At 44.6% G+C, this 118,964-nt stretch overlaps 3 protein-coding genes across 9 annotated transcripts in view; 1 reads left to right on the forward strand and 2 right to left on the reverse strand.

The window, feature by feature from the left end:
• Window positions 1-36,514: 36,514 nt before the first annotated feature.
• On the forward strand, window positions 36,515-46,191 carry GPX3 (glutathione peroxidase 3). The gene is made up of 5 exons (XM_081897073.1): window positions 36,515-36,726; window positions 41,142-41,295; window positions 42,238-42,355; window positions 42,788-42,887; window positions 44,028-46,191. Exons 1-5 carry the CDS (start codon window positions 36,640-36,642, stop codon window positions 44,241-44,243), a joined length of 675 nt encoding a protein of 224 aa, XP_081753199.1. The 5' UTR covers window positions 36,515-36,639; the 3' UTR covers window positions 44,244-46,191.
• On the reverse strand, window positions 38,826-100,913 carry TNIP1 (TNFAIP3 interacting protein 1). 7 transcript variants are annotated; one of them, XR_014164629.1, is made up of 20 exons: window positions 97,828-97,954; window positions 77,583-77,759; window positions 76,226-76,348; window positions 74,005-74,093; window positions 72,251-72,322; window positions 64,980-65,186; window positions 62,678-62,772; window positions 60,036-60,126; window positions 59,387-59,476; window positions 57,949-58,014; window positions 57,040-57,171; window positions 56,283-56,411; window positions 55,968-56,096; window positions 55,529-55,654; window positions 54,342-54,422; window positions 51,572-51,769; window positions 51,000-51,090; window positions 50,099-50,192; window positions 39,196-39,682; window positions 38,826-38,949 (listed from the first exon to the last, which is right to left on the reverse strand). XR_014164629.1 is itself a non-coding variant. In XM_081896929.1 (18 exons), the coding sequence occupies exons 2-18, from the start codon at window positions 77,719-77,721 to the stop codon at window positions 50,149-50,151; spliced, it is 1,902 nt and encodes a 633-aa protein (XP_081753055.1). In that variant the 5' UTR covers window positions 77,722-77,759; window positions 100,780-100,913; the 3' UTR covers window positions 49,523-50,148. The 7 variants fall into 7 exon arrangements, 6 of the variants coding, with proteins under 6 accessions (XP_081753055.1, XP_081753059.1, XP_081753056.1 ...); XM_081896929.1 differs by lacking the exons at window positions 38,826-38,949; window positions 39,196-39,682; window positions 97,828-97,954 and adding an exon at window positions 100,780-100,913 and having other exon boundaries at window positions 49,523-50,192; XM_081896933.1 differs by lacking the exons at window positions 38,826-38,949; window positions 39,196-39,682 and having other exon boundaries at window positions 49,523-50,192; window positions 64,995-65,186; window positions 77,589-77,759.
• A 10,973-nt stretch (window positions 100,914-111,886) lies between these two features.
• Window positions 111,887-118,964, reverse strand: part of LOC309361646 (annexin A6-like) — a 21,394-nt gene continuing 14,316 nt past the window's right edge. Inside the window, exons 5-10 of the mRNA XM_081896722.1 lie at window positions 118,452-118,469; window positions 116,561-116,654; window positions 116,043-116,138; window positions 113,767-113,825; window positions 113,022-113,144; window positions 111,887-112,273 (exon numbers count right to left, since the gene is read on the reverse strand). Of these exons, the coding sequence (XP_081752848.1) occupies window positions 112,214-112,273; window positions 113,022-113,144; window positions 113,767-113,825; window positions 116,043-116,138; window positions 116,561-116,654; window positions 118,452-118,469 (450 nt within the window). The 3' untranslated portion in view covers window positions 111,887-112,213. The remainder of the gene's footprint in view (window positions 112,274-113,021; window positions 113,145-113,766; window positions 113,826-116,042; window positions 116,139-116,560; window positions 116,655-118,451; window positions 118,470-118,964) is intronic.

A 118,964-nucleotide genomic window follows, 5' to 3' on the forward strand; every position in this document is an offset into this window, starting at 1 on the left:
CACCACTTTCAACAAAGCAAAACATGAACACCGAAATAGAAAGAGCAATGCGATTTGCATTCAAATATAGGAAAGAACATCAACAGGTGAAAATTCATCTCTAATTGTTAGATGACTAGGATTGGGAGCTTACAGTCAAGATCTGTCTTTACTACACACATTCTTTGTGTACAGAAATAGCAAAAAGAGTAGCTCGAGGTGCTAAGAACAAAGGCTTTTAAAAATCCCACTGGTTATGTGATGTTTGAGACACATAACCCATACCTTGTTGACATATTTTCTTTCTGTAGGACAGGATGTGAATTTAATCTCATCTCAACCATGGCTCACATCACTGTCATATGCACATTTTGCCGAATTTTCTCAGAAGGTTTGAGTTTGACCTTGACGAAAGCCAAACACACGAGGGCTTTCTTAGGTAATGAAATGAGTCAGATTGCAGCCTGGGAAGAAAATGATATAAATCAGAGTCAGAGAAATTGTTTTCTTTGCTTACATCCTGTTTCTTGTAGCTGGGTGGGAAGTGAATCAATTAAATATAGGAAGCTGTCTTAAAATGAACCAGACCATTGATTCACCTAGTTCAGTATTGTCTACACTGGCTCCAGGGTTGCAGATAGGGAATATTGTCAGTCCCAGCTGGAGATGCCTGGGATTGAATCTGGGACCTTCTGTATTCAAAGCAGATGCTCTACTATTGACCCACAGATCTTCTCATGCTCTGCACACATTCCCAAGCGGTTTTTGTTGGGAGTTCCACATGTCTGGTGGCTGTGAACCATTACGCTGCAAAGAGCTACCAATCAAAACAAGTAATAGTGGTTTTGACAGTAGCCCTTTGGGGGGATTTAAAGAAGGAAGACCGGGTGTCAGGCTGAACGTGGGCCTACCACGAACATGTCATGGCACTACAGAAGTGCAGAGATAGTGGATGGAACTAAATGTTCGAATGTGGTTCCTCTGAGTGCAGCACCATAGGAGCAGGTGGCTGCTGTCAATGCAAGTACCCCCCCCCCCGCATGCCTATATTGCTTGACATTTAGCACATCAACAAGCAGCATCTACATGGCTGGTATGAGTCATATCAGTCAACCACATTAAACAAGCACATTGAAATTAGCGCAGGAACCTCACCATTACCATGACATACCATGTACATTATGTTTTAATCCCAGCCTTAAGAGAGGAGACTTGTGATCACAAAGTGCCTAGATTGAGCTAAACTTCAATTTACCTGTTCTTGTCATTCTGTAAATGGGCATTGGTCTGAGGGTTTGAGTCTAAAGGAAGAAAAACTTCCCATCAGTCTAGTCTCATTAAGGGCATCTTCCATGATCATCCTCCTAGCTGTGTCTAATGTACACAGTGAAAGTAAAAAAGGTAAAGGGACCCCTGAACGTTAGGTCCAGTCGTGACTGACTCTGGGGTTGCGGCGCTCATCTTGCTTTATTGGCCGAGGGAGCCGGTGTACAGCTTCCGGGTCATGTGGGCAGCATGGCTAAGCCGCTTCTGGCGAACCAGAGCAGCGCACGGAAATGCCATTTACCTTCCCGCCAGAGCGGTACCTATTTATCTACTTGCAATTTGACATGCTTTCAAACTGCTAGGTTGGCAGGTGCTGGGACCGAGCAACGGGAGCTCACCCCGTCGCGGAGATTCGAACCGCCGACCTTCTGATCGGCAAGTCCTAGGCTCTGTGGTTTAATCCACAGTGCCACCCAAGTCCTACAACGAAAGTAGTCCAGCACAAATGTTCAGAGATATGGGAACAATTTTTGGGATCTTACAGTCAGGCTGCAGCAGATGTCTAAATGATTGTGCTAAGTAATCAATCATGATCATCATCTAAGATTTTTAGTATGACAGAAAATAATAATGGCAGCTAAGCTGCACGTTGAATACAAACCACATGCATCTTCTTTAGGGCCTATTGTTACTAAACACTAAGTGTGAGGTTGATAGATTTCTGGAAACCTTTTTAAAACCCACACATTCCCTCAGAGCTCCAATACATGTGTTTAACAGTAACCTTTAACCTCACAGATCTCCTGCAAGCAGAACTATCAGAGCTATCCATTCTAATATTATACCAAGAATTGTATAGCCTCGGCCCAGTATACCTGAAGAAGCCTCTCCATCCCCATCGTTCTGCCCGGACACTGAGGTCCAGCTCCAAGGGCCTTCTGTCGGTTCCCTCATTGCAAGGTGAGGTTACAGGGAACCAGGCAGACGGTTTTCTCAGTAGTGGCGCCAGCCCTGTGGAACGCCCTCCCATCCGATGTCAAAGAAATGAACAACTATCTGACTTTTAGAAGACATCTGAATGCATGTTTAGGGAAGTTTTTAATGTTTGATGTTTTATCGTGTTTTTAATATTCTATTGAGAGCCGCCCAGAGTGGCTGGGGTATAAATTATTACTATTATTATTGCCCCCTCCGAGTTTATTTTGAAGGAGAGATTTGAAGAGAATTCTTTCTGGTTTGAATCACAGTTTTGTCACTCTCTCAAACCCATGGAATCTAAATGCCGTTTAATCTTGTATATGGAGGAGCCAAGGATTGTTGTACAGAGACTTGAAAGTACCAGTGGAAACAATGTGAAGTACTTTAGATTCAATTAAGATTAATTGGATTCACTTGGGTCCATTAGTCCTAATTCTTAGGAAACAGCTTTTCTCCAAGGATTTAAGAGGAAGCACAATTAGGATAAAATCTGTTGCTTTGGAAGCAGCCTGAGTCAGTGAGCCTTTGGCCAAGGAGGCAGAGTACACAGGACAGAATGAGATTCTCAGGAAAAAATAATATTTACGCAGTTGCTTATAGCCAAGACATAGTGCAGAAATACTTGATGGTCTTGAGAGAACAGACCTAAAAAGGGAAGCACACAGATTATTTTACCTGAAAATGTTGTGCTCAGGAAGAATAACCCAGAGAACAAGTTGCTTACATGCGTTCATGTTCATTAGTAGCTCGCCTCTTTGTTGGACCCAAGCCAAACTTTGGATACAAAGTCTTGTTATGGAAAAATAAGATGGCATTGGAGGCAGGGTGAGGAGAGGGGTATTTATAGCATGCAATTAGAAAGGGTGCTGCCAGAAGTCAAAGGTTCTTTTAGGATTGGAAGACAATGAACACACGTATGGGTAAAGGCTACACATTCTTTATTAATGCATGCAAATAAAATATAAAGCATAATACTACAATAATGCTGACATTCCCTTCATTTAGTTCCTGGAAACCGCTTGGAGTAGCAATCGATGTGACTCATGCATTGGCCAATGTGCAGCACCTTCTGTAGTCCAGCTCTACTCCAAGTTCCAAGAAAGAGGGCTTCCCCACCTCTTTATAAGTCTATTATAAAGTTGCTCTCATAGAACTTAGTACATTTTTCTAAATTATGCTGACACAACAGGTTGATAGAGCAATCATAATTGTAGTGTAGCTTATACAACCACCTTGACCATGCTTATATTCTTAAGCAGAGAAGTGGGCCGTGGTAGTCAACCAATATAGATAACTGTACTATATTAGGCTGTCCCTAATATGCTTTGAAGGGATGTGGGTGGCGCTGTGGGTTAAACCACAGAGCCTAGGACTTGCTGATCAGAAGGTCGGCGGTTTGAATCCCTGCGACAGGGTGAGCTCCCATCGCTCGGTCCCTGCTCCTGCCAACCTAGCAGTTCGAAAGCATGTCAAAGTGCAAGTAGATAAATAGGTACGGCTCCGGCGGGAAGGTAAACGGCGTTTCCGTGCGCTGCTCTGGTTCGCCAGAAGCGGCTTAGTCATGCTGGCCACATGACCCAGAAGCTGTACGCCAGCTCCCTCAGCCAATAAAGTAAGATGAGCGCTGCAACCCCAGAGTCGGCCACAACCGGACCTAATGGTCAGGGGTCCCTTTACCTTTAATATGCTTTGAACCACGCCGTTTATGTTCTGAACCACCCTGTGCTCTTGGGATGAAAGGCAGTACAGTGGAACCTCAGTTCCCAAATGACTCCGTTCTCGTACGTTTCGGTTCCCAAACACCGAAAGCCCAGAAGTAAATGCTTCCATTTTCGAATGTTTTTCGGAACCCGAACATGAGATGCGGCTTCCATTGAGTACAAGAAGCTCTTGTAACCAATGGGGAGCCGCACCTTGGTTTTCGAACATTTCAGAAGCCGAACGGGCTTCCGGAATGGATTTTGTTTGGGAACAGAGGTTCCACTGTATACAAATTTAGTAGTAGTAGTAGTAGTAGTAGTGGTAGTAGTAGTAAGTAATAAAAGTAAATGACCCCTGGACAATTAAGTCCAGTCAAAGGCGAGTATGGAGTTGCGGCGCTCATCTCGCTTTCAGGCTGAGGGAGCTGGCATTTGTCCACAGACAGCTTTGGGTCGTGTGGCCAGCATGACTAAACTGCTTCTGGCACAACAGAAGAACATGACGGAAACCAGAATGCATGTAAACACCATTTACTTTCCTGCCGCAGTGGTACCTATTTATCTACTTGTACTGGTGTGCTTTCGAACTGCTAGGTTGGCAGAAACTGGGACAGTGCAACGGGAGCTCAACTTGTCATGTGGATTCGAACTGCCGACCTTCCAATCAGTAAGCCCAAGGGACTCGGTTGTTTAGACCACAGCGCCACCAGCGTCCCTTTTTACTACTACTAGTAGTACTAATACTCCCTAAACAGGTGGCTGTTAATGTTAAAGAACCTAACATGGTCAGGTTCTGGATTTCAGGGCAGTATGTAACATAAAACCAATACAATAAAAATTAAAACATAAAAATAAAAGCAGCATTTAATAATGTATCTCTGCCACAGTGACTAACCAATTTCTAATTCTTTTCCAAAACAATTGCTTTAGTCTACCAAATCACATAAGCATTTTCTTGAATGTCTTTTAAGGAACAAACCTTTGAAGATTTTCCAGAGAAGTAGCAAAAACAACAAAGCCTCTTGGAACATCTTAATGATTATGGCACAAGCTTTTGTGACACGAAATTCACTTTACCAGATGATGTGGGCTCTAATCCATGAAAGCTTATGTACAACAAAAGCTTATGCCATAACTAATTTGTTAGACTTTAAAGTGCTGCAAGCATTTTTCAGCGTAATCCTATGCCATTCTTCTCAGAAGTAAACCCCATACCTTCCAAAAAGCCACAGAAGAAAATTAGGACTAGCATCTTTTGGCGCTGAGTCATGTGACACATGTCTTTCCCTAAGAGAACCATAGACTCAAAAAACCGTAGAGTTGAAAGGGTTCCCTGAGGGTCAACTGGTCCAACCCAGTGCCATAAAACTCACCCTGCCAGGGCCGGTTTCCTGAGGCTCAGAGTGCACACTTTCTCCTTAAAGCCAGCTGCCTACGGGGAACGCAGCCAGTTAGAGTTGGAGACGGCATGTGGAGGGAGTCCAAAGGCCTGGGTATACTCCAGTTAGACTAAGAAATAAGGGGTTTATTGCTTGCTACTCATTAGATGCATGATAAGACAGACTGTGAGGATTTAACTCTCCTTTTCCTCCAAGGTCAGCTCAATATATTTTGCCACCTGAGGCAAAGGACAAGATGGCGTCCTTTCCCAAGGTACATACAGAAGCAAATTGCGCAGGCAATGGAATCTTATTCCAATACTGGTGAAAGGAAAAGGTCTTCTACTGCATTTGTGGGCTAGTGTAGTGGTTACAGGGCAGTGCACATGGCACTCACTGCTCCGACCACTCTCCCCACCTCAGTATCAGCCGCCTGAGGCAGCTTTCTCAGTCAGCTTTATAGCTGTACCTTGGTTCTCGAATGTAACCCATTCTGGAAGTCTGTTCAACTTCTGAAAATGTTCAAAAACCAAGGCACGGCTTCCGATTGGCTACAGGAGCTTCCTGCACTTAATTGGAAGCCTCGGAAGCCACACTGGGCGTCCAAAGAATGTTAAAAAACTGGAACACCTACTTCTTTGTTTTCAGCGTTCGGGAGCCAAAACGGGTGAGTACCAAGGCATTCAAGAACCAAGGTACAACAGTACTCCCTGGCCTCCTCCTCCTAGAGTCAAACTCTCTAAGGAATTGGAACTCTCTTTCATTATCTTTTTACCATTCTGTGGATGTTTTCAGACAGTCACTATTTTTTAATAAAAATAAAAATACAATCACATGGTTTTTCGGTTTGGAGACAGATGGGATGGACTTCCTTGCAATACTTTTGGAGTGAGTGGCGCAGAGAGCAGCTAGAGAGCAGCCAGTTGACAGAAATGCCTCTCCAAGTTCAAATGATGTTTAGAAGAGAAAAGAGTGTGGCTCTGAGATTCTGGGGAACACTTTTTTAAAAATGGCTTTACATTTCACTTGGTACAACTAAGCCCTGGTTCTCCTAATAGACCAGCCTCCACTGACTTTAATCAGGGAGTAGGAAGAATGGAAAGTAAAGCATCTAATTAAAATGCTAGAATTCAAACATGGCAAATCATTGTTTGTAGTTATGTTTCAAAGTTAGTATACATTCTCAGTTAACAATGTATACTAATAACTTGGGGAATTCTCAGTGACAAGGAGCCCTAATTTTGCACATATCTATAAATCCCCTATTGCAGCCCAGCATTAAAGGGGATTTGGAACGTTCTGCAGTTCCCTCACAGCTTTGTTTTGTCAGGGACTGAGCAAAATATGGTTTTCTAACCCAGATATGCATTTTTCAGAGGTTTCTGCTTAGCTGCGCATGTTATTAATTAGACAGTGCTGCCAAAGGTGGCCATTGTCAACATTTCATTAAAGCCTTTTTCGAAGGGAAGCTGAGTGCATCTGCTTTAGAAATAATGAGTTAGTTCGTTTTCCAACTCCCATGGCATTTTATAAGAAAAGTCTGCCCAAGTCAGAAGTCTGTTAAAGCGTTTTGTAAAAAAAATATATGGAACAACAGGACTTTGCAGAAAACAAAATCCCCATTAATTTTACTTTTAGCCCTTTGCCAACACTTTCCTTAATCCAACCACAGTGGAGTGATCATCTCATTTCCTGAAAAGGCCTTGTGTGCATTTGTTGAGGGGAGGTGGCCTTGATGTCAGAGTTTCCTTGTTTACTACTTTTGAATCCCACCCCCCAAAGCATAGATGTGCGGTTGGTCTACAAATGCAAAGTTGAATGAAGGGAGAGGGCTATAGCTCATAGCTTTACCAACCCCATTGTATTTCTATGCCTGTAGACCTCTTGTACGCCTCTTGTCAGCAATGATCAGATGAGATGCCTTTCTTTAAAAAAAAATAAAAAAATTGCAAGTGCATCAGAGATGCGCATGTATCAGATCATTCTTTACTCTGGTGAACAACGTGCATGCAAATACACACCTGTGGGCTCAAAATGCCCCTGATCCTTCCCCTAACTACCTATCCAGAGAACAAACACTGATCAACAATTCTGAGCAACCAATATGCTATAATGAGCATAATGAGATTTACTGTGAAATTTTGATGTTTAATAGAACACACTTTTATAATCCGTTTACTAAGAGGTCTTGCTTCAGAAGCTAGAACAGGACAAGCTATTGGAATTAATGAATTAATGACATATCACAGACAGAGAAAATCCCTCAGTAATGGGACTGAGAGAGAACCCTCCAGTTTGAGAATAACACGAAAAGCTGGAGGGCTATTGTCTTCCAACACCACACACTTTCCACATTAGTGTTGTGTAAGGAAGCTCTTAACTCACAGAACTCCTGGTTCCAAAGATAGATGCAACATATTTATGTAACTAAGCAGTCACTAGCCACAAGGGTCAAATACATGCCTTCACATTGGCTGGCTGACCTATCCGCTGAGAGCTGGCCTGAGGATGGGGATATTGTGAAAGCAGAGCACATTTCTTCATTTGCTCTGCTGCTCTCCAAGAACATCCCTGTGTGCGATTGCCGAGTGGAGAAACTATTGTTTTAAAACTAAATGCTGAAATAAGACTCTCAGGAATGAACTCTATCTACCACAAGCATGAACCACTGCTGTTATTCCTTTCCTTCAGGAAGGAAAAACAATAATACTTTACAAGACTCCAACATAAATATTTTCAGTACAAGCAAGGAACAGCTGCATCATGGGTCACCAGCCTTTGGGGGCCCAAGGGCACATTTGCAAAACAAAAGAGACCATAACCAAGCATATAAACTACAACCTATCCTTTTGGCTACAAAAGCTTAATTTCAGTGAGGGGAGAAGAGTCTGCTGAGCACAAGGGAAGGATTTTGCAGGTGCCCAGGGATGCCACATTAGCAATGCTTGTTCTACCTTCTAAAAGTTGTCTTGAAACTATAACCTAAGACTCCTCCATCGCCTTGTGATTGAGCAATTGAATGCCGAGGAGATTTTAAAGACATGGGCTACTGGATGGTGGCTAAGGCTAAAAAGCACAAATTAACGATGGTGAGGAAAGAAATCATGCTTTTTAATGCATGCCAGTGAAATGAAAGATTTTTAGGGTTCTGAGGCTGAACCAAAAGACTCATCCATACTGGCAAGAAATACAGGCAATTGCTGTGTGCAAAGCAATAAAAGATTTAGGAAGCAATGGAAAAGTCACTCGGGGTGATGAAAGACTTGCTCTTTCATGACTGCCAAGAAATCAATTCCCCTTTCAAAATCTGAAAAGGGGCGGAGGGTAAGGGCTGAGAGTGCAGCTGTTCATCCTGATTTTAGCTGGAGGATGAACAGAAAGCTGAATTTAATTCTCAAAAATATTGGCGGTGGCAGTGGGGGGTGGAGATCTATTCTAAAGGAATCACTAGTGTGTAATAAATACTGCTTTATGTGAAGTGCCTGGAGAACTGCCTAATCAACAAGGGAATGCTAAAGAACAACAACTGCAAAGATAAAGTTTCATGCTTGACTGAAACTATGACCATCTTTTCTGTGAGTCCTGGAAGTCCTGCTCCCTGCCTTGCAGGCCTTTTCCCACTTGGCTTGGGAGGGCAGGGCCCCTGACTGAGTGCAGCTACAAAATCTGAGGCTGCCAAACAGACTCTTGGGCTCAGTATTGTTTGGGGGGCTTTGTTCAGGGGTGTGTGGTGTTATTGATATAAAAAAAAATTAGTTGAAAATTTCTTACGATTTGCATTTAAATTAATTTTGTTGTGTCCTTTTTTATGTTTTATTTATTGTTTATGGCTACTTTTGGTTATGTTTGTAATGATAAATTTTTTTCACATTGCAAGGCGCCTTGAGCATGGTTTGAACAAGGGAAAGTTGGTATACAAATAAAATGATGCATGTATAGAATCACAGAATTGTAGAGCTGGAAGAAACCCCCAGGGTCATCTAGTCCAACCCCCTGCAATGCAGGAATCTCAGCTAAAGTATACCTGAAGGAGTGTCTCCACCCCCACCGTTCAGCTCCGAGGGCCTTCTGACGGTTCCCTCACTGCGAGATGTGAGGTTACAGGGAACCAGGCAGAGGGCCTTCTCGATAGTGGTGCCCGCCCTGTGGAACGCCCTCCCAGCAGATGTCAAGGCAATAAACAACTATTTTACTTTTAAAAGACAACTGAAGGCAGCCCTGTTTAGGGAAATTTTTAATGTTTGAAGTTCTATTCTGTTTTTGATCTTCTGTTGGAAGCCGCCCAGAGTGGCTGGGGAAACCCAGCCAGATGGACGGGATATAAATAATAAATTATTATTATTATTATTATTATTATTATTATTATTATTATTATCCTCATCATCAACAGCAACATCATCATCATTATCATTCTGATTATAGCATCCATGACAGATGGCCATCTAACCTCTATTTAGAAACCTCCAAGGAGAGCCCACAAGCTCCCGAGGGAGACTGTTATGACCGTATATATGAAACCTAAACTAATACAATCTATGCTATTGAAAATGAAAGCACCAATGCAAGGTGCTTACTCTGATGCTTAAAGCCATAAACAGCTTGGACCCAAATACCTGCAACCTCATGTCTCATCTCAACCTGCCTATGCTTTAACGTCATCAGATGAGCTCCTCCTAGTGGCCCTTGAGTGAGGGCCTGGGACAGAGCTATTTCAGTCAGAGGTGGGTGCTTGTGTGCAGAAATCTCTCCCTGTGGAGATGTGCCCGGCCTTAAGCAGAAGTAATAAATTGTCAAAGAACCAGGAGGGGAAGTTGAGGGACGCCAAGGGGTGGGGGGAGTTTTGTTTTAATTTCTATCTTCTTTGTTTATATGATAAATGTGTTGAATACTAAAATGTAAAATCTAACATTTTAAAAAAATATATAAGAGATGTGTCTGGCCTCATTTATTTAAAGCTTCAAGCAGCTGGACACGAAGATGCATCAGCATTCAGTGATTTGTTTCTGTGCATTCTTAATTGACTGTTATTTTATGGATTTTATGTTTTCCAATTAAACTTTTATTGCACTAGCCATAGGCCATGGCATCGTTCAGAAGGACAACATAAACAACAACAATAACCATAAAAATCATCGGGCACCACACATACAATAAAACCACGGCCAAGGCTTCTAAAATTATTTGTTGCATTAAATAGAATAGAATAGCAAAAGATTCTCAGGTAAGATGTGCCAAATTAAATATCCGAATCCCCTTTGCAGTTGACTGCTATTTTATCTAGTTCCTTCCTCCTGATCTTCTTAGCTGCCAGCACATAGAGTGCTACTTTATGGATTTTATGTATTCTTACCTCCTTGATTTTGTTGTTAAACAGCCTTCTGAAAAGAAGAAGAAGAAGAAGAAGAAGAAGAAGAAGAAGAAGAAGAAGAAGAAGAAGAGGAGGAGGAGGAAGAGGAGGAGGAGGAGGAGGAGGAGGAGGAGGAGTTTGGACTTGATATCCCGCCTTTCACTACCCTTTAAGGAGTCACAAAGTGGCTAACAATCTCCTTTTCCCTTCCTCTCCCACAACAAACACTCTGTGAGGTGAGTGAGGCTGAGAGACTTCAGAGAAGTGTGACTAGCCCAAGGTCACCCAGCAGCTGCATGTGGAAGAGCGGGGAATCGAACTTGGTTCACCAGATTATGAGTCCACCGCTCTGGAGTAGAGAGGAGTGGACACCACAGGAATATATTTAGGTGCCGTGGAATGAAATTCATGTTTTAACAAAGCAGAAAACGTTGGTGCCTTAGCTAATTGTGTTATCAGGGTCGAAAGAAGAAATAGGGTCTCTGTTTGTAGAGACTGCAAAAGACACATTAGGGACGTCAGCACAGGAGTTAAAAAAGCATGTGCGATGTGAAAGGGAGCAGGACTGGACGCTGTGTTGTTTAGCCAGTCCTGGTTGCAGAGTTCTAGTCTGATCACCGTAAGCACTTAGCATTCATATCCATCCTTCAGACATGAAGGAGTAAAATAGAGAGAGAGAGATCTGTATATACCATCATAAACTGCTCTTATCCAATCCAACCATCTAGTGGACATCCTAGGTAACTGCAGGAATTCTCCAAAGGAAACCAGAGCTTCCACACAACAACGAAAAATACAGTTCTCAACCAAATATTACCCCTTTATGTGTAACACTCCTTCAAGCCCCACTTCATTATAACTATTCCATCACACCATCGCTACATAATGGATATTGTCTAGCAGCAGAGGGTATTGTGGCCTCTTGTGGTAGTGAGTTCCATAGTTTAACTGTATGCTGCGTGAAGAAGTACTACTCGCTGTCCTGAATTTCAAAGCATTCAGCTTCATTAGATGGTCCTGGGTTCTAGAATTATGACAGAGGGAGAAAAAGACCTCTGTCGCGTCCCATCTTACATGCTATCTCCCTCCCCTCAAATTATAAAGCCAGAAATGTAACATTTTCTCATAGGAAAGTTTCTCCAGCGGTGACAAGAAATTTTCCGCACCGGGTACCACCTGACTTTCCTACGCCTCTGCTACAGCCTTTGCTAAATCTTTTCCACTTCTACAATATCCTTTTGGAAGTGAGGTGACCAGAACACAGTATTCCAAATGCAGTTGCGCCATAGGTAATATAGTAGTGCTATGATATTGGCAGTTCTGTTTCCAATACCTTTCTGGAAATTACGGTATATGAGAAAATATCCACAGGCTTGAAACTCACCCCCCCCCCCAATTCTACACAGTCTCTGGTCTGCTTCTCCCATTTCAAACAGGCATACAGCATGCCGAGGCGGAAACAAAGGGCTCAGTGCAAATAATAATAATAATAATAATAATAATAAACTTTATTTATATCCCGCCCTCCCCAGCCGAAGCCGGGCTCAGGGCGGCTAACAACACCAAAATAGTGTGACATTATAAAAACATTATAAAAATTAATTAAAATCAAGATTGATGGCAGCCATAAAGTTTTGTAAAGGTTGCCAGAGGAGGGAGTCAGGCTGCGCCCTAACCAAAGGCCTGGCGGAACAGCTCTGTCTTGCAGGCCCTACGGAAAGATGTCAAGTCCTGCAGGGCCCTTGTCTCTTGTGACAGAGCATTCCACCAGGTTGGAGCCGCAGCCGAAAAGGCCCTGGCTCTAGTTGAGGCCAGCCTAACCTCTCTGTGGCCTGGGACCTTCAAGGTGTTTTTGTTTGAAGACCGTAGGTTCCTCTGTGGGGCATACCAGGAGAGGCGGTCCCGTAGGTACGAGGGTCCTAGGCCGTATAGGGCTTTGAAGGTTAAAACCAGCACCTTAAACCTGATCCTGTACTCCACCGGGAGCCAGTGCAGCTGGTATAGCACCGGATGAATGTGATCTCGCAGCGAAGACCCCGTAAGGAGTCTCGCTGCGGCATTCTGCACCCGCTGGAGTTTTTGGGTCAGTCTCAAGGGCAGCCCCACGTAGAGCGAGTTACAATAATCCAGTCTGGAGGTGACCGTCGCGTGGATCACAGTAGCTAGGTCAGGGCGAGAGAGGTAAGGAGCCAACTGCTTAGCTTGGCGGAGATGAAAAAATGCCGCCTTTGTAATAGCTGCAATCTGCGCCTCCATGGAGAGGGAGGTATCGAAGATTACACCCAAACTCTTAACGGACGGTGCTGGCACTAATTGCACCCCCGCAAGAGATGGGAGCTGCCCCCTCAGTCCCATATCATCCCGTCCCAGCCAGAGGACCTCTGTCTTCGAAGGATTTAACTTCAACCGGCTCCCACGCAACCATCCAGCCACAGCTTCCAAGCATCTGATCAGTGTGTCTGGGGCCGAGTCAGGATGGCCATCCATCAACAGATAGAGTTGTGTGTCATCAGCATACTGATGGCAGCCCAGCCCAAAACTCCTGACAAGCTGGGCGAGGGGGCGCATAAAGATGTTAAAAAGCATCGGGGAGAGAATCGCACCCTGAGGCACTCCACACACCAAGGAGTGGCGCGATGACAATTCCCCCCCAAGCGCCACCCTCTGTCCCCGACCAGAGAGAAACGAGTGCAGCCATTGAAGGACTGTGCCCTGGATCCCCACGTCGGCAAGGCGGTGGTCCAGAAGTTCATGATCGACCATGTCAAAAGCTGCTGACAAATCTAGAAGAATCAGCAGCCCCGACCCGCCTCGATCCAGCTGTCTACGAAGATCATCTGTTAGGGCAACCAGAGCCGTCTCGGTCCCATGGCCAGCGCGGAAGCCGGACTGGAATGGATCCAGAGCCGATGTTTCATCCAGAAACCCACCAAGCTGTTCAGCAACCGCTCTCTCAATCACCTTACCCAGGAACGGAAGATTCGAAACCGGGCGGTAATTGGATAGATCTAAAGGATCTAATGATGTTTTCTTTAAGAGCGGGCGCACCACTGCCTCCTTCAGTTCCCCTGGGAATGTCCCCGTGCCAAGGGACAAATTGATGATATCCCCCAGGAGGGCCCGCACCTCGTCTGGACACGCTTTAATCAGCCAAGACGGGCACGGGTCAAGAGGACAGGTGGTGGGCTTTCCAGCTCGGAGGAGTCTGTCCACATCGGCTGGGGATATCCGGTCGAAGTGGTCCAATACTGGACCCGAGGACAGTCGAGGGGCCTCCAGTTCCTTTATTGTGTCCAAATTGGCAGGGAGGTCATGGCGGAGCGACAAGACCTTCTCCGCAAAAAAGCTCGCAAATGCCTCACAGCTGTGTGTCAATTTGTTATTTAAATTTGGCTGTCCTTCGAGGGACGTTAAAGACCGAATTATACTAAATAATTGCGCTGGGCGAGAGCTAGCGGATGCAATGGAGGCCGAGAAGTAGGACTTCTTAGTGGCCTTCACAGCCATCTCGTAGGTTTTCATAAAAACCCTATAAGATGTTCTTCAAGCTCCGTCACGGGCACGCCGCCATACTCGCTCTAGCCGTCTGAGGTCCCGCTTCATTTTCCGGAGCTCCTCGGTAAACCAGGGAGCCCGGTTTCTGCGGGGTCGCAGAGGGCGCTTAGGTGCGATCTCATTGATGGCTGCCAGGAGATGGGTATTCCAGCCCTCAACACGCTCAGTCAATGAGTCGCCAGGGGGAGAAAGGTCCCGCAAGGCTTGACGGAATCTATCAGGATCCATCAGCCTCTGCGGGCGAGCCCAAATCGGCTCGCCACCTAAGCAGGGTGGGGGTGGAACGTCAATCCTGGCTTTCAGAGCGTAGTGATCAGACCATGGCACCTTCATCGAAGGAAACATGATCACATCTATACCAGCGCCAAAGATCAAATCCAGCGTGTGGCCTGCTTGATGTGTGGGGCCCGAAACAAACTGGGAGAGCCCTAGTGTCGCCATGGAAGACACCAGGTCCAGAGCCTGTGAGGAGGGAGTGGCATCAGCATGGATGTTGAAGTCCCCCAATACCAATAGGTTAGGGAACTCCAAGGCCCAGCCGGCCACCGCCTCCAGCAGGCCTGGCAGGGTGGCTGCTGGTGCGCTAGGTGGCCGGTACACCAGCCAGACAGCCAAGCTCACCTCGGAGCCCCACACTAGGCCAACACATTCAATGCCGGGGATCGATGGCGATGGTAGAGCCCTGAAAGAACAATCTTCCCGGATTAATAATGCCACCCCTCCCCCCCGGCCCACAGTCCGCGACTGGTGGAGGACGGAGAAACCTGGGGGCGCCATCTCTCGTAAAGTAACAGTATCCCCTTCGCGCACCCAGGTCTCCGTCACACAAGCCAGGTCGACCCCCTGCGAGATGAAGAAATCTCGCAGGGTGGCGGTTTTGTTGCCTATAGACCTGGCATTGCACAACACCAGTGACGGAGGTGAGTAATCTTTGCTCACCCTACCCTCGTCTCTCGGGATGGGGCGCAGATTGGAAGGGGTACGAGCATATCCGTATCTCGATCCCCTTCGCCTATGACATCTGCCCCCACCGCCATACCTCCCTCGCCCCTCCACAGTAGGAATCCCAAGCCTCATATTCGCCTCCATTTACAGAATATAAAAGCAAACAAACAAACAAACAAAATTACACTGAAACAAACCAATCCCCACCCCACTCCACAATCACCCCACCCCAACCCAAAATAAACCAAAACAAAATAAAAATACATAGATAAAAACCACAGCTTATGGTGGTACAACAAATCAAAAAATAAAGACAGTTTAAAACATATAAAATAATAGGTTGTACCTACAGGCGTCAGCCATGAGACAGAAATGGTAACCAGTGGCTCTTAATCCATCATGCCTATTAGTCTAGTGTCTCCAGTCATGTAATTAGAACAGAAAGTCAGAGGTGAAATGAAGGTAAATGGCCAATTACCCGTTGTTCCAGGAAATGAAGTTTTCGCTTATCATTTTACAGGCAAAGTGCAGCTCTTCGAATTTCTAAACGCTATTGGATGATTAGCCAGGCTTGCCAAACTGCGACATGATCATTTCAGCATTTGGAAACAACATAATTAAGTCAGGTATGATCCCTTTGCAGTATCATGAACTGGCTTTGAGCCTTTTATGCTCTTATTTAATGTGATACATGTAGGCACCCCTGATTTGGGGAAATTGTTGATAGGGAATTTGATGGTAGCGGCAAAAATGGTGCAGGGCTATGAAGCTCCCTGCTGTCTGTGAATGGTTGATCCAATATCTCGAGCTAGCAGAAATAGACAAGATTGCAGAATGGGTGTACAGTGGTACCTCAGGTTACATACGCTTCAGGTTACATACGCTTCAGGTTACAGACTCCGCTAACCCAGAAATAGTGCTTCAGGTTAAGAACTTTGCTTCAGAATGAGGACAGAAATCATGCTCTGGCAGTGTAGCGGCAGCAGGAGGCCCCATTAGCTAAAGTGGTGCTTCAGGTTAAGAACAGTTTCAGGTTAAGAACAGTCCTCCGGAACGAATTAAGGACTTAACCCAAGGTACCACTGTACAAGGGATGGCAGTTTTGACAGAGAAAGGCTCAAATCTTATTTTATATTGGAATGGGTTTATATTCTGGTTACAGGGGTCTGGATAGGAATCTGTTTGTCTGAATTGTCCATGTACCCGAAGGACTGTAATACCTTTCAACCTGCCTCCACAGCCTGCCGTATCAGTTGCCTGCATTGTAAGTATAGTGGTGATTGTCTTTATATAAGAGAAATTCACGTGTCAGATTACTTTTATCACACCACTACTAAGGCTGTGGTGAGAAGCCAGCCAAAGTCAATATCTATAGCCCATGTTTCCTGGATGCTATTTAAAGATAGTAGATGGGGTCCCTGCTAACTGTGGGACTCTAAATCCTGTTGTAAATGTCCCAGTATATTTGGAGAAGGAAGGAACAGGACCTTCAGGATCAGAACTGGCTTCGTAAGGTCTTGCTAAGCCAAAGGAAAATGTTTGGGTGGTGGCAACATTTAAGCAGCTTACTTGAATACATGGGTGTTCAGATCATGAGACGAGCTTTGCCCATGTGGTCTAGCATCCTGTTTTCACAGTAGCTGACCAGGTGCCTATAGGAAGCCTGGACACAGGACACAAGCAGTCTCCCACCTTGCATTTCCCAGAAATGGGTATATGGATATTTGCTGCTTCCAATACATGGCCACAATGGCCAGTCATTTTATCCTCCAGGACTTTGTCTACACCCTCCCTTTAAAAGCTACTACAATCCCAAGATCCCTCTTTCTCACTCACTGCCAGGTCTCACACACCCTGTAGGCATATTTGTGAAGTTATTGTGGTTTTGACTTTCCCTCTCAACTTCCTTTCCCAACCCCCAAAACCCTTCATTTTTAAGGAGGATTGTTCTTGGGAGAGGATAATTTGAAATTTTGGCATTGAAGCATAGTCCTAAAGCTGTTTACTCAGAAGTAAGTCCAACGAGTTCAATGGCAGCTAGCCACATATAACCCATGAACTTCATTTCATTTCATTACAGTGGGAGGGCCATGAGCCAAAGTAAAAATACAGTATTCAGTGGTACCTCGGGTTAATAACTTAATTCATTCTGTAGGTCTGTTCTTAACCTGAAACTGTTCTTAACCTGAAGCACCACTTTAGCTAATGGGGCCACCCGCTGCCGCCGCGCCGCTGCCACGTGATTTCTGTTCTCATCCTGAAGCAAAGTTCTTAACCCGAGGTACTATTTCTGGGTTAGCGGAGTCTGTAACTTGAAGCGTCTGTAACCCGAGGTACCGCTGTATTTGCTAGAGCTGGGCTTTTTCTCTGTAGCATTCTCACACAGCATGTTTAAAGCACATCCCCTCCCCAAATAATCCAGTGAGGTTTCTTGCGAGGGTGCTTTAAATGTATGGTGTGTATACAGAAGGGGCTGGCCTCAAGAATTTGAGCTGCAGCAGAGAAAACTGCCACATTAAGGCAGATTTGGCTGCACAATTGGTGGTTTAGCTGGCAACACTAACTGCTTTGGATCACAGGTCCAGTCCCTTTCCTTCCTAGCTATTTAAAGACAAAATTGGTCCAGAATCTTTGAATCCCTGTCAAGGGTTTTAAGTAAGTTAAGCGCAAAGGCCGAACCATGTCCAAAGGGGAGCAACGGTATTGTTTCCTGGAGGCATTTTAGCCTCAATAATAGATTGTATTTATACACTGTTTAGAGCTGCGATTGCTCAAGCTGAGCCAAGTCAGCTTTGACCTTTCTTTGGCTCTGGGAAGGGGTCCCCCTAGTCTAATAGCATAAACATTTCAACATCGTGGACTGGAAGTGGTTTATGCAAAAAGACCTGGGATTTCTCGTAACACAAGAGGAACTGCACATTTCTTGGAAGCAGTTTAGGCAGCATGAAACATCTCTGTGCGACGGCCTGATATTCATATTATGTCTTTGATGGATTTAACGTATGCTCCACTTGGAGTGCTTCCATAGAAGGTGTTTCGTTTGGAGTTTCTATGCTTCATTAAGAACAGGTTAGATCAGGCCAAAGACCCATCTAGTCCCACCTTTTATTCTCACAGTGGCCAACCAGATGCCTATGGGAAGCAGGACCTGAAAGGAACAGCACTCTCCACACTTGTGATTCCCAGCAATGGGTATTTGGAGGCCTCTGACAGCACGAGGAGAGCACCCTGACCATCACAACCTTTTGTCTCACTTTCTAATTCTCTTCCTCTGCGGCCCTTTCCCCACACAGGAAGGAGACCTTCCTTCCCTCCTTCTCCCAGCATGCAAGCAGTTGCTGGGGCTCACGTTGATCCAACCGAAATGTTGTGGGTTAAGGGGAGAGACGACAATTGAAGAGGCAATGAGGTCCATCTGAAAGTGGACCACCAGTGGATCCCAGTCCACTGTTTGAGAAACACTGCTTCAGTGCTATACATGGTCAGTGATACATCAATATAGTGGTACCTCTGTATAAGTCCGCCCTGTCCAGCATCCATTTCGGCAGACGTCGGCGGCAAACCAGGAAGTACTGGAGCGGGTTACTTCTGGGTTAGCTGCTCGCGTGTGTGCACAGAGTGGTGGTTTGTTGAGCGTCCTTTTCATCAAACGTCCAGGACTCTGGAATGGATCCCTGACCCAAAACAAGGTACCACTGTAAAATGAACCTATCACAACCTATCACACTTTCAGGATAATATTAGCAATAGGTACCATTTTATGACCATGCTGAAAGACAGCTATTGTCCTAAACCCTTGGCCTACCTGGCAGCAAGTCAGTATGCCAAGTTCAAAGTCATGAGGGTCAGCCCACACAAACAAAGTCCCACATCCAAAGATCAGGAAATACAATTCAGGGTCAATCCAAGTAGCCAAGTCTGTGAAGTCCACCAGTCAGGATACAGTTCAGAGGCAAACCCAAAGCACAGGTCCAGGAGCATCCAAGTCAAGATCCATGAACATGGCCAGTTGAGCAGACACAGCACCTCAGCTCTGCTTCCCTTTTGGACTTTGCATGCTGACTACAGCACCTGTGCTTGATGAGGAATCACACCTTTTCCCAGAGCTGGTGAGCCTCACCTGGCCAGCTAGGGAGCTGGCCTGGGGGCCTTGCCTGCCTCAGCCTCCTAGAATGCCCCTCCTGCTGCTCCCTCAGAGCCCACTGTGTTTGTGGAGACAGGAGCCCCTCTGGCTCTGGTGATGGGTCCTGCTGCTCTGGTTGCTGTGCATTGACCCCCATCCCCTCACTATCCTCTGCCACCCTCTGAATACTTCTTTCCCCATCCCCTGCTTCCCCCGGTGTGTCCCCGTCCCAGCAATCCCTCACCGGGATCCTCTTCCTCCTCCCCGTTGTCCTGCCAATTTATGACAGCTACAACAGAGTACAGTATAGCATTACAGCATAATAGCAGTGTGATGTTATAGCACTATACTTCTATTTTGCTCCAAATAAAAGCTGGAACACTGCTTTAGTGATCATTTTAAAATTGCCTTAAAATGCAAAAATCAAGATGGCACCCACCACAAGGGTTATGGTGACTGTGTGTGCTGAGCTGCAAATGGCCTCACCCACAGCTGCTATGTCAGGCCAACTGGTCTGGACAGGACACAGTGGGAGAGACACATAGAAAAAGTGCAGTAGGCCTGTTGGTATGCAAAGGTACTTGCCATTCTGCTTGCAGCTTACAATGGAAGAGCAATAACTGGGTTGTGCTAGGAGCCCCCTGTGGGGAAGTGACCTTGTCAGAAGATATCCTCACACTGGCAGCACTGGGTGGATTTCCCTTTGGTCTTTTTGTCGTAATTGACTAGAAGAATACTAGACTGGACAGCTAGACTGGAGAATGCAGCAGCTAGACTGGTGACTAGGAGTGGCCGCCGAGACCGTATAACACCTATCCTGAAAGACCTATATTGGCTCCCAGTATGTTTCCGAGCACAATTCAAAGTGTTGGTGTTGACCAAGCCCTAAACGGCCTTGGCCCTCGATACCTGAAGGAGTGTCTCCACCTACATTGCTCAGCCCAGACACTGAGGTCCAGCTCCGAGGGCCTTCTGGCGGTTCCCTCACTGCGAGATGTGAGGTTCCTGCCCTGTGGAATGCCCTCCCATCAGATGTCAAGGAAATAAACAACTATCTGACTTTTAGAAGACATCTGAAGGCAGCCCTGTTTAGGGAAGTTTTTAATGACTGATGTTTTATCATGTTTTTAATATTCTGTTGGGAGCCGCCCAGAGTGGTTCAGGAAACCCAGCCAGATGGGGGGAGGGTATTAATAATATTTTGTTGTTGTTGTTGTTCTACAGCATATAATAAAATTGGGCTTCCCATTCATTTTTTATTTATTTTCTTTAAAATATTGTGACCACTCTCCAAGACCCAAGGCAGCATGCGACAAATATTAAACCCACAAATCACACTAAGATACAGATGGTTAAAAGAAGCAAACACTCAACCGTACATAAGAAGATGCAGAAAAAACTCATTCAAAGGTCAACTGCCAGAAGCTTTTCTGAAAAGTAAATTAGTTTCCATGCTCTCTGAAGGGCTAAGTGGTAAGGCCTCTAACTAGCTTCTGTCCAAATGTTAGAAAGAGATGAGGGTCCCTCGAACCCATCATCAAGAATGGTTTATGCCTATCTTTAGTCATCTTTTCAGCAGAAATGTTTCTTGATTAGCATGAGTTATGTACTTGTCTGAATGTTTGTGTCATATCACCAGCAGCTGCCTCCACTCTGGGTTTGGCTGATGATATGTTAATGCTCTGACTCACTCGTTTTCAGTATTGTTTGAAAGTTTGGAGCACCGTATACAGATATGCAGAAGCCATAACATATTACACAGCCATAACAAATCGAGCTCCTGTTCTGAAAATATCTCTCCAAAGATATTCCTCTGTGCAGATATTTCTGGAGTCTGCAGACGTTGGTGAGATTGCCAAAAACAACACGCAAAAACAAAATTGGGAGTGGTTAAAATAATGAATAAAGTCTACTGGTGTTGGATTTGAGTGCAAACAAGGGTGTGTATTTGTGTTACTGAAGTTCAATATTTGCACTACTGAAGTCCAAATCTTACAAGTCTTTTTATTCTCATGCAACCGACAAATTCTATGAACTGCAGTAGTTTTTTTGGCAGAAGTGGGATGTGCAGATAATTACATACAGTGTTTGCACACATACACAGTTTGCTTCTTGTGCAGTCTGGGGAGCACAAGACTGACAGACACAGCTGACAATCACTTGTCAGCACACATTTGCATATTTTCTACAACACAACACTCTGATTATAATACCTTGAACAAAAGAGGACAAAATGCAAAATCCTGACTATTTACTAAAGGGAATCATGTCATGCAAGAAGAAGAGGCTCCAAATCACATTTGGATGATCCAAGAAGCATCAAAAAATGGGTGTGCTTCTGCACTCCCTGCGCTTCTCATTGGAAGCCCTTCCCTCGCTTGCAGGACCAATTGGGATTGTAGGCCAAAAACAGCTAGAGACCAGTGTTTGGGAAACCCTGCTCTAGAGCAAGCAGGCAGTACAAACTAGATAGAATGTAGTTAGGGTTGGGGGAGAAATTTGATTCAGTCCACATTTAAAGGCAAACCTGTCTAATTCACACTTTCTGAAACACAGCCCGCTTTTGAAATCTGTCCTTATAGCCCAAGCTTGTGATGCAGTTCTCCAAACAATGTTTTAAAAACGCATAAATATTGGGTAAAATTGCTTGCAAAATGTTCACATTAGTCAAAACTGCGTACAGTACAGACATATTTGCATACAGACAAATCTTTTAAAATGTAGTATAACAATTGGAAAACACTTGCCTGCGAGTGCTCCAATTGGAGAACAGCCTTCACCAAAGGTGTCATGGGCTTTGAAGACACTTGAACTCAGGACGCAAGGGAGAAACATGCTAAGAGGAAGCAGTGGCGTAGCGTTGGTTGTCAGCACCCGGGGCAAGGAAAGTAATTTGCGTCCCCTAACCCGTGGATTTGCGCCCCCTAACCCCCAGATGTTGCGCCCGGTGCGGCCGGCCCCCCCTGCACCCCCCACGCTACGCCACTGAGAGGAAGGCACACTTGGCAAATCCACACCGTGATCAACTCCCCCCCAGAAACCAATGTCCCCACTGTGGAAGGACGTGTGGATCCAGAATTGGCCTCCACAGTTGCTTATGGACTCACTTTAAAAACCATGTTTATGGAAGACAATCTTACTTGGCCACGAGTGATTGTCAAAGAAGAAGAAGACAGACAGACAGACAGACAGACAGACATATTTATTAGGAGAATTTGGCACTAAAATGCTGATGAATTTTCATTGTTCTTTTTTTAAAAAAACAACCCTGCAGTTTTCTGCAGAAATGTGAGGAACTGAATATAAGATTGGAAAAATAAGAAACTGAGAGGACAGAAATTGGCATATCCATCCAGCCCTAGCTGCAGTAAACTCTAGGTTTTGCTGGCAGTTAGTTATAGACAGAAGTGTAGGATCTTACTCATTCTCTCCCATGTGAAATGGCTGGTGCGTCTGGGATTTTCCCTCCTGTCTTTGCTTGTGCTAAGAGGACGGCTTGCTTTCATATGTTCTGCTAAGTAATACACGGCCAATGCCTCAAGGTCTATTTGTTCGTCTCTTTTTTTCTGCCTTTGAGAGACCATACTTTATGCAATATGGGCTGAACTCTTTGAACTGGGTATTTCTGCCCTGGTGCCAAAAATCACACTAGATGTTCTTTCTGTCCCTAGTACCATCCTAAAAATTTATGGAGGACAAGCTGTCAGTGGCTTCTAGCACCAGCTGTGGGGAATAACAAGGGGGGAGAGTATGCTTTGCTTGTTGGCTTCCCATAGGCCTCTGGAGAACTGGATTTTGAACTAGATAGCTGCTTGGTCTGGTCCAGCGGGGCTTTTTTATGTTCATAAAATTCTTTGACTCCAGTTCTCCTCACTCGGAGAGTAGTTTTTGCTCTCAGTGAAAAATGGTATATATTGACCGTTGCTTTCAATAACAAAAGCATCAAAATAAAATTGAATATGATGAAATGTAGTGTTTGTGCAACTGCACAATCTATTTATTGGCACTATTAAACTTAATTTTTAAAGTCAAGAGGATAAAATCCAACTTCTGTCGTTGGTCACTGGCCCTGAGCTCCGCCTCAGAAGGGGTGTTGGTGGTCAGTCTATCCTTGAGGGCAGAAGAGGAGCAGTTTTGGGGACGTCTGAGAGGGCGGAGGATCTTGAATGCTGTTTTTCCCCTCTGTATTAACCCCCCTGACATATTTAAATAAATAAATGAAGGGGTTTTTACCTAAGTTTATTTGCTTGAAAATTCCCCACGCTACCTTGTAAAATGGGACAGTCCCTTTTATATTAGCAACCTTCCTTTCCCTCCTCCTCTGGATTGCATTCTGGTTTATCATTAAACAGTTCAGAATCTGCTTTGTCATCTCTTTCCCACATGACTCGAAAAACGTTTCCTGTAAACCGTCTTCATCTACTCTCTGTGTTATGGACACTTTGGCTGATCGTGTGTTTGTCGTCGAGGCTGGTCACTGATCTTTTCTCCGGCAGTGTCAGGAAATTCAGCAACTGAGACAACATAGATTTGTTAGGATTTGGGAATGACGAGTTGATGTCATCAAAACCTGGCCAACCTCTGCCTGAAAGAGAAAACTCCCTGAAATGTACAAAGTTTACACAGATAGTTGATGTGTACAATGTGCTGTGTTATAAAACCAGTCTGTACAATGCTGCTTGCTTCACCATTTTAGGAAAGTTTGGGTGTTTCCTGTTCCCTTAAAGTGCTCAGCCATTCTGCCTCCAGCACTTTAGCCAAAAATAAGTGCAATTTTGGAGTTCTACTACTTGAAGTAAAGGATATTCTGTTGGGTCCCCATGGACCTGACCCCATGGACCTGAGCACGCCAGGCACTCCTGTCTTCCACTGCCTCCCGCAGTTTGGTCAGACTCATGTTAGTCGCTTCGAGAACACTGTCCAACCATCTCGTCCTCTGTCGTCCCCTTCTCCTTGCGCCCTCCATCTTTCCCAACATCAGGGTCTTTTCCAGGGAGTCTTCTCTTCTCATGAGGTGGCCAAAGTACTGGAGCTTCAGCTTCAAATAGCTTTACTGTAAATAGTTAGTAATACCTTATTAAAATGAGACACCAGAGGGCGATGCAGAGCTCTCCCCATCAAATAAGTGGGTAGACATTGTAGAAAAGGAAATGTTAAAGAACAAGAAACCAAATGCCTTGACATTTTAGAACAATACCAAAAAATATCGTTCCAAGAACTCTTAAAGAGTGAGTATAAGAGTAAAGGTAAAGGGACCCCTGACCATTAGGTCCAGTTGTGGCCGACTCTGGGGTTACGGCGCTCATCTCGCTTTATTGGCCAAGGAAGCCAACACATGACAGCTTCCAGGTTATGTGGCCAGCATGACTAAGCCGCTTCTGGCGAACCAGAGCAGCACACCGAAATGCTGTTTACCTTCCTGCCAGAGTGGTACCTATTTATCTACTTGCACTGATGTGCTTTTGAACTGCTAGGTTGGCAGGAGTAGGGACCGAGCAACGGGAGCTCACCCCATCACGGGGATTCGAACCACCGACCTTCTGTTCGGCAAGTCCTAGGCTCTGTGGTTTAACCCACAGCACCACCCACGTCCCATAAGAGTGAGTATAGATCCGCGGAGACTACAGACCAGCCCCATCTCTTTCTAGCAAAAAGAAGAACTGTGGCTCAGTGGCAGAGCATCTGTCTTGCCCAGCATCTCCAGGTAGGGATGGGAGAGACCCTGCTCTGAAATGGTGGAGAGGGGCTGCCAGTTGGTGTAGACAGTTCTGAGCAAGATGAACTGGTGTCTTGGCTTGGTATAAGGCAGCGTTCTATGTTACTCTGTCTTCCAGACTTGGATATTCCACAGTACTGAAAGGAACTGAACTTTTTTCATAAATATATATATATTCCTGTACAGAAGCTGACTGGGCTGACCATTGATCAGCCCTCCATTGCCCCTGAAGGCAGCAGGCTAGTTGTGCCATACTCTCCAACATTTCTCTGATGAAAATAGGGACGTCCTATTCCATAATAGGCGGCTTCCAATTATGTTTTTATATAACATATTAGAACATTAAAAACCTTCCCAGGGCTGTCTCCAGATGTTGTATAAAGGTTGTATAGTTACTTATCCGCTTGGCTTAGGGGTTGAATAACTCCATATCCTCCAATGAAAATAGGGGTGTCTTACCACACCCTCCAGCATTTCTCCAATGAAAATAGGGATGTTCTAAGGAAAAGTGAGACATTCCAGGATAAAATCAGAAACTGGAACAGCTTCTGTAAATCCGGGACTGTCCCTGGAAAATAGGGACAGCTAAAGGTAAAGGTAAAGGGACCCCTGACCATTAGGTCCAGTCGTGACCGACTCTGGGATTGCAGTGCTCATCTCGCTTTATTGGCCAAGGGAGCCAGCGTACAGCTTCCAGGTCATGTGGCCAGCATGACTAAGCCACTTCTGGCGAACCAGAGCAGGGCACGGAAAAGCCATTTACCTTCCTGCTGGAGTGGTACCTATTTATCTACTTGCACTCTGACGTGCTTTTGAACTGCTAGGTGGGCAGGAGCTGGGACCGAGCAACGGGAGCACACCCCGTCGCGGGTATTCGAACTGCCGACCTTCTGATCAGCAAGTCCTAGGCTCTGTGGTTTAACCCACAGCGCTACATAAACATTTTAAATGTGTTGTAAAGTGCAAATGCGACACTAGATGGTGATAGTGAGTTATGCCAAATTCAATGTATTTTTCAAAAATAAAATAAAATTCAAAATGTTTTTTTAATATGGGTGCAAACTCCACCTTGGAGCGTCCGCATGACTGGCAGTGTGACCGACACAGCTCTGATCTCAGACAGAGGAGAATGGGTAGGACGCTTCAGAGCAATAGCCAGGGGATCTCCCACCACAGCCCTCAGTATCTGCCACCTGAGGCGATTGCCTCACTGTGTCTAATGGCAGGGCCGGCCCCCCTGCCCGCAAAACACACCTCCTATATCCTTATTTCTCAATAGGAGTTATTGGGGAAGAAAAGGTTATATGAGCAAGCCCACTTATGAAATAGAGCTTACTACTGCCAGCATATATGGTAACTGCCAAGAACACAGCTAGGATCTTATAACAGGCGCTGTTCAGAAGATTAAACTCTCCTTTGAGAGATTACATATTCTGGGATCCCAGCTTGCTTTTCTTATCACAACAGTTCACCTAGCAAAGCCACTTAGAGCCTGGTTCGTCACGCACATCACACAGCAGTACAGTATTATCACATTTCTATCTGAGTAACTTAAATCTTGCTGGAAGTTAATGCAAATGGAGTTTTCTGTTTCACACTGAATGATTGTGTGGACTAACTTGTCTTACTCGTCTATAATCCATATGGAGAGAACGTGATAGTGCTAATTGCACTGTGTGCTTTGGCACAAAACCCATAATTGAAAGGCAAATGCTGGAGAAAGGCCTTTTATGTTACCTTTGTAAAAGGGCACATCCATAGCTTTAGAATGGATGTATGACTCTTACAAACCTAACTGCAGGATCCAGTACGTTTTGCAGGTTACGTTCATCGTGTTGCTAACTTTTCCAGAAGTGAAGATATTTACCAACCCTGCAGATATCAATTCTCATTTCTGCTTACATGTTTGCATATCTGAAATCAGTAAAGTTCTCTGCACATTTCATTTGTCCTTGCTCTCAACATTGCTGGTAAAAACAGTGGGGTGGGGGTGGGGGGTTACTTTTTCGCTGCTTTTAATTGAAATGTTAACTGCAATAGGTTCTTCACCTATTGTCTACTCACTGCACCTCTCTGCCTTTGAATAGATTGTGCCTTCAGATAACTAAAGATTTGCTCCTAGAGTTTTACTCCAGAACCCCAGAAAATGGGATTTTTATTGGATTTAGTGGAATTTAGCCAGGCTCACTGGATGCTTAGAATGAAAATTCAGATTAATGTGCTTGTCTTTGCATGCAAAGTGGATCAGGGAGTGGGGCTTGCTCGCTGATACCAAGAGAGATAACTAGAATAAATCTCTTCGTTGTTTTTAATACTAATCTCCTGACGCACATAGAACAACAACCTAGATAGTAGTGTGTTTCATCAAAACAGGACATTAGTTTAATCTCCCTCACTGTGCAACCAGAGAAAGATTAGTCCAAATGGGAAAGGAGGAACAGCCTTTCTTCTTAATTCCCTACAAAGCCTTGACCAGGCTCCAGATTAACATCCCTCTCACAAAGCATCGTTGTGATCAAGGCCTACTTCTGTTCCTTCCTATTTCACATTACTGCAAAGACAGATCTACACGCCTTCTTCTTCCTTCACAAATGTTTGTCAACTTCCAAGAAGACTGAAAGCAAGACTTCCAAATATGTCCTGAGCATCCAAAGCCCTTGGCTATGGTGCAACTATTCTTGAGTTATCTGGAATCACATCCGATCTATTTCTGGGTGGCTTTTGTTGTTGTTGAGTGTGGTTGTAGTGGTGACCAAATCCTTCATATTCCTTAACTTATGAGATAGTCCATATTAAGGTTAAAAAAAAGGTAAAGGACCCCAGGACGGTTAAGTCCAATCAAAGGCGACTATGGGGCTGTGGCACTCTTCTCGCTTTGAGGCCGAGGGAGCTGGCGTTTGTTCACAGACAGCTTTCCGGGTCATGTGGCCAGCATGACTAAATTGCTTCTGGCACAATTGGACACCGTGACGGAAACCAGAGCCCATGGCAACGCTGTTTACCTTCTCGCCGCAGCAGTACCTATTTATCTACTTACATTGTTATGCTTTCGAACTGCTAGGTTGGCAGGAGCTGGGACAGAGCAACGGGAGCTCACTCCATCGCAGGGATTCGAACCGCCGACCTTCTGATCGGCAAGCCCAAGAGGCTCAGTGGGTTAGACCACAGCGCCACCTGCATCCCTACAAGGGCCTGTTCACCCATATGAACCCCCTGTGTTGAAGGAACAGCTTTCCATGCCAATGGAGCTGTCATGACAGTTCTCCATAAGACAAGAGAATAATTGAATAAAACTGGGAAACAATGTATATACAAAGAGTATATACAGCCACATGCACGACTGGCCGACGAAACAGACTTCTAATTTGTTTCTGATGAACATTTCTCACAAAGCAGCCAGTCCTCAGGGGAAAGCAGCAGTGATTAAATACTACTGAAAAATGGAGAGTGATCTTTTTCATCAACTGAGCACGGAGAAGCCCTAGTAATCTAAGCTGCTATGCTGTATTATGTATATGTCTAATTGGATATAAACAGCCCCTCCCTCCCTCTCTGCCTAAGCCTTGCCTAAAATTGGAAAATGTTGATCACTTCTCCTACCTAGGTAGTTCTTTCCACAAGCGTCAACATTGATGCTGAAATCCAGCATCGCCTGAGCTCTGTGAGTGCGGCTCTTTCCTGATTGAAGTGCAGAGTGTTTGAGGACCGGGACATTCGCAGGGAAACCAAAATGTTTGTTTACAAAGCTATTGAACTACCAACCTTACTACATATGCTTGTGAAACATGGACCACTTATAAACGCCATCTCCAACTTCTCGAAAGGTTCCATCAACGGTGTCTCCAAAAAATCTTACACATCACTTAGGAAGACAGGCAAACTAATACCAGTGTACTGGATGAAGCAAAGATCACCAGTGTTGAAGCAATGATTCTTCAACATCAACTTCGTTGGACTGGTCATGTTGTGTGGATGCCTGATTATCATCTTCCAAAGCAACTACAGCGGTACCTCGGGTTAAGAACTTAATTTGTTCCAGAGGTCCGTTCTTAACCTGAAACTGTTCTTAACCTGAGACACCACTTTAGCTACTGGGGCCTCCTGTTGCCACCGCACCACTGCTGCACAATTTCTGTTCTCATCCTGAAGGAAAGTTCTTAACCCGAGGTACTATTTCTGGGTTAGCAGAGTCTGTAACCTGAATCATCTGTAACCTGAAGCTCCTGTAACCCGAGCTACTCTATTCTGAACTTAAAAATGGAAAGCGTAATGCTGGTGGTCAACAAAAGAGGTTTAAAGACTGTCTCAAGGCAAATCTTTAAAAATGTAGTATAAACACCGACAACTGGGAAACACTGGCCTGCAAGTGCTCCAGTTGGAGAACAGCATTTACCAAGGGTGTCATGGACTTAGAAGACACTCGAACTCAGAACGCAAGGGAGAAACATGTTAAGAGGAAGGCACGCTTGGCAAATCCACACTGTGATCAACTCCCGCCTGGGAACCAATGTCCCCACTGTGGAAGGACGTGTGGATCCAGAATTGGCCTCCACAGTCACTTACAGACTCATTGTTAAAACCATGTTTATGGAAGACAATTTTATTTGGCTATGAGTGATTGCCAAAGAAGAAGATTATTTATATGTCTAATTGGATATAAGCAGCCCCTCCATCGCTGCCTAAGCCTTGCCTAAAAATGCTCAGGCTGCCATATATATATCAAGTCGTTCTGCCCCTCTGAATGTCTGCTGCCTCTCTGCCAGTGATAGCTGGTGCCTGCCCATTAAAACTGGTACAGTGGAAGGCAGGGAGGCCAACACTAGGTGGAGCCAGAGCCAAGGTCAGTCAGAGACCCCATCTACATGATAAATTTAAAACACTAGCATACCCAGTGCTTTTTTCTGATGTCCACCATGGAGACATTAATTTTGCTGTTATTGCTATTATTATTTTTTGTATCTTTATATTTAGATCTCATTATGACTTATGTGGGGGTGGTTTAATTTTGTCATGTACCGTATGTTCTGGTGCATTTTTTATTTCTTGCTTAGGCCTGCTTTTGCTATACTTTTGAAATTACACAAATCCTTTCCTGCTGTCCTCCTTTCCTTGTGTGGGGTTTTAAGTGTGGAAAGATTTCGCAAAACTCCTTCCTGCGGGTAGAAGCAACAAGGTCTCTTCCTGAGGACATTCTGGACAGGCTGGTCCCAGCTCTGTGCTGCTCCTGCCGACCTTCCCCCAAAGGGCACTATGATGTCTTCCCATGCCCTTTGAACCTGCCCTTGAGTCTGGGAGGAGCATCCCAGGCCTTTTCAAGAGGAGCAGAATCTGGGGCAGAAAACAGAGACAAAGGGTTCAGCCACTTGGCAACATCCAAATCACCCTCTCTGCCTCTTTCCAGCACATGAATTTGCCTTCTGTTGCTCTGCATTCGGCTTCCTGGGGTTTGGGAAGGAGGCGCTAAACTCTGACAGGATCCTGCAACACTCCTGCCTCTCCTGCCTCCTCCCCTAAGTCAGGAAGTGCTTGCCTGGCTTGGGAATGACTTCCCTTCTTCTCTTTCCATGGTTCATTTTGCATATCATAAATCCCTGCATATTTTACATAAACTAAACCATTCAGTATTCCATTATTACATCCATCAAAACTTACTTACACTGTTGAATTTATCTTAATGCTGCCAACTTTTTCAAGTGTGCACAATTTTCCCCCAGTCTTCTCTAAACGTATGTTCTTCGTCTTATTCTATATGTTAAGTCTGCAAGCGGCGCATATTCTCTCAGCTTAAGTTGCCATTCTTCTTTAGTTGGGACCTCGGTTTCATTTTTGGACAAACAAAACACGGGCCGCAGTAGTTGCATACATAAATAACCTTTCTCCACACCTGAGAATTTCCATCTGAATTATCCCCAACAAAAAGGACTCTGTTTTTTGGGGGGGAGGGGGAGTACTTTTAAACATTTTTTTTCAATTCATTCTGGATTATTTCCTAATACTCTTTTACCCTTTTATAGGCCCACCACATATGAAAAAACATTCCCTCAACCTCATTACATCTCCTGCACTTATCTGATTCAGTTTTAAACATCTTAGCAAGCCTAGGTAAAGGTAAAGGTACCCCTTCCCGTACGGGCCAGTCGTGTCCGACTCTAGGGTTGTGCACCCATCTCACTTAAGAGGCCGGGGGCCAGCACTGTCCAGAGACACTTCCAGGTCACGTGGCTAGCGTGACGAAGCTGCTCTGGCGAGCCAGCACCAGCGCAGCACACGGAAACGCCATTTACCTTCCCACTATAAAGTGGTGCCTATTTATCTACTTGTACTTAGGGGTGCTTTCGAACTACTAGGTGGGCAGGAGCTGGGACCAAAAGTCAGGAGCTCACCCCGCCGCGGGGATTCGAACCGCCGACCATGCAATCGGCAAGTCCTAGGCGCTGAGGTTTTACCCACAGTGCCACCCGCGTCTTAGCAAGCCTACTTGGAGTTAATTAGCATCTGTAAATCATTTTCAGGTAGTTCTCCTTCAAATAATAACATGCTGTGAATTTCATATTGCTTTTCCAAAGTTTTCCCCCAGAGATTAAAATCTATATTATGCCCTATATCTATTGCCCTGTGTGCCATAGAAGCTTTGACAAGCTCGTCTTTATTTCCCAATCTAATAACAGAATGTACATTTTAGATAAAAGTTTTTCTTTGTTTTGTAGAAGTTCTTTTTCAAATTGAGAACTTTGGTCCGAAGTACCATTTTCCCTGTCTATTTTAAACATTGCATGTAACTGATCATATTGTACCCAGTCCATAACATGGCTCCTTACACTTTCCATTGATTTCAGTTTAGGTTCCCCCTCTGTAAAGTGCAGCAATTCCCTGTTAGTTGCCCACTGTCTATCCATATTGATTCTCTTAATTGTAATAGCCATAAAGGAAATAGCCATAAAGGTGTTTTCCATTCCAGCAGATTTTTATATTTCTCCCCTGTTCTGTATTTTTTAAACTTCATTGGCTCTCAGTTGACATTTTTCACGTTACCTAACTAGAAGAACTACTAAAATAAAATATATATCTTGAGAAGATGGTTTTCTCAAGAGAAAATTTTGATTTCAGTAGTTCAGCTCTAGCATATGCTTATCTTTTTGTAAAAGCCAAGGTGATTGCTTGAGAAACCTCAATTAAAAACTGAAATTCTTGAAATGAAGATGACTCAAAGACAAAGCAGAGAATGGGTGAAGTCTCATAAATAGGCAGGCTGTTTGACCTGAAAATCATTAATCAATTTGCTGAAAAGATTTGGCAGGACTATAGTAGGATTAAACTATGAACCCTTTGAAAGGTACACTTTGTTCCTGAAATGCTCTCTGGTTCCACAGTGCCTGTGTCACTGATCTAGAAAACATCTGCGTAGAGAGCAGGCGAGGCTAACCCTTTCCTGCAAATGGGGCCCTGCCCTGACCACCTCAGTCTGCCCCCAGCAAGCCCCATCTGCCTGACTTTTTATTTACAACCAGTTCAGGGGGTGGTACGGCCAATCAGGTTCTTCCTCCTCCTCCTTAGTCTTAGTGTTACTTGCAAAGAACTCAGAGGGGGGTGGGGGTGGGGAGGATGAAGATAAATCTAGAATTAGGCCCCATTTGCCTAAATGAGTTTTGCATGTCTTCAAATTCATCGAGGCTCTGCACGACATGGTTATATTTCAGCATTGCTCACAGCATCTACAAGGTGGTTCACTGCTAACATTGTGGACCTTATCAAAATTCTTGCTTCACCATTTGATCTGTGTATATGCTGTCACTATTGGTTGACTTCAGTTGGGTATGAAAACCTGAAGAGCATTTGAATCGCTGCTCAGAACTCCACCAAACTAAGGCACGATTCCCTTCCTTGAAAAACACACCCTGAATAAAGTCTCTTGGTAGTTTTCACAAAAGGTGGAAAGAAATATATCATATACCTGTTGAAAATTGGAATAAAAAGGATCACTGTGTCAATTTTCAACACCTGTTAACTAGCTGTGATCAGTGGCAATCTGTAATGAATTAATCTGAAATTTTGGCATACAGTGGTACCTCAGGTTACATACGCTTCAGGTTACAGACTCTGCTAACCCAGAAATAGTACCTCGGGTTAAGAACTTTGCTTCAGGATGAGAACAGAAATCGTGCTCTGGCGGCGCGGCAGCAGCGGGAGGCCGGATTAACTAAAGTGGTGCTTCAGGTTAAGAACAGTCTCAGGTTAAGAATGGACCTAAAGAACAAATTACCGTGTTTTTCGCCCTATAGGACCCCTCTCACTCTCCAGGCTTCAAGAGAGCCGCAGCGCCAGCCCCACAAGGTCGGGGGACAGCGGGGAGGTGGAACACCACCATCCCGCTGTCTCCCGATGTGGTTTGGAGGCTGATGGCAGGGAGACGCGTGCTTCTCCCCGCCGCCAGCCCCGCAAGCTCCGGGGACAGGTGGGAGGTGCAGCGCGTCTTCCCGCTGTCCCTGGACCTGGTCTGCAGGTGGGCGGCGGGGAGAAGAGCGCTTCTCCCCACTGCCGGCCCCACAAGCGCCTGGGGGGGAAATAATTTTTTTTCTTTATTTCCCCCCCAAAAAACTTGGTGCGTCCTATGGGCCGGTGCTTCCTATGGGGCGAAAAATACGGTAAGTCCTTAACCCAAGGTACCACTGTATTTGGAAACTTGAAAAATTCTTATGGAGACCACACACACACCACCACTTGGCACACCGTGGAACACATTCATACCCTCCAGCATCCAGATGAGACAAATCAGGTTGCTAGTCTTTTTGGTCCCAAGCTCTTGAAAGAGCCAGCTGACTTGCACCAGAAACTGAAACCAAAAAACGGGCTCCTTTTTGTCCTGGTCTCTGGCACAAGCCAGCTGACTCATGCCAGAGTGCTGGACCAAAAAACAGGACATTCTAGGATCCAATCAGAACCCGGAATGGCTTCTGTAATTCCGGGATGTCTCGCTTAAACCAGGACGGTTGAGCAGTATGTACATTGTGCAATTGTATGCAGGATTTAAGATGCACACATGATGTCCCAAGCTCACCAGCACTACCAAAGTTGGCAAGCTCAGAATTGCCCCCTCTCTATTCAAGAGAACAAAGCATCCGATGTGGAATTGTGTATCTCCCTCTCAGTCACCAGACTACTATCACCAGTTTCTCCTTCCATTCTACTAAAAATGCACCACCACAACCTCTGGAAACACTTGACAACACCTTAAGTCACGAGGAAAGGGGTCTGGAAAGAGACACTCCTTTATGTATTTGGATGTCAAGCTTGTGTTCAGGACTTTAAAGGTTAAGCCCCAACACAGCAAACCTATAATCTTTTGATATGATATTCTCTTATCGAAAGCTACTGGTTGAGTTGCCCCACCAAATTACACTTTCCTGAAATCTAGTCCATCTGCTGTGTCCATTTACTCTGCAATCAGCCTCTCTTCCACTGATCCACAGGCCAAGGCAGTATCTGTCCACCCCCCCCCAGCTAATAATATAGCAAAAAACAAAAAACAAACACACAATACTGTTCAGTGCTTTTTTTCTTAAAATGTTTAGGGGTACTCTCATTTTCCTACTCATACTGAAATACTACCCCTCAATGAGGCCAAACTTAGATTCACAAAATGTTTAGGAGTATGCGTCCCCCTGCATCTCCCCCCCCCCCAGAAAAAAGCACTGATATTGATAATATGCCACCACAGGTTAAGGTCTCGCTTTTCCTGTGCAGTGTGTGTGTGTGTGTGTGTGTGTGTGTGTGTGTGAGAGAGAGAGAGAGAGAGAGAGAGAGAGAGAGAGAGAGAGAAATAGCAGGCTGCCATTTCTTCCCAAAAGCCTACTAAATGCTAAGTAGGCTTTGAGAAGGAGCCCTCATGTCTCCTTCCTAATGCTGCTGCTGTCACCCCAGGGGTTGCTTTCACAGCCCCCATCTGCTGGCCAGGAGAAATTGGGGCGCCCCAGGATCAAGACAGAAGCTGTGACTGCTTTAGACATTATTCTGGGGTTGCCCCAGCCCTATAGGGACTGCTAGAGGGTAAGCCATTCACATTGCTTAAGGTACAGGTTGACTCAGTAGAACAGTGTGCCTTCAACCAGCTTATGTTGCTAGGTGGCCCAACTACTATGTAATCCGAACATATTAATTATTTGAACAGGCATATCTTGGCTGCAGCAATCTGAGCTGGATTTTCAAGACTGGACTATTATGTCAAGCTTCAGTTAGTGTGGAACTTGGCTGCCCAGCTGGTGGCAGGACCGAGGTGAAAAGATCATATCACACCAATTCTATTCCAGTAACATTGGCTGCCTGCACGCTCCCAAGCCCAAGTTCCTATACTCTCTGCTCAGTCTTTTAGACTGACGTGTCAGCTGTAGAGACTGCTTTCAATTCATAGAGTCATAGAATTGCAGAGTTGGAAGGGACCCTGAAGATCATCGAGTCCAACCCTCTGCAATGCAGGAATATGCAGCTGTCCCATATGGGGATCGAACCTGCAACCTTGGCGTTATCAGCACCACACTCTAACCAACTAAGCTTTACCAAGATTGCAAGGCCTTTTTCATCGTGCTCCAGTCCTACCTCAGGCTGCTTCTGGGCAAATGGGCACAACTGCCCTGTCTTCCAAGAAATGTTGCTTTCACATCTCACACTTTTAAGTTCTTGTTTATTTAAGATAGCCATCCGCAGGCTTTTCTATTTGGTAACCTTTGCAAGGAGCTCACAGCGATCCACAAAATCTATTCATTCATCTTCATTCATACCATTTTGAATCAATCATATTGCAAACAGCAACATTAGGAAGAGGACAGTACAATGGTACCTCAGGTTAAGTACTTACGTAATTCATTCCGGTGGTCCGTTCTTAACCTGAAACTGTTCTTAACTTGAAGCACCACTTTAGCTAATGGGGCCTCCCACTGCCGCAATTTCTGTTCTCATCCTGAAGCAAAGTTCTTAACCTGAGGTAATATTTCTGGGTTAGTGGAGTCTGTAACCTGAAGCGTATGTAACCCAAGGTACCACTGTATACAAAATCTTCAAAATCATTAGATAAATTGTGAGCAGGGAGGCCAGCCAGAATGAAATTAAATGCAGAAATGAACATACAGAGATATTAACTGGCCTGTGCATACCTACTCATAAGTAAATTCTACTGAGTTCAAGGCCACTTCCACATAAGTGGATATCGAATTTTAGCCTAAGAGCTTTATTTATGTGCATCCCAAATTATCCTGGGAGCTGTGGTTTGTGTGTCACAGAGCTACAGTTCCCAGCAGATAACAGGGAACATGTTATATTCTTGAATCTTCTCTCTAGTCCAAATTCTGGTCACTGACATTCTCTCTAAGATGGATTTTACGTGAGCTCACCCCTAAGACAGCACATGGCACACCAATCTGTGAGGAATTCTTGAGTTCAGAGCCTACACGGTTAATATTTGCAGGAGCAGCCCACACGTCCTTGCTGTTCCATGATTGGCCAGAAGCATTCTGCTTCACCCTATTTATCGCAGCATTTTTGCTGGAAGGTGCTAACGTGTTTGAGTGGCGGAGACAGAGAGACACCTGCGGCAAGCAGCAGCCCTCTGGGGAAGCAAAGGGAGGGTGTTTACCCCCCTTGTCCCCTTGGCTGCCACAACCATGAGGGGCAGACATAAGGACACGTGGATTTTGCCCTTGCTCTTAGCTGGCTTAATTCAGCCAAATCTGGGACAGGAACAACAGAAGGTAAGATATTGCAGTACCATTCAATGGGTGCTCAAACAGGAAGATAACCTGGGATGTGACAGCTCTTGTATTCTGGTTTGAAACCATGCCGTATCGGACAGCAGGGTTTGATTTGCCTAGCGATTTATATAACATAATACTCTCTGCACAATCAAGCACCCCTCATGAATCTGCAGCCAGTGGGAACCAACCTGATCTGGCCTGCGTAGGGACCAGAGATTTCATACCACAAAATTATGGGCAGAATGGCAGATCCCAGTTTATCTTCAGCTCCTCTCCCACAATGCCTTTGAAATTGTGTATCCAGATCAGGGTATGTATTTGAGCCTCTTATTGTTGTGGGCATTGTCAGAGGACAAAGGGAGTGCTTATTTTAGCTGTGTAAACTTGCTCCTTATCAAGTGGTGAAAGGAATGGAGCGCATGTTATGATCAGCCTGTCCTTGCGCTGTTCCCAGGCTGTTTCTCTGTCTTGCTCAGCTAGTTTCTGAACGGAAATTTCACGTTTTCCAGGATGATTATATCAGGATGATCTTGTGAATTTTGACCTGGGTGCTGCTGGGCAAGCGCTTTACATGATAAGACACCTCCACGGAGGCTGACCCTATCAGCGACTACTAGTTACGATGGCTATATCTGATGTCCAGTATCAGAGGCAGCATGCGTCTAAATGCCAGTTGCTGAGGGACATGAACTGGAGAGTGCTATGGAGGGTCACGTTCCGATTGTGGCATTCCCAAAGGCAGCAGGCTGTCCACCATGAAAACAGAATGCTGGACTAGATGGGCCAGAGGAGCATAAACCTAGAGGCCTGCCTTATTCTGAGTTTGACCACTGGTCCATCTAGTTCAGTATTGTCTACTCTGACTAGCAACTTATCTCCAGAATTTCAGATGCAGTTGTGTGTGTGTTTGTGCGTATTTCCAACCCGGTCAGATGGGTGGGGTACAAATAATAAATTTATTTCATTCTACGTGGAGATGCCAGGGATTGAACCAGAGACCTTCTTCATGGTACAGCAGGTGCCCTGCTACGGAGCCATGGTCCTTTGTCCAATCCAGCAGGGTCCTTCTTACATCCTTAGGTTCTTGCCAGGAATGCCAAAAATACCCATTTGTCTTATTGTGAAACTCAGAAGATCAACCTCACAGGATAGCTGCGATGATAAATGATACTATGGTTGCAAAGGACCCAGTGTGAATCTCACCCCCCAGCTCCTAACTGATATCTGAATCCCTCCTAGGGCAGGAGAGGAACCCAGAGATATAGTGCTGCAGGTCAGGCGGATCCTCTGTAGCACGGAACTTTAATCTTGAGCAGGGAAAGGGGGAGCTGCTGTCTAAAGCACGGGAGATGGATGCGACTCGTGCACCAATGTCATCAGTCCAAAGGACAAGGTTAGGCAAGATAGGATAGGTCCCATGTGACTTGTTTACTCCCAGGGCTATCTGCACAGGCAGATAGTGTGGCAGAGATGTGAGAGAAGCCTCAGTGACATCTTATTATGAATAAGAAAGCCACATATAATCTGCCTAAAGAAGGGAAGCACAATAGCCACTATGTTGCTGGTCCATTTAAAGCAGTTTCTGCTCATACCTGCACCGATGCACAAGACCAACTTGTGTGGGTCACAGAAAGATGGAGGGGAAGCATTACCTAAGTACAAAAACGAATGGTGTGAAAATATTGAATCACCATTCCTAACTCAGCTGGTAGAGCACAAGACTCTTAATCTCAGGGTGTGGGTTCAAGCCCTGTAAGCAAAATATTCCAGCATTGCAGGGGGTTGGACTAGATGACCCTTGGGGTCCCTTCCAACTCCATGATTACCGTATATATTTCAATTTCTCTTCAGAACAGCAGCTGTGAGGTGGGGTGGGGAGACTTTGGCCCTCCAGATGTTGCTGGACTACATCTCCCATCAACCCCGGCCAGCGCGGCCAGTATCAAGGCCAATGGAAGTTGCAGTCCATCAGCAACTGCAGGGCCAAAGTTGCCTCATGCCTGCTGTACATGCCAGGCATACTTGCTAGGAGACAGGCTGCATTGGATTCAGTGGGGCTTCCGGCAGAGCAAACACATTGGATGGTGCTGCAGAGGTACAAAGACGTCGTCACTTTTATTATGGGAAGGAAAAAGAAGGGCTTCCAAACCTGTTGCTCCCAGTCACAAACACATCTAGCCTAAGTAGACTGTTCCTGTCCTGTCCCCATTACAGTGGTACCTCAGGTTAAGTACTTAATTCGTTCAGGAGGTCCATTCTTAACCTGAAACTCTTCTTAACCTGAAGCACCACTTTAGCTAATGGGGCCTCCTGCTGCTGCTGTGCCACCGGAGCACGATTTCTGTTCTCATCCTGAAGCAAAGTTCTTAACCTGAGGTACTATTTCTGGGTTAGTGGAGTCTGTAACCTGAAGCGTATGTAACCTGAAGCGTATGTAACCCAAGGTACCACTGTACAGCAATCTACACTGTGCTGACTGATGGGAGTTGCAATCCACAGCATTTGATGGAGAAACAGCTTGCCAAATGCTTACATATACCCCTGCCCTCTCAAGGCTATCTTTAAAAGCCAAGGAAATAACAGTGCTTCTCCAAGCTTTTCATTCCCGTGGTCTGTATTTCAGCTGTTTACAACGGTTGAAATGTTTGTCCATCTTTTGTGGGTTCGCTGGCCAATGCTATTTTCACCCTTGTACCTTCTACCGCCACTTAACTACTGGTCTCAGAAACTGACTCCTCTTGTTCTGTGTCTTCGTATTTTTTGTGCGACGTGCCTTTGGTTTGTTTAGAGCCAAAAGACGTACACAAGTGTTAATCCCCCTCCACAGTTAACATTCCCCTTCCTATCCCACGGCTGTAATCCAGGATTTGACTTGGAACAAAACTTCGAACGGGAACAAATCTGGGTTGGCCTGCAGTCAAGGGGACCCGTCTCTGTCATCCAGCACCTGTCCCTGCAGACTGGAAAAGCAAAACAGCTTTAGCAGTGCTTGATCTGCGGCTTCTGACGCAAATAGATTTCCTCTCTCCTGCAGTGAACCAGAAGTTCAGAGCAAATGATGAAGTGTACAGATCAGAGCCTAGTAACCATGTGTTTCTAGGTGACCATCAGGAGCTAAGTGGTTTGGGCAGTTCTTCAGTCACCAATTATAAACTGCTCTGCCATAGGACGTTGCTTTATATCGGTCCAGACCAGTATTGACTGGCAGCAGGAGTGCCAACTTGGTGCCCAGAACCATGGCTGTCATGCAGCGTGTCTGGCCCTGGCACTGAAATTTGTGGGTGCCCAGCTCCTTCATGGGAACTTTTGTGGGTGCTTGGGCACCCAGGACCCCAGGAAGTTGGCACGTATGACTGGCAGCACATCTCTCGAGAGTTCCAGGCCAGGATTTTACCCAGCCCGACTCAGAGATGCCAGGAAGTGAGCCCAGGACCTGCAAAACAGGTGTTCTACCAATAACTTTAGCTCTTCCCTTCCTCACCACTGAGGATGGGATATATTTTCAGCACCCAGCACCAGAAGGGTGTGCCCACCCTACTGTATTTATTTCATCTTTCATTATACACTTCCTCTAAATACATTCATAGGTTTGTCAACACCTCTGCTTGGAAGATGCTCCTGTGCCGTTTTGCCAGCTCTGAAGAAGAAGGGAATTCAGCAGGGATGGCTTCTCTTATCACTACATCAGGAGTGTCTAGACATACTGGGCATTTGCACCCGAGCCATGCACCCTGCCACCGTGCATTAGCTGAGCTTGGGAAGGGGCAGACACAGGCAGACTCTCCATGCACAGGGGAAATCTGGGCCAGCCCTGATGTTCCCGAGTCCCTGCAGACAGAGGTGCTGTTGTAAGCCCTGCAGTATTTTGTATTGTAAAGCTGGAAGTCACTGAAGAGCTCACTGCCACCCATTTAGACTGTGTGGGATGACTGGCTCTCATACTACTCTAGAGGTAGGGAATCTTTGGCCACCTCAGGCTGCATTCTCTTCTGGGCAATTTGCCAGAAGCCACATGCCAGAGGAGAGCAGGGCAAGAGAAAAAAGTGGGAGGAGCAACCAATATAATCTTTGCACAGTAGGCTGCGTTCTGCACATGCTCACACATCCCTCTCTAGCTAGGCAATTGAGAGTTGTTTTCAGAATTCTGGGCCACAGTTTAGCCAGGCAAGCAAGGCCAGTAGAGTCCCGAAGGCCTGGTAAAAAGACCTGCATGGAACATTTGGCCTGAGGTTCCCCTCCCCTGTTGTGGTCCGATCTCCTTCCATGATATGGGCATCCAGGTACACTTGTGGAAATGTATATGAGCTGTCAAAGCAGCTCTTAGAAAAGCCCTGGTGCAGATCTGCATTCCAGAGTATCTTCTTTCACCTCCTTATCCTTCTTCAGGTAGAGTCTCTCTTGTTTCCCTCCAGGTGGACTGCTACACCACGAAAGCAGGAACAATCTACGACTATGGGGCTCTCACCATAAACGGTGATGAGTACATCCCTTTCCAGCAGTACTCGGGGAGGATGGTCCTTTTTGTCAATGTGGCCACCTACTGAGGACTCACAATGCAGTACCTTGGTAAGATTCTCAGCTAGGAAGAGAAGCCTAGCTAGCAGCACATGCCCTAGTGGTGGATACTTTCGATAAGAGGCACTAGACTTCCAGCAATCTCAGAAGCTGAGAAAGCCTGTCTCTTAAGCCCAGAAGCATGAAACTAGCTAAGATTATTTGGTAGGGATGAAAATAATCTCTGTTCTGTGATACTTTCCTCTTTATTATTGTGTCACGTGCAGCAGATGAGATCTGGCCTAAGGACAGGTTCCGAGGCTCAACCCACGCATATCTACACTTAGGCAGATTTGCCTTTCCCTTGGGAGATTCAGGACAGATAAATTTCTCCTCTAGGCAGTGCATCATTAATTTATGCAGTGATTGCCACCAACCTGGATGCTTTAAAAGAGGATTGGGCAAATTGATGGAGGAGAAGGCTATCAGTAGCTACTAGTCATGATGGCGGTGTTCTGTCTTGATGGTCAGCAGTGATACTGCCTTCTGAATACTAGCCGCCAGAAGCATCAGGAGGGGAGAGTGTTATTGTGCATTGGTCCTGCTTTCTCAGTTCTACCGGCATCTGGTTGGCGACTGTGAGAACAGCATGGTGGACCAAATGGATCATTCTTGGAGGTTCATCTCCACAATACAATGTTCAGAGATGCCACACTGCCTCTTGTTGACTTCAAGATGGCTCCGTCACATAAGTATGCTTTGAGCCAAGTATTTTATTGAGCTAAGTCCTGCAGGTGACTTCTAGAGGGATAGCCGATTGTATTAATTCTTTTGGCACCTTAAATAGTAACCATTTTTTATTGTGGCATAAGCTGTCACCATCAGAAGTGTGATCCTCAAATGGCAGATATTTGGGGTACAGGTTGTAGCTGAAATTGCAGCGGAATGCAGGAACTGTGGCAATTCAATTAGAGACTGAATTGGGATTTTGCTCTGTTGGTGATTATGTTGCAGAACTGAATGCACTACAGAATGAGCTGCGAAATCATGGACTGGTTGTCCTAGGTTTCCCATGCAATCAATTTGGAAAACAAGAACCTGGCACGAACGCAGAAATCCTTCCAGGATTGAGGTGAGTACACCTACTGCGTGACTTGATGGTTATACCAGGTAACTCTACATTGCACAACAGGCTAATTTAGAAAGCCTCTTATCTTTAATGCTTACAGTTGCTCACTATCTCCTTCTCCTGTGGCTCTACCATGTACCCCAGAGCAGACTCACATGCACGTATTGCTAATTTTCACTTCTCTTCTCCTTCTGGCGAGAAGGTGGGGGCAGGCAACAGACTCTTTAATCTCTAGGGAACTTACCTACACTTCCCTGGAAATAGTGATTGCGTGGGAGCAGGGAATGGAAAGGATATTTACGGCTGGGCAGCAGGGACTGTGCCTAATAGATTCTGAGCAGGGGCCAGGAGGCTGTCCTCTGAACAGAGTAGAAACTTTTCCTCGTTGCAGCCTCTCTGCGAAAGAGCTGGTTAAACTTGCTCCTTCTGTTCCAGATACGTCAGGCCTGGAGGAGGTTTTGTCCCAAATTTCCAGCTCTTTCAGAAAGGAGATGTGAATGGGGATAAAGAACAGAGAATCTATACTTTCTTGAAGGTTTGTATCGGCTCCTTTGAACCTCTACCACCTCTCATCCTGGCTCATGAAGATGTTAAGGGAAATGGCTTGGAGCTAAGGATTCTGCAAACAGAACTACGCTTCGAGAGCCAGTGTGGTGTAGTGGTTAAGAGCGGTAGTCTTGTAATCTGGGGAACCGGGTTCGAGTCTCCGCTCCTCCACATGCAGCTGCTGGGTGACCTTGGGCCAGTCACACTTCTGTGAAGTCTCTCAGCCCCACTCACCTCACAGAGTGTTTGTTGTGGGGGAGGAAGGAAAAGGAGAATGTTAGCCGCTTTGAGATTCCTGAAGGGGAGTGAAAGGCGGGATATCAAATCCAAACTCTTCTTCTTCTTCTTCTTCTTCGATGATGCTCTCACTGAGAGACGGGGGCATTTCTAACCAATTGATTCCTTTCCCCTTGTGCCCCCACTAAATCTGCTCCAGCGGTTGACCACTGTGAGAACAAGGATGCTGAATTGCCTTTGGCCTGATTCAGCAGGGTTCTTATAATCAGGACTGGGGGCTCCTATAAAAGAGCTTAAGAGATGGAGCAGGGGTCCATAAGGGGAAATCAGTGAGACGTGCCTCCCTTTCTCTCCCTCTTCTGCCAGTGTGGGTATCCAATGGACATAGGTCCCTCCCATAAATAGATCATGGCACGCCCATTAATGGAAATGTAACTCGGGATCCAAGAAAATAAGTTCTCTTTAAGCAAATGTCAGGGGTGAGGCTGCCAAGAAAATTACAAGTTTTTAGATAGGCAAGCACCTATGTGGAACGTGGCAGAGAGAAAAAAGCAGCTGGGGAGGGGGAGAAATTTTAAGCAGAAAAGCAGCTGGTGAGGAGGGGTTAAGCACCTTCTTCCCTCCTGACTGGTATTTGTTTAAGAACAAAACAGGTTGCAGCATCATTATCCACTTGCGGATAGGGTATTTGGCCCTTTATTAGGCTCAAATGTCACTGTCAGGAAGTACATTTCAGGCTCCTCTCTTCCTGTTCAGTTGCCTACATCTCCCCTACACCACTAGAGCAATGATGAAAAGCTAGTTTTTATACTTCTTAAAGCATCTTCTCTCAAATTGCCTCCATTTCTAACAACAGAAAAGTAAATAATGCTTTTCTTTCTCTCTCTGGTAGAACTCCTGCCCGCCTCCTTTAGAAAGCTTTGGTGACCCCAAGAAGCTTTTTTGGGAACCGCTGAAGGTCCACGATATCAAGTGGAACTTTGAGAAGTTTTTGGTTGGTCCGGACGGGAAGCCTGTGATGAGGTGGGCACACAGGACCAACATTGGCACTGTGAAGAGCGACATCCTGAAATACATGAGAGAGCAGCAGAACCTGTCAATGGGCTAGAGGTCATGTAGATGCAGAGAAATAAGATGGGAGGGGTGGGGGTGAGGAGACCTGTTGCTTTATCCAGAACTGGACATTTTATCCTCAAATCACAGAAAAAGAAACTGAACTTCCTTTGACCAAAAGCAAAGGGTAAGATATAATGTTAAATATGTACTAGTTTATTCAAAATCAGACTGCAACCCTTACTCAACTGACCTGTTTTTCCAAACACACTTTGGAAGAGAATGTGGGCCTCAGCTTTCCAGGCCCTCTCTAGGCTTTGCTCCCACCATATTGGAAGTGGGATCTCTCCCTGCCATCACTCCAACTTTGAGCCCACCGTAGCACATTGGTAGCATTGCAGGGAGGTTGACGAAGACAACCCTTGGGGTCCCTTCCAACTCTACAATTCTGTGATCAAAGCTGAGTACAGTGGTACCTTGGTTCTCAAACTTAATCCGTTCCGGAAGTCCGTTCCAAAGGCGCACTTTCCCATAGAAAGTAATGCAAGATGGATTAATCTGTTCCAGACTTCTAAAAACAACCCCTAAAACAGCAATTTAATGTGAATTTTACTATCTAACGAGACCACTGATCCATAAAATGAAAGCAATAATCAATTACTGTACTATAAAATAAGTAAGACAGTATTATTGGTGATAAAAATTATTATTATTATTATTATTATTATTATTATTATTATTATTATTATTATTATTTTACCTCCACTGATGCTAGTCATTATTTGGATGGGGGGCTTTTATCCATTTCCGTAGTCACACAATCAATCAATCAATCAATCAATAGCTGAACTGGGTTCCACACAGTCACAAACCAAATTAACCCAAAAAGCCTCAAAAACAAAAACGCAAAATAAATAGCAAAAACGAAGCGCCAAACTAAATCCATTCCAGAAGTCTGTTTGACTTCCGAAATGTTTGAAAAGAAAGGCTCTGCTTCTGATTGGTGCAAGTGCCCCGGAAACAATAGCTGACAGCCGCATCAGATGTTCGGCTTGCAAAAATTGTTTGAAAACCAGAACACTTACTTCCGGGTTTTCGGCGTTTGAGAACCAAGGCATTTAAGAACCAAGGTATCACTGTATATTACAACACAGAAAGTAGTCTTTTGGTTTTGATACTACATTAAAAGTATGAGAGGGACCTCTTTCCCCACTCTTTATTAACATATTTATATGCAAATATATATTCAGCAGTCTTTAGCCATCAGGCTTTATAAGTCAAACTACACTCACTTCTATCTATAGAATTCAATTATGCCAATTTATGGTGGCATAAGCTTTCACAGACTAGTGCTTCCACCAGGGCAGCCAACACGGTGCTCTCCAGCTCTTATTGGGACTAAAACTTCCATCAGTCCCATCAGGCATGGCTAATGGTCAAGAATGATAGGAGTCATATCCCAACAAGATCTAGAAAACACCATATTGGTTGTCTCTGGTTCATATCACTATCAGGTCTCAGAGATCTTTATTTGCAACCCTTTGCTATAAGAACCCAACTCACACTGCTCCTGTTAGGGATGGGTAGATTTTTTGCTAACAGATGGGATCCACATTTTGGACAGCTCTGGATAAGGCACAGCCCACCTCCCTTCCACAGCAAACTGAACAGACCCTCCCAGGCCAGGAGGTTATGTTGACTGAAGTTTCTCAAAGATGGCACTTCTTCCTCCGAGTATGGATGACAGGAGAGAGGGATCTGGGGACAAGATGATGCATCAGTATGAAGGTTGGGTCTGAAAGCTCCCAAAGGGTGGACCTAGCCCAAGGCTGCGAAGGGACAGTGGAGCAGCTCTTCTAGTGCATTCGTGCTGCCCCACAACTCACCTTTGCAGAGATGCAGTCCTTCTGATCAGCCCCACGATCCTAGCCTCTTTTGCTTCCACACCCACCCTGTGTATGAAAAACTGCCTAATAATAATTAAAAAAACAGCAAGCACTCAATGCAACTTGTGAGAGACTCTCCTTTAAGCAAGGGTGCAGATCTGGTGGCAATACAAGATGTGTGTTCCTTGGAAAATTTGGATCCTCTAGCTAGGTTACAGTCTTAACAAAATGGGAGCTTGTCTATACTGCCACTAGCATTCTCACTAAGCCAAGACCCTCCACATCCATCCCAGGCAGCACAGACAGTGCTCAGGGATTATGGGAACTGTGGTTCAGCAGCATTTGGTGGGCCACAGGTTAGGCACCCCAATTTATAGGGTGCCTTTAGAGGGTACGAAAGCCATTCACATAATGATCCTTTATGACAACTCTAAGCTGAGTCAGTATTCTTCTTCCCATATATAGAGAGATGCTTGCTTAAGGCAACCTAATGAGTTTGCTATTTAGGTGAAAATGGAACAGAAGGGGTTTCTGGTTAGATCTCATCCTTTTTTGCTCTGTGTTATCATACTAAAAACTGCCCCTGTTAAAGAAAAGAAACCAGTTTTCCCACTACAAAACTGTGTGATAGCATTAGAATCTGACATCCTGAATCCATTCTGTATCCAGTTGCCCTGGTTCAGGCAATTTCCCCTTGGTGTTCACTTCATGCAAATATAGATTCAAAGAGAAGATAAAATACACAAGCACACAACACACACACAACTTGGATCTTCTCTTTTACTTTTTGCACTGTGGATCAGGGGTTCCACAGTGGCTGAACTGCAACTCCCATCATCCCTGATCCCATAGCCCATATTGGTTGGTGCTAATGGGTCCAACATCCAGAGGACTACTGGCTCCCCATCTATGCTGTGCAGGGAATTATTTCATACAGATGATGAAGGGAAATACCCAACACCCTGACACTCATCCTCTTTTCATTTATGGCAATCCAAAAGGCATCTAATAAATAGCACCGGATAGCACAAAGACACATTTCACTTCGACATAACACTCCAGGGACTGTGGATCACAGGAGGGGGGGAATCACACTTTATTAGGAATAGAATAAAATTAATATATATAATTAATATTATTTTGCCGAAACAAAATGTCTCTAACATTTATACAATAGGAAGATAAGGCAAGCAAAAATACTAGGTGTTACTACTTAGAGTGATGTGTACAGTAAATTCTAATCAGGCTTTCCTTCACCTCTTTCTTTCCTATGACAGAAAGAAAAGGGGGGTTACAAGTGCCCCCGCCATAACATCTATGTTTGGGGTGGTATGCATTGATCTTGCAGTGTAACATTTTGTAAATTGTTATTCTTTCCCTCTGTGAGGACAAGAAAAAAGGACCACCCTTTATGGTTACTTCCCAAGGAAAGAGTTTTCCCTGCAGAGTTTGAGGGCTGACTATTTGTAAACATCCAATTCTAGTTTCAAATGAGCCCAGGCATTAACCATTTGAGCAGAGGCATACTTAAGTTCCCGGGCACCCTTGGCAAGGAGCTCTATGGGCACCTCTGAAGCCAGGAGATACCGTGGACCAGAAACTCAAAGGGTTTGCCTTTCACGCTCCACTATTGACTTCCTTTGTGGCCATCGGGGTCAAGTCCACTTTGCTCAGCCTCCCTACCACCACCTCCTCCATTGATCTCTCTGTTTGCCTACCTGCCTTTCTTCCACCCTCCACTTGCTGCTTCCTCTTCTGCTTCCTTCATTTTCGCTCCTCTTGCAACTCATGTCTTTCTTCCCTCCAAGCTCACACCGGGGGCCTGCCGAGGTGCCCAGAGTAGTCTGTGCACCTTGTCCAGCCACCCAAAGCAATGGAGTGGTGGCCCAGGGAGTGCGCCGATGGGCAGAGAGCCTGAGTGGAGGGGCACGATTTTGGTGCCACCCTGGGCCTGCACCCTTGGCGAGAGCCAACCTGGCCAACCCCTGGAACACCCCTACATTGGAGTATTCCAGTTATTACAGCAGCATGTAACAAGCCATTTCTACCACCTCTTGCATAGCACACTTTGAAAGAAATGTTTATGACAATTAGGTTAGCTGGATCAGCATTTCAAAACAGTTTTTTAAAGCAATCTGTGGTTGAAACAAGTGTAGGTTTTACAGAAATGTCAAAATAAAGGGCACCTTTGTTTCCTTAGGGATTATCATGCTGAGGAACAGTGAACAGTGGAAACCTTACTGACCAAAGTCTTTGCAGGTTTTACAGACTCTGACTCAGCCACTTTCTATATGCCCTATTTTCTTTTTCATCCTACCTATTCACCGTATGGTGCACCCTCATAATTAATTTGTCTCTTAAAAAGCAACAACCATCACTTCCCTGTATTTCATCTTTCACTCATTCACATTCTAAGGTCCCTCCCATCTTAAAATGAAGCCTCTCCACTTCCACAAGGATGCTGCTGCTTTGCTGGAGAAACCAGCCTCTGTGCGAGGAGGAGATTGGGGAAGAAACCGTATATCGAGCCAGTGTGCAGAATGCCTATAGAAAGCTGAGCCCCAATTGCATCCAAGCTGTTTCATTATACCATCAATGCTCTTTTAAGAGTAACACAGCTGACCACGACACATGCAATCGGTGGTCACACAGCTGTGATTCCTTCCGACTCATGTAAAACAGTGGTAACATCAGCAGTACCACTTATAGCAGAGTTTTTAAACTTTGATTTTATGCAACACATATTCCTCAAAAGCCTTTGCTGGTCACTATTGCCCTGCACCAGGAGTGCAACTCTTCTTCTTTTTTTTACTAAACTACCACATTTACAGCACAACCTTATTCTGGAGTGAATCCCACTGGCCTCAAGTGGACTTACGCCAAGGAAAGTGGATTGCAGCCAAAGATTAGCTATTCTTGTTAACACATCCAGTCCATCAGGAATCATTTAAAAACTGCCTTGCTAGATCAGACTGGAAGTCCATCTAGTCCAGCAAGCTTTCTTCAAGAGTTGAGAGAGAGAATCTGTGCAGCAACACCTGCTAGCCTGTTTGCAGACCACATTTACATTGCGTCTAATGGGTTCGATTTCATACTGTGGGATCGAAAAGAGACAGGAACAGAGTTTCAGGCTCAGGAAAACAATGCAGGAAGCTGCCGATACTAAGAGGAGGGTAAGTTAAGGCAGTGTTTCCCAACCTTGGGCCTCCAGATGTTTTTGGCCTACAACTCCCATCATCCCTAGCTAGCAAGACCAGTGGTCAGGGATGATGGGAATTGTAGTTCAGAAACAGCTGGAGGCCCAAGGTTGGGAAACACTGAGTTAAGGTATATGTATAAACTGAGTATGTGGCGCAATACACAAACAAATACTAGTTTTAACCACGCTGAACAGCACAACTCGGGGAAGTATAATGTTTCCTTGGGCTAAACCACTGGACTCGACATGCAAATTTTAAAAAATATATTCAGCATGGGAAAAGTATATTTTACTTCCTATACACTATACAGGGATTGGATTTCTCCTTCTCCCTACCCCCTTGCAAAAATTCAGTGTCTGTAACCTGTCCAGGCATTGACCACAACAGCTGCTCTGCAAAAGTCATTTTGCACATAGAATGTTTCCGCTGCCAGCAAATTCAGACGCCGTAAATGTAAAGCTGTCACATCACAGGGGGAATCAGCTAGATATAGGTTCTGTTGACACAGGGCTGCCGGTGTTTGCCACTGGAATCTGATAGCGGATCCATGGCAGTTGAATCCTTGAGGTCAGAAAGAGTTATTCATCCAAATGCTGAGTGAGTGAGTGAGTGAGAGGGAGACCCAGGTAGTTATTTCCAGTGGTTTTCCCCATAATACTGGGCCACTGTCACTCCTTGGCAGTATCTTCCATACGTCTTCAGAAATTCCTGCTAAAGCTGCTGTTAGCTCAAGCATCCAAGTGTACATGTATTCCATGTACACAGATAAATGTGAATAGTGTCCAGGAGCACAAGGAGGCTTTTATCTGTACATGCAGACTCACATGCGTATATCACAACTCCATTTGTTATGCTCTTGCATATGGCCACAGAGTTAGGCGGGCCTTTGGTTTTTAGGTAACCCAAGGCCTGTAGGGTCTGAAAGACAAAAACACACAAATATTACAAAAAGTGGCCGACAGGTCTTTGATCAACAATATACTATTATGTTCAGCTCACAGAGATTTGAGCTGAACTGAATCCACCATCCCAATCCTCACCAACAGCAACTGCTGAGAACTCCATAGCCAAATGCCCGGTGGATATTTAAAATCTGGCCGATGACATTTAGTATATTTCAGCCGTATCTGCACAACACACTAAACTGTGGTTTAGTGCAGGGGCCACCAGTTTTTGGCGGGTCATCAGCACAGTTACAAAATGTTGAGGGCTAGGTGAAGGGAGAGCTAGGGAGGCCCAAAGACACACACCTCTGGCTTCTTGAAACACTGAGGCGCAAGTTTTCCATGAACTTGAAGACCAGTTAGATCTCTGAATCGCATACATCAGAAACTCATGTGACCTTTCAGGCATGAAAAAGATTTGCACCTTCAAGCATCCCGCCTCCTTTCCTCCTATTTGTTCAGGGCCCATTTGTGTGTTATGATAGGCAGGCGAAGGCAGCTTGAAACAGTACCCTCACAGCACACAGTGTGGCTGCCGTAGAGTGAACCTCCCCAGTTTTGTGTGGCAATTTGGCATGTCACCACAAAGCTACCAATGTCAGGTGCTGGTGATGGCATGAAGGCGCCCCATGCAATGGAAATGATCCACCATGTGGAGCAACCAAAGGTTTCTGCACAGTTATCCTAGCAGATAAGAAGACCCTTCGAGGAGAGGAAGGAAAGGCAGCATTCACAATAGCTCTCGGGAATTTCACCAAAGAAATTTGAACCCCTTCCTTACCTGATTCCTTGGGGAGTTGTTTCCCACCATCTGGCGCTTGCGCGTTCTGATTTTGTGAAATAACACATGGTGGATACCAGGTATATTCTGGCTAAAGTGAGCAAGACATAAATAAACAAGCATAAACATGGCGCACAGCTAATGCGTGCTACAAAATGGAAACTTTGCTTCTCCAAACTGAATGGCGCTACTGTGCAAGTAGGAGGAGGCACTGGCAATAGACTAAGCAGAACCGTTCATTCTGGGGTGAACATGCCCTGGGCTCCTTCGAGAGGAAGAACTTAATATGAATTCTATAACTAAAGAAAGAATCAGGTCATGCAACAAAATTTTAAGCCCAGATTCTGCTGGGCAAAGCCAACAATTTCAGATTTTGGAAGTTAGGAGAAGCAGAGCTGCTCGTTCTGGGGATTCGCTTGCACCTGAAGTTTTGCACAGAATCTGGCACAATCCTGAGACTCTGATCTTCATTTATTGTTTAACGAGGCAATGGATGGCTTTATACTGATAGCCTCCAGTTCCCAGCTGCCTTTTTTCCACAGCCCTGATGCCTTCTGATTTAGTTAACTCACAGGAGGGAATCGGTGGTAGTTCTGAACCGGAGGACGCTCATTTGGCATTGCCGCTGGTGGGTAACGGATCTGCTGCCACTCCTCGTAACCATGATACATGTGGGGCTGGACTGGAGTGGGGCACTGGAACTGGTACATGGGGCAGACTGGGGCCACCGGTCCTGGCTGCGGCTCTGGATGAAGCCTGTCACCAGAATGCTGTAAGTGAGAAAGCAGGAGGCTGAGAATGATGCAAACACAGATAAGCCATACACAAAGCTAATGATTTACTGCTGGAATATCTGGGCACCTGGAGGCGGAGGCATTATTGTTTTGGTTATCCTGTACTTTTCATCCAGGGACATTTCATCCTGGGCTGACTGAAGGAACACCATGCCCCCTTCACAGTATTTTGATTTCACTGTTGCCAGGAGGAAAAAGTAAGAGTAGGCTGAGAAAAAGGAGTTACCTTTTAAATAAAAGCAGTGGGTAGTAAGAGAAAAATGACTCAGATCTAATCTGGACCTACATGTAGAAGCAGTTTTGTTGTTGTTTTTTAAATAATTTTTATTAACTGGCCAATCACATCAAATTAAATCACATGACATAAATTCCGAATTACAAAGCCAAATTTTGAAATTTGTTATAGAAGCAGTTTTGATCTCCCTGGATAGGTAAACAGAAAGCCATCTACAGACAAATCTGACACTGTCAATTTAATGGGATATCATGCCCTATAGTCTGTGGGCCAGAACCAGTCTTTACCAGCTGGGGTGGATTAAAGAGGTAGATCTCTCTCCCTCCCCCCTCTGTGTGTGTGTGTGAGAGAGAGAGAGAGAGAGAGAGACCTAGGACCCTAGTAAAATCATCAACCACAATGGCATTGGTAACTGGTTGCTTTTCCTGAAAGAAAAACACATCATTATGTAAAAAAAATAGGTAATGTCCAGTTTGGGGCTAGAAGTTTCACACCTTTCACCCAATTAGGGTTCAATTTGACTGGAAAACATGCACGATGTATAGAAATAATTTATAGGTGCGTCACGGCAAAGAGGGTATCATAAGAAGAGGCCACTTGGCCATCTGGTCCAGCAGCCTGCTTTCACAGTGGCCAACCCGATGCTTGTTGGAAACCCGTAAGCAGGACCCCAACACAAGAGCGGTCTCCCCTCTGGCAGTTCCCAGAAACTGGTATTTATAAACATTACTGCTTCCAACCATAGAAGCAGAGCATAGCCATCGTGGCTAGTAGCCACTGAAAGCTTAATTCTCCATGAATTTGTCTAATCCTCTTTTTAGGTCATCCAAGTTGGTTATTCAGATTAACTTGGGACAGAATGGACTTGTGGGTGAACACATGCAAAAGTGACCTGATTCATTCATTGATCCCTAGTATGAACTGACCCTAAGGAAGCTACCCAAAAATTATACAAGTGACTGGAATTGAGCCACGTGTCAAAGCTGGGTCGAAGAAGAAGAAGAAGAAGAAGAAGAAGAAGAAGAAGAAGAAGAAGAAGAAGAAGAAGAAGAAGAAGAAGAAGAAGAAGAAGAAGAATTTATTATTTACACCCCGCCCACCTGGCTGAGTTTCCCCAACCACTCTGAGCAGCTCCCAATCAAGTGTTAAAAACTATTCAGCATTAAATATTAAAAACTTCCCTAAACAGGGCTGTCTTCAGATGGCTTTTAAAAATAGGATAGCTGCTTATTTCCTTGACATCTGATGGGAGGGTGTTCCACAGGGTGGGCACAACTACTGACAGGCCCTCTGTTTGGTACCCTGTAACCTCACTTCTCGCAATGAGGGAACTGCCAGAAGGCCCTCGGCGCTGAATCTCAGTGTCTGGGCTGAACAATGGGGGTGGAGATGCTCCTTCAGGACCAAGGCCGTTTAGGGCTTTAAAGGTCAGCATCAACACTTTGAATTGTGCTCGGAAACTTACTGGGAGCCAATGCAGATCTCTCAGGACTGGTGTTATATGGTCCTGGTAGCCACTCCCAGTCACCAGTCTAGCTGCCGCATTCTGGATTAATTGCAGTTTCCGGGTCACCTTCAAAGGTAGCCCCACGTAGAGCGCATTGCAGTAGTTCAAGCAGGAGATAACTAGAGCATGCACCACTCTGGCAAGAAAGTCTGCGGGCAGGTAGGGTCTTAGCCTGCGTACCAGATGGAGCTGGTAGACAGCCGCCTTGGACAAAGAATTAACCTGAGCCTCCATGGACAGCTGTGAGTCCAAAATGGCTATGCACCTGGGCCTTCAGGGGCACAGTTACCCCATTCAAGACCAGGGAGTCCCCCATACCCGCCTGCCCCGTCCCCCAAAAATAGGACATCTGTCTTGTCAGGATTCAACCTCAATCTGTTAGCTGCCATCCATCTTCCAACCACCTCCAGGCACTCACACAGGACATTCACCGCCTTCACTGGTTCTGATTTAAAAGAGAGGTAGAGCTGGGTGACATCTGCATACTGATGAACACCCAGCCCAAACCCCCTGATGATCTCTCCCAGCGGCTTCATATAGATATTAAAAAGCATGGGGGGGGGGAGGACAGAACCCTAAGGCACCCCACAAGTGAGAGCCCAGGGGTCTGAACAATCCCCCAACACCACTTTCTAGACACGGCCCAGGAGAAAGGAGTGGAACCACTGTATAACAGTGCCCCCAGCTCCCAGCCCCTCTGAACAGTCCACCTAGCCCTCAGTTCAACTGGCTGTGACCTAAATTCGGTATTGCCTGAGCAGTCCTATCTTTCAGCACAGTGCTTTTCCTAGCATGGCGTTCTGTACCTGTTTGTGCTGCTTGAGCAGCTTCTTGAACTTGTCCTTCTCTTCCTTCTCTTTACGATAGTCCTCTTTAAAAATCTGCATCTGGCAGGGAGAGAGAAGGCCACAGGTAAGCGAGGAGCTAAAGGCTTCCCTGTCAACTGCACACTGGGAAGGAGGCCAGGCAAATTAAAGGAGACCATATGCAAACATTCTGCTCAAATCTGCTAGAGCTGCTGAGCTCCCTCCAAATCTGGGTGCCCTCGTGGAGCACAAAAGGCGGCACATAACACAGTTCTTTGGCTCTAGGCCTCTGCGTGGATATAAGGAGAGGTTGCCCCAGCTTACTCTTACAAAGTTCCAGTGAGGTCACATGACTGAGGGAAGTAAGAGGCCATACTAGATTTCGACGGACAAGCTAGACAGCAAGAACCACTTCTGGCTGAGGGAGCAACTACCCAATCTTACTTGAACACACCTTGTCTTTGCTTACTGGCATGCCTCTTCCCCCTCTCCTTCCAAAACAAATGACACAATTAACTATTTCTCCTTAAGGATAAAGCAGGCAGCAGATGTGGAGCAGGGATGAGGAATCTGTGGCTCTCCATGACACCGCTGGACTCCCATCAGCCAGCATGATCAATGGGTAGGGATGACGGGTGCTGTGGCTCAGCAACACCTAGAGGGCCACAGGTTCCCCAGCCCTGCTATAGGAGCGAAGTGACTGAACTGTGGCTTGTGAACTGCATCCAGATTCTGAAGAACTTCCAGAAGACGCCTTTGCTTTGCAAGTGCTGGGTGTAAACAGGCATGTGACACACAACAATCATGCCCGACTCTTTTAAGGAGGAATATCCTATATCCTAACACTCCTGGCTACCCTCTGGGAGAAGGCAGACAGTATTAGTGCAGCAATGCGGGATATAGCAAGGGATTTCTAGGCCTAGGAGAAGGCAATGGGAAGTAGGCTGATAAAGGCAGGGGGGGAAAGAGAAGTGGAAGTGCCCAAAAAGGACACTGATGTGGGGGGAGGGAACATGGGAGATGAAACTAATGGTGGATAGAAAGGTTATGTAGCAGTCTTTTGGATTTTGGAAAGCACAGGGCAGCTGGATCAGTCAGCAGGCTGGGATTTCAGAGTGGCCTAATTGTCATCCCCTTCACTGCACAGCTTCCTTTTTAAAACCAGAATGTGCTTTCTGGGTTCCTACCTGGCTGTTGGTGAGCACCAACTGCTTCTGAAGCTTATCCAGCTGCTGCTTCAGCTCCTCCTTCTCCTCATTCATTCTTTCTCTGTCGCTCCGCTCCCGCTGAAAGTCCTCCTCAAAAATCTTCACCTGGCAGGGAACAAGAGGCAGTGAAGTCCTTGGTTCACAGAGATACAATCCCAATGTATGGCAAGCGCCAAGTGTCCCAACGCTGATGTCAGGAAAAGGCAATGGGCACAACCGTGTTTTGAGCCCAACTTCAAAGACGTTAACAACAACAGCAACAACAACATTGTACCCTGCCCAACTGACTGCGTTGCCCCAGCCTGGGAGGCACAAGCTTAGGAGGCAAAAGGGACACTGTGTTTTCCGGAAATAACTTTTGTGCTCACAAATGGCGTCAAACCAAGGGGAGTCCTAGCTTCATGGAAGCCTGCCATACCTGCTGCTTTAGGAGCTCATTCTGGGTCACCACCTCCTGATGCCGGACAGATGCTCCAGGTTCAATGGGGCTGTTGAAGGCCGAAGGGGAAGGAGCAGAGGCTTGAACATTCAGGGCCTCTTCTAAGGCCTGAGGGGGGTCAGGAACAGAGAGGACAGTTAAAATGGTATTTTCTCCACAGCAGCTTAGCATCAGTAAACAATATGTTTGCAGATATTGTAAGAGATTTAAGGCTATCTTACTGTCCAGGAAAGCTCATAACCTGGGGTAGGAAAAACTGGCATGGCTACAGAGAAGCAGAAGTATATTACCCACCTTATTAAGCCGTAAAATCTCCTTCTCCTGGTACTCCCTTTGCCTGGTGACTGGAGCCAACTGATCCTGAAGGAATTTCACCCTCTGTTTTAGGTCTTTCACCTCACCGGCAAGTCTCTCCTTTTCTGCCTGAGAAAGACAAAGTCATAAAAGTCAAGACAGCCGTATACCTTAGGACCACAGATCCTCATTCTACCACCCTCCCTCCCTGCCTCAAAACCAGAAGTAGAAAAACTGGAAATGAAATGAATGAGAATTGGGAGAAGATTTTAAAAATAAATTTCAGGCTCCTGCCTTGCAGATTCCTTTACCTTCTTGAGAACATACTGTCACAGACCAGGTGTTGCTGTACTACAACTCCCATCAGCCCCAGAAAGCATGGTCAACGGCCAAGGGATTATGGGCGTTGTAGTTCAGCAACATCTGGAGGGCCAAAAGTTCCCCACAGCTGCCACTGCCAGGATAGCCTGCTGAAATCTCAACAAATGCAAGTGGCTATAGCTTTGCCATCATAATTCAAACTGCCTGTCCATCCCTCTAACCCATGTCCTATCCTCTCTGGTCAAATATACTATCTAGCTCATCTACCTTCACACTAGACAGGCTCGGTATCCCATGCTCAGTATCTTTGGTCTCATCTTTTATAACAGGGATGCAGAACTTGTGAGTGGGACTACAACTCCCATCATCCCTGACTATAGGCCACGGTGGGTGCTGATCCATTTCCAGGGAGTGTCGGACCTCTTATCAGACTCACCTCCTCCTCTTCAATCTTGGATTTAGCCAGCAGGAGCTTACGGTCAAAATCCCTCTGCTTCTGCTCTCGTTCTGCCTCCAGCTCCCCCAGGGCTTTCTGGGAGTCGGCAAGCTTCTGTCGTAGATCTGTTATCTGCCAGGAGGGGAAGATGACATGAAACATGAAACAAACCACAGAACAGAGCTAGAAATACTGCAAACATTTAAAAATATGCAGTATCTCTTGTCTGACTCTATGAGAATACTATAGAGAAATGAGAATAAAAATGCTAATAAAATGGGACATCTCAGACAACACACACACACACACACACACACACACACACCCTAGAGGCCTTGCCCTGGTATTCCAATGTTTTGAAGTCAAATTAAAAGAGATATTGAGAGGACAACCGGTTATGAATTTTTATTGGAATTAAAACCAGTTCCACTGGAAATCTATCATGAAAACATGCCCATCCAATAGGTAATGATCTCTGGTTTATTACCAGCTGCTCAGCTTGTTATAGCTAAAAATGGGAAAAGTTCTAGGATCACAACACGTAAGGAATGGGTAAATAAAATCTGGCATATAGCACAAGCCAAGCTAACCGAAGTAATGAGATTAAGAGATGGCAGACAACAATCTGATTGTTCTGGCTGACTGTCAACCGTATGTTGAGTTTGGTGCATTGATGCAGGCCAGTAAGATGGCAGACAAACATTTATCATAAAAAGCATTAAAGCCAGAGAGAAAATGTCAGTGCCATAGAGAGACCCAGCTTTCCTTCTAGGAACATGCCTGTTTACATTCTTTCTCTCCGACAAGGCATATGAGAGAAACGCAAAGTTCTCTGGGTGTCATATTATGTGAAATAACTGTCACCTATAAAACTTGATTTGTGCAAGGCATTTGGTACCCTGCTATTACCTTCTGCTCGTACTGCTGCTTCATGGACCGGAAATGATGATCCCACTGCTTATTTACCTCCAGCAGCTAGAAGGAAAGGCACAGAGTTATCAAAGGACAGAATCTCAATTCCTACTGATGTAGCCAAAGCACTATATTGCCAGCGCTTTCTAGTCTGTCCAGCAACTCTCTTACAGGAATAGCCTTCTTCAGGCTCTGCATAGATTGCCAAACTTGATAGCACCCAAAGCTGGTTGACCTTGGGCCTCTCTTGAACAGCAGGAGCAGCTTTCCTGCAACAATAAATGCCTAGCAGCAGACCTGCTGCCGCTTATCGGCGGCAGGAGGAGTGGAGTGACAGTGGTAGATTTGGAGTTGAGCAGCAGCGGCACTGGACTGGCTCCACTGCTGCACCAACGCAGCCCCGACCTTGCCACCTCTTTTGGACACATGGCAGCGATGCTACTGCCAGGATGCTACTGTTGCAGCTCCATCCCACCTGGCATCTCCAGTTAAAAAAGGTGATGTGATGTTAAAAGAGAAGATCTCAGCAGGAGACCCCAGAGAGCCATTGTCAGCAGACAATCCTGGGCTGAACAGAAAAAGGCACCTGACCCTGCTGCTAATGCAGGCTACCATTGTGGGATCACAGTTTAGACCACATGACAACATCACGGTGCAGCAGTTCACCCAATATGTCGAGGGTATGAATCAGATCTCAATGTTTCCAAGGAAGGGGGGGGGGCAGATGTCAGGTTCCTGGAGATATGGGAAGCACTGTCTAGTCCCAACATGAATCGGCCTGACATTGAAGACCGTCTTCAGAGGTCCTCATCAGGCTATCCCTATCTTCTCAAGTGAGGCAAGTAACTGGTAACAGGGGCTTTTGGGTTGTGGCAGAATGTAGGAAGCAAGACCTCATGGACCTCAGTATAGGCAAACTCGGCCCTCCAGCTGTTTTGGGACTACAACTCCCATCATCCCTGACTACTGGTCCTGTTAGCTAGGGATGATGGGAGTTGTCCCAAAACAACTGGACGGCCAAGTTTGCCTATGCCTGGTCTACAATGACTGGTCCTCCATGCTTTCAGACAGGGGTCTCTCCTTGCCCTACCTAGAGATGCCAGGGCTTGAACCCTGCAAGATGATCCACCACTGTGGCTCTTCCCCAGAGAGCCTTGCCTTTGGAATGCCCTTCCCCAGTTCATTTCCCAGGCTTCTCTGCTGGGGGTGGGAATGAAAACACTGCTCTTTGCTCTGACTTTCAATGTGATCCGACACTGCCCTGCCTTGTGGTTTGTGGGTTCTCCGCTTGCCGGGGCAGTATTGTGACTCGTTACAGTTGTGAGTTGCCTCAGGAAACTGTGCATTTAAGGGGCAGGAGATGTAACACTTAAAATAATAAATGTGCTGAGCTCTCCTCTGGCCTTAGGTCACTGGGGGCAGGCGTCCTGCTTACCTCGTTGCGTTGGTGCTCGAGGATCTTCACTTTCTTCTCACTTGACCCCAACATGCTTTTCCCTGTGGCTTTCTCCTCTGCGGCCCCCTTCTGAAATGATGGCACACAAAAAGGTCATGAGAAGAGGCTAAGCCGATCATAGCAAGCAGCTCACAATTCAAGAGCTTCTCCTTCCCAAAGCCAGCATCCAAAGAACTGGACAGTAAGGCCTATTTTCTCCCACAACAACCACGACCCAATATACATTGGAAAGGCAAATAAGAGCAATCACTATTTAACAACCAGGGTGGTTTTACTGTCATGCTTAATGCATGCATGCATGCATGCATGTGGGGGTGGGGAGTGGAGGTGGGGAAGAGGTAGTTCTTAAGCTTTCAAGTGGCTGGAGCAGGAAGTCCAACAGCCACTCCACTCCAGTTCTGTGCTCTTGAACAGTTACCCTGCAAGATCAGGCCCAGGGTAGCGGGCCAAGATGAACAGACTATCTGGTTTTAAAACACGGCTGGGGAACCGCCAGATGTGGTTGGACTCCAGTTCTCCTCATCCCCAAGCAAAATGCCAAGGGTCAGGGATGATGGCAGGTGCAGTCCAACAACTTCTGGAGGGCCTCAGGTTCTCCATCTCTGTTTCAAAGGGAAAAGCCTCCCACCTGTTGCTGTCCAGCACATTCTACGCCTTCTGCCTTGACTCCTTCTTTGCTGCCCATCATCACCATCTTCCTGAGCTCCAGATTCTCACACCTACATTGGGAAGGAATAATATTAGCAAGATGAGCACCAGGGAAGAGAAATCATTCTTCTGGCTGGAGCTGACCAAAGACTTTTTTCCAGCTGAGGCATGGCAGAGCCCCTCTGCCCCATGGTGTGTGCCAGGGCTGCCACTTACTGTAAACGCCATGGTGAAGCTGCTCCCAAGTCTTGAAAAGGTTTGCCACAGTGCCCAGCCATGCAGCTGCCAGCAACTGAACCTCAAATGGCATGGGAGTGTCTGGCAAAAGGGCCCACTTGTTCTGGCACACTGGCGGGAGTATGTGCAGGGGGCTGCTTGCTTGGCTGCCCCTCTGCCACCTGAGACAAGTGGCTCAGTGTTACTTATGATAGGCCTGCCTTAAAAACTCTAGGTTCCTATCTTAAAGGGACTGCAAAGGGAAGCAGGAGGAGACTTGGAAAAGGCTTTCTGAGTCTCCACCCACTTCCCTTTTAAACCTCTGAGATCAGAGCACAAGGCCAGGCCCACTTGTCAACCATGTGATGTCATAAGGATGGCATGTGATTGACAGGTGGGCAGCCCCAGCCACCTGTCCTGTTTGGCTTGCGAGGCAGATCCTGCTAAGGATGCCCTCCCTGGTTACATACCACCAGTTAAGGGTCTTTCAGTGCCAATGAGGATCTCATTACTCTAAAGTAACATAACCTTTGAAGGAAAAAAAATGAGTCTCTTAGTTCACTTTTATGTTAACAATGGCAGTGTTCAAATCAATACAGCGTCTACATCCCCATGGAACCTGGTAAAGTTTCTTCTTTACTAAGATCTGCAAGTAAATTAAAAAGAGGACAATTGCCCCTGAAGTTTGAAATGCAAGACTTCTATGTTTGTTCTGAATTTTTGCTTGGTATGGTGGCTAGATTGTACGGGGAGGTTTTCGTGGCGTCAAAGTCTTTTACATTCTAAAGCTTGCACCCCTCAGTAACAGAATGTGATGCAGTACAAGACACAGGACAAGATTTCTTTCCTGAGGACCAGCTCTGCCATTATAGACCATGATGGAGAACAGCTCAGAGCGCATGGAAGTCACAGTCAGTCAGGTCCTCTAGAGGGCAGCATCTCATCTAGGAAGACCAAGGGACAACTTTTTAAAAGGTCTTTTGATTGGAAATATCAAGAAGGTGAAAGCCCAGCTATTCAGAGAAGCTTGGGTCTTCCCCAGCCAAAGCAATCAGGACACCAGTGTCTGCTGTCTCTAGGGAACTGCTGGTTGGGTCTTAGAAGGCCAAAGGACTTCATGATCTTCAGGCTAGGGAAAGGTGTTTGCCTGAGCCCAGGGGTGTTCAAAGTGTGTGGAGGGGCAGGGGCATGCATGCAAACCCTGCTGCATCCATGCTCCCAAGTCCACTTGCTCCTTTTAGACCTTCATGGCTTGAAGGAGGCTGCTATGCAGGTTCGACTGAAGGCACTTAGAGGCCTCTGTGCAAATAGAGAACCAGACTTTATCAGGAATCTGTCATGTAAATACTTCTAAGTACATTCCGTAAAATGCACTTCAGACGGTTGCACTACATGGCAACTTGAGGATGGGGCTTGCTTAGACAAACACTTGCAGAGTGTTTTGGGGGATTACTTATTGGGGGAAAAGGGCAACACCAAGGTGGGCCAGCAATGGTATTAGGGTCTCTTTTCCAAGGTTCACCCTGTGCTACCCAATGCAAGGAAATTCCCCTTATCCTTCTCTGGGATTTCCCACCAGTATTGTTACTTTTCAGGGAATGGCTCCACTCCTTCTGTTCCTTACTGCAAGGTGGATTGGACTCCCAGTGCTTGGAATGAACTATTCAGATTAACTAATTCACCAAATTATTTTTTTAAAAAATAAATCTCCGAATTACACCTGAAAGTAGTTCTGGGTCAACTGAACATGAATTAAATTTCCTTTGCAGTGAAATTTGGCAGATTTAAAAATCATTTTAATTATATATGTGTGTGCGCATGTGTTTCATTGCACATAACTCCATAATTGTGGCCACTGCATTTGCCATTTTTACCTATCTGAAAAGTGATGCTGCTGTTTAAAGCTTAAAGATCAGAACTGTTGGGGAAAATAAAATGCTTGCATGTTCTGATGTTCTTGCAGTGTATTTTTTACTTTAGCAGGACAGCTTGCAAAATTCTGAAGGCTGAAAAATATATGCCAAGCACCATCACAAGTGAACTGTGAAATGAACTGGAATGGAGTTAGTTTTTTTTTGCAAGGGATGAACTAGAATTAATTCCTTTTCTAAAATGAACTTTCTAAGCACCAGTGTTCTCTACCATAACTGCACTCATCTCTCAAATCCAAGTTTCTTCTGGGCTCTTTAATGCTTGCTCAGGGTGGCTGTAGAGTGTGATGGGTCTTAAGAAATCTTCCTAGGAGCAGAGCAGGGCAAGGGGCGGGGGCGGGGGCCGGTTTCCACCAGCTTCAGGCTTCCAATATTAACTTCAGAGTCATCACACACAGACACACAATGAAAACGCCTAGATCACTGCTCTGCCCAGCATGACTGCATTCTCCTTTCCCACCTGACATGCCCTCACCTCAGCTTCTCTGAAACCTGGTTCCTTTGCTCTAGTTCCTTCTCCAACTTTGCCCTCAGCTCCTCATTCTCGTTCCGCAGCTCCTCACACAAGGCCTGTATAAAAAAATTGGGGGAGGGGTACGAGAAGCATCAGCAGTGGAAAGAGTTATATCATATTAGCCAAGGGCCATTTTCTTGGTCATAAACAGCTTCTGGAAATTGGCCACCTGCTCTTAGCTAGCTGTCGATGCTGAAATTTGAATTTCCTAGTCCCCAATCCCATGAACCCTTTTCTCAGATTTTGACATGAATGCCAAAGCTATATTCCACCCCGTCTTCCTTGCTATTTATATCCCACCTTTCCTTTAAGGAACTCAGGACAGAGACTTGGTCTCCCCCACCATTTTATCCTCACAACAACACTGGGAGCCAGGTTAGGTTGAGAGATGGCCCCTGGTTCAAGCTCATCCAGTGAGGAAAATTTGCACTTACATAGCCTTGGTATAACACTGTAACTATTCTGGTTCTCTCTAATGTTGAGGAAAGATGGGAATAAGAAAGCAGGAATTATATCTGCCTATTAAAACTGCAGGGCCAAAGTAAACAGGATATTATTCACATGGCCCTTGCATGACTTTTTTTGGGGGGGGGGACAAACTAATAGTTGCTGCAGGTGTGGGGAGATGGATTGGGATCATGGGGGAGCAGGGGGCTTTAAACCTCTGCTCCATCACAGTTCTGATTAGAGGCAGCCCCTGTTGCCCTGCCTTCCACACCTGCTATTCGCAATGGAGTGAAAGTCGCAAACGGTAGGTGCAAAGAATATCAGTCACTTTAGTCAGGATTAGAGGCAGCCTGCATTTGCACCTCTTTGGGACTGACTGGGACAAAAGGATTAAAGTCCTCCAGATCCCCATATGACAGTCCCTGCCCTCCCCCCCAGCATGCTGGTTATTTGTCATGGTGTTTTGCAAACTGTGCAATGCCAAATGACACGGAATAACATCCTGTTCAGTTTGGCCCGAAGGACGCACTTCTGGGCATCACTGCCAGGGAATAAAAAGGAATAATGCAATTCTCCTTCCTCTTGAGGACTTCCCTCGTTTAATTTACTGAAACAAAGTATAAATCACCCTTTAAATGGTCAATTGGACAATGGCTTGCCCCAGGGAAAAGTCTTTTAGTGCTGAGTTTATGACCTGAAAGGTTGTGGGGGGTGTATGATGCCTTACTAAGGGTGTGTCATATCCTCAAAGTTTCCCTTCCTAGTTGGAAAGGGAAGAAGAGATGACGGAAGAAAAACTAAAGCGAAGCTTCATTCAGAAATGCCAGTGTTTTCCCCATTGACAACATTGCGAATGGTGGTCAGGAACCTTTATGAGGCCAACAGTGTGCCAGAGCACGGGTGGCTTTAGAGAGTACTTGAAAGCAAAGCCTGGTGGCAACGTGACTGGAAACACACATATTCAACGGGGCTTAATTATTGCTATCAGTACAGTAGTGGTTAAAGGTGGAACTGTGATCTAGAAGTTCCCAGTTAAAGACTCAGCTCAGCTGCAAACACACTGCTATTTCCCAGGCGTGGTTCAACATCCATCACATGGGAGTGATAATACTGGCCACATGTTGTTGTTTTTAGAGGGGGGAGTGAGTGAAAAGGAAGGCAAAGAAATAGCCCTGGAAGGAGAAATTAAAATGTGATAAAATCACAAGGCCAAAACAGCTATGTGGCCTGTAATATTTCTTGGTTGGTCCAATAGCTGATCTTAGGTTCTTTCTTCTGCTTACTTGTATCCTGATCTCATGTTTTGCTTTTATATGTTGGGGAAACCCAGCCAGACAGGCAGGGTATAAATAATAAAATTATTATTATTATTATTATTATTATTATTATTATTATTATTATTATTTATCTGCAATGTATGTTGAGCTTACTTGTACTTTATTGCACCTTTGTTGTAATGGATGGGTGTCATGGGTGGAAGGCGTGGGCATGTCTGGTGCCTTGTATGGGTCATCTAGTCCAACTCCCTGCAATGCCAGAATCATAGCTAAAGAATCCCTGAGAGATGGCCATTCAACCTCTGCTTTAAAACCTCCAATGAAGGACAGTTCACCATCTTCCAAGGGAGTCAAACAGCTCTTACTGTCAGAAATAAAAATTATTTTTGTGGGAGGAAAGTGTTGTGGGTAAGTGCATCACATTGCAGATGTGTTTTGGCCACTCACTGGGATCAGGGGTGGGGTGGGGAGAGAGAAGAGAGGAAGCCAAGACAGTTGTTCATGAAAACCGAAAAGCAAAATGAACTATGCACATCTACCAGCAGCCTTCGAACCTGAAGGATGGATGTTCTCTGCTCGTTCTTGTGCACCTTGGAGGCCAGCCGGTTGAACTCCAGAGCCATGCGCCCCAGGTGGGCAAAGAGCTGCGTTTTGTCCGACTCCTCAGCAAAGAGACTCAGCGTGTTCTCCAAGCGCTGGAGGTGCAGCATCAGGTTGCCGTCCTCGTTCTGAAGTGGCTCAATGTCCTGCAAAAGACACGGAGGCGCAGAAACATTGTAATTGGGGAGGAGGGCAAATAAGGTCTAAGTTTAGGCAGGCTCAGAGAAGCAGCTTGCCACCTTTTCCTTCCTTCATCTGATGCCTAGAGTTGGCAACACCTTTGTCTCAGGATGAGTTACTCTGGACTTATTTAAAGAAATATCAGCTACAAAGTAAGCATGCTGGATAGAGTCCCCATGATTGGTGGGCGGGCACGGTTTGCTTCTCCTGGACAATGTATTTTCCCTCTGAAAATCTCACCCTGAAGCTGCACTTTGCCCCCATGCTTCAATGGCAGGGTGGGGGTGAACAAGATGGCATAGGAGGGAAGAGGGGGACTTCCCCTTCTCACAGTCCCACTCACCTGCCCTGGCAACCTTGAGTGGTGTTTTTTTCTAAAACAAAAAGAAATAGAAAGCTGCCTTTTAACAAGTCAGCCCCCTGGCTGTGGCTCTCCATGACTCCAGGCAGGAGTCTTTGTCAACCCTACTTGGGAGATGCCAGGAATGAACCTGGGCCTTTTTGCATGGAAGCCAAATGCTTTGCCACTGAGCCACAGCCCTTCCCCAAACACTTCAGCTTCTCAAATCCCTTGGTCTTTTCGGTTGCCATTGCCTGCAGCTCTTCCACTTCAAAAATAATATTAAATTCCTCTCTCTTTTTTAAGGTGGGTTGACCAGGTGTGAACAGTACAAAACTGCTCTCATTTTATGGTCTAAATGTTCTAAGCATAATTTAATGTCCACCTCCAATTCCTCAAAGGGAACCTAAGTTGGGCTGAAACACCAAAGCCAGTGTTTAGTCCTTGAGGCCTTGTATGAGAGATGATTCTAGAGAGATCCAGTGTCTTTAAGGGACTTGCCTTTGTCTGTGGTATTCTGCACTTCCAGAAGAACTCATTGCATTACCCATGCCCCTTTCACCTTTGCCCTGTTTCTATTATTGCTGAAAATTCCACCTGAATGCACCTTAGCTGTAAGCAGCAAATGGAGCCCGCCCTCCTATTAAGGCAAAGTAAAATTACCGCCTCAAGAGGCAGGTGCTAAGAACAGAAGTGGATGACCCCCTGGCTGTTCTTCTCTTTGAAGGACAGAGCTGTGTGTCTCACATGGCCCGCTCCACTTAATAGTTTAGTGCCTGCTACCCTCAGGCACAGACTAAGACACTCCCTCATTGCTGGCACTGAAGAAAAATTCAATTGCTAGTCCAGTTGTGTATGTGCCATTTTTCCTTCACCTCAGACTGCTAAATGTTTAAAGCTAACCTTGCCAGAAAAAAAAGGATTGCCAGAACTAGTTTGCTTCGAAGCTTCTAATGTCACCTAAAAGTAGTGCCTAAAAATAATCCCCTCTCAAATTTTTCCAATTGCAACTCATTTAACTTCTAAAGGACTTTAAACCAATTTGGACCAAGTTCCTGACAGCCGTTTTGGGAGCGCTGAAAAATTCCTTTGACACTTCAACACAGAAAACAGCCAGCATGTAATGTAGGAGAACTCCAGGGGTGCTTGAACTCTGCAGCAGAAATCTACAGACTTGGGTTCCCCACCTCTGCTACGCACTTTAGGACAGGAGACTCTGGCATATCTTCTGGGCTTGATTTGTGGCTGGGCTCCCCAGCACTCAGTTTCAGAGTTCATTTTCCATACTAAATATACAAAGGACAGATGAATGAATGGATGATAGATGGATAGATAAAGTGTCTCTGATCATGCACTTGGTGTCTTTCCTTGAGCAAGGCAGCATGTCTTTGGTCTGTATACTTGGAATTATAGCATGTGGCTTCCTGGGAAGACAGGTAGCTTACATAAGAATAGGCTGAATCAAGCCAATGGCCCATCTAGTCCAGCGTCCTGTTCTCACAGTAGCCAACCAGATGCCCATGGGAAGGCTGAGCAAAAGAGTACTCTCCCCTCTTAAGGATTCCAGCAACTGGCATTCGGAAATGTTCTGTCTCCCACAAGGAGACTGGAAATGGAGACACTCCTAGGAACCAACTCATCAGACCTGCCTTATACCAAGTCAAATCATTGGTCCCTTTACTTGAGTATTGCCCTCACAGACCGACTGAGGATTTCAGGCAGGGTTCTCTTCCAGCCCTACCCAGAGATGCCAGGGGTTGAAGCTTCTGCAGATGCTCTGGCCCTTCCACAAGCGCAGGCAAAAACTTGACAACCAATGAACAACAACAAAAAGCTGAGCACACCTCTTTACTCTCCAGCAAGTGCCTCTGAATAAGGATTCAATTCATTCCATTCTCTGTGATTTCCACATTGCTAATGAAGAAAAACACTCCTGCAACTTGGACCACCACTTCCACCTTAACTTTGCTCCCCCTTTCCCCACCTCTCTCACTCCTACCTCTTGCTGTTCAGTTCCAATTGGTTTCGATTCCAAAGTGCTAGCGGCACATGCGTCCCTCTGTCAGAAGCTCTACAACTGAAATGCACCCGCTTTATACGAGGCCCTGGGTTTATGGCACACCTGCCCTTCACAGGCAGCCGCAGAGCCACACCCTCCTCCCTGACGTGGTTGAGCCAGGCATAGTGGAACACTAACCTGGTCTGGGTTGTTATGGCTGATTAGTTACTTGGTTGCCTTGGAGATGAAAGCCACCATTCACAGCCAAGCAATCCAGGTCAGGAAAGGGATGTCACCCTGCGTAGATGTAGCAAGCATGGCCAGATCAGGCTGCATGCCAGCTCAAGGAGTCACCTTGCAGGCAGCCCATCAGAAAGGAATCCTTGAAGGTAAAAGGCAGGGAAAGAGCAGCTTTCACCCAGGACTCATGAGCTGACTCATCCTCTCCACCTCTCCGTGAACATGCCCCTATGAACTTGGTCCACAAAATGAAAAACCCCAGTCTTGCAAGAGACTTTGTCCATCTCTGTTGCTGCTGACTCATAAGGGAAATACACACAGGAATCATAGTGTGTCTTTGGTGCCAGATCTTTATTGCCTCATCTGTTTCTAGTTCAATAGAAGTTACATCAAGGAAGACAACTGTACTCTGGGCAGGTTCCAACCAGTCTCCCAAAGCAGGGATGGGGAAAACCAGAGCCCTGCAGATGTTGCTGGACTACAGCTCTCTGACTACACCATGGCCAGTCGTCCCTGCCCATTGGGTGTACTGGCAAAAGCCTTTTTCAAGAAGCAAAAGACCTTGCACTATCTTACTCTGATGGCAACAGCTATCCCAAATATCTAGGAAAGTGTTTCAGATGCTACTTGTAGTATCCTAGTTAATATTAAAGCTTCAGTTTCATTTGGGAGCAGTAGCAGTACTGTGAAACCTTGGCTGTTGAACATAATCCGTTCCAGAAGCCCGTTTGACTTCCGAAATGTTCGACAACCGAGATGCAGCTTCCAATTAGCTGCAAGAGCTTCCTGCTCTCAAGCAAAAGCCGTGTCAAAAACCGGAGCATTTACTTCTGGTTTTTCGGTGTTCGGGAGCCAAAACGTTAAAAAACGAAGCCATCCGGGAACCGAGGTTTGACTGTAGTAGAATTTGCTTGTGAATCAATCTCCCAGGCTGCTCAAGGTCTAGACGCTTTCCCCTTAAGTTCTCTAAAGTTTCTATACTTCCCATTAATTGCTTCTACACCTCCCCATGAATTCATTTCAGTAATACCATATTGCACGACAAGCTTGATGCCATTTTTGCAGTGACAGCTCTTCCGGTTGTATGCACTGGTTTCTGCTTGTGCTTCCTGCTCACAAAACCTAGGATACCTTTTATCTCGGGACAGTCAGATCCTGAGAACGTCCAATGGACATTCATAACACAATTTATGCTCAGATTAAGCATTATAGATTCAATGTAATAGCATCACAAGTGGCACAGAACTGCGCAGCCTAAGGCAGACGGTGCACCTTTTGGGGCATCACAACTTTTACTGGTTGTCAGAAGAATTCATAAAGCTTTGTGATGTACCAGAGTTCACCAGCTGCTCTTTCTGCCAGCAGCAAAGCATGGCAGAGAACCGCTCACAGCCGCCTAACCACACCAGCTTGGAGATGTGGCAGGAGCCGCATTGGTTGACACAATGCCAACTTATCTGGGGGAAAGGCTCTTTAACCTACTGCAAATCCTGGGAAGCAGTTACTACAGGCAACTAGCAGCAAGCCAAGCTGTTGACATTACAACAACCACCCCCATTGTGTGTGCCTTAAATATGCACGGCTGTTTGCCCCACCTAGTTCCTCAAGCACTGATCCTGGGCCTGCTCCACACCTTCTCCAAATCTTTTTTTAAAGGACATATTTTTATGTAAGAGCTGTTTCTTTTAACCTTCTGTTTCTTGTGCCTCACCCATGCTGGCTCAAGAGCAACGCACGAAGGGACTTGTTCTGCGACAGCTTTAAAATAATTGAGCTAAGATTCCCCCTTCGCTCTGCGTAATAGCCCTAGGAAAGTCATGGGCAAGATCGAGGAGGAGGCACTTGGCTCGGGAACAGAAGTCACTGGCTAGGGAAAGAGGGTCTGATTCTTGCTAAGAAACAGCTATTTAAAAGTATTTCTCTGGAGGAAGAGTCCCCTTTCTCCCTCATGGTTAGCACTGGTTTGGACAGCAATGTATACCTTATTCTGCCACTGGCCAGATCCAATTTCAAGCTGTGCTGATGTGACAGGATGGGGGCAACTCACCACCACAAATGAACAAGGCAGATTGTTTGCGGGCTAATGTTTTAACAAAACATTTTCATGTATCTATTTATTTATTTATTGAATTTATATACCGCCCTATACCCGGAGGTCTGAGAGTGGTTCACAGAACATAACCGAAATATAAAACCACAATATATATAATCAAGATTAAAACAGCCCCCCAAAAAACCCCACATTTTAAAAGGGCATAGGATGAAAATCGAATCAACCAAAGTCTGGTTAAAAAGGAACGTTTTTGCCTGGCGCCTAAAGGTGTGTAATGAAGGCGCCAGGCGAACTTCCCTGGGGAGAGCATTCCTATTTAAGAAGATAGGCTTGAGAAGCGAACAGATAGCCAAATCCAGAGATATCTGTCAGATCTCCAGAGCTCCTCGCTTATGAAGGTGAAGTGAGAGCTCTCATTCACTGCATTAAAAGATTGTAATACTTTCAGAGTGGCAGGGGTGCTATTTAAAGCAGGTACTAAAACCACCGCCGACATTACACTGGTTCACGTGATCTAGAAGGATTCGCTAGATTGCTCCAGTCGGTTTCATTTCATCACTTGGGTTTTTTCCCAGCCCCTTTCCTGAGAAGTGCTGTCTGGATATAAGCGGAGTTCTCTGCCATCCTGTTGGCTGGCTGCCCAAGCCTGTGAGCCTGCACATCTCACTGAGGAGAAGGAAGTAGCTGGCCACCACACAGCTTTGCATATGTGAGCAAGAAGGGGGGGGGGAGAGAAGCCTCTTGACAGCAGCACTTTCAGATTACGCTTCTCACTTCTCAGTAGGAGAGTTCCCATCAGCTTGTTCTGGGAAAGAGGCCAAATGAAAAAACTGCGGCACGTGCCTGGTTTGTGTGGTTACAGCCTCTGTGAGTGGCAGCGCACCAGCGCAAGGAAATTCAGCTGGTGGCTCAAGTAAGGTCCTGAAACAATCACCTATTTAGGGGCAAACTACACATACTGCGGGATGCGAGTGGCACTGTGGGTTAAGCCACAGAGCCTAAGGCTTGCCGATCAGAAGGTTGGTGGTTCGAATCCCTGCAACGGGGTGAGCTCCCGTTGCTCGGTCCCTGCTCCTGCCAACCTAGCAGTTCAAAAGCACGTCAAAGTGCAAGTAGATAAATTGGTACCACTCCGGCGGGAAGGTAAACGGCATTTCCGTGCACTGCTCTGGTTCGCCAGAAGCGGCTTAGTCATGCTGGCCACATGACCTGGAAGCTGTACGCCAGCTCCCTTGGCCAATAAAGTGAGATGAGCGCTGCAACCCCAGAGTCGTCCGCGACTGGATCTAATGGTCAGGGGTCCCTTTACCTTTTTTACACATACTGCACTCAGTTGCAGAAGCAGAAACCTAGAGCAGAAAGTTCTACAAAGAGGGAGCAGCTCTCTCTTTCTTTCCAGTGCCAATTTCCCCAGCACAATAACTTCCCAGCTGGTTTTAGCTCTATGAAGAAGGAAAAAAGAGGGGTATGGATATAATCATACCGGGGCATAAAGAAACTGAGGGTTTTGTGAAAGGAAAAACGGTCCACAGCAAAAGGATTGAGCACCCCTTCTGCCCCACAAGATACGTGGCTACAGATTATAGCAACTCATTGATGCTTCCAGTTCAAGACCACAACATGAGGAGGGGAAATATTCCAGTGACTGAGCACCCCTTGTCGTTTCTTCCTCAGCACATCTCTTTCTTTCTCCTGATGTTTTCTCCATGTGAAAAAAAGAAGACTGTGAGTGGCTCACAGCAGATCCCTTTGTTGTTTCTTTTCTTTTGCTTAAATTACTCTGTGAAATGCAATATAGAATAGTTCAACTGCTGAATAAAACCTGCTGACTAGTTTAGCTTTCATCTTCTGGAGACCTCTATACAGTGGTGCCCCGCAAGACGAACGCCTCGCAAGACGAAAAACCCGCTAGACGAAAGGGTTTTCCATTTTGGAGGCGCTTTGCAAAACGAATTCCCCTATGGGGTTGCTTCGCAAGACGAAAAAAATCTTGCATCCCCCCGCGGGTTTTTTTCGTTTTTTTCGCCCTTTTCTTAAGCCGCTAAGCCGCTTATCAGCTGTTCCGCTGATAAGCCGCTTAACAGCTGATCGCTGGAAGCCGCTGGACAGCTGTAGCGCTAATCCGCTAAACTGTCAATGGGCTTGCTTCGCAAGACGAAAAAACCGCTATACGAAGAGCCTCACGGAACGGATTAATTTCGTCTTGCGAGGCACCACTGTATTTCCCTGTCTCTGAGCTATCAAACCACACAAGGAGATTGTATGAAAAAAATACATCAGAACTGAACGCACACACAAAAAGGTAACAAACAAAGGAACTTCCAAGACAACACGGCCCATAAAACATTTTTTTCCCCTTTTGCATCTCAATCTAAACAAGCTGTTTGGATTAACATACCGATTTCCCGGTGCTTCCCTGAGAAGACCTTTTATCTTCAGCTCCAACAATTTCAAACTCAGATGAAGATCCCTGTAGAGAAAATGAATGAATGTAGAGTTATATACCCCAAATTCCAATGGGCCCCTTACAGGAAAAAAACAGAGTAGGGATTAAATGAGTAATTTGGGTTTCCCCACTGTCTACTGAATGTGTTTAAAAAACAAACAAACAAATATATGGTGTCCTGCTTACTTAGAAACAGGATAAAAAAGCAAAAAACCTGCAACAAAATATTGCCATAAATCCTCACCTCCCAGCATACTGATCTTCAAAAGGTGGTTTGCTGCATGATCCAAGATAAGTCGCAACAGGAAGAAACCACCACTATACAAATGTGCAATAAAAGATTAAGAAATGGGTCCCCAAATGCATGTTTGGGTCAAAAGTGGGTCCTTGGTCTGATATGGTTGAATATACCTTTATATACACAGGTCCAATTACGCCTTCCTCCATGATACTACAGGCTGTCAAGGGTTCAAGCAGGTCTCTGCTTTTCTGTTAAGTCTTTCCCACCTAATCCTCAACTTTCCTGAGCTCCTGGAGGTCAATCTAGTCTTTGCTGGGCTCCTTTGCAGTTTTGTTTGCTTTTTTATTTTGTTTGTTTGTTTGTGGTTCTGCAAATCTCTGGGTTTCTCTGAGTGCGCCAATAACTCTCTAATGTTTCTCAGTGACCCTCTGTGGGCTCCAATTCTGTCAGCAAGAGGCAATGCGTTCAAAGTCAGAGGGGAGTGGGACTGCATCTTTCACTGGATGGAGCTGTTTCCAAATGTTGCTTATTTCTTTCCCAAATGTGGGAAAGGAAGATAGCATCTTGCACACCAAACTGGAGGCGTAGCACGATCAAAATCAACCTAATAACTATTAGAAACCACAGCAATCTGTAACTGTCCATGATACAGAATGAAATAGGGCTACATGTTTTCTCAAATAATACAGTATTCAAAACTACAACAGTTTAATGGAGCTTGGCAGCAGAGGATTTGCTTCACATGCAGAAGATCCCGGGTTCAATCCTTGGTGTCTGCAGGAAGGGCTCAGAAAAGTTGTTTCCTGAAGCCCTGGAGAGCTGCTGGCATCAGCGTAGGGCATGGTGAACAAGATATGCCAACGACATAAGGCAGCTACCTCTCAGAAACAATCTAAGAGACATCTCTTTGTAGTTAAGTGGCACTCAACAAAGCCAGGCAGTTTGGGATCAGACACTGAACCATAGAATGGACTCTCCCCGCAGCCTGGCAAGACTTAAATAGATGTAGCTTGGATCAGGAATAAAAGCACCAGCCTTGGACCTCAATGACTATCACAGGGCGGTTTAAAAGAGAGTGCCCTTTCAGCTCCAGTTCTTCAAAACAGAAAGCACCTCCCAAAGTAGTTGGGATGATCAACTTTACTGTAGAGCATGTGGCTCATTAAAAGTGCTATGCAGCATTCTTCTAGTTCAGAAACTTCCTTCCAGTTACACGGATGGACTAAAAATGCCAGAGTCCTCAAACCTGAGTAGTTCATTGGAAGAAAAAGTCATTCTGATATCATTCCCCACACTGCCTTTACAAAGTGTTTAGCATTCTCGCAGCCTAGTTCTATACATACTCGGAAATACTTGCCGCTGAATTCATTGGGACTTACTCCTGTGTCTGCCTAGCAGGGCTTGCAGCTTTAATCATCATTATTATTTTTATGTAGCCTCGGCTATTTAAAGACTGATTTCTTACACTGCTGGGTGGCTTCTGTGTGGGTTTTTCCATCTCCTTCTGATCTTCACCTGGAACCTCTGAGGAAGAGCAAAGATCTGGGATTCCTCCTGGGGGGGGGGGGAGAGAAAAGAAGCAAGTGAACATTTCTCACTGCAGAGATCCAACTCTGCCAACAGAAACAACAGCAGCAAAAGTACAAAGAAGAAAAGGGAAAGTTGGGAAAAGGAGAAAACAGGTTGCTAGGCAGAATAGAGATCTCCCATTCTACATTAATAGGAAACAGGTTCAAGAGCAGGAGGGCTGGTAGCAGCTATTACCTGCCTAAAACAAATCCATTTTATAACCAATTTAAAAACACACACCAGAGAGTCTACAAGGAACAGTACTTGCCCTTTTTCATCTTGTTTTAAGTCCCCATGCACAAATTACACATACACTCCCCCCATGTCAAGCCCCACCTTCCCTGTGCAAGAACCAGTATCTGGTCTCTGGGGGCACAGAGGCTGCAATGTTTGGTGTGCGATGCAAATGTGTACAAGTGGCCTTTGATGAGTGTCAGCTGGAATTTCCCTCTTTCCTCCTGGGCTCAGCATACGGTAATACTGAAAGATCAAAAAATCACCCCTCAGCTTTTCCATTTGAAGCCCATCTAGTTCTCAAGAGGGGTGGTAGGTGGGAGAACAGAACAGTCACTTTTTTTAAACTGCACTGCATCAGCTTTTGCCAACCTGGCACACTGCAGATGTTTTGGACTACAAGCTTCATTAGCTCCAGCCAGCAACAGGCTGATGAAGGTGAGAGTGTGCCATATTAGAATGATACGGTGCATATCAGAATGACAGTCACCTTTTCTAAGGTTAAAGAAGGCTGCTCTCAGGGCTTTCACACTGCAAGACTCCCACTAAGTCCCAGTCAGTAAGCTCCCTCTAAGTAGCACCCCCAATAATGGTCTAAACTAATAAATCAAGTAATTCACCATTGGCTGCTCTTTGGTATGAAAAATTCTACTACCCAAGGCAGCTGACCTCGACCTGAATTGGGGGTATGTGCGCAATGTGTGTGGCATGCACATATTTACACCCAGACTTTGCTAGTATCAGGTGGGACTCAATTGCAGACCAGTAAACCCAGGTTGTGCAATTACAGTTGAAGGGGAGGTTTTGCACAACAAACCCACTCTCCCCCAGAAGATGGACCTCCCCACCAACAAACAGGAATGAATGCTCGATAAAATCAGTCACCTGGAAGCACTCATGATTTTTTTGAGACTCAAAAAGAAAACACACCGGGACAGGGGGGTGTCTAGGAAGCTGGCTCAAACCAAGGCATATGTTTCTACCTAGCCCTGTACTGTCTATTCAGACTGGCAGTACTTCTCCAGGGTCTCAAGACAGAATGAGGTCCTGCCCCATCACCTGCCTGAAGACGGAAAGGATTATTCCTGGGACCTTCGGCATGCAAAAGTGTAGGCAGTGAGCTGCCCCCTAAAACCACACAGCCTTCAAAGAAGAAAAAAGTGTTTGAGGGCAGGGGTGTGGAAGGAAGAGTTTTGTTGCAGAAGCAAAAATGTATTCAAAACCTTTGGTTACTGGTCATTTGATTTCATGTTTTTGTCAGGGAGGGGAACAGCAGTGAACATGAGCAAAAAGCATGGCCAAAACTTCCCTCAAGTTTCACCGTCTAAAGGCTGTTCAATTAATTTTTGCATATGCATAACCTGCCCAGAAAGTAGCATGCAACAAGACAGGATTGATTCGATCCAAGGAGGCTGGGTTGAAGCTAAAACCATGCAAATGGAGTTCTGCCCACGCAACGGAACCTCCCCTTCCTCTCTTCTCGCCAAGCATCCACAGAATTTGCTCTGGAGGGTTCCACAACCTGCTGCAGCAGATTTTGAATGTGCACAGGGGGCTGCAGGGGAGAGGAGAGGTGCAAGTTCTACTGTGAAGTCTGTTGCACGAGCCGAACACCCCTAGGAACTGAAGTGACACAGATTCAGGCTGCAGACCTGAAGACGCAGGTTGGCTGCATAGATGGCCCAGTGATATCAGCATATATATTTTTTGAAAGGGCTTTTTACACTTAATGCAAGACAGCCGACAGCAGCACTGGAGGCTTATTACTCTTCCTTCGAACTTACAATTCCCTTAAATGCAACACACACACGCAGTGAAAATCTAGGTCAGCCAAAGAACGTGTTACTGGACATGCTAAACAGTTGGTCCTTTGATGCTCATACCTGCCATTTCCGCAAGTTTGTCAAGAGAGGAGGTGGACCTTAGCATTTCGTTGTCCTTCACTAGGTCCTCCACTTTCTGACGCAGCCTGGAGGCTTCTAACTGAGACTCTTCCAATAGATCCCCTGGCAAAACAACAAGGGCACAATTTAAGACTCCTTTGTATTTGCAGGTTCTTTCTTTACAGCAGCACATTCAGCATAGTTATCAGATCTAGCCAAACTCTAGCAATTCTATCCTAACTCCACTGCATTTCACTTCAAATGACTGCTTTATACACAGTAATTTTACTACACAAATAAGAACTCTGTGCCATGGGGGTGGGGGCAGGGGATGGAACTGTGAATGATGTATATAGCAACCACATAAATTTTTGCATGGATTAGGGAGCAGGCATGAGCATGGAGATATTCCTGTAGGAAAAAGTAGTCAGCTGAACTGCAATGTTTTGCCTTGTCTACTTAATGGTGAGAAACTCAGCCACACACGTGCAAAGCTCAAATTTTATGCCAGTATTTTGGGCTTGCTAAGAAATGTATCGCTATCAAGATTTCATTTTAAAAGGCTTTGGAATAAAGAGCAATGAATGTTTAATATGCATTGGTGAAAGCTTTTGGAGGCACAAAGAATTCTCCTTTAGGCTAGGTAATATATGAACTACCCCTTAAAAAAACCTAAAAACTTTAATAGAAGTAAAGAAATTCCTAATATATACCTCCAATTCAAAACCCAACAAATCTACAGAGAGTTGCATCTGTGGAATGAAATGCTGCTGAGTTGGAACCCATTGACATATTCAGGACTGTTTCTCAGCCTCTGAAAACGATTATGTTCTCAGACGGCAAACAGTAAAAGATTCTTCATGTGATGCTACTACATCCGGGACGTGTGTACAATTTTCACACTTACGATGTTCAGCGTTACTGAAAACCCTTAAGATCTTCCACTGGTTGTCACAATATTTTAAAAGGTCCATATCCCACACACAGCCCACGTGTGAGCAATGCCGGTAAGTCATCACCTGGGACGTCTCTTGAACAACGTGCAGACACGAGGCAAAGGCCTTTTGAGCAACAGCAATAACACAGAGAGCACCCCCAGAAAGACTTTAGCACACAAGGGGCAGCAAGTCCAAATCACAGACTTTGCCTTTAGTGCTCACCACCAGTGAAACTAGTAGGCTATCCCCAATGGAAGCTCACGTGCTGCTACAACTATGCCTCTATGGTGCCACAGAGGTTTTAGAGGTTTCCTGCTAAGTACACAAGAAAACTTCTGTGAAGTTTGTCGCAGACCTGGGCATTCTGGAAACAGCAACAATGAGTAACTTTTGCTTTTCCGCTTCCATGTCATCCTCACCGTTACCTAGAGACTTAATTCCCTGCATCTTCTCCTTCAGCCGGGTATTTTCCTCCACCAGCCGTTCAAAGGCAGCAGATGCTCCCTTTTCCGTTCCCCCACCCGGGTCATAGATACGATAAGGCCCCTTTCCTTCCATGGGTGCAGCTTAATACTCCAGTTTCCTGGTAGCTGTGCCTGAAACAATGGAAGAGGAGGTTAGCATCCCCAGTGTAAATCCTTTAAGAACACTAGAACAACCAGAGGGATTTAACAGAAGGGAGAGATACCGGTAATAGTGTTCATCTGTTACTGGGACTTCAGGGGTTTTCCAGATAGGGTGGCCTTGGTCAGAGGCTACAGCTTCCATGACTGATATAACGCTCCCATTATTTTTAACCTTGGTTAAGGGATTATGAGCAGGTGGTGCAAGTGTATATCCTCTTGCCTTCCTTTGCCCCAGTTCCCTTGCTCTTCCTGAACCCTGTCTGAACTGGCTTTAACCAATAATTAGTCCTAACTGAGACATCAATCTGAGCCAAGACTTGAAATATTGGGAGTGGTCTATATGCATAACATCACGGCAAAATGTGATCCTTATGATACTCTGCTGAGCACTGTTCTTTCATTATGCTTGTGTTTGTAGAGAAAGGACCGCCACCCTGATTGCCAGAGCAAATTTCTCCATTTTTGCAAAACAAAAGGTTTTTAAGCAGAGGTTTGATGGCCATCTCTCATGGATGCTTTAGCTAGGATTCCTGTATTGCAGGAGGTTGGACTAGATGACCCCTGGGGTCCTTTCCAACTCCAAGAGTCTGTGATTTTATGGAAACTCCACAGCAAAAAGAAAAAGGAGAAAAAATTAAAAAGAGCTGGGATATACAATTTAATTAACACATTTCTATACCATCCTTAATAAAAACAGATTTCAGGGCATTGTACAACAAACCAGAGTAATAAAATTAAAACCAAATTAAAAAACCACTAACACTGTGCAGCCATAACATATTTTTTTAAGCAGCAGATAAAAAGGACAAAAGCAGGCTGAGTGAGTATAGAAATTAAAATGCCTCAGTAAATACAAATGTCTTAACCTAGCGCTGAAAAGATTGCAAAGTAGGTGCCAGGCATACGTTTTAGGGGAAGGCATTCAAATACTTCTCATTCCTTATTACAGAGCACACTACCACTTGAAGATGAACTCCTGTTGAAGACCTCAACACAGGCAGGCAGGTAAGGGGGAAGAAGCACTCTTGCAAGTATTTGGGAATAATAATAATAATAATAATAATAATAATAATAATAACCAGTTAAAATTCTGGCAGCCAAATTCTGAACTAACTAAACTTCTGAGTAATCTTCAAGGGCAGCCCCAAGTATTACCAGAATATGGAACACTGTAACCAGACTATGCCTGTTGAGGAATGGCGCAGCTGGTAAAAAGATAGTCTGTGGCAGCAAAATCATCTGGACTGGTAGAGACAGAAGTGAATCTAAAAGCGCACCCAAACTGCAAACCTACTCTTTCCGGATGTATGCAGTCTCAGCCAAAACAGGTTGAACAGCATGGTCAATGATATCAAATGCTACCGAGAGAGCAAGAAGAACCAATAGGGTTGTGCTCCCCTGCCTTTCTACTCACAGCCTATTCACCTGATTGTGGATAATCTATCTATACTCTCCAAAGGATGCATGCCTAAATGTGCTCTCTGATATACACTCAAACGATACTCCAGGTAAGACGGGGGTTTAGAACGACGACAATGTAACTGATTTGCCCTAATCAGCATTGATATGTAGCCAAATCTGATTCGCTTTGCAACGTCATCACATTCACTACCAGATCGCTGTTTGAATGGGATGCTGTAGTTAAAGAAGAATATAGGAGGCAGCAATCCATTACGAAACACACACACAGGTAAAATGAGATCCACCAGTAAATCTGTGGGTGCCTTGCAGTAGATTTAAGGGTTTCTAACTTTTCTAATGACAGAAACAACCAGCTAAAAGGCCTTTTATTTTCAAATTAGATTGCTGATAAAGAACATTTGGGAGAAAACCAGGACTGGGGGTTTTGTGAGAGAGAATGTATAAACTTGGTTCTGGTACTGCATTACTCATGCCCAGTCTGAGTATGTGCTCAGAGGCACCCTGCTTACTGATTCTTGGTGTATATGTCTGCCCACTTGATCCAGTATTTTACTCTGGTTCGTACACCTCAGCTTTCAAGCAAAAAAATGAACAAACAAACAAACAAATGAATAGATCCACTCCATTAGCACAAGTTGACTAGGTTGGGGAGAAAAATGCCCAAAGTGATGGAACATTCAGATCTAATGCACAGAGTGTTCAACTCCCTTCACCTATGCACATCTCGTGCTGCAAAATTTAATCCTGCATCATTTAACGATGCTCATCAAGCACCAAACTAATGAGAGTTCAGCTAGGTTACCACACTCTGGGTCAACAGAGAACAGAACTAGGTCAGCAGGCGTCATTAAAAAGTGCACACACATTCTTCTTGAATGATGCAGGTACAGCTCCGAGATATTTAGTGTGCTGATACAAACCTTGGTTCAGTTCAAACCGTGTGAAAGAAAGTGTCATAAATAGATAACAGACCAGTGAAAGTGTCTGAAACTAGAACAGGCTTGCTGATGCTGAATAATATACATATCTATTAAATTATCAGTACGGGAACAGAAAGGAGGGGTAAGTACATTTAAATACTATTTCTTAAAGCAAAAACACTATTCAAGGATCCACAAATACACTGACAAATGCACTCTCATTTGAAGCTGATGAAGGCAGAATTAGGGAAAGGCAGCACCCTACTCCTCATCCAGAAGTGCAGGGTCCCCATCTGGTGCCACACTGGTCACATCCACACAATACATTCAAAGCACTCTCGTGCCACTTCAAAAGGCATGGCTTCTCCGAAAGAATCCTAGGAACTTATGTATCACATCCCACATGGAAAGCAATGCATACCCTTTTGTTGGCGTTTTTATGCAGGAGCTGGATGAGCACCTATCAAAGATGCTAGAGCAACAGATAAGGACATCTGAAGTCCTCTCCATCATTAAAATTCTGTGAAATCTCTTCTGCTAGGACAACTGTGATTCACTTCTCAATTCAGAATGCATAGCTTCTACGCACCGCTGATACCAAGGCACCTTTTGAACTTTTGACAAGCCATTGTTGGAAAAATTTAATTTTCCCTGTGCTGTTTTGACCCAATGAACAAAGAGCCTCCTGATTTTCAAAGCAGAGGATTGGATTGCTGCAGTCCATGAATACAGAGGACAGTAGGTGAAGTAGAAATTAAAGCAACACGCAATGTGGAGGCAGGAAACAGTCCTCAATAAGAGTGTTACAAGCCTGCCACTGTCTTCATCAGTAACTCATTCAAGGGTATGTAGATACATGAACATAATTAGAGCCATGCTAGGTCAAGACCAAAGGCCCACCTAGACCCCATGCTAGGTCAAGATCAAAGGCCCACCTAGGCCAGCTGCCTGTTCCCTATAGCAGCCAATGATTCCTTTGGGAAGCCCACCTGGGGGAAAATATATATCCATCATGACAAGCAGCCATTGATGACCAAAATCTCCATGAACTTCTCTAATCTCCTTTTAAACTGTCCAAGTTAAATTAGTTCAAGAAAGATGCCTTCTCTCCTCCTAAAAGGGAGAAGGGCTTTTCCTGCAAATCAATGCTTCAAGGTTAGAGCTTTTTTTCTTTAGCTTCGGGGAAAGAGTAAAAAGAGACTGCTGTGAGACCCAACAAAAACTCACAAAATAACGAACTTTATAGTGTGATTGACTACTGGGTTCTATACAGGACTTCGTAATTTATTTGCAAGGCTGCATTTCATTATTTAAAAGCATCATCACATTTCTGCTTATGGACTTGAGGTGAATTAGTATGCTTCATCTCTAGTCTCTAGATAAATGAGAATGGTAATAGTCCCTCCCGAATGCAGATTGCTATCGTTTGCACTGGGAATGTCCCGATTTAAAGATACTGTATTGGCATAAAAACATAAATACTATCTCTGCAGGGACTTGTTACAAAGTATCTTTAGAACAGTTAGTCAACTTGTTGAACTATTTCAAAGGTGTCAGCCTGTTGCGTCTCAGTATATATATAGGTTGCTTCTAGAAAGCTGACACAGTTTTTTAAAAATTGGAAGACCCCAAATCTCCTTCAGCTTTAGTTTTATGGGTTTTTTTGTTTGTTTCCTTACAATTCTATGTGCAGAAATAAAAATGCTTGCAGCGTGTGTATCCTGATGGAGTATACTGTGTACATATATATATATGCGTGCGTGTATACTATCTTGAAAGATGAATACACATGGCACCACGGGTGAAATCCATTGGTGACCATCCACCCACAAAGCAGATACTGCTGGCAGAAGAGATTCCTCTTTTCCTGTTTCACCCAATGTGGCTGGCAGCAGATTCAGAAGAAAGCAACATTCAGTACTTCCTCACATAACCCACAATCACCTTACAAAATTCATTCCCGCAATATGGTGTGATGGACACCATCTGCCTATTCCCCCCCCCCCCATTCATGATCTGCATAAACCCCTCTGCCATACACTATAGTTCATTAGAACTCCAGTCACCCTGCCCCATATCAGCAATTCTGACTATGGAAATAATCAAATTACTCAATTGTAATTGAGGTGCAGGCCATGAGTCCTGGATTCCAAAGAATTTTGGTGTTTGTTTGTTTTTTAAATAAAGTTTCCAGTCCTCGTGTTACACGTACTAGCACTAGTTCTGTAAGATATGTTTGCTTATTTAGGGCAACAGAGGGAGGCTAATCAATGGCCTTCCAGGCCATCTTCCAGGCCACAATGACAACTATCATTACCCCTAGCCAGTGTGGCCAATGGTGGAATTTAGAATAAAAAATCTGGAGGACTGCAGGTCCACCTCTGACTTAAGCGATTTGTGCCCTGCTCTTCTTCTTGATTTTAACAATGTTTCCTACCACTTTAGCTCCTCCTGGAGGCTGCATTGGTAGAAAGCATTGCTAAAAACAAGAATAATGAAAACACAGAGCAGAATAAGCCTTGTTGAGAAAGAATCAGTTTACTCATCTTAACCCTTTGAAACACAACTATATTTAGATATCAGATCACCTCAAGGAACAATATTTGGACTTCCAAAAAACTTTTGATAAAAGCCCCTCATGATTTCACAGAAATGGGTAATGTGATATGCTTCCACAGGGATCATTCTGTGGTTAAAAAATAATTGGATAGGTCCCACAAAGGACTTTGGATCTGGTGCTATCTAACTTATTTGCAAGTTATCTGGAGTTGGGGTGAACAATGAAGTTGACTACAATTCAGTACTACAGTGGTACCTCGGGTTACATACGCTTCGGGTTACATATGCTTCAGGATACAGACTCAGCTAACCCAGAAATAGTGCTTCAGGTTAAGAACTGCTTCAGGATGAGAACAGAAATCATGCTCCAGCGGCGCGGCAGCAGCAGGAGGCCCCATTAGCTAAAGTGGTGCTTCAGGTTAAGAACAGTTTCAGGTTAAGTACGGACCTCCGGAACAAATTAAGTACTTAACTCAAGGTACCACTGTACTGTTATTTAGTTATTTAGATGCAGGCAATTTCCTATTTACACACACTCTTTGAGTGTGCAACCACACACATGTGTGGTGCCAGGAACTCAGAAGTGGATCCCCAAAACAGGGAGCACCCTGTAGAGTCCTCCCGACATGCAAGGAGACCCTCCCTGGAGCCCAAAGATTATGTGGCATGGCAGCAGCTGCTTCCCCGGACCTCAGCTGTGCAAGCCGTACTTCTGTGTGTGCTTCTTCCCCATACGTTAGCTGATTTGATCCAAGTGACTCCCCATTTCACATGGTTTCACTGATGCATGCAGAGGTCTGGGACGTAACCCCCACATAAATGGGGAGTCAACTGTATTTAGTTATACCCTGCCTTTTTCCCTGACAGGACTCAAGTAACTCAACTTTGCCAATACCTCCAGAGGCGGGATTCAGCTAACTTGTTGTTCCTAACAGGGTTGTCCCAGTCCACCAGTCCTCACTCAGAGGAAGGGGTCCTTTTAAACAGAGTGAGGTATCAGAGTGATTTGCCATCAATCAGGAAACATGGCAGTAATGCAAGCTCTCTCCACAGCCAGCTCAATCACAAAGCTTCACTCCAAGAAGGGGTCTCAAAGGTACCCCAAATTAGAGAAGGTGACAGCAGAGGGAGGAGGAGGGAGGGAGGGAGGCAAAAGGAGAAGGGGGGAAGGTGGTAACAGCAGCAGCAACTCCTCAGCCAGCACATCAGTGTTTAGGTCTAGAGTTCTCAATCACTATAGGTCTGTCTTCTTAACACAAAACCATCCTTTTTATCCTTCAAAGGCAACCAACTTGCAGAAAATGCTTTGCCACACAACCTGTGTCAAAGAAAAGACAGACAGATGGCACCCTCCAGCTGCAGGAAGGCGACAGAGCAGACAACCGCTACTGCACAGCAAAAGCCTGCAAGGTCTCATCTCTGGAGGTGTTTCCCAGTTTACACAACCTGCCTGTCAGGAATGCTGGGGATTTTCCAGCCAAGGGTTGAAACCTGGCATAATCCAGGACCAGAACAGCAATTAAATGTCTGATGGTTAGGAACATGGGGTTTTTTTCTTCCGACAAAGGAAGGTTCTTAAAAAGCTAGGTGAGAAAACATTGTCATAAATGTTTTCCATCTGAGCATGGCTCTTTCAAGTAAGTTTCCATTTCTCATGATACTAACAGTTCTCCTGACACACCAAGTAAAAACTGAGTACGGTAACTCCTATTTATTTATGATCTGGGCACCCAGTTACAAAAGTGAGTTGGGTCCTGTCTCTAAACTCATGTGCACACGAGTCCCAGTTCTTTCAATGAGAATTGTTTGCACGTGAAAACGCAGAGACACAAAAATTGTTAAGCATTCTCCCTGCACTGTTCAAGGACATGTGACCCCCCCCCCATCCTCTTATCTCATCCTCTATTATCTCATCCTTCCACTAAGTGGTAGGAAATACTTCAGAGGTAGTTTCTGTAGGGGCCATTTTTTATGACGAGGGTGTTTTTCATGCTATCAGCAGATTTACAAATACACAAGTACCTGGGGAGACAATACTCATATTTAGGGATGCCCCAATTTTCACAAAAGCGACATAATGTCCCTGGGACACACCCCTCTCCTTGCTCAGACTTCTGTCTTTGTAGGCTACATTTCAATTCCAAAATCACTTTTTCAGTCATCAAGGACTCATTAACAAATTATATTTATCTATCAGCTGTGCAAAAGCCAGGACGGGGGACAGCATTTTCCCCACGCGATGGCCACAACAATATATTTAAGATCTCTTTCTTTCCCTCTATACAAAAACACAGACGTGTCCCCCCCCCCAATGCAAAAGCCACAAGAATGCAAGATGATTTAAGGCAGTGTACAGGGGGTTGAATGACTCCAGGCTGCTGTTAAACGCCTTTGGTTTCCAAACTTCTCATTTGCCATGAATTAATGTAGGGAGTTTCCCCTGAAGGAAACCACCACGTCTTTTACAAGAAAGACTTCCAAGGGAATGTTTTGGAGGAATGGGGAGAACTGGAACAAGAGAAGAAAAATCCTTCTTCCAATACATTTCCCTTATGTTTGACCTTAGTTTGCACATGTAGAGCCATCGCCTCTGCGGTGGCCCAGAGCTTGATGGGGTGGGGAAAGAGGACACATGCGATCAGGAAGAGAACGACGGGGGTCTTTGGAAAAAGAGCAAAGATCTCTTCAAGCCAGGATCCCGTAACTGGGGACATACCAGGCTGGGCACAGGAAACTGCCTTATACCAAGTCAGATATTGATCCATCAAGCTAGTATAGCAGTGGCTCTCCAGGGTTTCAGGCAGGGCTCTCTCCCAGTCCTACCTCAAGGATTGAACATGGGACCAACTGCATGCAAAGCAGATGCTCTACTACTGAGCTACAGCCCATCTAGTAAGGTAGCCCACCAGCTTTGCCACATCCTTGTCAACGTTCCAGTTTTTACAGCCCTGAGCAACGGCAGGTTCATTGAGCCTCCATAACATGGCTGGTCAGCTGCATTTGGCCTCGTAGGTCACAGGTAGTCCAGGTTTGACTGAAGCCCATGCAGTTTGCAGGAGGGCAAGCAGATACATGGTGGCCCCATGCTGCTGTCAACACTGGCCCATAGGGGTGGACAGGGGCATAGCGGGAGTAATTTAGTCAAGTAGTTTCTACTTAACTAAAAATAGAAAGAGTCAGAAAATCCTAGCTACTCCCATGGGGCTGGAGAATATAAAGATCTGGTCACAAAGGTTCCTCACTTCTGCATTAGGACTTGCGCCTCCACAACAGAACTTCCCCTCCCTCTCCTTTCTCTGCATATCCCCACAAATCTGCTCTGGAAGATTATGGGAACTCCCAGAACAAATATGAAGGGGAGAGATAGGAAGCTCCAATGCACAAACGAATTCCTCAAACTAAAAGGGACATTATTGCTGGCTACAACCAATATTAAGCAAAGCAAAAGATGAAGAACTCAAAAACAAGAAATCCCAGAGCACGCCAGACATAATTGCATTTTTGGAGCCTTGTCACAAATTTCACTTTTGTGCTCCACTCTCTTGGAGTGCACTCTCTCGTCACCACCACCCCCAACTCACACACAAATCTTATACATAAATACAGACCGAGAAATTGCATGCAAGCATGTCAAGAAGTAGCTATTTTGGAAGTTAGCAAAATGTGTTTGGCATCCAACTGCACAGATGCTCTGGCATGTATCTGGGGTGTGTGTGTGTTTTAAGCCTTGACCAACCACAGGAAGATTTACACTTCATTAAAAGAAACGTAGCTTTCATAACTTGCCCAAAAATTCATCTCCCTGGAAGCAGTGCATTAAACACTCTACAGGCAATTTGGGCAACATATTGTAGAGGAATGCCAAGAGGTGGGGAACCTCTTTTAAGAGAGGCTGGAAATGAAAAGCCTTTTTAATTCTCTGTGATGCTTGCTTTAGTCAGCAAGCCAGTGTGGTGTAATGGTTACAGTGTCAGACCAGGACCTGGGAGACCAGAGTTCAAATCCTCACTGAGCTACGAAGCTCACAGGATGACCTTGGGCCAGTCACTGCCTCTCATCCTAAGCGTCTTCACTGGGTTGTTTTGAGCACAAAATGTGGAGGCGTAGAACTGCGAACAACATCTTGAGCTCCTTAGAGGAAAGGTAGGATATAAATGTAACAAAGAAAAGGAATAAATAAAAATACTTGCAGCTGGTGACCCTCCTGCAGTTTGAGAAGCTTTGCATGCTTTAGGAAATGGCAATAACTAATGGCACAAGAAACACACACCCCTCTCTTTGCCTCTCTGCATTTATCTCATTGGCATATGACATATTTTTTTGGCACTTTTAATCCACTGGGCACCCACTCTGAAAGCAGGTCAAGGTCAAAGCCTGACAATTCAGGCCCAGCTGACAATGAAGCAGAAAGCTTATCAAAGCAGTGAGACAGAGTCACTGGCTCACCAGGTGACACATGAGTACAGTGTCTATTTCTGGAGAATCGCTAGCAGCTGACAGGAAGCTGATTGAGAAAAGTGGTGTGTGTAGGTCTCTGAACGTGCTGATCACACACTGCACAAGCACCCCCCCCCCAGTAGCAAGGAACATTAATCTCTGCCAAATGTGAATGTATGTTGTAGCCAATTCTTGGGGGAGGGGGAGGCGGAAGCAGTCCACATGGGGTTGCCTCTGACAACAGTCCAGAATTGGTAACTAGTGCAGGGACCTAGGCATTGCCTTGGGGTCTTCGCATACAATGTCAATTGTCAGACAATTGTTCTGACTGCTTATTGTCTTCTGGGCCCAATTTAGGGTGCTGTTGCTGGCTTTTGGGGCCCTAAAGGACCCAGGCCCAAAATACTGAAGGAACGCCTCCTCCCATACCAACCTACCTGAATTTTAAGATCTACAGAAGATATTCTGCTGGTGGTCTCCACACCTAATGAGAATAATAGTCTGGGGCCCCACAGGGAGGCTCTCTCTGTGGCAGCCTTACACCTCACCATGCCATTGCTTCTGTTTCAGTAGCAGAAGAAGAACAAAATTGCAGAGTTGGAAGGAACCCAAGGGTCATTTAGTACAACCTGCTGAATGCAGGAATCACAGCCAAAGAATCCCTGACAGATGGCCAGCCACCCTCTGTCTAAAGACCTCCAATGAAGGGGAGTCCATCACCTTTTGAGGTAGTCCATTCCACTGTTAAACAACCCTTTGCCCAGGTTTTTGAGGAGGGGTGAGGTGTACTGGGTGCCTATAAATTCTTGTCCCTGCTGGTTGCATAATTGGGAATTATGTATTTATTTATTTTTTGAAGCTCATTGGTTGTTTTCAACCTACATTCCAACAACTCAAGGACTTCGCTTTACACAGTGGAATGTTCTCCTTCTCTCCCTCCCATCCCCCCTTAAATCTGTTCTGAGCCCCCCCCCCCAACCTTCTACAGAGGATTTGGGGGATGACACGGGTAGACGGGGAAACTCCGCTTGTGCTAGTGGTAATTCTTGCACTCACACTTCATTTAGATGAACAGTGCCCTCTAAACACTTTAATATATATTATACGTATTATATTAAAATAATAAAGGAAAGAAAATCTAGTCAAGGAAATGGGCAGTATAATATAGAAAACAGAATAACCAATAAGAGTCCACAGCATCCCAGTCACAAGGAAACTTCATTCTAGGTATTTGGCCATCTGGGTGACTACATTTGAAGAAGAATGTAAATTATATCATTAATCTACCTTTCTGGAGACAGGATAAGCTATGACCATGACCACAATATTCACAGGAGCCAGATTAATTTGTTGAAGGCTAATAATAAGTCACATCAGAAGAGAAAATGGGGTTTCCCTTTTTTAAAAAAAACACACACCTGTCTGCAGGTACAGTATCTTCTTTTCTCTATGCTGATTTGTGATGGAGTCTGCATTCACATGTCCATCCTGTTCACAAATGAAGTGGGGTTTTTTTTGGGGGGGGGCTTCATTCTTAGTGGTTAGGTTCCATCCTAAATTAGCTATCCCAGAAAATCTTTGGAATATGAGAAGTGAACAGCAGAAACACTTTGAACATATGAAAAACTACTGCAGTCATTGCATTACTCACAGACCAACGAAGGAGTGAGAGGTTTTCAACAGGTTCCCAATGGACAGCACACACACATTGCTACAGCATGAGCTGGGCTTCTTAATGCTTTCCTGCCACCCAACCTTCTTGTTCTAGATTCCACTGTTGCTAAATCTGTCCTCCCACGAACTTTGTCTTTTCGGGCGTCAGTTGTATGCTGACATAGAATGGGCCAGTAAGTGATACTCATGTATATGCAACAGAGAGTATCTGGCTTTTGTAGACCAGAAGAACTTGTTCATGCTGTGCTAGAGAATGGAGAAAATCTCCATACAGAGAGTTCTACATTCCAATCACATTCCCTTTAAGTAGGGGAAAAAAAAAAGTTATTTGCAAACATCAGGGACTCTAGCACTCAGCATCCCCAATTGGCTATGCTGGCTGGCACCGACGTCAGATGGAGCCTAGCATCATTACACAGGATTGTTCAACTGGAAGTGTTTACAGGCCCCAAGGCTGAAACAATTGTATCTGTTTTGGTAACGGACTGGATATACAAGTATAATCTAGAAGAGCATTTCCCAACCTGCAGGTCATAAACCCTGCGCAAATGGGTCACATGCTTTATAAGCAAACCCAAAATAACTATGGCTTGTAGCATTTCACTGATACAATTAATACCCCTTACAACTCTATTGCTCGGTTGGTATATCATAAGGCTGCTTTGACACCTGTAACAAAATGATGGAAAAGCTCAAAAAAGCACTTGGGAACCGCTGGCAGTGATGGCCCGCCACAAAGTGCTCACACAAGGAGGAGCCCTGAGTGATCACCACAGCCTTTGGAACCTGAGAACCAGAAGCGAGCTGTAAAACCCCCTGCACAAGGATCCCATGGTGAGCCATCACTGAATCTACCACCCAGTTAATTAACAGTTAAACCAAGGGTGAGTTGAAGTTTGTTACATCTAACACTGCTTGTGCAGCTGTATTAATTTTTATTTTTTAAACAGCTTATGAAGCAATATCCTGCAAATAGGTGGTTGGCACTCTTACATTCCTATAAACAAAATAGTGAGTAACGATAAATATTTTAACAAATTCCATGTTAAGTAAATTTTTGCTTGGATGTCTCAAGAACAGGCAAACCTACAGTTAAAATGAATGAAACTGTTGCCTGCCAGAGACCTAAGCTCCAAAATTCATCTGACAGTAAGTTGATAGGTAAATCTGAACCCATGCATCACCAAGCTGAAAAGGCTGGAAAACGCTGGTGTAGAGAAAACTCAAGACTGAAATGTATTTCACAAATCCAAATATATCCTGGTTGACAAACCAGTACTCCTCAGATGAAACACTGCATTTCAACTGGTATAAAGAAACTCTGGGCACAATCCATACAGAAATGCAACCCTATGCATGTTTACTCTGTTTAATGAGGCTTATTCCCAGGTATGTGTGCACAGGTGTACAGCCTTAGTCAATTCATTCATATGTGAGTGTGAAAGGATCAGTCAACCAAATCTTCATAAAATCTGCATCTGGTAACTAAACCTCTATATTTGGGGGGGGGGTACACTTTTTATGCACCTGTGTGTACAAGATATGGACAAACATCTCCTCTGTGATGACACCTGCCATCTGTGGAATGGCAAGAAGATGCACAAAATACTATCTGGTAGAAAATCAAATCAATAGGTTTTCAGGAGAGGGACTTAAAGAATTGTACATCTTTGTACAGTTCTCACTCTCTCTGTCTCTGTGTGTAATTTATATGGAGTGTTTTAGACTGCTATCCTACACCTACTTACCTGGGAACAAACCCTGTGGAACTCTGTGGAACTTTCTCCTGAGTAGGCATATATAGGAAAACATTGCTTGCACTAGTACAAATTTTCTTTTCAGTTGCCATCAGCAATATTTTGTTGGAAAGGCAGGATATTAAAAATGCTTAATAAAATTAAGAATACGTTTTCTATGACAACATCTCAGCTGGGGAATGCACTCCCAAATAAGGCTTGCCTAGCATTGACCCTTATGTATTTTAAGTATTTTCATTTGCCCAGGTCTTATTACTATTTTCTTTCAGATTTTTAAAAATGTTAGTACCCTATTTGATTTAAATTCAAGATGTGTCGCTGCTGCTTTGAAGATTATTTTGTTTTCACACTTTATTCATCTGAAGACTTTCAAAGCAGCTCGCAATTAAAACTACTACAACAACCTTAAATGAAGGTCTAAAATTTTTTTTGCAAGTCCAACTGGGTTGCAGTTTTCTGACATCCATACTAACACTTAGGTATAGAAAACAAAATCACAAGAGGGTCAATGAAGGGAGTGTGGAAAGGATATGACACAGGATGAGGCTAAAAAGTGCATGAGGCTGGGTGGGTGTGTTAAAAATAATGGAAGATGGATCAACATTGTTCCGACTTATGCTGGCAAAGATCTAGTATGCTGATATTTGGATGCAACTGCAACAGTTGGCAACATGCTTCCTTCCTCCCACAAGTCATGCCTTGCTCAACCTGAAAGAAGGCACACTGTACACTGACCTTTGCATTGAAAAACCCACATGCCTACGCACACAAGCATAGCAAAACTCCATGTGCTTCAGAGCATCAAATGTGGCCAGGACCTGTCAAATCTTTTTAGAATTAAACTTGCAACTCATCTCTGTTCCATCTGATAACAATAGATCATAAAAAACTGAAGTGATTCTTCTATTTACACACAGAGAGAGCAAAACGCAATTCAGAGAACAATTTTAATTTTACTAAAGAGATTGTAGTTAGAGAGAAACACATTCACAAACTTTCAATAGGAACTGCTGCTTCCCTTTGCTGCTGGGTTTGAAATTAGCAGGGCGCCAGGCGCATTTTGCACCTAAATATTCTCCATTTGGGAGCACCTCAAAAAGTCTAGATGCCATTTTTTGTGCCTGGCTGACACTCAAGGATTAGTGAAATGTATGTGCTTTGAAGCCTCGGAGTATATGTTAAGGATAGACAATATGTAAAGGAGTTTAACAATAAAGGGTAGAGTGTTTTGAAAACTAAAGTTTGGTACCAATGTTTTTATTGCAAACATCAAATTAAACATGTATTAACAATTTCTGCTAAAATATGATATTAACAATGTGTCAACAATGTGTTATTTATGTGAATTGTGTATTAGTTCATGCTTATCAAAATAATAAATAAAAAGTGTTGCTACCCCTCCATGGTGACTAGACATTCTGTTTTGCTGCCCACAACTCATGTCCCAAAAGACATTTGGCTCCTAGTTATTCTATCCCAGTTTCTAACACTGCTTGGTTTTAGAATTTTGTTTATCAGACATCCCAAATAGAACACAAAGTTCAGAAAAATATTGCAGAGAGAGAAACAGATAATTGCATTAAGCACTTTCCCAAAGTTTAGGTCCCAATGCAATGGATTCTAAACCAGACTGCAGAAATTGTGGCTCTCCAGATGTTTCTGAACTATAACCCACATCAGTCCCAGCAAGCATGGCGAATGGTGAGTGAAGATGGCAGTAGCAGTTCAGCAACACCTGGAGGGGCATAGGTTCCCTCCAGGCCTACTCTAAACCTTCACCTTCAAACAGAAAACCACACGGGGAAAAGAAAAAGAGCCTGTCAGGTACCCAATCCTTTTTGTGTCAAACAGAATAGAAACAGCCAGCAAGACCACAAGTTCTGATCAACTTATCAAACACACCATGCTGGTATTAAAATTAGCCCCTCTCTTCACACATTTATAAGCAACACATTTACCCCTCTCCAACTCTATGCAACTTGCAATATACAAATTCTGGTGGTAATTGTCAATAACACTACCACCCCCATATTAGACTTTCTGAAGTCACTAAATATTATATACATCACTTAGAATCACATGAGCTTCACATATATTCTACACATATATTCATTGAGAAACTGATGGAAAAGGCTCCAAGACAATAGCTATTACTGTCAAGAGCCTAGAAGCAACAATAACACACTTCCCTCTTCTCTTGGGTTCACTAAGCACATGACTGCATGTAACAAAGCTGTGTTTTACCTTCATGAACGCTACAGCTTAGAAACTCAGGATATCTCCATCAGAATGCTACCTTGGATATCTCCATCAGAATGCTACCTTGAATCATACCAATATGATTTCATTCACAAGAGGAGAAACTATGAAGTCAGCTTTCCTTACAAGAAAGTACAGATACATAATTAAATGGTCAAAATTCCATCTGCTACATGACCAGAGTTAACTACTCATGTAACATTCTGATTACCTGAAAAGAATGCAGGAATACCAAACCATTCAAGTTTGGGAAGGCTAGGTAATTCACACAACCAACAGCATCACTGGAGGAGACTAACAACATTGACATATGTAATCTAATAATGCCATCATTAGAATTGCTTAATCATCACCAGAATTTCAACATAGTATTCCATTATTACTGTGGTAGCATTTGGTCATCTGTACAGCATAAGTGCCAAGAACATACATAGCTTGGGGGAATGTGTGTCCCTGAGATTGCTCATATTGCTAAAGATCTATAGGAAGAAACAACTGGTTCTATGTTCCACAACTGAAGCAAACACATCCACAAAAACAACTTCTATTTTATAAATAGAATAATTTTAGATTAATAAGCAAAATGTTAGCAGACATTTGTAAAGGCATTTTCTGAGTTGCTACTTTCTGCACACTGCAATTCTGTATTACCTTCACGATGGTACACAACTGATCTATGGGTTTGTTTGTTCTGAATGGTCTAGAAAAAAACAGCTAAATATCCATTCACAATGCCCAGAATACGCAGTTATTTACAAAATGTGCTTCCTGCTGGAAGACCACTTCAGCAAATTTCTCATTGGAAAAGTTTAAGTGGAAATACCTTTAATCCATTTTGATGTATTTCTGTAGCAATTAGAAAAGGAGAGTAGACACTATGGGGGCATCTAAATTTTTGAATATTTACAAATTCTGCTGGCCAAAATACATCAGCTTGTAACAGCTATTGGAATTAGGGCAAATAACTGGTGAGAATCATTTCTATCCTTAATTTATCCTTTATTTTTTCATCAGTCAACTAGCCAATATATAGCGGAAATTTTTAGAAGGGCATGCCTACTCTTTCTCAAGAGTAGGAAGGTATTGTTTGGAACTAGGCATACGTTAACAACGCTCCTTTCCTTTTGATTCCTGTTTCATTTAAAGTTACTGACAATGAACCATGTGTCATTATTTGGGCTTGCAAGGTTGCAATCCAATTTCATGCGTGTTTATACAGACATAAGTCACACAGGAGCATTTACTCAAATAAGCATGCATAGACCTGCAGCTTTAGAGTCACTATCATGTACAAAGTGAAACCACTAAACCTTGGCTTCATTTTCCCCAACTGCAAAACATGGATAATACCTCCTTTCACTATTTTGAAAAAGAAAAGTAGCTGAAGAACACAAAAGTGATATAAAAAGCCAGAGTAGCGTGATAGCTATAGTGTTGGCTTCAATTCCCTGCTCTCCCAAGAAGCTCACTAGGTAGCCACTATCTTTCAGTCTAGCCTACCTTGTAGAAATGCTGAGAAGATGAGATTGTACAACACTCTGCATATCAGCCAGAGCTCCTGGGGAGTAGGGTAGGACAGAAATAAATACATAAAGTTAAGGCTACAATCCTAATCACATTTATTTGGGAGTAAGCTCCACTGCAATCAGTGGAGGCTTACAGAACAGGATTGGGCCGTAGGTGTCATAACCCGGGACCTAAACATTTGAATCAGCACCTCCCTGTGCATTGAGGTCTTCAAAGGAGGTCCTTCCTTGTGTCCCCATCAGATGTTATTAGTTATGTGGCCATGGTGACACACACACCCTTTGGAATGCCCCCCTAAGAGGTATGCTTGGCACCATACCTTTGAGCATTGAAAACATATCTGTTTGATCAGGGTCTTGGTGTTTCTAAGTCGTAATACAGCTAGTCAACTCTATGAAGAACATATCTGGTTTATATGAGTAGTGCAACAGTGTAAAGGTAAAGGGACCCCTGACCATTAGTTCCAGTTGCGGACGACTCTGGGGCTGTGGCACTCATCTCGCTTTATCGGCCGAGGGAGCCGAGGTACAGCTTCCGGGTCATGTGGCCAGCATGACTATGCCGCTTCTGGCGAACTAGAGCAGCGCACGGAAACGCCGTTTACCTTCCCGCCGGAGCGGTACCTATTTATCTACTTGCACTTTGACATGCTTTCAAACTGCTAGGTTGGCAGGAGCTGGGACCAAGCAATAGGAGCTCATCCCATCACGGGGATTCAAACCGCCGACCTTCTGATCGGCAAGCCCTAGGCTCTGTGATTTAACCCACAGCGCCACCCACATCCCATGTGTACTGTAGTCTTAATCATGTTTTTTCGTGTTCATAGATTTCAATTCTACAATGGAAGGGATCCTGAGGATCATCTAGTCCAACCCCCTACAATGCAGGAATATGAGGCTGTCCCATGTGGGGATTGAACCTGCAACCATGGTTATCAGCAGTAGCATGTGGTCAATTGACTAGGGGGACTAGGTTAGTCCCTTAAATGTCCTGAGTAAATTAAAATATTAAAGCCTGCCACCCTGGAAGAATGGCAGATGAAAGTGATAGACTATATGGAATTGGCGGAAATGACTGGCAGAATCCGAGACCAGGGAGAAGAGTTGGTGGAAGTAGATTGGAAGAAATTTAAAGACTATTTACAAAAACATTGTAAAATTAATGAATGCTAAAATGATGTCGGAATGAAATGAAGTGGTTTTAGCAATAAGGTTAAAAAGGAATATGTAAAAATGGATTGATAACAGATGAAAATATAAAGCTATAATATGTTAAGATAAAGAATTAAGATAAAAACAAAGAGGGAAAGGATTTGCTGAATTGACCATTCGAACTGGAATACAAAAAAGGGAGGTGTGAGGTGTGAGGTAAATGAAAGGCAAGACATAGAAAGAGGTATTTATTTTTAACTGTTTTTATTTCTTCTGTATTTTGTATTTTTTTGTTTTCTTTTTTTCTATCTTTTTTTACCACTTTTGTAATCTTTTTTGAAATCTTAATAAATATCATTTAAAAAAAATATTAAAGCCTGTTGCCTCATTCCCAAAGCCCAGGAAGCTTTTGCCCAGCTTGGGGGTGGTGGTGGATGTGATGGCCACGTGCACGAAGTCAACCTGCCCCCTCCATTGCCCTCGCAAGCTGGTGCCTCTGGCCCTGATGAAAAATGTCACTGCATGCCACTGGTTATCAGCACTATGCTCTAACCACATGAGCTATCCAGTGGTATTTTTTAATCTTATAATAACAGGTCTTTGTTGCAGTTACAGATAGGGTGCTACTGGAAGGAATTTTTTTTGTTAGGTCTTTGTTGCATAGCATTGTATTTCAGTGCTTATATTGATGTGCCTATGCCTTCATTAAGGACAGACTAAAAATGTGTTAATAACATAATGCATATGTTCAGCCACGAGCAACACTCAGCAAATCAGTAAATAATTTTACTTATTTATGTGGAATTGCAGTCTGGAACAATCTTTAAACCCAAATGTGTTTTTCCCAGCACAACCCAAGGCATGACCACTCAGAAGTTAATCCAACTGAATTCAATGGTGCTTACCCCCACATAGAAGATTGTCACCTCATTAAAGCAAAAGATATGACCAGTGCCGGATTTGCATATAAGCTAAACAAGCTATAGGGCCCATGCTCTTGGCCCCCACCCCAAGAAATTTAAAGGGGAAAAAACTGGATGTACATTTCCTAAATATAAGATAAAAAACCAAATAAAATAAAACCTACATACAGCAACTGTGTTTTGTGTTGTGTAGGCTCCTATGATGTAACTAATGGGCTCCGCCTGCTAGCCTGCTCCCTAAAATATCACTGATTTGCTCATTTCTATATATAGAGTGCCTACATTCTGCTATTTATAATTATTAGTAGTTTGCATCATATACTTACACCTATTATTATTTAATGTCATACCAAGTTTCTAGAGACTAGATTATGAGTCTTTATAAATTGTGTTTCTAAAGGAACTTTTGTTATTGCCCAATGCCAATGTGTTTGTGTGATAGTTTGTTATGAATAAAAAAATAATTTTAAGTTAGAGCTTAATAATTATTTAACTATTAATATACTTCTTCTTAATTGTATTTCACTATTAACATACTACTTCTTAATTGTGTTTCAGTTCAACAATTACTTCAATAAAATACATATTTTGTTACGTGCAAATGGCTTTAGATACCTATTAGGTCCATAAATTACCATATATAGCATATATTCAACACAAAAAACAGCGACAATTTGTTGCTGACAAAGGACAGCTGGACATATAAAGGGCCCCATTAGCTTCAGTAGCTTAGGACCGCATCAAACCTGAATCTGACCCTGGGACTGACCTCCTTTAACAATCACTATTCTGTGAACATGACCTGAGCATTCTGTTACTGCCACTGTGGAGAGCCTGGAAAGAAAGAAACCCTTCAGTCAATTCAACAAAACAGGGGCCATAAACCCCTCAGCTAAAAATCGCGTTTGTTATCCAGCACTATGGAGTGTGTGACAGGTTCCCTGTTGATAACTCCAAAGGAAACACACACACGACACAGGTGCGTTTGTGAAACCTTCCCTTCAGCACGAGCCACTTGTGCCTGCGTCGTGTTGTGAACGTTGCAAACAACTCCTCTCACGGAACACAGAATCCACCAGGCATGGGAGAAACGGGGTCTCAACTTTTACAGAACTTCAACCCCTGACACCTCCCCGCTTTAGGGAGCGGGGGGGTCTCCTTATTTCCATTTGCTTTTCCAGGACCGGAGTTCTGGGGCACAAGGAACCGTGGAAGAGGAGGCGCACCATTTGGCCGCCCCCCTCGCAGGAAAACACCACAAGCCCGTTGCTAAGCATCCATCCCCTCCGACCTTAAGCGTAAAGCATCCCTTCTGTCCCCACAGGGACAAGGAAGGGGGGGGGCGTTTCTTTCCCCGTAGGAAAGGAGAAATGAGGCTGGCTTGGGGGTAATGGGTGCCCCGATCCTACCTGCGGGAGATCCTGCGACGGGGACCCAATCAGCTCCCGGATCTAGTGGGCTCTGAGCCGCGGGCATCTCCCCTTTCCCCCGCCCTCCCCCCTCGCGCTCTGCTTCCTCTCTCTCTCTCTCTCTCTCTCTCCTGAGGAAGGAAGCATGAGTCAGAAGGACCGCCCCTCTGGAATTTCCCCGGCGCGTGATTGATAAGCCGAGCGGCTAATCAGCGAGCTGCTTCCTCCTAACCGCCCCCGCGCGCACGGACGCCTTCTCGAAAAACCTCAAGAGAGCGAAGGGAGCCGCCAGCCCCAGAAAGGAAGCGGCGGCGGGGCGAGGGGAAAGCCCGCGCGGGCGAGCTTAGCTGGCATCGCCGACAAGGGCAACTGCTAGGCAGGTCGCTTTCTAGCCTGATCCCGTAGGCTGCTGACTTAGAAGTGGAACGGGCTTTCTCTTATATTTGACTTTCTTCTGCAATGTTTTCTTCTGGATTTTTTTTATTTTTGGATGTTTTAATGCAGGTTGTAAACTGCTTTGTGATTTTCCCCCCTCCTTAAAAAAATAAAACGGTGCCGAAATAAGTAATAATAATTAATGAGCAAGCTGTGCAATTGCCTGTCCTTCCCTCAGGTGGTGTGCGGGGGATTAGATGAAAGCTCTCTATAAAATAGTCTGTTTCCTTTTTAAAAACAGCTTTACTTGGCCCAGTGAAAGAAGTCTCCATGAGATTTTTCTTCGATTTTTTAAGAGGAATTGGAGAGCAAGAGGGCCACCAGGCGTCTCCTCCTTTGGCAGTCACTTGTAGCCGAGTAAGCTGCTGTAAACACGGTTAAAAGTGAGTCCATAAGTGACTGTGGAGGCAATTCTGGATCCACACCTCCTTCCACAGTGGGGACATTGGTTTCCGGGCGGGAGTTGATCACGGTGAGGGTTTGCCAAGCGTGCCTTCCTCTTAGCACATTTCTCCCTTTCGGCCTGAGTTCAAGCGTCTTCAAAGCCCATGACACCTTTGGTAAAGACTGTTCTCGCAGGCCAGTGTTTCCCAGTTGTCAGTGTTTATACTACACTAGTGGCTAAAAATGAAATCAACTAAGCTTCCGGATTCCATAGGATCCCTCTTCCAAAATGAGCATGAAATAAAATGGGGGTGCCCTGGGGAGGGGGGTGAGCCTTGCTGCAAGGGTTTTTATCTAGGCCTATAACAGGTGTAATAAGCTGGTTCTCACAGGCTTGACAGGGCTGCCTTTCCATGCTGTCAGCTAAACAGTGTCCCAGACACACTTTATCTTTGGAGCAAGGTTTTCACTAGCCCAGGTCCTAAAGCAGCATTGCAACCAGATGTAGCTGGGGGTGGGGGGTAGATGATCTGCTGGCCATTGTCTCTCTTTTTTAAAAAAATCTGCTTGTATGTGCTTGGCTGCAGAGAGAAGGGAGATTCTGCACTTTTAAGAGTTGCATAGAAGAAGGAATTTTGGCAGTGCTGCTTTATCATGTGCTGCAGGGATTGGGAAAGTGGTGTCCAAAGAACTTTCCTCATTTGCACAACCCTTTGGAGGTGCAGGAGCCCTGCCCTCTGCACGGCATCTGGTCACCTGAGGAGCACCCAGCTTCTAAATTATATGCATGAATGAGAGAGAAGTCATGAAAAATGGTGGTGAGAATTGGGGCGTGGTTCTCATGTTGGGTTTTTGAGAAACAGTATTTGTATTAGAAAATCAACCTTAGAACTGTATAGCAAGCAGCTTTTTCTCATACACATACACAACCTGGTCAATGGAAATAGCAGGAGGAAGAAGATTCAGTCCTCTTGGCCAAGAACTGCTGTCAGTTCTTCTCCACCATTTGGATCCTCTTTTCCTCTCAGAGCAGGAGATGTTGCTTATCATTAATAATGTTCAGTGCTGAATTGATGCTGGTATGGGTAGGTTCCCTGCGCAGTTCTTTTACCCTGCCCTTCTTCTTGCCAGAGTGCAGGACATAGCATAGCAATCTTAAAACGATATACAAATATCATAAAGCAGTAACAGAAATTCCGAACAGTAACAAACTTTAAAATACAGTTCAGAGGATAATAAATTATACTGAAAAGTGTAGGCAACTACTGCTAAGCTGAATATATTTTATGTTAACATTACGAATGTGAAAAGACAACCAAATCTCAGTCAGGAAGGACAGTGCTATAGGTGAGGGACACTACCAAGAAGCTTGATGTAGGATTTGGAAAGACTACCTTCCACCAATGGCAGCATGAAGAGGGCAGATCTTAAAAGCACGGGCTGGAAGCTATGCAGATAGGTGCTCCTTCAAGCTCCCGTTTGGGGAGCCTTCAACCCTGAGACATGAATTAATGAGTTCCTCTTGCACTTCTCAGAGCCAAGAGTGTTTTTTAGACCCACCAGTAAATCTCTTCTCTTCTCTTCCTTTTATTCCAAGCCCAGTGATTATCAAGATTCTCTTTTTATTCCCCATGCTTGTGCCATAGGAAAAGTAGACAAAAAACCCCCTCTTCTCTTTAGCTGACCAGCTGGCCAGTTTGACATCACCAAGGCTGCTCAAATAAGCATTGGTTTGTTCATAGAATCCCAGAACTGTAGAGTTGGAAGGTACCCTGATGGTCACCTACAACATCCTATAATGCTGGAATCTCAACTAAAGCATCCATGAGAGATGGACACCCAACCTTTGCTTTAAACCCTCAAATGAAGGACATTTCACCACTTTCCAGATAGTCTGTGCTATAAACATGGACTCTCATATGATGTGTTTCCTATACTAGGTCAGAGGCACAGAACCAACAGTATACGTTCTTCTAGCTCATGAGCTGGGAGTGGGGAGCCAGCAGGGAGTAGAGAGAGATTTCAGCTTCTTGTGATCAAATTCTGAGCTATATACCACAAGCTACGTAACCCCCTCCCAAACTCCCACAATCTCCAGAATAAGGAGTTAAAATGTCTTCTTTGACTACTCACTCAGATAAGTAAGAGAGAGGGGTCCAACAGATCCTTTCGGGGTGCTTTAATCGACTGTGAGGAAGAAGGCACGCCTAAGCTTACTTTTAGCTTAGGAGATGGGGAATTCCCCAGCGGAGGCCATAGACAGCTCTTCTTCGGTGGTTTTTGAAGAGGATCCAAAAGTAATTTAAAGGGCTCCCCTCTAGCCCAGAGGGGTATGCTGAAGTACGTCACCATTCAGTGAATAATTCACTGATGAAAAATGTGATTCAATTTTGGAAAGACTATTATTCCATGCCACATTCCTTAAAGGGCTATGTATTCTAACCACAAAGCTGTTTTATTGTTCCTGGGAAAAGTCTGCATGATTGATAGGCCTCTATAACCAGGTATTCCAAATCCTTTGGAATATAGAAATAACTACAATTTTAATTTTGTTAACATTACAATGTGACACGGGAGACTGAGGGTGCATCCAGACTGCAAATATTTGAGGGGTGAGATTCAACCACATACCAGCAAATCCAGGTTTCTCAGTTACAGCTGATAGGGAGGTCTTACACACAAAAAAGCCCCACTTCCCCCAAAGACCAGACATTTTGTGATAAGGAAATTGATGGGATAGTGTGGGATAATGCCATCAAGCCTCCCGGTGGAGAAAATAGGGGAAGGATTTATGTCATGGAAATGGCAGGAAGAGAAAAGATCAAACCCTTCCTCAGGGCCGCTGATCAAAAGCCTGTTGCTGCTTTAAAAAAGTTCAGAGATCCAGTCGCAGATGAGTCCAAGCCACAATCATTTGAGGGCCTGAGGCTCCAGGGTTGCCACCTGACTTGTATTCTGCCGTCATTCCATGTGGCTGACAGATGGCAGTTGGGAAAAATGGAAATCCATGAAATGAAGGGTCATAAAAAATGGGTGCTAGGAAGGGTGGGGAAAGGGAGGGGAAAAAATCCCATTTGACCCCCACCCCTTTATATCTCTGGTCTTAGAAGAGGCTTCTCATAATTAAATGATTTTTCTGCTGTTACAGTCTTTGACCTCTGTCAAATCACAGCAAATAAAGTCTTTGTTTTCTGTGAGAAAAGTAGGGACATTGGATCTACGTTTTGCAGCCAGTGTCTGAAGACACTTCTTAGGAGCAGTGCTGGTAGAGTGTAAACAGCAACCCAGGTATGTTCAGATCTCCTGGCGAAGCTCGATCCTCCAGATGTGGTTGGATTGCAGCTCCCATCAGCCCCCCAGACAGCATGGCTAATAGGTCCAACAACTTCAGGAGGTTCCACCCCTTTGCTTTACAGCACAAAGTCTGCTGGTGGATAACACAGCAGTATTGCTTTATAGCTAGGGTGGCCATGCGTGTCAACCTTTACAGATGACACTGCTCTCTTTGAAAGGGCTATCAGGAAGTTAGTCTTTGAAATCATTCTCTGTTTGAAGTCTGTTTTTAAAAAAACATATAAGAAGGGAGAGCAGGAGCCTTGAAGATGCTCATCAATGGCTAGCACCTGGACAGCAAATTGAAAAGACAGATAGGCCACTTTTCTATTTAAATTACAGAAATGATTTCTAAATGTGCATGTGTACATATGAAGTAGCATGTGCAGATATGTGTCTATTTTTGTCCTCATTTTGGGGTACGTGTGCCTTCTCTGACAATGCAAAGCAGGCCACACTATATATGCACAATCCAGAGTAAACTTCTTTTCAGCAGTGAACATATTCTTGCAGAGGTATTTCTGTGTGCATGTCAGCTTCCCCACACACATGTGCACGTGTACCACGTTGCTACAGATGCTTCCAGCCTCTGAGAAATTATTAGCTGGACAGATTTACCCACAAATGCCTGTCTTCTTTTTCTTTTTTAAAAATTTGTTTATTTGGTTTTTCAGATTAAAAATTTACAATCACATGTCCAACATACAACATTAAAACAAGATCCCAAGGAATCTCTTGGATTTTTCTTCTCCCCTTTGTGCACCCTGTTATTAATCATTTCCTTCCGCATCTTTCATAATAATCCAAATCTTTTATCTCTCCATTGTATCCAAAATTCACCATTAAACTACAAGTGGTATTCCAATCCTACTAACGATTTTAACTGTTTACAATGGTCTTTAAGATAAGTTATAAATTTTCCCCATTCCTTATTAAAAATTTCTTCCTGATTTCAGATTCTGCCAGTCATTTTAGCCATTTCAGCACAATCCATCAACTTGATCTGTCATTCTTCTCTGGTAGGGACTTTATCTTCTTTCCATCTCTGGGCCAGTAACATCTGTGTAACTGTGGTCTTTTCTGCTCTCTTGGGATATTGGCACCTAGAATTCCTAAAAGGAAAGTTTCAGGGTTTTTTTTTAAAGAAAATGTTATTTTAAACATTTTTTTCAACTTATTATATATCATTTCCCAAAATTTTTTTACTGCCTTACATTTCCAGCACATATGATAAAAGGTGCCTTCTCCTGTCTTCTTTTTCAGCTTTCTCTCCCAGATTAAGAAAGGTCAGACAGGAACATAAATAGCACAAGGGAGACCTAAAGGTGGTTTTAGCGTTATATAGAAAAATGTCCTTAGGCCCGACCATACTTACATATGCCTTTACCAGGGCAATGGTCTATACAGGGCAATGTTTACAGGACACCACTCACAACACCCAGCCCTTTTACCAATCCATTGTGGGGTGTGTAAATATATTGTCAGGACCAACAGCATATGCAGAAGCCTTGGGGTATCCCTGAGTGTCAGGGGGGCAACCATGAAGGCAGTGGCACCCACTCTGCTTTAGCCCAGCGGTACCCCCCCCCCCAATGCTGAAAACTAAAATTCAGCCCCAGCCAGCAGTCAGGGATGATGTAGATTTACAACATATGGAGGGCCTACACTGGCTACCAACACCTTAATTTTTCCAGTTCTGACTATGCATTCAGACATGGGCATTATTGCATTAGCTTTCCTGCTTATAATGCTAGCACTTCTGTCCTGGTTGCTAACATTCCTTCTACTCCCCATTATGGAATTGTGGCTTTTTGATCAACATGCTGCCTTGTCCTGCTAAACTTCATTCGCCACCAATGGCACAGCAGCAGATGCCATTGGACATGACTCCTCTCCAGGGCTTCTTACAAGGAACTGGAGACTGTGCTTGTGTGCACTCATTTCATTCCTCTCCTGCTCCTGGGAATTAGGGGGAGGGGACACCTGAATTATACTCAGAGTCGAGAGTGGATTTCATGCTCTTTATTCAGCTCATAGTGGTGAGGAGGAATGAAAGTTCCCCCACGGTATCTGCTTTATATACATTATTTACACAATGGGCTGCACGTGATTGGCTACTTCTGGAATTCTGGAATTCTCCTGTGGGCCAATCAGGTTGTGGATTCACTTCCATATGGAGCTGGATTGGGTGGCTCCTGCAGACCAATCATACTGCTGCATTGTTCTAGGACCAATCAGACTGCTGCATTCTGAATCCTATTCAACTCAGTACATAACAACACCCATGCCTCTTTACTAGCCTGGCTCATCTCTGCCTCTTGGTCTCCCCCCTCCCACTCTTCTGCTTCAGCTTCCCTGCCTCTGGTTCTGGACTTCTCTCTGTCATAGACTTTCCTTAACTCACTGAGCCCTGTTACCCCTTCAGCTTCTGACACCTCCTCTTCCCAGTCTTCCCTCTTTCATTGTTGTTCCATCACCACTCCTTGGACTCTGAAATTTCTTTTGTGGTTCCCCAGCTGCTTCCACCCACCACTCCTCTGTGTCCAACCAGTTCATGACAGCTGTGGTATACAGCCCCCAATTTTATCACATGGCATGATCCATGGAAACTGGGGCAATTACAGAGCAAAACTCCAGGCAAACAGTTATTTTTCTTTTCTTTTCTGGAAGCAATAATGAGCACTAAACTTCCACTAGATTCCCAGAAGTGGCTTTTACGTTGCGGGAAAGATCACATAAAACACAAAATTATTGGATAAGGAAACAATGGGGAAATGGAATAAAGTGCTGTCTGAATGTAGCCTTGCAACTTCTCTATGGTGCCAGAGGCAGATTGGAAACACCAGTTGTTGGGCACACACACACACACACACACACACCACAGCAGGCCAGATTGAGTGAATGCTCAGATGTCACCAGCACAGAGCTTTCAGTTGTCTGGTCTGTCAGAATTAACCGAGACCTGTTCCTGGTAGGTTAGAAGGAAGCACTGAGGCATGTGTCTAGCTCTGTCTCTGAAAGCAGTGGGGGAAACCTACATTGTTTGGCCTTTGCATTGGCTCCTATTTCTCAATGTCAGACAGTGTTGAGGTAACAGCTCTGAGGTAAAAGGAGCAGGCAGGAAGAACAGGGCAATGTGTGCACTTCAGGTGAATGGATGTCAAGACGGCGCCACATTCCACTTACCTATATCTATATCTAATCTATATCTACACGGCTGCATCATAAAATATCAAGGTGGCGCATACTGCTGAAACATAAAATGGCACAATGCTTTTTGGGTGACCTAGGGCTGCTCACTGTCTCTGAGCCTAACCTGCATCACAGGATCGTTGTTGTAAGGATAAAATGGAGACAGGGAGAATCATATCTGCCCCCTTGGGTTTCTTGAAGGAAAAGGCAGGATATAAATGTAATGATGAATTAAATAAAACGCAAAATATAAGATTAAAAATATGATTGTAAGAGGAAAATTTTACTCTCTTCAAAATGGTGCAGTTCATTACAAATATAGGTTTTCATCCTGTTGCCTCATGTGAAGGATGAAGGATGCAGATCCCTGATGTATTCCAAAGTACTTTATTTCAAACCTATGTCTTTGCTTACAATTGCTATTTTCTTCTGAGTTTTGCCAATTCCTACTTTACTCAAACTTTTATAACCACCACTTCCCCCCTCTCAGTGTTTCTGCATTGTCACTCTCTTGCTGTGGCCACTGCTGTAGTATAACCTGCCTTCGCATTTGCTCCCCAATCCCGCCCTGACCTCATACAACTCCAGGATTGTGATGTGGCACCAGAAATCCTCCAATGGGGCTTGCGTGATGACATTCTTACATTTTTATTATATATAGGGAGAAATTCACAACTCGAAAGGTGGCACAAATTTGCCATAATGCTATCACCACCACCATGGAATGAAGCATTAACATCCTTCGTAATCAGTTTGATTTTGGAAAGAAAAGCTGTCTTCTGCGTAACAGGATGGATGTTAGGTAACTAAAAAGAGGGTGAACCCACAAAGTCAAGAAGAAAGCTGTTTGCACTGCCTGCCAGTTCACATCAGGAGTGGGTTTTGTTTACCCCTTCAGTTTGCTCTGTTTGGTTGCTCTGGTCTGAAATAAAGCAGCGAAACAAAATGATGACGCCTTCTGAGCCTAGGGAGGAAGTTTTGGTCAAGAGAAGGGGATTTCCAGAACACAGAGATATGCAAATCATGTACTTGGGTTAACCTGAGTGCATTCTGAACAGGCCCAATACAATTGATTCTTGTGAACTTATAGAAGGTGGCCTAGTGGCCCAGGGGAATGAAAAGAGCACCACTGAGGTAGGAGAAAGCAGTATTAGAAGTCCAAGGAAGGAGAAGAATGGGGAAATCAGAACCTAAAGCACTAAAGGCAACTTCACTACCAGACCCACTTGAGAGGAACCATCTATGCAAAAGCTTATGGCTACCGCAGATTGACCATTCCATTTGGACATTTCTGCAGGAAACCTTACTCACGTTTTCTGAGAAAATTCATCAGCTCCCAAACCCTCAATACTTGCACAGCCAGGCATAGTGGCTTATGTTGCCATTATGACATCTTGGAGACATAGCTGGGTGGTAGAAAATGGTCCCCATTTCAACCACTGACATTTCCAGGTAAAAGTGTTTCAGACAGCATAACTGGACAAGGCATCTATCTGCCAAATATCTCATGGAATTATTGCCAACTGGAGCAGATAGGAGTAGCCTGATTCAGTATAAGCCAGCTCTCTATTTCAATGTCTCTCTATAGTATCATGCTGTTTTTTGTTTTTTTAAATTGCACAGGTTTCGTTACTGATTAGGACACCCCGTGCTCAACTTAAGGAAGGGGTATGGAACTTAATGGATTTGGCCCACCATGACTCCCCCCAGCCATGCCTTCTGTCTCCAGGCCCCACCCCTCACTGGCTTTGCATCTCAACTTCTTTTACTGTATTTATTAGGACAGGATGTAGGGAGGTTCTACGCCCCTGATTTAGGGCCTATTAAAATGTTTATCAATCTGCATGGTATAGGCCTGAAAGGCTTGGAGATGATGACCCACAAGCAGCGTATGGCAAGCCAATTGAGCACGCCTCTTTTGTGTGCAAAATGGGTGAAAGATTCCTGCTTTGCAGAGGTTTGAACTAGATGATCCTTGTAGTCTCTTCCAGCTCAACTATTCTATGACTCTATGGGTGCTTCCTGATGCACATAGGAATCTTGGGATGTGGTTCATGACATGACAGAATTCAAATTAACCAGAAAAGAAGGTTTGGGCCTACGCAGATCTTCTTTTAAAAAAGTGTGTTCTGGACTTCTTAAATTAATCCAAGTAACAAAAAGTCTGTTGGCTTGGGTATTGCACCACCCTGGAGATAAATTAAAAGTCATTTTTAGCATCCAAAGTCAATTTTCTGAAGGATTTTTAAATAATTTTTATTTGTACCTTAGGGTGTGAATCTCATGCTTCTTTGGAGGAATCACGATACTTTAAATGTAGGGTGTGCATGCAGCAGCCATTATTAGAGGGGCCAGGTAAAAGGAATGGAGAAGGACCTTGAATAGGAGAGGGAATTTCAGCCAGTGCTATTTGTCATGGGAGCAACACCAGATGAAGTTCCCATTTCTTTTACACAAGCATTAAAGAGAGCCAGTGTGGTATAGTGGTTAAGAGCGGTAGATTTGTAATCTGGTGAACCGGGTTCGCGTCTCGGCTGCTCCACATGCAACTGTGACCTTGGGCTAGTCACACTTCTCTGAAGTCTCTCAGCCCCACTCACCTCACAGAGTGTTTGTTGTTGGGGAGGAAGGGAAAGGAGAATGTTAGCCGAATGTTTGAGACTCCTTCGGGTAGTGATAAAGCGGGATATCAAATCCAAACTCTTCTTAAAGGCACAGGAGCCCTATCTTCTCCCCCATGCCGTCTAAATACTTATTAGCTAGAACATGCTGCCTCCTGACAATCTTTCTTTCTAAGCTAGAACATGCTGCCTCCTGACAATCTCTTTCTTTCTAAGCTAGAACATGCTGCCTCCTGGCAATCTCTTTCTTTCTAATTGAATTCAACTCGCTAATATGGCTCAGCTCGCACACCTTCAGAATCTGCCTTATTTATGACCTAATGCTTGGTATCATCATGGCATGAAAGATGAAACCCTCTGGGCTGAGCAGGTATATTCAGTGGCTGGAATGCATTTGCCAGGGTGAGCAGGTTCATACATAGTAAAACCCTACAGGCAAGATATGTGTCTTGAACACCTTAAAAATAGCATTTGAACCCCCCGCTCCTCCCCCGGCATGACTAGGTGACAACTCTTGTAGTAAGATTCCAAAACAATGCATATGTTACCCAGCAGCTCTTTGCTATGTTTCGGCTCCTGTGCAAAGATGATGTTATCTTGTGAGGATTATATGTTTCGTTTGCTCTCATCAAAGAAGAAGATGCTAAGATAACTCCCAAGTTTTTCTCATCAGAGCTGATATTTACAGAATCTGTAGCTTGATACAGATGATGGCAGAAGTCGAGACAGGTGAGGAGGAAGAGAAACCAGAAGGCGTGACTAGCATATACTTAAAAGGATATGCTGTATCCTGCAACCTTGGAAGTACTTTTGCAACACCCAAGTTCCAAGGGTGTCACTGGTTTACTTAAGTTCCAGGCCCAGTGCTTTTTTTCTGGAGGGACTCATACCCCTAAACATTTTGTGAATCTAAGTTTGGCCTCATTGAGGGGCAGTATTTCAATATGAGTAGGAAAAATGAGAGTACCCCTAAACATTTTAGGGGGGTGGGGGGGCAAGCACTGGTTCCAGCTACTTCTTCCTCTGGTAAATCAGTTTCCAGTCACAGCAAGCTTGGCCTATGGGTGGCGGGGGTGGAGTTGTTGTCCAACACCATATGGAGGGCGGCAGCTTCCCCATTCCTGCCCCATAGCAAACATTCCTTCTAGAGTCTGCTAGTGGCAAAACTGATGTGAAATATTGTTGCCCGCTGACTCAGGGACGATATGCTCCAGACATCTGGATGCAGCATGAAGAGAAGAATTATAGTTGGTGGAGGTTTTTTTGTTTTGTTTTAAATGTTGCAACACACAAACAATAATTTAGCTCTTCCTGGAAGTTTTGTCTGGGCTGCCCAATTTGAAACGAGGACATGCAACGCAGCTAGATGCGATTGTGAACCTGTGACCTTTAGCAACGGTGGTTTTTCCTGTGGGAACTATTTAGGGTATTGTTTTTCTCATGACTTCAGTTTTCCCTTGCCTTCCTTAAAATGCATTATTTTCTGTCCTCATTTCTCCTAAACACTAACACATTCTTTCCTGTTGCAGCACAGCCCTTAGCGGAGGTAGGAGCTGGGGAAAAGAAGAGACTAGAGGTACAACCAGGAAAGAGGAACTGGCACCTCACTATAGCGGAACATTGATATTTTCTTCAGGGCGGGGCCCTTTGAATGTTAAAATGTGGATTGTCAGCTTTGCCTTTCATGCACACACAACCCTTTCCAAAACATTCCTTAGGAGCAACATGTTTTCACCACACCTCAATTCATATTTGATAGGGCTGGGGGTAGAAAAAAAAATATTGCTCCATTTCTAACTCAGAGACGGCCAGCTGGCAGCCTACAGCTCAGACGTGGTCCCTAAAGCAGTTATATATGCAGCTGTTAGGTGGTCCTTCCCAGTATGTTGTAAGAAATTAGTTTCCATATTTAAACATCTTTGGATTCAAACGTGCTGTGACTGAGTGGGAGAGGCCTTTATTCCTCATGGATCACTGTGTGGCGCCCCTTTGTTGCAGCAAATGGTCCATTCTGAGGACAATGGATTTGAAAAGTTTATTTAATAAATGTATACCCCGCTTCCCGAGAAATATTCTGCACAAAATAAATTCTGTGGTAACTAAAATTTTTACATTTCTTAAAATAAATAAAAATCATTGCATAGATTAATCTAATAAGGCAACAGAGCAACCTGAAAACCCAGGCACTGAAAGGAGGTAGTCTTAAAAGTCCTCCTCAATTTTGCAAGGGATGGAGACTGCACCTCCAAAGCAACAGGGCCACTGCTGAGAAAGCCATGGGCAGATCACAATTGGGGGAAGTCATGAGCAATAACCCCAATTGTCACTTTTGACATCACTGACAACTGCTTCCAATGAGACCGAAGGGTTCGGCAGCAGATGCATGTGAAATAATATAGAAAGGTCCCAATAATAGAGGTGAGGGGCTTAGAGGTGGTCACATATTGGTAACAAAAGAGGCATGTGGGTGAGGAATGCAGACCATTTCCCCATCGTTATCTTCCCTCTGTAGCCCCTCGCTGTTATTTCTCTCCTACGCAAGACCCTTCTCATATTGGAGCTTAGCTGAGGGAGAAAAGCTGTGTGAGGAACAGACAGTTGGAACAAACCTTTTATTTGACAGCAGGATACGATCAAGATGGATGTATCAAAATGACTGAACATTTTTAGCTCCACACAAATTCAGCACCATGTGTCTCTTAAGTTAGGTGCGTCAAACTTGGGCTAGGGAGACCCAGGTTCAAATCTCCACACTGCCATGGAGCTAAGTTGTTGACTGTGAGCCAGTCATGGTCTTTCAGCGTAACCCACCTCAAAAAGTTGCTGTGAGGATAAAATGGGGGAGGGAGTGGTGTTTGGGAGGAGAGTGGTGTATGGTCCCCTTTCTGGACCACCTCAGTCTAGGAAGCTGAGGAAGAAATGAGCGAGAGCACCATCTTGGCCCATGCTTCAAGCCCCCTTAGTTCATTGAGAGGTCTGTGACCCCCCCCCCGTTGTTCTTGCAAGCAGATTTAGAGGCCTTCACAAACAAAAGTCTTCCACATTGGGCCTTCACGTGGTCATAAGTAACTTTTCTAAAGCCTTCTGCCCAAATGAAAACCGGAAATGGGATAAGGATGAGCTGAATATATTATTATGCATGCAGCTTGGGGAAAATCCTCATGTGCAAGAACAAATATTTCAAGCTTATGGTTTCTGGTGGAAACTGAGGTCATGTTGTGAGTGATTCTACAGCTGGGCCTCAGGCCAGAACAAATAAAATAATCAGCAAGCCACTTACAAGCCTCTTTGTTGACTCTTCCTAGCTTTGGAAAGCTCCTGTACATTTGCTGTTTTATCGAGTAACTTGAATATCATGCTTATCTTGTTGGTAAATGAGAGTCCGGCCAGCTAATTGCTTGAGGGAACTGAACTCACACAAGCAAAATACTGGTGCTTAGAACGGCTTCATTAAAAGCAACCATTTAAATGTGGGTATGTAAAATATACAGTTCTTATTTATGATGACAATTCTGTGAGGGTCTGTCACTATTATCCCCTGCCCCTCCCTGACACACAGAATCTAACTGGAGAGGTACTAAAAATAATAATAATAATCAAGTCTTCTTAATTCTCAAAAAGATGCTGATGAATTTTCATGAGGACTTTGTAATTTTTTTAAAAAAAAAGTGATGTGGAAACGTGGAGAAAGAATGAAAAAACGAGAAACTGAAACATACCAACTGGCTCACTGCAAGCTGATGGGGGCGGAGCTCTTCTCTTCTCCAGGCTTGGGAGACAGGTCAGGTCTCATCTCTGCCACACTAAGCTTTGGAGACTCAAAAGCAGAGAAGAGCCATATTGCCTTCAAGTTTCTCTGATGTCCAGTGTAAGGAAACTAGGCCCCAAATATCATTCATTTTGTGTTGTGTAAGGCAGTTGCCCAACTCAAGAGAGGGTCACCACTTGTGACTTCACAGTTGTGAACTGCTACATAGGAACTATGTGAGTGAGAGCTTTTTGCACGCCCAGCACCTTACTGACAATTAGTGTCTTTTGTTTACATGTTCTCTTCGAACAACAGAAGAGGGAAAAAGCAGACCAGAGCCTTCCAGTGGCCAGCAACGTGTAACATTTTATTTCTTTGGTTTAAAATACCTATAACAGTGCTACTTCATTGGACTTGTGTACATTACTTAGTTTTGCACCAGTTTAGACAACTCTCCCACTCACTGGACTGAGCAATCCCCGTGGTCTTTGTTGTTTGCAGTGTTAAGCTCTTCTGCAATATCTTCCCCCCTCCCAGCCAATGTGAATCTTCTCAGTGGATCCAAAACATCCCCTGATGCTTCTAAAAGCAACAGTGATATATCTAGGCTACACATATGCGAGTGACGCCGGCACAGACATGAGGACGAGCTTCCACAAGAGTCACCTGCTGGTTACTTTTCTTCCCCACAAATGGCTAGCAAGGCTTTGCGGTAATCTCCAGAGGTGTCCTTCTGCAAAAAGAAAGGAAGACAAAATGAAAACCAGAAATGCCTACAAGTGATCAGCCTCACTGGTAAATCGGAGGGTATAGAAACTTAAAAATGATCTTTTTAAGGCAACTCCAACATGTGTCTTTTGATGTATCTACACTGCAGCCTTTAAATGGATTTAACTATCATTACTTTGTGCCGGAGAAGCCCCAAACTACTAGGACTCTTTAGCATAAGCTGTAACTATTAAGATAGCATAAAATGATATCATTTCTTAATGTGGATGTTATATTGCCTTTAGCATCTCCTTAATGTCGTTTGCTGGTGAGTTATTCTTCAAAGAAACCTGAAGGGCCGCTTTTGAAGGTTACAGTTTTGCTCATTCTCTGTCTAGGAAAAAGCCCAGGTAATTTTGGAAGTGTACAAGCACATTGATCAGGCACCTGCTACTCATAGCAGCTGTCTGATTAGATGCTATCGTGGTAAAGCACATATGCCCATATGCGTCAAATTTTAGTCTACGGTTGTTCTTACAGGAAGACACATCTCTATGGAGGAAATTCTAATGGTGTGAAGCAGTCTTACTATGACTGCACATTCTTTTTGCCACCTATGCTTGGGTGGAACATTCACCTGGTATGAACAGGCTGCTGTGAGTACAGCCAGTCGAAGATGTACATGAAACAAATCATAAAGGTCAGCACAGCTCACTGCACACAAACATGAGGTTCTGGTTTTTGTGCTGGCAAAAACCAGAACCTCTCATTACCTCGATCATGTGATAGAGAGATTTGTCATAAATATCCCAAAATTCACGCCGGATGTTGAGCAGATCAATTTCACTCCTTGAGACAATAATCCTGATAAGAGTTCGGTCGTCTGTGCCAGCACCCTTGGGAGATCAAAAAACCAGTAAGAATTTATTTATTTTTTTAAAGAGAGAGCAAGGGCAGGAAGTGAGGGGACTTTCCCGCACATTGCTATCAGCAAAATATTCTGAAAAGGTGGCAACCAGCTCTATCAACCAGAGGTAGAGTGCTTTTGTTTACAGTGATACTTGGCAGATGGTAGAATGGGAGCTTCATGCTCTGTTCTGCTAATGAACATCAGCATTGAGAGATGAGCTGGTGCTGGGCACATACCAATGCCGCCTCAGGTTGTTGCTGCTACCCCACGCAACCTCTTTAGAGCAAAGCTCTATATTTGAAATGGGAGAACGATGCAAGCCTTTAGCACTGTGACTCTCATTGCTGCATCTGTTTCACTGACAAATTCTCCAAATTGACTCCCTTCGAACAAGCAACAGACTATTTGCTGAAGGGGCCTCCTGATTGTTTCAGTGAATCACAAGCAGGAATTAGCCATCCCTGGCCTTCTCAAATGCAGGTCCGTTCAGGAAACCACCCCAACTCCTACTTTGCAATCAGATGCTTATTATTGTAATTAAAAAGCTTCTGATCTAGCCTTCCCTTTCCTGGTGAGAGTCAAAACAGCAAAGGGAATGTAGTTTTTACCTTCATGGACTTGTACAGCTTGTCGGCAAAGAAAGCTTGCTTGTTCTTGACACTCCGCACTTGAAAGGAAGAGCAGTGCAACATGAAAACATTGTACAGGAAGTCCCATCTCAATCAACCCCCACACCCATGTTTTTAAAGAGCTACAGTGTCTCAGGTTGCTTTTTTGGTTTGTCTGTAGAAAGAAAGGAGTGGAGAGGAAAAGACAGCACTTGGAAAGCACCCCCCCCCCAATTACTGTATTGAAACAAGATGAATTTTAACAGGGAGAAATGTAAAGTATTGCACTTGGGCAAAAAAAATGAGAGGCACAAATACAAGATGGGTGACACCTGGCTTGAGAGCAGTACATGTGAAAAGGATCTAGGAGTCTTGGTTGACCACAAACTTGACATGAGCCAACAGTGTGACGCGGCAGCTAAAAAAGCCAATGCAATTCTGGGCTGCATCAATAGGAGTATAGCATCTAGATAAAGGGAAGTAATAGTGCCACTGTATTCTGCTCTGGTCAGACCTCACCTGAAGTACTGTGTCCAGTTCTGGGCACCACAGTTCAAGAAGGACACTGACAAACTGGAATGTGTCCAGAGGAGGGCAACCAAAATGGTCAAAGGCCTGGAAATGATGCCTTATGAGGAACGGCTAAGGGAGCTGGGCATGTTTAGCCTGGAGAAGAGGAGGTTAAGGGGTGATATGATAGCCATGTTCAAATATATAAAAGGATGTCACATAGAGGAGGGAGAAAGGTTGTTTTCTGCTGCTCCAGAAAAGCGGACACGGAGCAATGGATCCAAACTACAAGAAAGAAGATTCCACCTAAACATTAGGAAGAACTTCCTGACAGTAAGAGCTCTTCGACAGTGGAATTTGCTGCCAAGGAGTGTGGTGGAGTCTCCTTCTTTGGAGGTCTTTAAGCAGAGGCTTGACAACCATATGTCAGGAGTGCTCTGATGGTGTTTCCTGCTTGGCAGGGGGTTGGACTCGATGGCCCTTGTGGTCTCTTCCAACTCTATGATTCTATGATTCTATGAATGTCCAAATTTGGTCGACAGGGTGGGAGAAATGGTTCATGTTTGCTGTCTGGGTCAATCACAGATGGATGTAGGTTTCTAGAGCCCAGGTTTGCAAGCAGAGGGCTCTAAATGTATAGTGTGGTTGCCTCATCTCCATTAAAGAAAAAAACCATATATATTTTTTGAAAAACTGCACATGATTCTGTTGTTTGCAGTAGGAGGAAAGCCATATGGATGGTTGGGTAGCCACTTCCTGCTCTGTGAGGGAATTGCAAAATTTAAGTGTGCAAGGATGTTGCAAAATGTTTTAACTATGCAGCAAGGGGCAATGCATCCAGCAGGTGTTGCTTCTCTCATGACTGTTCTCCAGGCTTCTTGTCTATCCAGCATCCTTCTCTGGACACCACTGGAGGGGATCTCTGGGTCTGTAGTGAATTCAACAGGCCCACTAACACGCTACAAGATGACTAGAGAAGCAGCCATTGAAGAAGCCACATTCGAGCTCAGTGGTGGCAAAGCTCGCAGCGGGTGGCAGCCATTTCCTGTTAGTCTTGGTGAAGGTACATTTTTAAAAGTCTGTTCAGGATAACAAGATTGCAGGCAGGTCAGCCAGCCTGAGGGAATCAACATACTGCAACCAAGCAGAAAATCGCTGAAAAAGAGAGATAGTGCTTGAAGCCTCTAAGACCTATATGACATACGGCTGAGCCATGCCAAAGGTTACGGTGTCAGTGAGATCCTATTCACTGATTCTATCTAACAGCCAAGTCTCAGCCAAAGGTGTTTGAAATCTGCACAGCAATCTCCAAGAGCAAGTTTCTAGATCTCAAAGCTGTACAAAAAAAAAGGCTGGAAACATGCAGACAAATGTTGGTAAAGGTGCATAGTGTGCCAACATAAGATTTCAGCTGGTTAGGAGGCATCCCACATACCACTCCTTCCTCAGCAGGCCAATAGCTAAGTCCCCACTGGATACATAGCAAGTCACCCATATAGCCTCTCTTAGACATTAATACCATTCACTGGAATAGCTGAATTCTGTGAAATACTTTATTTTTAACATTTTTATTTATTAAATTTGTATACTGCCTATACCCATAGATCTCAGGGCAGTTTACAATATTATAAAAAAATTGGTTGATTGTTGAGGTGGACTAGTTGCAAGAGCAAGTTCGGCAGGGCAAGGTTTGCTGAAGTCCACACTCAATGTGCAAGGAAAGCACAAACCTCTTTTTTTTTTACGCCCGTGCAAGAGACACTCACCAATGGCTAAAAAGACGTCGCGCACATCTCCAGACATCCGCTTGTTGATGGCATGTGCCACATCATGGTTCGTCATCTTAACAAACTCCTGGAAGACTACAAGGATTGAAGGTAGAGAATAAGAAATCAGAACCCTCTACGGTTTTGGAATGACCTAAAAGCTAAGCTACAGTGTGTTAGGCAAGGTCAAGTATGTCCAAGGGCGATTAGGTGCTGTCACAGGGAAGTATCAAATATCAAGATGTTCTACAGAAAAGTACAGTTAGTGAAACAAACCTCCTAACCCTGAATTCCATCAGAGGAGCAGGTGTTCTTGAGCTAAAGGAGAATTTCTTTCTTTCTTTTTTGTAGCACAACAATTGCATCAGCAGCCTCTTTCCTTCAGAGCCCCTGAGGAGGTAATAGTTGCCCTTTTCCAAACTACAATAACACGGCCTGAGAAAGGTCAGGTCAATGAGTCTGCATCTAGGCACGGGCTCCACAACATTCAACAAACACACCACTCCCTCCCTTTTTACCTCTCCGGAGCTGGGGGTAGCTCTGCGTACACAAGATGGTCATGAAGCGTGTCTCCAGAGATGTCGAATCATCACCGGAAACATCGGACAATTTCTGCGAAACCAAAGAAGATTGAAGGGATGGGGAAGAACAGCAAAGGATACAGGCTAGTGAAATATATTCCTTTTGATTCCTGAGAGCCTATATACCAGTGCATTCCTGTAAGAAGGTTGCTATGTATTCCTCCATTAATATGACAGCAAAGATTGTGAAAGCAGCTCAGCAAAAGCTTCTGTGACTATTATGAGAAGGCTGGCAACAAGTAGAAGTCTGCCCAAGTAGGATTCTCTCTCCAAGTGTACTAAACATATTGCCATTTGAGCTGATCCAGTGAGAGATCACCATCAGGCTCAAAAAGGTTCCATGTGACTATGACTGAGAGACACTCCCTAATCATTAGGGCTCTGACAGGCCTCTCCATTTGGCCTGCAAGGCTGTTTTGGTTAAGCCACATATTGGTCCTACACAAGGAGGCATATAGGACATCAAGTGTGGGGCAGGTAACAAGATGCAGGTGGGCTAAAAGGGGGGCTGTAGTTGATCGGAATACCTGAAAAGTCCCATGCAGGGCACTTTGCAAGCCTTGACAATCCACTTTTTGTTGGAAGTTTGCAGAGCAATGTGCCTTTGCCCACATGCAGCAATGATGTCAGGTGACTGACTTGTCAAACTTGGCCTGTGGTGGTGAGGGAAATGTGGCAAGCCAGACAGATCCAGTTCCCCACTCCTGGCCTAATGGGTCTATAACAGAAGACACCCCTCACCCTCGAGAAGCTTATGAACACCTCAAGGCTATATGTAACTCTAACATCTTTTCCTACTCCTAAACAGACAACTCAGCTGGTTTTTTAAAATTTTGCCACAACAGGTAAAAAAGGAGGTCATATTTTGCATTGTCACCTGTGGGACATTAACACAGAGAAATAGCAACCATTTCTTCCTAAACACCAAAAAAGGTTGCATGAAACTGCCCTTTGACAATAAATACATGCAACAATGCAATGACAATTCATCTTCCCATGTGCTTCATATGTAGTGAGAAATGTACAGCACATCTAATGGCACTCTTATGTTTTGGAACACTTAGCAGGTCACTAACAATTTCCTCAATTGCTTTTAATTGTCCTCCCTGTGCAGTTAATTAGTTATTATGCAAACTTTTGACATTCTCTGCTCCTCTCTGGCTACTTTAAGAAGCATTCCCCCTCCTTTGCCTTCCCAGTTTTGCAGGCGAGAAGTCAGGCCTAAACAAGCCAACAGTAGATTTTTTATAATTTATCCTGCCCCACTACTGTAAGGGAATGTTTTCAGGTTATCTTTGGTTGGAGAGCCAGATGAATACAGGCAGTAGGGTAGGCCCAACAGCCAGTGAGATATGGGCTAAGATGGGTTTGGCAAACCTCAGAGTGGCCATGTGCCCAACTCTAAGCAGAAGACATTCCTCCCTTTGAAGGGCTGTCAAGGGACAGTTTGCTGTTTTAAGAGCTGACCAACATAAGCCTACTTTAAAAGGTAAAGAGCCCAAAAAAGGAAAGCAGGAGGAGCCTTGAAGCTTCCCATTAGCCGTTAGCAGCTGGACAGCAATGTGAGTCTGCACAAAGCTCACCTGACCACAGTCTTCCCACTATGGCAAGATGTATTGCACTTCTATTTAAATCTTCAGCAATTTTGCATCTATATGTACATATAAATTACCAAATGCACATTTTGTGCGAAGTCAAGTCCTCATTTTTGACAGTGCACAAGTGGTCACTCTAAAAAACCTCCCTGTGATTTGGAAGGCACTGTTGTATGAGTTCACCCCATGACTCCTGAATAAAGTGTCAAACAACAAAAATGGCAGGCACTCACCAGGGTTTCAGCAACAACCTGACAACAGAGAGAAAGAGGGAGAGAGAGAGGAAGGCAACAGGGTCAGAGATAGGCGTGTGCAGCACTTTCTTAGGATTTCATAGATTAAAAACAGGGTCATTCTAATCTCTCAAGCCAAGATCTTCAGGCTCCTGAAAAGTGGCAGCAGATTCATTTCTCAGACCATGTGCAGCCCTTCTGATATTTTTATGTGTCCAATTAAACGCCTAAATGAAAAATATATCCCTTTGTTCAGAAAAAGTATATCTGCCAATGCTCAGATGTGGAAGAGGGTCAAAAAGAGAATGGAAAAGGAAAGGGAAACATATCTGCAAAGGACCTTTGGCCTGGGGTAAAGAATGTTCTAATCACATACACATGCACACATACGCCCAGTTTCGCAAGACTTCAAGGACACAAGGTCTGTGCCCCAAGGAGCTTCCAGAGAGGGGGGACAAGCCAAAGATGGACCAAGAATTGTGGGGAAAGAGAACATTCAGTACTGGAGCAGAA

The sequence above is a fragment of the Podarcis melisellensis genome (assembly GCF_964234715.1).
Source record: "Podarcis melisellensis genome assembly, chromosome: 2".
In the NCBI taxonomy this organism is placed as follows: Eukaryota; Metazoa; Chordata; class Lepidosauria; order Squamata; family Lacertidae; genus Podarcis; species Podarcis melisellensis.

Bases quoted from the DNA above. Each gene is read 5' to 3' on its own strand.
- TNIP1 (XM_081896929.1), bottom strand. From the start codon at position 77,721: ATGGAAGGAAAGGGGCCTTATCGTATCTATGACCCGGGTGGGGGAACG. The intron at 59,477-60,035 runs GTGGGAGGCTTT...CCATCATTTCAG, and splicing joins AATGTGCTGGACAGCAACAG to AAGGGGGCCGCAGAGGAGAA. The intron at 54,423-55,528 runs GTAGGAACCCAG...TCTCCCTGCCAG, and splicing joins TGGTGCTCACCAACAGCCAG to ATGCAGATTTTTAAAGAGGA.